At 48.3% G+C, this 119401-nt stretch overlaps 3 protein-coding genes and 2 pseudogenes across 6 annotated transcripts; 2 read left to right on the forward strand and 3 right to left on the reverse strand.

Moving 5' to 3' along the window:
• Nucleotides 1-2191: 2191 nt before the first annotated feature.
• Nucleotides 2192-3173, reverse strand: LOC118670196 (annotated as a pseudogene).
• Nucleotides 3174-5415: 2242 nt separating this feature from the next.
• On the forward strand, nucleotides 5416-48680 carry ANXA11 (annexin A11). Its single transcript, XM_036337257.1, has 15 exons — nucleotides 5416-5603; nucleotides 33766-33828; nucleotides 35527-35639; nucleotides 36591-36992; nucleotides 38541-38628; nucleotides 38874-38968; nucleotides 39606-39719; nucleotides 41347-41437; nucleotides 41868-41947; nucleotides 42059-42115; nucleotides 44108-44201; nucleotides 45222-45317; nucleotides 46223-46281; nucleotides 46477-46599; nucleotides 47813-48680. The coding sequence occupies exons 2-15, from the start codon at nucleotides 33774-33776 to the stop codon at nucleotides 47870-47872; spliced, it is 1527 nt and encodes a 508-aa protein (XP_036193150.1). The 5' UTR covers nucleotides 5416-5603; nucleotides 33766-33773; the 3' UTR covers nucleotides 47873-48680.
• Nucleotides 48681-56704: 8024 nt separating this feature from the next.
• Nucleotides 56705-71410, reverse strand: PLAC9 (placenta associated 9). The gene is made up of 4 exons (XM_036337258.1): nucleotides 71275-71410; nucleotides 60305-60402; nucleotides 57853-57976; nucleotides 56705-57448 (listed from the first exon to the last, which is right to left on the reverse strand). Exons 1-4 carry the CDS (start codon nucleotides 71333-71335, stop codon nucleotides 57441-57443), a joined length of 291 nt encoding a protein of 96 aa, XP_036193151.1. The 5' UTR covers nucleotides 71336-71410; the 3' UTR covers nucleotides 56705-57440.
• A 16387-nt stretch (nucleotides 71411-87797) lies between these two features.
• TMEM254 (transmembrane protein 254) lies at nucleotides 87798-91795 on the reverse strand. 4 transcript variants are annotated; one of them, XM_036337263.1, is made up of 4 exons: nucleotides 91650-91795; nucleotides 89731-89834; nucleotides 89480-89539; nucleotides 87798-88435 (listed from the first exon to the last, which is right to left on the reverse strand). In XM_036337263.1, exons 1-4 carry the CDS (start codon nucleotides 91737-91739, stop codon nucleotides 88315-88317), a joined length of 375 nt encoding a protein of 124 aa, XP_036193156.1. In that variant the 5' UTR covers nucleotides 91740-91795; the 3' UTR covers nucleotides 87798-88314. The 4 variants fall into 4 exon arrangements, with proteins under 4 accessions (XP_036193156.1, XP_036193153.1, XP_036193155.1 ...); XM_036337260.1 differs by having other exon boundaries at nucleotides 89480-89590; XM_036337262.1 differs by lacking the exon at nucleotides 91650-91795 and adding an exon at nucleotides 91287-91431.
• A 5672-nt stretch (nucleotides 91796-97467) lies between these two features.
• On the forward strand, nucleotides 97468-99078 carry LOC118670342 (annotated as a pseudogene).
• The last annotated feature ends 20323 nt before the right edge of the window (nucleotides 99079-119401 follow it).

The raw sequence follows: 119401 nt of genomic DNA on the forward strand, positions 1-119401 counted from the left end.
CACCCAGAAGAGGCCACACAGGTGTGGAGCGGGCTCCTTGCGGGTGCCCGGCACCTGAGCACAGGGGCTTCCCAGGCGCATGAGCCCTGGCATCCTGGGGGAGGGTAGCAGTGGGAGGGTAGCAGGGGGAGTGAGAGCGAGCTCAGCGGACACCCTGCATTCTCACTGCACCTCTGTCCCTGTCATCCCGCCCCCAGGTAGCTAGCAAGAGGTCGCAGCTATGGCCAACGTCCGCCATGTTCCGCACTGCCTCCTGGTGGTCAGCACACGTCATAGCGAGCAGTCGAACAACCGCCCAAGGGGACAATTTGCAACAGAGGCTGAATAGTGATATGCTGCATAATATCATAGCACTGGTGTGTAAACCATCACTATTAGTTCCAGGCATATCAATTTCTTCAACTTCTGTTGTATCACCGCTGTCTTCTGAGTCACTGTCTATATATGTGAGATCATCCTCATAAATGGTGACATTTTATGAGCTAACTTTGTGTTCTCATGGCCAACCCTTCTCTCCTCATGAAATTGAAGCACTATTTTGTCTTCCCTGTAAAATCGACAATGTTCATTTCGCTTGCAAACATTCTTGCCTGACATTGAATAAGCGTGGTTAACACACATAAGCCACTCTGGTGCTGCTCCATAATCCAAGTCTTAAGCCTCTGCTCCGAGTTTACCCATTTTGCTGATTTTCCTCTTAAAGCCTTTTTTTTGGCATCTTAAGGAGTTGTTCTTCCTGTTTTCTCCACTGTCTGATCGTACACTCAGTGGGAGGAGGTCCAAATTGTCTCTCTGCAGCTCTGTTTCCATAGCTGATTACATTCAATTTGAATTTTGCAGAGTAAGACAATTGCTTACCAGTATTTATCTTTTTATTTTTTGACATCTTTATTGGCTCAGAATGCTCCTGTCCCTGTTGCATCTGCACACTCTCCACCTCCATTTAAGGCATAAGCTGACATCAGTAACAATAAGGCTGGTGACTGGAGGAAGCCTGCTTGATGAGGTATGGGCTACACATCTGGCTGGCTCCCTCCTGGACTTCTGTGTAGAAGATGTCCCTCGATTTTCAGTCTAATGATTTTAGAAAAAAATAGTGTCTTATACATGGAAAAATACGGTACTTAATGAGGAAACATAAACAACTATTTTTAAAAGGCATCTATGTTTATAAGATGGGTGTCTATAAAATATAGTGAAAACTAAATCTTTCTTTTCTGATGTCTAAAATAATCATTAATAGAAATATTATTCTACCAAAGACACTTTATTTTTTAAAAATGTGTTTTTCTTTAGAGTGAGTTAGAGAAAAACGTCATTCATGGGCTGCCTCCTGCACTGTCCCCTACTGGGATCCAGCAGGATACTAGGAATCAAACAATCTTGGTGCATGGGACAATGCTCAGCCAACTGAACCCCACTGGCCAGGGCACCCAAAGACACTTTAGAACCAAATCTTAGTAATCTTCAGGGACCATAGTAACTCATTCCTGGACCATCATTTTCAAGTTCTTTATAATTTTCTCAGTAGTACATTTGCCATGTTCTCATTTTTTCACTTATGAGAACGAAACTGGACAACCAATAGTCCCGGGCTGCCTGTCACTACTTGAGCCAATTAAGCAGAGACAGAGTTGAGTCATATATGTGCATTTATTCCAATAATGCCAGCAGTATGGGAGAGCAGCAGGTCCTCCACAAAAATTTGATCTGCACCCCCCTACCCCCCCAAACCAGCTGCTTATATTGGGAAGGACAAGGATGACGTGAAGTAGACAAAAGGAATAAAAATGGGTGTGATGGTTACAGGTTACAGGCAATGTGGGTGGGAGGCCATTGTTTAAGCAATAGGGTGGTTAATCTTTCCATGATAATAGATTAATAGACCGCATTCCAAGGTTGACTTCCAGGTCCTGGGGGCGTACAACTCCCAGCTGGGTTAGAATGTGCGTTCTTTCATCAGAACAAAACAACCATGGTTAATAGAGCATGTTTAATATTTCTTTTTTTTTTTACTGTTTAGTTTTTATTTCATAATCATAAACTTAACTCTGCAATCCAGCTAGACTGGGAAGGGGTAAGGAAATTATGGAAACCAATAAACTGGCAAGAGCACAAAGATTATAGAACATTCCAAGCAAGTCGGGGTAAAGGGGTGCTCCCCTGAGCTACAAAAGGAATGGTCTGGTGGTTAAGATAAAACACATCAAATTTATTAGAGTTGTGCACAGTCAGCAACGGTGATCTTCTTGCTGCTCTTGCCATTCCTGGACCCAAAGCGCTCCATGGCTGTCACAATATGCATGCCTTCTGTCACCTGGCCGAAGACCACATGCTTGCCATCCAACCACTCAGGCTTGTTGGCGCGGATGAGAAACTGGGGACCATTTGTGTTAGGTCCAGCATTGGCCATGGACAAGATGCCAGGACCTGTATGTTTCAGGACAAAGTTCCCATCCTCAAATTTCTCCCCTTAGATCAGCGGTTCTCAACCTGTGGGTTGTGCCCCCTTTGGGGGTCGAATGACCCTTTCACAGGGGTCGCCTAAGACCATTGGAAAACACATATATAATTACATATTGTTTTTGTGATTAACCACTATGCTTTAATTATGTTCAATTTGTAACAATGAAAATACATCCTGCATATCAGATATTTACATTACGATTAATAACAGTAGCAAAATTACAGTTATGAAGTAGCAATGAAAATAATTTTATGGTTGGGGGTCACCACAACATGAGGAACTGTATTAAAGGGTCGCGGCATTAGGGAGGTTGAGAACCACTGCCTTAGATGGACTCGCCGCCTGTGCCATGATGGCGTGTGAAGTCACCACCCTGGCACATAAATACCGGAATAATTGTGTGAAAGCAGGAACCTTTATAACCAAATCCTTTTTCCCCAGTGCTCAGAGCACCGAAGTTTTTCTGCTGTCTTTGGAACTTTGTCTGCAAACAACTGGAAGGAGACACGGCCCAAGGGATCACCATCGATGTCAGAGAACACGGTGGGGCTCACCATGGCTGACGAGCAGCTTTGGGGTGGCTGTGTCTGCAAAGCCTAATATCTAATCTAATAAAAGAGAAACTTGCAAATTGACTGCACCTCCTCTACGCCCAAGCCACGCCCACCAGCCAATCAGAGCCACTATATGCCCTAACTGGTTTGGCTCAGTGGATAGAGGGTCAGCCTGCAGACTCAAGGGTCCCAGGTTCGATTCCGGTCAAAGGCATGTACCTTGGTTGCAGGCACAACCCCAGTAGTGAGTGTGCAGGAGGCAGCTGATTGATGTTTCTAACTCTCTATCCCTCTCCCTTCCTCTCTGTAAAAAAATCAATAAAATATATTTTTAAAAAAAGAAAGAAAAAAGAGAAACATGCAAATTGACTGCACCTCGGCCACGCCCAAGCCACGCCCACCAGCCAATCAGAGCCACTATATGCAAATTAACCCAACCAAGATGGCGGCCAGCAGCCACGGAGCTGGAGCAAGCAGGAGGCTTGCTTGCCCCAGCGATTGAGGAAGCCAAGCTTCCCACCTGCCCTGGCTGGCTGTGGCCTTCGCTCAAGGCAACAAAGTTTCAATTATAGAAGATAAATAAATCCCAGATACCTGCTTCCAGCCAGCCTCCACTGGGAGCTTGGGTGGCTGGGGGCCGTGGCCAGCCTGCAAACAGCCATCAGCCACTCACACAGGCTGGCCAGGCACTCCAGCAGGGACCCCCACCCTGAAGGGGGTTTGGCCAGTCTGAAAACGGCCCTCAGCCCCTCACCCAGGCTGGCCAGTCACCCCCTGTGGGAGCCCCACCCTGATCTGGGACACCCTTCAGGGCAAACCAGCCGGCCCCCTCCCATGCACCAGGCCTCTATCCTATATAATAAAAGGGTAATATGCAAATTGACCCTAACAGCAGAACAAACTGGGAATGACTGGTCACTATGACACACACTGACCACTGGGGGCAGATGCTCAATGCAGGAGCTGCTCCCTGGTGGTCATTGTGCTCTTACAGGGGGAGCTCTACTCAGCCACAAGCCAGGCTAATGGCTGCCAGTTCAGCAGTGGTGGTGGGAGCCTCTCCTGCCTCCTCAGCAGCGCTAAGGATGTCTGACTACCAGCTTAGGCCCAACCCCCGGGGAGCAGGCCTAAGCCAGAAGGTGGTCATCCCCCGAGGGGTCCCAGACTGCGAGAGGGCACAGGCTGGGCTGAGACCCCCCCGAGTGCACAAATTTTTGTGCACTGGGCCTCTAGTTTCTTATAACTATGCTAGTCCCCAATATTCTATTTATGCCCCTAATAAGAATATGAATTATTTTTCTCATTGATTTCCTCTTTGGGATATAAATTTCTTTCTGAAGCATGTTGTAGGCAGTTGTAAACCTTTCAATTCTCTCCTTATTTTCCTCCATTTTTCTATTTGCTATCTTTAATAGGAAGTAGATCTATTCCTCTGTCACCATCTATTTTCCCTGTGGCTTAATGGAACTTCTAAGCCATCTGTCCTCCGGCAGTCTTTTTCCTCTTTCCCACTGTTCTGCCGGAGTCCTGAAACCAGACCCTACCGCCCGGAAGGCACAATCTGTGCATCCTGCAACTGGAGATGCTGCGCGCCAGAGCAAGGGGTTCGCATTTCACAACGGCATCACCGTTAGCTTTCTTCAGAGCTACAATCACATCATCTTTTACAGAAGGTGTGTAACTCTCGTAGCCAGTAAGTTTTGTTTCCGAACGAACCTCAAGCCATTTACCCGCCCACCTAGGGGGATGCGGCGACGCAGGACCTGCAGGTGAAAATCCGTACTGCCCATTCGGGAGCTGCAGGAGCGCAGCCAGTCCTCGTTCCCACGGCCCCTCCGGCCGAGGAGCGCTTTGCTCCGATTCTGCGCCTCCCGTCCCCTGAACGCCCCCTGCGATCCCCGCGGGAGGGAGTTAGGGCCCGGACTTGGGCGTTAGCTCTCGCCTTCCCCGGGGGCAGCCGGAGCGAAGCCCCATTCCTTCTTAGGTGGGCCCGGTCACCGGGCGGAGGTAGCCGGTCAGGTTTCCCCGCACCCTTCCATTTCCGCACCTCTGCGCGCCCTCACCACAGTAGACAGTCACTAACAAGGGCACACTGGCCTGGAGAGGATTTGGGGAATCCCCACCCCGGGCGGGCGGCGCAGGGCAGGACTCGGCTCGGTGGGAGAAGCCCCCTGCCACCCAGACCTCCGCGCCCGAGCGGAGTCCTCCCTCGCCTGGGAGCCGGAGGCCACGCCTTCCTTCCTCCCGCTCCAGGAGGCCCCGCCCCCCCAGGGGCCCCGAAGGCTCACGCCTGGGGGCGGGGCTGCGCACAGACCACGCCCCTCCTCCTGGCCCCGCCCCTGAACCAGCGGCCCCGCCTCGGGGTGCGGACCGCAGCGACCCGGAGTTTTCCGCTCAGTTGGCCCCTCCTCCGCCCCGCCCTGCGGCTCCGGTGCCCGCCGGGCGAGAACCCCGAGAGCCGAGCGGACCGAGGGCCGAACTCACACCGACCCAGGCGCCGCGCCCGGACGCCCGCCGAGAGCGCCGCTGCTGCCGCGCCCCCCTGACCCCTCGCGGCTCCGCGCCCCGTGGCCGGTGGCCAGGTGAGTAAGGGTCTCGGCCGGCCGTGCGGGGACCCTCGTTGCACCGCGTGGGGTGGGGGCGGTGTCCGGCTGGTCCCGGACGGACTGCCTCCGCTCGGTCAGCTGCGGGGACTCTCCTCCCCGTGGCCCCCAGGGCCCGGGCTCGTGACGGCGCTGCGCCGCCGGGGTCGGGGCTGAACGGCCTGGGCCGGCGCGGGACCGGGTGATCCTGGACCCGGGTCGACGGGCCGGGGTGGGGAGGCCGCCGGCCCGTCCCCTCTGACCCAGCTGGTTCTGAGTGTGCGTGCGCCCTTCCGGGAAAGGCTGCCTCGGGCGAGCTGGAGGGGGGGCTGCCTTCAGGAACTTTCTCCCGGAACCGGGAGCACGCGAATTCCTGGGAGTTTCTGCTGCTGGAGTTCATTTGTAGGCACTTCAGTGGGAAGAGCGGGGCTCATCCCGGTGCTGTGTTCACCTGCGTTCACCTCCTCCGCCTTTCCACCCTCTCCAGCCTCGGCGACAGTTTCAGGGAGGGATTCTCGGACTTCTGTCGCTCCCGGGGCCTCAGCTCAGCCCCCTGAAGACTTCACACGGTGGAAACGGCGTCTGATGTGGGGAATGGAGTGCCTCACCTAGAGACGCGGAGGGCCGGCGGGGAGCCAGCCGGTAGCAGCTCGAGCAGGAAGCTGTGCGCCTGGGCCATTTCTGTCCCCGCCCATCTAACCAGTGGCTTTGTGTAGGGAGGGCTGTTGAGGACCGAGCCTGGGTGTGGAGGTAGCTGGCCGCTCTGCTCTCTCTCCAGGCCCTTCACTGTGTCCCCTCCTGCCCTGACCTGGGCATGGGGTGGCGCTGTGAGGGGTGAGCCTGTGCCCTGCCCACACAACAGGAGCCAAAGCTTGCAGGCAGGGCCAAGCTGAGTCCAGGAGTAGCTCACCCCTAACTGGCTCTCATTAAGTTCCTTCATTCCTTTCTTGCTTCAGCCAGTTGTTGGGAATTCTGGGAGGATTAACGGGTACCCTTCCCTCCAGGCACTTTCTGTGCTGTAAGGTGCTCCCTGATTAGAGTGGTCAGGTGAGGTGCCAGGGTAGTTTGTTGACCTGGCATTGGTGCCTCCCCTCAGGCTCCTGCATCCCTCCCTCCGTAATCTTGTCTCTTAACTAGTCTTCAGATCTTGGTTTCCTCATCTTTATAATGGGGGTGATAACAATACCAACCTCGAAGGGTGTTAAATGAATGAATATATTTAGCAACCATACAGCTCAGGCGTTGACCTGAATAGGTGGTGACTGCTATACCATCCCTGTGTGTCCCAGGAGGATGTCACTCAGATTGGACATAAAGCTTACAGCAGGGCCTTGCGCATAAGTAATCGTCTGCCGGTGTCAGTGATAATACAGTAGTAGTAGCTATCACTCCCGTCATGCAGTTGAAGGTCCAGCCAAGCTGAACTGCTCTTCTGACCTGTCCCTCTGTCTTAGCTCGTGCTGTTATGCCCTCCTTCCCCCATTCCTGCCCCATTACTCAGCACCCTCCTGGGAGCCCTCCAGGTGCCTGCTCCCACCGAGAAGGGACAAGATATGTTGCGAGTCCACAGAGGTCGCCTCCACTCCTTTGGCACTGGCCCACTTCTCATAGTGGCCTTTGGTAGTATTTATGTGGCCACGTGTCTCACCTCTGCCCTGACCTCTGTCTCTGGGGGTTGAGGGCTGTTTCTTACAAATCTCTGAGCCGCACCGCACCAGGCACCAGGACGGGCCTTCCTCATGTGGGTGCTCAGTAGCTGTCAGTTGAGTGAAAGAGGCAGGCCAGGGAAGCAGGGTTCCCCTGTTGTTACAACATTAGACCTGGAGATGGAAACGAGTGCAGGGGTGGCGGTAGGAGCTGCCTGAGAGGCCAAGTAGGAAGGCCTTTGAGTTCCTTTATGTGGCCAGGGCAAGGGGGACAGACAGGGCCCATCCTGGATTGCTGTTCCTAGAAGGCCAAGATTGAGGAGTGTGCCTTGGTCACGTGATTGGGAGGAGGCTGGGTAGTTCGGGATGAAGGCGGGAAAACAGCCAGAATAGGTTAGTGTGGGTTCTTCTTGAGAATTCACTGCAGGAGAGAGAGAGAGAGAGAGAGAGAGAGAGAGAGAGAGAGAGAGAGAGACAGAGAGACAGAGAGACAGAGAGAGAGCGAGCGCGAGCGCGCCAGTGTGGGAAGGAGGTGAATGTAGAAACGACATCTCTTTAGAGGCCCTTGGGCCTTCCTAGAGCTCTCCCTCCTTCCTCCCTCTTAGCTGCCATCATCTCCCCGTAAGCCTGAAGCAGTTCCTGGCACTTGGTTCCCAGGGACACTTGGGGGAGAATCTGTATGTGGGTGTGCCACAGTCATAGCCAAATAGACTCAGGTTTCTCTGAATTTTTCTCTACAACACATTTCCCTGGAATATCAGGAATTTGAATGCTGCCTGCATAGGACATCTCTTAGGTAAAAGGAAGGAATGGAAGTTTCCTTGGTGGGAATTTGCATTTTTAAAAGGAATTGCTGAAATGCAGTGGCATATCTAGTAACTACTGAAGCCATACATTCAGTCTACTGACCCTAACCCCGAAATTAAAGGTCACATGGTGTGAGGATCGTAATAGTAAAGCCAGAACAGTGACCCGAATCACAGCTGACCATGCTACACTGATGTGAGAGCTTAATGGGTGAGGGCAACCACAGAGTCAGGAGACTGAGCTTATTCGTGATAGATGACCAGGCACAAGCCAGGTAACCACACAGACTCTCAGTGTTCTGGATGGTAAAACTCCTGCCTCAAATGGTTGTTTGCAGAATCCAGTGAGATGTTTGCAAAAGGGGTTTGAGCTCGGCTAAGGGTGGTGATACCTTGGGTGTGTTATTGCAAGGGACCTTGAAGCTGGGAGTGGCACGCTCAGGTCTGCCAGGTGCTTGTGCTCCTGAAGGTCCCAGTGCCTTGGCAGAACAGAAGGGAAGGAATTGAACCCGGACAAGGTTGCCTGTCACTAGAGGGTTGAATCATAGATGAGTGTTTATTCCAGTAACGCAGTATGGGAGAGCAGCAGATCATTCACAAAAATCTGCTCTGCACCCCCCATAAGCCAACTGCTTCTATTGGGCAGGACAAAGATTACATGGGGAAGTAGGCAGAAGGAATAATGGGTATGCAAAATGGGAAATAAGGACTCCATTATTTGGGCAACAGTTATGAATCTTTCCATGATAATAGGCAGTTCTTGAATGAGAATGGACCCCAGTCCAAGGTTGACTTCCAGGTCTAAGGTGGACACCAAGTCCCTGGGCGTACAATTCCCAGCCAGGTTAGAATGTCCTTTAACCAGAACAAGGCAATCAGAGTTAACAGAGCATGATTCTATTTCCCATAACCGTAACTAGTTCCCACTGTTCTATTTTTGCCCCTAACAAGATGAAAGCAATCAGAGTGAGGGGAGAGAGAAATTCAGAGGCTGTTAACAGGGAGGTGGAGGGAGTATATGGCAGATTAAGCCTGGGGGAGTGGCATCCTGGGGAAAAGGGTGTGTGTGTGTGGGGGGGGGGGGTGCTGGTGATCTAGATGTGAGCCTGATGTGTCCACCTAAAAGGTCACGGCTATTTTTAGGAAGTGGGTGACAAGGCATGTTTCTGTGGAACTCCTCATTATGAGTACCCACTGTTTGCCTAGCCCCATGCTGTGTGCACCAAAGCAGAGGACAGCCCCACCCAGCCTGGGTCGTTCCCTGCATTCCCCTGAGACATAAGACATAAGAAGACACTGGATGGGAACTAGTCTGGAGAATGGGGAAGATCATGCATTCAGTTTTGGACATGTGTTTGAGATACCAAGTAGGCAGATGGGCCTGGGGCTCAGGAGGAGTCTGGGCTAGAAGGACATTTTTGTCTAGGTTGTAACATGTCAAAGACATGGTGAGATTGAGGAACTCAACTTAGAACAGCTGAGTAAAGGAAGATGAGCCTGTAAAGGAGCCAGAAAAAGCAGTTCAAGAGCAGGAAAGAAAACTTCGACAGTGTCCCACACAGAAGCCTCCGGCAGTGGCTATGGCTACTGTGGGAAGTGATGTGGAGGAGATTGGTCGCTTTAGCTGGGGCTGTTTTTGTGGGATGATAGTAGCAGAAGCCTTAGGGAATGAATGGGTGGGGAGTAGCCCGAGGTGATGATCTGGGGCAGTGATGGTGAACCTTTTGAGCTCAGCATGTCAGCATTTTGAAAAACCCTAACTTAACTCTGGTGCCATGTCACATATAGAAATTTTTTGCTATTTGCAACCATAGTAAAAGATTTATATTTTTGATATTTATTTTATATATTTAAATGCCATTTAACAAAGAAAAATCAACCAAAAAAATGAGTTCGCGTGTCACCTCTGACACGTGTGTCATAGGTTCGCCATCACTGATCTGGGGTTACTAACTATAGACAAGCTTTGAATGTGGGCTTTGAAGGGGAGGAGAAAGATTGGCTGATGCTGGAGGACACCTTGAGGGGTGTTTGTTTTTGTTTCCTCAGCCTGTTCTCCTCCCATTTCACCTGAGAAGTTAGTGTGGATGGCCTGCAGTCAAGGATCCCCTCTCTCTCCCTGTCACAGACACAGGCAGCTGTAAAACTGCGTGTTTCACCAAATGGACTCATGTTTATACTGCACTCTAGCTTCTGCTTTTGATTAATTTATCATGGCCAGTGACTTCAGGTTACTGTTCTTCCACGCCAGTAGCAGGTCTGTATATGATGTTCAGATGTACCATAATTTACTAAGCTTTTCCCTTATTGATGGGTATTGAAATAATTCTTTTTTAAAAAATAATTCTTTATTGTTGAAAGTATTACATATGTCCCCTTTTCCCCCCATTGGCCCCCTCCAGCCCACCTCCGCCCCCCTCCCCAGGCCCCCTCTACCCCACTGTCTGTGTGCATATATGCATACAAGGAGGCTCTTTTTAAAACCTATAGGATGCTAATTGGAATGTCATTGACTGTATTTAGTATTTATAAGGAAGAGTAGACATTTTTATGATATTAACTTTTCCGAGTCAGGGACAGATTACAGACCTTGCAGTATGTCTTTACTAGATATTGTGAATGGAATTCTAACTGGCTATGCTAGAACGTAAATATATATATACACACACTAGAGGCCCATGCATAAAATTTGTGCAAGAGTAGGCCTTCCTTCCCCCTGCTGCTGGCACCGGCTTCCCTCTGGCTGCTGGCAGGCGCCCGGGATTTTTTGTATCCTTTCTATTTTATGTTTGGTCATTAAGTTCAACCTTTATCTTTCTTCATTCCTCCTTACGTTGGGCATATTTTGTTGCTCTACTTTTACTATATAAGTTGGTTCATTTATTTTTAGTCTTTTAATTTATGAAGCTCCACATTTTCTTTTGAATGCAGCTCTAGGTAATGGGCTTTTGCAAGAAATGCTCACCTTTCCATGGCTTTCTAGTCATTGTGTAGAGAAGTTTTGATCCAAGGATTATTTATAAGATGGGGTTCTGAATTTCTGACTAGTTTTGTAGGGGGTGGGGTATGTTCATATTTTATTGTTGACTGCTACATTTATTGGGTTACTAGAGGCCCAGCACATGAAATTCGCGTGTGGGTGTGGTCCCTAGGCCTGGCCTGCGATCAAGGCCATTGTCCCCAGCTGCCTGCAGCTGGCCCTGTCCCCCGCTGCCACTTACCCCTTGTTCACCGTTTGCTGTCGGGTGACCGGAGCCTGACGGCCGGGGGAAGGGACCGAGAGGTGGTCAGTGCGTCTCATAGTGACTGGTCGAGCAGTCGTTTTGGTCGGTTCACCATTGGGGTCAATTTGCATATTACCCTTTTTTATATAGGATGATTAGTGAATAGGATCAGCAAAATCTCTTTTGTCGGGCTGTACTAAGATTTTCTTTGTGGCCAGCTACATGATTAATATTAAAAGGTTCATGGACATGAGCGAAGACTATTCTCTGTGGGAGACCACTTGAGATTTTTCTGTTAACTTGAGCTTGTCCTCTATCCTTGGTTATTGATCTCTCTGATTCTGAGAAGTATATCAAAAAGTCACTGTGATCTCTTTTTTAAGTCAAACTCTGCTTGTATTTGTTCTAGCTTTGTGAATTCAGCCTTCATGTTTGATGTACAGTTTTATCAAGCTTATCTTTGTGCATTGCGCCCTGTGTCATTTGTTGCTTATTTAATGTTTTTGACCTTTGGCCATTAATTCCATATTATCTGTGCTTAGGAGAATATATTGGTAAGGATCTCTATAAAAAGAGGAACCCCTCTTTTTATATAGTCCTAAAGTTAATAAATAAGTGCATTTTATGAAACAGTGAGAGGCTCAGAAATTTAGAGGCAGGTGTCAGCCTTGGGGCAGAGGGGGGTCATCCATGCCCCTTTAGTTTCAATTTAGGCTGTGGAGTCGGTAGTAATCGGGTGTCCCCCCACTTTCTTCTCAGCTCTCCATTATCATGAGCTCCCCCTCCTGCACTCAAAACCAGATTTGGAGGGATGGATGAAATGAGATTTGTGGGCAAACCCCAGGGTCAGGCCTTTGTCCTCTCTTCTCCCTTGTGGTCCCACCTGCTTTTTTTTAGGTTCAAGGAGATGGTCCAATTGCTCTGATTGCAATTGTGTGTATCCTTCCTCATTTGTGGCAGCAAGATGGACTTTCTCTGTTCCCTAAGGAATAAGACAAAAAAGTTAGTACACAAAAAGGACCCAGGGCCAAATGTCATATGTAAAGACTTGGGCCTCCAAGTCTTATGTTCTTTTCTGTGGTGTGCATTAAGTCACATACACTATTGAAAGGGACTGGAATAGCTAAGCCTTGTGCCATGAACTCCTAGGGAGTGGTTTTCCAAGTTCTGTTTTTCAAGATAAAGGCAAATGGCTGGAAAAACCCTCAGCTTGCTGAGACAGGATTATTGAAAAGTCCTCAACATATTTTGAATGTTAATATTTTCACTTCTAGTTTTTCTCTGTTTATCTAATATGTTTTTGCCCAACCTTTAATATTTTTTCTTATTCAAATTAATTTTTTTTTCTTTTTTGGTTAATCCTCACCCAAGGATATTTTTTCATTGATTTTTAGGGAGAGTGGAAGAGAGAGGGAAAGACAGAGAGAAACATTGATGTGAGAGAAACACATCGGTTGGTTGCCTTCTGCATGACCCCTGACCAGGGAGGAGCCTGCAACCAAGGTACATGCCCTTGACTGGAATCGAACCCGGGACCCTTTGATCCACAGCTGATACTCTGTCCACTGAACCAGACCAGCTAGGGCTCAAATTAAATTTTTAAAGCAATTTTATTTTTCAATTATAGTTGACATACATTATTATGTTAGTTTCAGGTATACACCCTGATGATTAGACATTACATAACTTACTAAGTGATCATCCTGATAAATCTCTCACCCATCTGAAACCGTACATAGTTATTACAATACTAGAGGCCCGATGCATGAAATCCATGCAAGAGTAGTCCTTCCTTCCCCCGGCTGCCAGCACTGCTTCCCTCTGGCACCTGGGACCCGGGCTTCCCTCGCAGCCCCAGCTTCGTCCAGAAGGACGTCTGGTCTAATTAGCATATTACACTTTTATTATTATAGATTACTAACTGTATTCCCTATGCTGTACTTGACAGCCCCATGACTATTCTGTAGCAACCAAATTTGTACTTCTTAATCCCTTCACCTTTTTCACCCATCTTCCCAACCCCCTTCCCATTTGGCAACCATCGAAATGTTCTCTGTTTCTATAAGCCTGTTTCTTTTCTGCTTATTTGCTGGTTGTTGTTGTTTTTTAGAGTCAATTGTTGATAGATATGTATTTATTGCCATTTTGTTGGTCACATTTTTTATCTTTTTTTCTTCTTCTTAAAGAAGACCCTTTAAAATTTAATACTGGTTTGGTGGTGGTGATGAATTCCTTTAGGTTTTCCTTGTCTGGGATGCTCTTTATCTGGTCTTCAATTCTAAATGATAGTTTTGCTGGGTAGATTAACCTTGGTTGTAGGTCTTCGATTTTCATCACTTGGAATATTTTTTGCCAGTCTCTTCTGGCTTGTAAGTTACTGTTGAGAAATCAGCTGACAGTCTTAGGGGCACTCCCTTGTAGGTAATTAACTGCATTTCTCTTGCTGCTTTTAAGATTATCTCTTTGTCTTTAACCTTTAACTTTTTCTTTTTTTTTTTTTACGACGTGTCTTGGTGTGGGCCACTTTGGGTCCATCTTGTTTGGGAATCTGCATATTCTGGACTTGTATGTCTATTTCCTTCACTGAGTTAGGGAAGTTTGCTGTCATTTTTTCAAATGGGATTTCAACTTCTTGCTCTTTCTCTTGTCTTTCTCACACCCCCATGATGCCAGTGTTGGCATGCTTGAACTTGTCCCAGAGACTCCTTATACTATCCTCATTTTTGTAGATTCTTTTCTCTTTTTGTTCTGATTGTTTTTTTCCTACTTCCCTATCTTACCAATCTCTGATTTGATCCTCTGCTTCACTACTCCACTGTTAATTCCCTTTAATGTATTCGTCATTTCAGTTAATGTATTCTCCATTTCTGACTGTTTTTTTATGTTTCCTATCTCTTTGTTGAAGCTCTCACTAAGTTCATCTTCTCTTCCCCTACGTTCATTGAACATCCTTACATCAGTGTTTTGAACTCTACGTCTAGTGCATTGCTTGTCTCTATGTTGTTTAGTTCTTTTTCTGGAGTTTTCTTCTGTTCTTTCATTTGGAATATGCTTTTTTGTCTCTTCATTTTGGCAGCCTCCCTGTGTTAGTTCCTATGTATTAGGTAAAGCTGGTGCATAGCACAGGCTTGGTAGAGTGGCCTTATGCAGTCGGTGTTCCATAGGGTCCAGTGGCACAGCCTCCCCAACCACTCAAGCTGAGCACTCGAGGTGTGCCCCCTGTGTGGGCTCTGTACATACACCCTCTTCTCGTAGTTGAGCCTTGATTGCTGTGGGCCTGTCATTGGGAGGGATTTCCCCCCAGGGTGATCAGCTGCCAGGACTGGCTGACCACCGGGGCGGACAGCTGGGCTCTGGTGCTCACTGAGTCCGCCCCTTGAGTGTGTTGCTTGTGGAGGTGGTTGGGTAGTGGTGCTTCGATGTGGTCTGAGCTGTCCTCTAGGTGTGCTGGCTCTGCCAACCTTAATTTTTAACCTTTCTTTCTCAATAACAAATAAAATGTTTCTCTTGTAATCAGCACATGACTCAGATGGGGAGGGAGAAAGGATGACAGAATGTTATTTTAAAAAAGTGTTTTCTCTTGTAACCAGCACATGACTGGTGCAGGGGAGGGAGAAAGGAACGCAGAAGACAGTGATGACAACAAGAAACTGAATGTGGTGGCCTGTGTCTTTGGTAGAAAATTCAGACTGTTCACATACCTGATAGTCTTGATTTTATCCCTTGCGTCTTGTTTTCTGTTTATTATTTATTATACTTGGATGTTATTTCTTTCCTGATTGCTGCTATCTTGGTTAAGTTCCTCATCATTCTTCCCCACCTGCCTGTATTAGGATTCAGGTTTGGTTATGAACTAAGGGAGTTGCTTATCTCTTTCTCTTCAGAAGTTGGATGGTTAGTGTCTGTTCTGTGAGGTTGTGCAGGCACCACACTCCATATGTGAAGTTGCTCCCAGCATCCTGTAGGGCTATGGTTTTCAAACTTGAGAACAACCTGGAAGATTTATTAAAACACAGATTCTTGGACCGCACTCCCAAAGGCTCTGAGGTGGGAGGTCTGCGGTGGGGCCTGAGAATTTCCTATCTGACAGGTGCCCAAGTTGTGCTGATGCTGCCAGTCTGGAGACCACACGTTGGGTTGCCCTGCTCTTCCTCATTTGCAGCACTTCCCTTACTGCCTGGCCCAGGACAGCTGCCCCTCACATCTACCTGACAGGCCTGCCTGGCTGCCAGGGAGACTTCAATACATAGTCCTTATTGGGGGCTGCCACGTGCCCCAGTGCAGCTAGTGTTCTGTGTAGAAGGAAGGGGGGACAGATGGTTTAAAGGGACAATCAGAAGTTTGTGGAACACCACCCACTGCTGTCCTTAATTCGAAGCTACAACTGTGCTTGTCAGTGTTGCCATCGTCTAAGACTATTCTTCAGCTTAGGAAGTGGGAATGGTGGGTGTCTCCTGCAGTGGTGAGCCAGCAGGCCGTGCGAGCCCTGCGGCCTCCAGTCCTGCGACTGGTGAAGAAACCGGCAGCTGCTGATGTGCTGATTCCCACTAGTCAGGTCTGGCAGGCCCACCTTCTGCCCCCTGCAGCCACCTCCCGCTTTTACAGGCCCCACAGCACGGGGTGGGGGCTCCAGGGCCCAGCTTTGGGAGGCAGGGTATCTTGCTGTGCTTCTCCCGCCTCCCGAGCTCCCTCAGCTTCAGGTATTACACATCGGTGACTGTTTCTGGGAGAGCTTGGGGGCAGAGGCCGTTTGAACCCTGAACGGAGCTGGGGCCCGTGGTTTCTGCAGTTCCTGGTACCCCAGGGGCTGCCAACCCTTCTGTCGGCAGCTGCTAAGTCTTAGGGAGGTGAACTTGGGGGGAAACGATGTCACAGACTTCCCTGGAGCAGATGACACTTCCTGTGTGGCTCGGTTCTGTGGGATTTATTGGGGAGGCAGCAGAGTCACTTTCTTTACATTTCCCAAGGCCATTCTCCAGCCAGGAAGGTGGAATGGAGCCCAGGAAGTGTGCAGAGTGGAGGGAGCCAGCCTGGGTCACAGTGCATCTGCCTGGAAGTAGAGAAACGTGGTTCTGGAGTCTGTCCTGCCCCAGCCAGTCCTGAGACCTTGGGCCTGCGCTCTGGGCCTGGGCTCCCACCTCAGTAAAATGAGCCATTTGAACCAAACGATTTCATGAAGCCCTTTCCAGCTCCGATGTTGTAGGGTTCTTGTGTGATTGATGTTTTATTTCTAAGAGGTATCTTTCAGAACCTGCTTGATCAGGTGCAGCCCCTTGTGTAAGCCTAGACACTGCCGCGTTGCCACTCTCCCAGCCAGCTTTGCCCAGCCTTCTCCTGGCTGGGCAGCCCCAGGTGCCAGCCCTTACAGGGCAAGGTCTGAGGCACTGCCTGGCTAATGATTGACACAGGCTCCAGCTATTCTTAATTCCTGGCGTGTGGGTGGGGAGCTGAATGCTTAACAGCACCTCTGTGGGCTTTTTGTTCACTGCGTGGGAAATGCCGTCAGGGTTGGTGGATTGCTGCCCTGGGGCTCTCCCTGGCTTGTTTCTGTGGTTTAATGGCACCCGTGACCCCACACCTCCAGTGGTGAGACAGAGCCCAACGCGGGCAGGGCACTGGGGCACAGAGAGCAGGGCCACCTACTCCCTTCTCAGCAGAGTTAGGGATGTTCATACACCCATGAGGGCCTGCCTTGGCATGGGAGGGAGAGAGAAGTGTCCTAGATGTGTCGTCTGCCCCCACAATTCCTGGAGCCTACGTACCAGAAGCTCCGCCCAGAGAGGCCTTCAGAACAGGTGCCACCCGGGGTGTGGAAGAGATGAGTCAGGGTCCACTGGTGTCTCGTTGGCATGTGTCGGGCCCTGCTGTGCCCAGCCTTGTGCCAGCCAGTGGCAGGAGAAGGAAAGGCCTGTCCTGGACATTATATCTCCTTGGGAGGCCGAGGAAAAAGTAGCTCTCGCCGGGGCACAAATTGGGTGTCTGACCCTTGCTTGTCAAAAATCACCTCTGAACCTTAGCTCCCTTGAGGTGATAATACCTGCCTTGTAGGAACACTGTGAAGATTAATGAGGAATGTGTAATAAAGTAATATATGTGCCTATTGTAGGTACTGGAAAACAGGACTGTTATTAGAACACGAGAGGACATAGAAAACCTTTTAGGCCAAGTGCAGGTAAGGATCATGGTGGGAGGGGCTATCAGGGTGGGCTTCCTGAAAGAAGTGAGCTCTCTCTGGCCTAAAGGAAGACCAGGATTGACGCAGGCTTAAGAAAGGTGTAAAGGAGACAGGAGGACGGAGCAAGTCGAGGGACTCTGAGCTGAAGTCCTGAAGATGCAAAGTGCTGAGGAATCGGCTTGGTTGAGCTATGGACACGCATTTCCTGTGGTTCTTTCTGTCACACATACATCTCCGGAACCGTCCATTTTCTGGCCATGGCGCGCAATCACTCGGCCCAGCGTCTTTTGGCAGAGCTTAGGATCCCGCCTACAGACACAGGGTCAGCCGTACCTGAGCTCCGCAGGAAGCTTCTCCAGTGTGTTCTGTCGGCTCCGGTGGGAGTTTCTGTTCAGCTTCCAGCCGGGCCAGGCTGCCTGGGGACCTGTCACCATTAGGAGAGCAGCCCTCAGCAAGTGCTGTTTGAAGGAGGGTGTCCCTGCTGCTGCTGGCAAGGCTGGCACTGGGGTGGCGCAGCCACTGGGAGGTGGAGAGGGCCTCCCAGCTTGGGTGTGAAGGGACTGCTGTTTTCCAGAGCTGTTTGAACAGGCCCCGAGCCCTGGGCGGGTCAGGACCTCCCTGGTAGAGGCCAGGGAACGCTGCTGCCTTCAGGTCTTTAGTCATAACCTGACCTACCACCTATCCCCCATTTCATTCTGAGAGAGGACCTAGGGGGGACTGTCACATGGAGGTGAGATGGCTCACGCATGTAACTGGCAGGGCCCGGTGACGTCTGTCCCATTGATTACGGTGCCTTCAGGCACAGTCCAGGGGGGGCCGGGCAGCTGCTACAGCCACAGCACGCTGCCCCATCTCCCATTTTTCCATGACAACAAAATTAAGTCAGAGAGTCTCTTTTGCAGCAGCACCCCTTCCACAGAGAAATAAGTGTTTGTGAATTACAAAACCTTCACGGAGCCCAGGTGCTGGGCAGCGGGGCTGACAACGCGGATTCCTACAGGCCCACTCATTTGATAGGTGATGTGTTCCGCAGAGCCCTGGTTTGCGGCGGAGAAGTGGTTTTCTAGACACTCCTCTCCCCGCCTCCCAGCTCCAGAGATCACATTTCCTGATTGTCAGCCTTATCTCCATTCTTCCCGGGAATGGCTCTGAAACGGAGGCCCTTGTGGGTTTTCCTGTAACTGCTGTTGTGTTTCCCTCCCCAGAGAAGAGCCCGAGCCTGGCCAGGCTGAGCCCTTGCTTCCCCCCTCTGTCGCGGGAGTCCAGTCCGTAGGTGGTCTTACTGTGAAGCGAAGGAAAGTTAAGCTCCAGCTTCAGACCTCTCTCACAGCACTTGCCCGTGGGCCTCCCAGGGCCCTGCCCTGGGAGGGAATTCATAAAATTATGTGCTTTTGTAAAATTGGCCAAAAAGTGTTCTGTATTCATTTTCTTAAAGAGGGTCCCTAAAATTGTACAGGCTCCTAGCCCCACGTAACCTGGACCTTCCCGGTAGATGCTGTTGTTATTATTTTTTTTTAATGAGTAACTTATAGATATATTTCTCTGTTTTTAATAACTTTTTACAATAACAGAAGTAAACATGTCAAATACTTATATAGCATTATATAGCACTTGCTTTATCACACATTTTCACAAAAGATCTTTTTTTTAGACTGAAATTTATGGTTTGTTTAGTTATCAGAGAATATCAGTTCTTGAAGACTTGCATGAGCCTACTGTAGCTCTGATGCTGGTCGTTCCCAGCAATTGGCTGGCCTCCTGCCTTTTGGACAGTGAGCTCTTGGCTTGGGGGCAGGAGGTGAGGGTCCTGGGCAGCCGTTAGGATCTTGCTGTGTCACCTGGCACGTCTCTTCCTCCTCTCTGGTTGTCAGTTTCCCCATTTGTGAAATGAGTGGAGGTGGGGTGGGTAGGAATGAACTGAGTCATCTCCAGGGCTGAGTGACCTCTGGTGTCACAGTTGCAGGCCCTAGCCCACTGGGCGGGTTGGCTTGCTCACGTAGATCACACTGGGACCTTCTTCCTCCCTAGAGCATTTGCATTGCCTGTCGGGTGTGCCTGCTCTGGCCATAGGGAACCCATTCAGAGTCTCACCATGGTGATTGTTAACTGACAGTACCAGTGCACAAAGCTTTTTGGAACTCTTATTCCCAGCCCTGCAGGAGAGGTGAGTTCCTTGGGCCCTTGTTCTCTGTTGGGATGGTTCTTTGTGTGACCTTGGTTTATTGCTTCCCTTGTCAGAGAAAGTTCTTAGACAGAGAGCAGAGGCCTTTTCCATGTGGAGGGATCTGGAGGGAGGGAGAAAGCAGTGCTCACTGTCCGCATTTGTTTTCTATTGCTGCTGTTTAACCAATTACCACAAACTTAGGGCTTAAAAGCACTACTTTTTTGCGGTAAAATATATATAACATACAATTTACCACTTTAACCGTTGGAGTGAAGCTCCGTGACATGGAATACATTCACATTGTTGTGCAGCCGTCACCACCATCCTTCTTCAGAGCCTTTTCATCTTGTAACTGGAACTCTGTCCCCATTAAACAGTAACTCATCGTTTCCCCTTCCCCAGCCATTTGACTACTCTCGGTACCTCATACCTCATAAGTGGAATCGTTTATCTTTTGGTGACCAGTGTTAACCCAGTAAATTTGATGCGATTCACAAATCCAGCATCTCACCTAGCAGCTAGAAGGGCACTCAAAGATGTGTTTTCTTTGGAGGGAGAGAATGGAAATGGAAGTTTTTTTTCTCTCCCTCCCCCATTGATGAGAGAGAGAGAGAGTAAAACAAACAAACAAACAAACAAATTGCCTCCCCTGACCTGGAATTGAACCCAGAACTAGGGGTACAGGACTGTGCTAAGTAGCTGAGCCACATCAGCCAGGGCAAAACTGGAAGGTTTGTTGTTGTTTTTTAAAGTATGTTTTTATTGATTTAGAGAGAGGGTGAGAGAGAGACATCAATCGGCTACCTCCTGCATACCCCTTACTGAGGAACAAGCCCACAACCCGGGCATGTGCCCTGATTAGCAATCGAACTGTTGGCCCTGGGAATGGTGGCACCAGGTGTCTGACTCATGGGGTCAGATCAGACCTGGGTTCAGCAACCTGAGTACTTGAGTTCTGGCTAAGAAAAGAATTCAGAACCAAGGCAAACTCGCTAGAGATTTTCACCTGCCTGCCTGATTGCCCCTAACCACTCTGCATACCTGCCTGATGCCCCTAACTGCTCTCCTGCCTGCCTGATCACACCTAACCGCCTTTGCCTGCCTGCCTGATTGCCCCTAACTGCTCCCCTGCCTGCCTGATCACACCTAACCACCTCTGCCTGCCTGCCTGCCTGATTGCTCCTAACTGCTCTCTCCTACCAGCCTGATCGCCCCTAACTGCCTCTGCCTCGGCCCCGCCACTGTGACTTTGTCCAGAAGGACGTCCGGAAGGTTGTCCGGAAGATGTCCAGTCCAATTAGCATATTACCCTTTTATTAGTATAGGTAATCAAAGGAGAAGACATAAGTAGGTTACATGAAGTCCATTGGTGATAGATTAGGGAGGTGGGAGAAAGCAAAACAGAATTCTCTGAGATTGAATAGAGAGAAACTTTTTTTTCCCTTAGTCTTTTCTCTTTCTTTTATTTCTTTCTCCTATACACATATTTCTTTTACATTTTTAGGTATAGGATAGTTAACAATGAATACAGCACATAGAGATGGTATTTGGGGAACAACATAACAATGAGAGGTTCTGTGGTTTTGTACTATGGTGTGAGGGGTCCAGAAAAAGGGGAATTACTCCGACATTCCAAAGATTTGTTATCTTACATATGAAAATACAGGCTTACTTAAAGGTAAAGGTTCTTTCCCTGGCCGGGTAATTCTGTTGGTTAGAGCGTTGTCCTGATACTCCAAGGTTGTGGGTTCGTTCCTTGGTCAGGGAACATACAAGAATCCGATGAATGCATAAATAAGTGAAACAACAAATCAGCGTTTTTCTCTCTCAAATCAATAAACAAACATTTAAAGGTAAATGTTAGTGGCCGTTGCAGCAGGAATGACACCGTGTGTTAGACCGGTGGGGTCAGACTGGACCTCAGTTCAGCAAGCTTGGTACTTGAGTTCTGGCTAGGAACAAATTCAGAGCCAAGACTCAAACTATAGAGGACATTTATTTAGAAAATCACAGAGGTGGGAGAAGTGAGTGCTGGAAGACATGGGCTCAGGAAACAAGTTACAGAGGCCAAAGGAGAGCCCGTGGAGCTTGGAGTGAGGAAGGAAAAGGTAGCGCTCCTGGGAGGAAGGGAACAGGGTGAGGATGAGGGGGAGAGAAGAAGAGGCAGGCGTGAGGTGGGAGAGTGAGCTGGATCCTCCATCCTGAGGGTTTTAAGGGTGGACATTTTAGGGGAAGTCTCAGAGGAGGATCTCAGTAGAAGACTCAGCAGCTCTCCAGGTGAAGTCTCCACTGATAGATTGGTCATCACCAGGGCAGGAGGTCATTATCCAGTGCAGCTGGTCCTGAGTCAGCCTTGGGGTCACTGGTCTGGTTTTGCTGCTTTTTGGGGCCTAGAGCTGAAACACAACTGAGGCCTAGATCTTATCTCTGGGGATGAGGCCCACCCTACAGTTGGCACTGCGAGGCACCCAGGGCTTTCCACCCTGGTGACCTGAACCTGGCCCATCTTCCTGCTCTGCTCACATCTGTCTAACTGCTACCACAGTAAAGACTGGCATTTGTCAAGGAAGCTACAGGCCAGGACTCGCTGTTAGTTAGAGATTTCTGTGTTCAGACCATCCTAGGGGTTACTTTCAGTCTCGGAGTTTGTAAGGCTGCCATGCAGGCTTCCCCTGAGCTTATCAGTTTAGTATGTGGCTCCTTTTTTGTCCACATGAGTAATACTGCTATGAACATGGGTGTATAAATATGTTTGAGTCCCTGTTTTCAGTTGTTTTGGGTAAGTGCCCAGAAGTGGAATTGCTGGGTCAAATGTTTAATTTTTTGAGGCACCGCCCTACTGTTTGCTACCGCAGCACCATTTCCCCACAGGGCCTTTGTCTTGTAGTTCTGTCTGTGAGAAACACTCACCAGTCCAGAATTAAAAAAGCAGAAAGGACATGGAGACACAAAGCGAGACATTTAATGTCGATCTTGCAAAATCAGGTGTCCGGTGGGCAGGCACGCTCAAAGTGGTTACCGCCAGCATTTTATTCCCTAGTTCGCAGGCCCCTCCCCCGGTTCCTCATTGGCTGAGTACCATGGGGTGTACAATCTTCCCAGAGGTCACCTAAGATTCATTATATCCTTATAGGGTATTCTCTCTTTCCCCTTCCCAAATTAAGTTCCCTTGTCACTTGGCTCCTCCCCAACAACATCCTGTTTCCCGGGCCCCTCCAGGTGCATGAACTTTGTCACGTCTACAGGCTGCTACGCAAGCAGACTGCCAGTAATTTTCCATTCAGGGTTAAATGCCTTGCCTTGGAAATGGACCACCACTGACTTTATTTCTTTTTTAAAAATACTTTTTTTTCTTTTTTTAATATATTTCTATTGATTTCAGAGAGGAAGGTTAGAGAGAGAAACATCAATGATGAGAGAGAATCATTGATAAGCTGCCTCCTGCCTACTGGGTGGGGATCAATCCTGCAACCCAGGCATGTGCCCTTGACTGGAATCGAACCTGGGACCGTTCAGTCCGCAGGCCGACCCTCTGTCCACTGAGCCAAGCCCGGCCAGGGCTGACTTTATTTTATTTCTAAGGTGTCTCGCAGGTGTCTCAGTGCTCGTAGGCATGGATGCATCTTTTCTGGAGGCTCTAGAGGAGAATCCTTGTCTTCCCCCTCTCAAGGCAGTGGCCCCGGCTGGTTCCTCCACAGATGGCGTCTCTCTCATGCTTATCTTTTCCTTTTCATCCTTAATTTCTCCTTATTCTTTCTTTTCATCCTTAACACAACCAGGAAAGGACTCAGGTAATTAGATTGGGCCTACCTGGATCATCTCCCCATCGCAAAGTTGGTAACTATAATCACATCTGCAAAGTAGCTTTTCTCACGAAAGGTAAGGTACCAGTCACAGGTTCCGGGGGATCCGGGTGGGGACTGTCAGTTGGGGGTGGTTTTGAAGGACCTAATCAAGGAACCTGATGGTGCCTTGAACTTGTGCTTTCAAAAGTCTTCCCCTCTCCTCTTTCCCGACCCCCCAGTGTGAGCCGGACACCTGTGGACTGAGCACCCGAGCCTGTCCCTCTTTAGCCACTTGGGAGAGAGCGACACTGGGTGAGCTGGTTACAGTGAGAACTGTCCGTACTTTACAAAGGTCTTCCCTGTTCTCGCTTCATTCAGTCCTCGGTAACTCCAGTGGAGCCCATCTCGGGATGGTCAGAGGGGCTGTCAGTGAAAGTCACTTAGCAGGTGTTGGAGTTGGGACCCAAACCCTGGCTGCCAGGCTAATAATGCTTCTTAGGAGGTTGAGGTAAGAAAAGTCCAAGTCTGTAGAGAATTGAAATAGAAATTTATTTGAGCCTGGAAGCCAGATCTCAACAGACTGAGGTAAATGCTTCTGAGACTAACAGAACATTTGCTGTTTCTTTTTTAAGGAAGGTTACCTGAAGGTGGGAGGAAGCAACTGGGGTTGCAGGATAAATTAAGATTATGTGCTCTCTTGGGGCTTATTTCAAAGGTGTGTTAGCCTAGATGCACAGAAGCAATAGACAAGCTTGCTTAAGGCAAAAATAAACCCTTTACTAAGAAGTTAAATGCCTGGGGTATGACTACCCACCCTGGCCTGCCCCATTAGGAATTTATGATCAGATCACCCTGTGAGGCTACTTTTCACAGAACCACTTTTTTTTTGTCTATAGGGGGTAAGTTAAAAATGAACTGAGTACTTACTATATGCTAATAAGCTACATGGTGGATAGCTTTCTATGTGTGTATCAGTGCATCAGCATCTCACAGCCAGAGTAAGATGGTGTATTTCCCCAGTTTCACAGGTAAGGAGAAAGGCTGGAGAGAGGTGAAGCGACTTCCTGTCACAGCCAGCAGGGGTAGAGCTAGAATATTGGCTCCAAAGTTGGTGTGTTGCTCAGGTTCCCCAGCAGAGCTAGGAGATGGTATCAGATCTGTGGGCTGTGGATGAGACTCACGCAGCAGAGCCGAGAAGTCTTGTGACTGCGCTGTGATGTTGGTGGCTCTTGCGGGGGCGTGTGGGTTGTGTGAAGATGAGGAACTGGCTTAGAGATGGAAGAGAATAACGGGTGGTGGAATAACTGCAGAGCATCTGGAGTTGGCCATTCCGAGACCCAGTGTTGGTGCTGCTTGGCTGCATGACCTGGGATGAACCACTCAGCTTCCCCTTTCCCCACCCCGACGGGGGAGGGGTTCAGAGAGGGGGCTCCCCAAGTTCCCTTCCGGCACAGCTGTGTTTTACGTTAACTGCAGCGGGGCTGGGAGTGTGTGGCTCCCTTGTGGGCCGAGGTGATTATGGAGAAACAGCACTGGGGTTGGACTTTGCAGGAGATGGAGGGACTTGAGAGCTAAGTGGGGCGGCAAGGGGGGCTCAGACATCTCGGGGACTTGTGCTGGATTAACATCTGCTGGTCCCTCCTACCTGTTTTCTCCGGCTGGTCCTGGGGGGAGCCCCCTGGCAGGTGGTGTAATTGGGAGCAGCCTCCGGGGCGGAAGTGGTGAAACAAATACACAGACCTGCCTCCCCAGCCTGAGCTGCGCTTAGAAGCACAGCCCGCAATTTCCCCCTTTTTTTGAGGGGGGGGAGGTATTTCCTCTTCCTGACCATACCTTGAACTTAAACTTGGGTGAGGGCTTTTTAAAAATGTTTTTTTATTTCTGCCACTGTCATAAGGACCTGATGTCTACAAGGACCACAACCTGAGCCCTGTGACATTCTGGCCTGGTTTCAGCCAGATATTGACACCGTATCTGGGTTCACCTTCTTCCTCTGCTGTCTGCTTTCCACTCCTTCGGAATTCCAAACCGGACTTGGCATTTGGCTAAGTGATGGCTATTCCAGAAGCCTCTGCAGTGGGCAGGTGTCCGAGGGGCTGTCCCCATGGACGGGAATGGGCTGGGTCTGCCGGAGAGCTGTGCTGAGGAGGGTTGGTAGAGAGACCCCACGGATGAATCTCTGTGCACCTGAAAGTGGTCCTTCCTGCCTTGCTCCCTCCCCTTCTCAGTTCTAAGGACCTGGTCTGGAAAGGCAGCTGAGAGGAGAGAACATGATGTCCGTCAGGCGGCGGGCCCAGAGTGGAAGTATCGCTGTCATTTGGTATTTGCAGGGGATTGGACACCACAACCCAAGGATGCTAAAGTCACTTATATAAAACTAGAGGCCTGGTGCACGGATTCATGCACATTGAAAGGAAATTAATTAGACTGTGGCCGGCGGGGTGGCACTGGGCAAGACAGACTGGACATGCCCTGGAGCCAACCTCCCGCAGTCCCTCCCCACGCACCTGGGGTGGCGCCGGAGCTCGAAGGACGTCTGCGGAGTGAGTGGGCGTCTCTCCTGCAGATGGGGTCCCTCGGCCTGGCCTGTGGGGATTGGGCCCAAACCAGCAGTCCGACATCCCCCGAGAGGTCCCAGAGTGTGGGAGGGCACTCTGCAAACTTGCTGTCGCTCGGCAGCTCCTGCATTGAGCGTCTGCCCCCTGGTGGTCAGTGTGCGTCATAGGCAGGCCTACCGGTCACTTAGGCTTTTATATATATAGACAGATGGGTTAGTATTTGCATATAACCTGTGTATACTCTCCCAAATACTTTAAATTATCTCTAGGTGACTTATAATACCTAACACAGTGTAAATGCTATGTAAAGAGTTGTTATACTGTATTGTTTAGGGATCACTTTCTGGAATTTTTTTTCAAATATTTTTGATCAGTGATTGGATGAATGAGTGGATGCGGAATCTGCGGATATGGAGGGCGGGCTGCACCGACAACAGGCTCCTGGGTGCCCCCAGAGCTGGGCCTTTGCAGGCCAAGGCCCTGCCTCCTCCAGTCCCTCTTCCCAGGCCGGTTTCCTCTTCTAGAGGCCTTTGCAAAGGTGCCTCTCCTCCCCCACAACCTTCCACTTCTGCTTCCTGCCTGTCCCCATTCCTGGAGCATGGACCAGGCGCTGGCACTCAGGCATACAGAGGATGGAAAGAAAACATTGCCAGTTTCCTGTTAGTGATTTCTCCTTGGGGTGATTGGAAAATGCAGCCCAGCCATTCACAGGGCTGCTGCAGCAGAGCTGGGCTGGTGTGGGAGAAGGAACCTGCAGCCTTCACTTCTCCCTTCCTCTGTCCTTCGCGCTGTCCTGACTCCCACATCTCCTGCTGCTTCCCCAGCCCATCCCCACCCTGCCCCCACGTTCCGCATCCTGAGTATTATCACATGGGCCAGACCCTGGGACCCCTCTAATCCTGACTGCTGTCTTATACTGGGGAAGCTGATATGATGAAAGGTTAAGTGATAGGAGACCATCTGATATTAAACTGTTACCACTCCCATTTTACAGATATGGAAAAGGGAGGCCCACACACCTAGTAGAGGACAGAAGTGGAATTTGAACCTGGGCAGTCTGGCTTCAGATTTCATGTTCTTTTTAAAAAAAAATTTTTTTTTAATGATTTCAGAGAGGAAGGGAGAGATAGAAACATCAATGATGATAGAGAATCATCCATCAACTACCTCCTGTAGGACCTCCCACCCCCCACTGGGGGTGGAGCCAGCAATCCAGGCACGAGGGGTATGTGGGAATCGAACCTGTGAGCGCCTGGTTCACAGGTCAATGCTCAACCATTGAGCTACAAGACTGCCCAGGCAAGCAGTGTTTTTTTTAACATTTCAGTCTTTGAAATACTAATTTCTGAGCCTGTGGGTGGGCTCTGTGGGAAGTAGAGCCTGGCTGCCTGGGTTTGAATTCTGGTTCAGTCATTTACCAGCTGTAGCCTATGCAAGTTATATAATTTCTCAGTTTCCTTATCTCTAATATGGGAATCATAAGCTTAGTATTTGTTTTATAAAGTTTTTGTAAATTAAATTCCATGTAAAGCACTTAACACAGTGCCTAGTACATACGAAATAGTCAATAAATGTTAGCTATTATTGCCTAATAAGTTTGGGAAATTTGGGGATAGAGTTAATAAGCAAGCTCCTCTGTTACAGGCCTTGTCAGAGCCTTTGTTATTCTGTTATGAATGGGCACTTTCCTGGAAGGGGATGTAGCAGGCTTTGTTTTCCAAAGATTTTGGACAACTAATCTCTCTTTTTTACCTGGGCACCTGGTAAATTCTCAACTTGCAAGATGTTAAATTGGTGTCAGAGAACCCAGTTCAGGAAGCACGGAGCGGAGTACCCCGTGCAGCCTGTTTCTGCTCGGCAAGTCTGAGTTGGGGGTGGGGGTGCAGGTTAGGCCCAAGATAGGCTTTGAATGGCTGCATGTGGCCTCCCTCTTCCCTCCCCACAGGTGTGGGGAGAGGGCAGTGATGTGAGCTGAGGCTCCGGAGGGTTTCTGGAACCTCCCAGCCATGAGGAATGGCCTTGGCTGACCCCAGTTCAAAGCACAGTTACTGCAGTGTCCTCCCACTGCCTTTGGAGGAGGGTGTTAAAGTAGGTCACCAACTGCAGGACCAGCTGTGCCCACCGAAGGCAGCCCTGCCCAGGTTGAGATGGTCATGGGTTTTGCAGCCCTATTAGGGGCAGGAAGGCAGCTCTGCCTCAGCAGGCCGAGCCCTAGCGTGTGTTTGTGACTTGAGTAAGCCATGTCCCTGGCATATTTTAGCTACAAAACTGAGGTGGCTGGAAACTAGATCATCTTCAAGATCCCCTCCAATATGGACGTTCTGGAGTCTGTAAATCTAGGATTGGGCTGAAAACCTAAAGAGGTGTCCCCTTCAGGAGTCCAAAACTCAGTGAAGGGAGAGCCCTGAGAAGTGAAGTCCTCTGTCACAGCTATTTTTATTGATTTCAGAGAGGAAGGGAGGGGGAGAGAGATAGAAACATCAGCGATGAGAGAGAACCATTGATTGGCTGCCTCCTGCATGCCCCCTACTGGGGATCAAGCCTGCAACCCGGGCATGTCCCCTTGATGGGAATTGAACCCGGGACCCTTCCGTCCACAGGCCGATTCTTTATCCACTGAGCCAAATCGGCTAGGGCTGTTTTCATTGCTTTTTAGAGAGAGAGAGGAGGGGTGGGGGAAGGTGGAGAGAAACATCAATGTGAGGGAAACCTTGATCCGTTGCATCCTGTACACTCCCTGACCGGGAATCGAACCCACAGCCTTTTGGTGTACAGAATGACACTCCAACTGGGCCTGGCCTGTTCCTTTTATTTTCTAATTTTAAATGTAATTTACTTTTAAAGCAGTTTTAGGTTCACAGCAAAATTGAGTGGAAAATGCAGATTTCCCATATGCCCCCTGCCTGCACACACGTGCACCTTCCATCCCTCCTCTGTGTCCCTGCAAGTCAGGTGACAGCAGAAGATGCTGGAGGTGCAGAGTCCCGCTGTGTCCCCATCTCGAGTTGTTGGGCGGGGAGGGAGCTTCTTGTTCTGGGAGGTTCTGCCTCTTCCCCCAGCACAGCATTTCCTGTGTCTGGGGCTCCGTCTGGTGCCTTGTGGAGCCTTGGGATTTGATGGTGCACCTGTGTGTCCATGCACAGCCTGAGGGAGCAGGTCCTTTCCCGGTCCCCGCGTCCCCTCGCCTCTGAGGCTCGGTTCTGATGGGATTCAGGGACACCTGGGTTCTGGTGCTTTTCCTCAGGCAGCTGCTGCGAATAAACGCTGGACAGTGTGCAAGCACCTGGAAGGAGTGTTTCCTAGAGTGTGGAGCACAGAATGGCTGGGGGTGATGGCGGGGCTGGGGTGCTTGTTTAAGCCTCAGATTCCCGGGCCCATCCAGGTTGAAAGGCCTAGAGTGACGGGGCCCAGCCGGCTGCAGTTTTTAGTGAGCTCTCCAGGTGATTCTCATGCGTGGTGACCAGTGCTGCTCAGAGTGTGGTTCATAGTCAAGCAGCATTTGGGGTCCGCTCCCAGCCCTGCTGACTCAGACACGGGGGGAGGGACCCGGCAATCTGGAGTAAGAAGCGCTGTAGACTGAAGGTTGAGAAGCCGGAGGGCCACAGCTGGGGGAGGGCCACAGCTGGATGAAGTCGGTGTGCAGCTGCAGGTAGATGGGCCCCTCGAGAAAGGGAGGGTGGTGTTAGCTGCAGCAGCCCCAGGAGGCAGGACCAGGGGCCTGAGGTTCCCTGGAGGCTGCTTTCTAAGAACGAGAAGTCCTGAGAGGCCATCTGCCGGCCTGAGTCCCCGTCAGAGGTCTGTGACCAGAGCCCCGTAGAGCCAGCTGTGCCCTGTCGGAACTGCAGTGGAGGAATCCCCACCCAGGCACCGTTCTCCTCTGGGAGAGGACAGGAATAGGAGGGGCCATGGGGAGCGCAGAAGGGGTGCTCCTGGGTGCCAAGGAGAGAGTGGGCCTGCTGGGTTGTAAGGACTCTGTTCCCGGCTGTCCTGGGCAGTGAGGTTGGACAGGCATTGGGAGGGTCGCAGAAGGGGGTGCCTAGAAGCCCTGCTGAGCTCCCTTCTGAGCCTGAGATATGGCAGCCCCAGGGTCCCAGGAACAGCTTTGCCAAGACAGCAGGCCCCAGCGGTGGCTTTTGAGAAGAATCAGAGGCCAAAGTTACCCAAAGACTAGAGGATGAGCAGGTTTCTTAATTTTCAAAAAAGTGGGGAAGAATGTGAATGTGGAGCTAGAGCAGCAGCAGGATCCCTGCAGCCTCCCGGGACATGCCGTAGTCGGGAAGGGAACAGGGGGCGCTGGGAGCCAGGGTGCTGCACCCCGAGGCCGCCCCAGGCTCTCCGCTGGCCAGCTTTTCTCCTGGCGGTTAGATTGGAGGGCTCTAGGTGTGGGAGAGTGTCAGCACCCTTACCTGATGGAGCCCCTCCTCACGCTGTTGTGAACACCGTGGGGCAATGTGCGCTGTTTTGTGGTTAGTTAGGTGGCCCGATGGCGGGCGGGTACCGGTACCGCTGTTGTCTAGCTGGGATGGTCAGGAGGGACAGTTTGGGAGCGTCCGTCCTTGGCCCTTTCTGTATCGGTGGATGTGAAATAAAGCTGAGTGAGCCGGAGATGTGTGATGTTGGTCAGCATCCCAGGGGATCTCAGTAGGCTGAGCTCGGGCAGAAGGAAAGGGAGGAATTTAACAGGAATCTGCCTCAGGTCTCATCCAGAACATCCCAGTGCTGCCAGGACAGGAGGTGGGAGGAGGAAGGAGAGGATGGTCCCGCCCTGCACTCTCCAGACCACACCTGGGGCCTCAGAAAACAAGGGAGTGGGTCGTAGCCCTGAAACTACTTCAGGCCAGAGGTGGCGGGAGATGACGGTTCTCGGGAGGGGAAGCCTGAGGTCTTGGGGGGGAGAGGGAGACCCTGAGAGGAAGGACTGCTCCTTGGACGTGGGATTAGACCCAGCCTGCGGGCACCTAGGGCAGAGCTCATTGCCAGGGGAGATCCTGGCTCTTGCTGGGGACTCCGAGCCCACGTGGGAACCAGCACCCTGGAGGCAGGTGGAGGCTGACCTGCCGCCCTGCCCCAGCGGGAACACCCAGGCGGGGACACCCAGGCGGGGAACACCAGCGGTCCGGGTCCAGGCCCGAGCCCGGTATATTTATACAGTCATGCTAACCCCAGGCTCAGAGAGGGGCTGTCTTGGACTGAATGGACCCTGTGTGTTATACAAATCTTGTAAGAACAGCCGCAGCCTCCAGTGAGCTCAGAAATCCCCACCTGAATTGGGCCCTTTTAAAGTTGTTTTTAATAGGCAATACTTACGTGGTAAAAAATGCAAATATAAACAGTAAGCTTCATTTCTGTCTCCACTTTTTTCTCCAAAGGCAACCAGTGTTACCCAGTTTCTTGTTTATTGTTCCAGGGGTGGCCTCTGTGCATGTGTGTATATATACACACACCACTAAGTTTGTGTGTGTAGGTTTTCTTTTAAAAAAATATTAGTATTATACCTTGATTAATAACGGTGATCATTTCATATCCCCATATATAGAGCTGGCTAATTCTAAAAGTAGCTACAGAGTACCCATTGTATGACTCCGTGGCGATGTCTTTAGGGCACATGTAGGGGTTTGTTGTAACTAGTGCTGCAGTCGCCGTGTGCGGATGTCCCCTCCCACGGTGTCAGTGTGCCTGCGAAGCGCACTTCCAGAAGTCCAGTCTCCGGGTCAAAGAGGGTGTCGTTTTAAAATTTGACGTTGCTGTACTTTTCATTGGTGATTCTCAGCATATAGTGAGTGTGAACATCTTTAATCTTTAGTTCCTTTTCTGTAATTGCCTGCTCACATCATTTGAGTTTTCCTAGTGGTCTTTTTATTATAAAACGTTTTTCTTAAGTTTGTCATTTCTCTTGTCTTTTAAAAATACATAGATATCTGTTTTTCTTTGATTTCAGAGAGAGGGAGGGAGAGAGGGATAGAAACATTAATGATGAGAGAGAATCATTGATCGGCTACTTCCCGCACGCCCCCTGCTGGGGATCAGGCCAGCAACCTGGGATCTCACCATGACTGTCCTGGTTCACAGGTCGGTGTCCAGCCACGGAGCCACACTGGCCCGGCTCGCTTGTCTTTTTGTTGTTTTCCTTATTTGTTTCTTATCATGCAGAACATTAATTTCACATCTTTGGGGTTTGGGGCCACTTCTTGCATTGAAATCTTTGGTCTGGCTGAATTTTATTTGGGGTATGGAACGGTAGTTTCTTGATTTTGTGGTGGTTTTTTCCTGCCACCTTGCTGTGGCTGTGGCCCTTTGGCTTCATTGCTCTGGGAAGAGACGAGAAGTGGACAGGGGTCTTTGGCGCCCAAAGCTTCTGCGTAGTGATGGTCTCCAGAGAGAAGAATGTCAGGACACAGCTGCAGCTCGCCTGTTCTCTCTTCCTCCCACCGAAGGTTCCCAACTCACCCATCACTCAGATCCCCGGGACCTCCACACCAGCAAGGTCTGAGGTCCTGGCAGAGGGTCAGGCTGAGGGCAGGACCTGGAGGGCTTTGTGCTGACCGCTCACCAGCCACAGGGAGATGAAGCAGCCTTAGGGCAGCCCCACTGGGGTCTTGACCATCAGACCACTGTGTACAACGAAAGTCTGTGGTCCACACTGCAGGTAGCCAGTTCTAGCTCTCTCCAAGGTCACTTAGCCATTGTCTGGCCTCAAGATTGCTTTGCCTACAGTCTGGGCCCATAGACCAAAACAAATGACCTCAGCCATCGGGCTAAGAACCAGGCCCACCTTCTGGGGACTGGTAGTACCGTAAGAAAGGCCTGCAGCCCCCATGAAAATGCATTCCCAGTTCTCCAGTGCAGCTAAGAAGAGTAACTAGAATCTCATAGGTAGGTAGCAGTTTCTCAAAGTGGGGCCCTGGACCAGCAGGCAGTATCACCTGGGAACTTGTGAGAAATGCAGACTCTGTAGGTGGAGCCCCCTGTTGTGTTGAACAAGCCCTCCAGGTGGCTCTGGGGCCCTGCATTTGGGAACCAGTGGGGCCCAGCATGGAAGGAGAGCTCACTGGGCCAGCAGGTGTGATTGTTAAGGGGGCCTACAGGTTCCGTCACACTCTGCAAACCGCAGCAGCCACTGACTAGCAAGAGTGGCTGATATCATGGCAGATCTGTGTCGCTCCTGGGCAGTTTAATTGGCATGGGGCACAGCAGAGGGGTCTGTATTCACAGCGGCCTGGCTTCTAGGCCCGTGTCCTCCTTTTACCTACTTACCCTTGCTGAGCTCCAGGCCTCATCTTAGCAGCATGGTGCTGCCTCACTTGCCTGATTCCCGCTCCTGGATCGGGTGAGCTCCTGAGGTCCCTCCTTGTTTCTGGAACAATGGTTCCTGCCAGGTTCCCTTGAGGGATGAACCAGAGTTTGGAGAATGAGAGTGTAGCCTGGGGCCGATTGCGGGGGTGGGCTGCCACAAGAGCTTCGCAGGTTGGGCACTGGGAGATGGGCTCTGGCCCCCTGATGGATGGATGGTGATAAGGGCACTGGAAGATGGAGACAGAGAGAGAGGTGGGAGTGAAGCTTAGGTGAAAGGGGTTTTCAGGGAAGCCCACGGCTCGTGGGTGGCGAGTCCTATAGTGTGGGTGTGGGTGTGAGTGTGGGTGTGCCTGAGCTGGAGGCCCTGGCAGGTAGACGGTAAACTGGTTACCACAGTCCAGACTGATGCAATTTCTCCTGCAGGGGCCTGGCTTGTGGCTTCCCGACAAGTTTCTGGTTAGGCTGGTGGGAGCTCCCGGCAGAGCCTGAGCGGTTTTTTTCTTCCTTTCAGATTTGACCATGAGCTACCCAGGCTACCCCCCGCCCGCAGGCGGCTACCCTCCAGTTGCACCAGGTAAGAGTGTGTGTGGGGAGGGGAGGGATAAGATTGTCCCCCACAGTGTAGCCAGGTGGGGTGGCGGCTGGAGGAGGGCAGGGAACCTGAGGCAGGAGAGCCTGGGTTTGAAGCTGCCTCTGGGAGGCCAGGACCAGGTCTCGTGACTTGTTAGCTGATAGCAGTGGGCAAAGGCTTCTCCTGGCTGCGTTGTCTCCTTTGCAAATGGCTTCACGGATCTCTCCCCGACTGGGCTGTCCCAGATGCTAACAAGAGAGCCAGCTAAAGCGTCTGGCATGGTGTCCTCGGCGCTGTCAGGTGACTTGTCACTTCTGTGCTCCGGGCGCAGGGTCCTGCAGTGCAGGGTCCCCCTGTGGGGTTGGGGAGCCGGGGGGCGGTGAAGGCGGTCTCTGAGGGTCCGGTGTCCTGTGGCTGCTCTGCATACCTAGAGGTCATCTTTTCTGGCCTGGCCCCCAGGGTAGGAGGGAAACGAGGCCCTCCTGGGACAAGGGGGGAGAAGGGACCATTCCAGGCTGGGCATCCTGCAGTGGCCTCAGCTGTGATGCCCCTCATCCCTGGGCACATTCATTTCTCTAGAGCTGAGGCTCTGGGGTTTGAGCACTGAGGGCCCCACAGGCCATTCGGACTCACCCCCCTCATCACCTGGTGAAGGTCAGGCCTCAGCAGCTGACTCATCGGTGGAGCTGGGCCATCGCGCTCCGAGCAAGCCCTTGTCCTGATTTGCCAGTGCTGGCCTGAGTCCCTCTCTAGTAGGAATCCTATCGTCTGAGCACCTGAGCAGCAGGAGAGCAGGCAGGTGACTCGGGAAGGCTCTGTCCTGAGTGTCTGGAGCTCTGCAGCGCAAAAGCCAACTGGAGGCCCCAGGGCCCTTTTGCTGCCAGAACAGAAATGCATCTAACAGGCCAGCAGCCGGCATGATGACGCCAGCTGAGCTGCGTGCTGCCTGTCAGTGACAGCGTAACATGGGCGCCCAGCTAGGCCCTGCATGGGCATTAACAGCCTCAGCCCGGCAACTTGAAGCAAACACTAGTTATTACCCCCCCTTGTCCCCAGAGGAAACGGAACTTCGGTGGTGGGTGCCCCCGCCCTAGGACACAGTCCCTGGTCCTGCTGGTTCCAGAGCTGGGCTTTTCACTGATGTCCCCCACTGTCCCCACATGGACCGTGTCTGTGTTTAACGTGACTCAGGCCCATCTCCTTTCCTCCTCCAACCTGCTCCTCCCTGCCTTTTGCAGACTCGCGATAGCAAACAGCCACAGTGGCAGCCTCCCCCCTCCACCATGCGTTTGCATCTCCCTGGATTCTCAGTGCTCCCTGAGCTCCTGCTGTCGTGGACCCAGCACATTGTCCTAAAATGACCTGTCCTTGTGTCTGCACTCTTGCTCTACGATGGGGAGCCTGGGGTCAGGGTGGGGGGCAGATCTGCCCTTGACCTCCTGCATCCTGAGGACCCCACAGAGGGCTTGGGAGTGTTGCTGAACCACCCCTTCCCTCCCTGGACGGAGAGGAAGGCCCCCTCTTCCCTTCCTCCGGCAGTGGGACTGGGCTAGACTTGCTTGCCTGGGGGTTCTGTGTGGTCTGTAGTGCTGTCTCTGAGACCCTGCTTGGCCTGCCCCTGGGCCACCTGGGAGCTTGCCGTCTCTGCCTTTCCCCGTTGGGGGGCTGACTAGGGGCTAACGGGCTTGGTGTTGCTTTCAGGTGGCGGTGCCTGGGGAGGTGCTGGCTACCCCCAGCCCAACATGCCCCCAATTGGGCTGGATAACGTGGCCAACTACGCAGGGCAGTTCAACCAGGACTACCTCTCGGGAATGGTGAGTCCAGCCCTCCTGCTGGGCTGCCTAGGCCCACTCCTGCATGGCCAGGGCGTGAGGCTGCTGGCTTCCAGGGTGTCAGGGGGGCTGTGTGTGTTACTGTGATGCTGAGTGTACTGAGGGCCATCTTAGGACAGGGGTTTTTGTCAGGGCTCTCACCTGCTCACAGTCCCTCTCTGCCTCTACATCTGCCCAGCTGTAAAAGCAGGGAGGGGAACGCACTGGGCACACAGTCTGTTAGGTCCTTTCCTGCTCTTCGGGGTTGGGTAGGGTGGTACCTTTTTCAAATGTGTTGAGCGCCTTTTGTATGAGCTCAGAATAGGGCTGGCAGGGAGGTGAGGGTGGGTATGTGTATGTGCGTGCACGTGCCGTGTACAAATGTCCATCTTTGTGTGAGTGTGTGTATGTATGTGTGGGTGGCTGTTCCGCTTGGGCCTGGGAGTGGGTTCCTGGTAACATGCTATTTTTCCTTGTTGATTTGCTTTTAAAATCGTATACTTTGTAATCTAAGCAAATGTATGCTTCATGTAAATAGTGTAACCAGTGGGCAGTTTAAGATGTGACAGGCCCATCCTGGGTACTGGGATATGTGGATGAAACACACCACAGCCTTAGCCCTGGAGTACTGATTACCCACTGGGAAGAGTTAGGCAGTTGCCATGGTAACCATGCGGAGCTAGAGCCAGTGTGGGGGCTTTGGGCACAAGAGCAGGTGGGGGTCAGCAGTGCAGGTGGGGTGGTGGGACGGTGTCAGGTGCTTGGCTCCAAGGGCAGCGCCGGGGGCCTGCAGGCTCAGGGCGGGGAGGGAGGAGGGAAGGCTCCCTCTCCCCGTGACAGGGGGCTGGTTGGACTTTGTCATCTGGGTGTTTCCGTGTGTTCTGCAGGGTTGTCCTGGGCTCTGCTTGGCCTCCTCGTTAATCTTAGGCTCTTCTCTGCTTTGTGGACTTTCAGGCAGCCAACATGTCCGGGACGTTCGGAGGAGCCAACGTGCCAAACCCGTACCCTGGAGCCCCTGGGGCCCCTGGGGGCGGTTACCCTCCTCTGCCCCCTGGGGGTTTTGGGCAGCCCCCTTCCACTCAGCAGCCTGTTCCTCCATATGGAATGTACCCGCCCCCTGGAGGAAACCCGCCCTCTGGGATGCCTTCATACCCGTCATACCCAGGGGCCCCTGTGCCAGGCCAGCCCATGCCGCCTCCCGGACAGCAGCCCCCAGGAGCCTACCCTGGGCAGCCGCCAATGACCTACCCTGGGCAGTCACCAATGCCGCCTCCTGGGCAGCACCAGCAGCCAGTGCCAAGCTACCCAGCATATCAAGGGTCCGGGACCGTCACCCCTGCCGTGCCCCCATCTCAGGTGAGTGCCAGCCCTGTGCTACCCTCAGTCGCAGCCTGGCTCCAAAGGCCCAAGACGCGTGGCCCAGTGTCCTGCCAGCGAGGCCAGGAGGGTGTGGCTGGGGGTGTGGGTGGACAGGCCAGGGCTCAGTCCTCCACCTGTAACTTCTTGTCTTAATCCTCACCCGAGGCTATTGTTCCATTGACTTTAGAGAGAGTGGAAGAGAGAGGAAAAGACAGAGAAATATCGTTGTGAGAGAAACAACACATCGATTGGTTGCCTCCTGCACGTGCCCCAACCAAGGCCAGGGCTGGGGAGGAGCTTGCAACCGAGGAACATGCCCCTGACCGGAATCGAACCCAGGACCCTTCGGTCCCCAGGCTGACGCTCTATCCACTGAGCCAACAGGACTAGGGCTGTAACTACTTCTTGTTTTAACAGAGTGTCAGACTCCCCAGCCCTGGTTTGAATTCCTGAAGAGCAGGGAGCTGCCCTGTCTCCCGGTTTGGTTAGATGTTCTGAGTGCGAGTTGGCGTGAATGTCCCGGGTGCTCATTCCTCTGTGTTGTTTACTTACTGCCTGGGCTCAGGTTTTATGCCCAACAGCTCTGAGTCTTCAGCTCCTGGATGGGCCCCCACCTCCCATCCCACTCACTGGAGAGGATTTGTAAAACCTCCGTGTAGGGAAGATGGTTGGCCCTTCCTTCAGAGTTGCTCTTGGCTCCTCTGGGAGAACAGTTTGTGTTTGCAGAACCTAGAGTTCATTGTCATGGTTACATGGCCACCCCAGCAGAGTGCAATGCTAGTGCTATGTGCTTGATCGCTATTTTCAGACGGGGGTCCCCTCTCTTCCCTGCCCCTCACATTCCCCACCCCTGCCCTGCTCCCCTCCCTCCCTCCCTTCCTTCCTCTCTTCCACCTCATCTCTTCTCTTGAGTTTATCTCCTTAACTGTTAAAATCAGTCTGCATTAGCCACAGAAGATAGCCCACCATGAGACGGCTGAGGCAGGGAAATTCAAGTTTGCTGGGAGCACGGCTGCCAGTTTCAGGAAGAAGTGAGGCAGCAGCAGGTTGTAGAGTCTAGAAGAGGTGCCAGGAGCTGGTGCTGGTCCAGGAGGTAGTCAGGCTGCTGGACCATCGTGAAGGGTGGGCACCTGCATCCCCCCAGAGGAGTCACCTTTTTCTAGTTTGCACAGAGGTGCTCCGTGGACCAGCCATTAGATGATGCTTTGGTGGTAAGGCATCGGGGAGAAGCCAGTGGCTCCTGTGCCTGAGGCCTCCCCTTCAGCAGGAGCCCAGGCCAGCCCCCAGGACCTGGGTGTAGGGCCGATTTTCAGCATCAGGACTGAGCTGTAGATGGGCTCCTAGCCACGGGAGCCAGGCAGAGCGTCAGCACCAGGACGCAGGACAGATAATGGCCACATCGGACCACTCAGTGGGTTCCTCTGTGCTGTTATTGTGAGCTCCTTCAGCTACCCCACCTTTCAGAGAAAAGGTCATTCCCAGAGTCGGGTGGGGCAGTCGCACCTGGGGATGCAGCCTCTTACCTAAGTCTGTTCGTCCCAGCAGTTTGGGAAGCGAGGTACCATCACCGATGCTCCTGGCTTTGACCCTCTGCGAGACGCCGAAGTTCTGCGGAAGGCTATGAAAGGCTTTGGTGAGCGGTCCCAATGGCTCAAATGCTCACCCATCCCCCACCCCCATACCCCAAGCAGTTACCCAGTGGCTCTGTGGGCTGCGGTCGCGGGGTCAAGGCAGCCTGGCCCTAGTGGTAGTGGAGAAAGATGGATGTGGGGATGCATTGGGGTGCCCAGCAGGGGAGGAGCCACGCCTAGGGAGTCTCCAGCTGCAGAGCATCCCAGGACCCCCAGCCCTGCCCACTCCCACCTCTTCTTCCTCCAGGGACTGACGAGCAGGCCATCATCGACTGTCTGGGGAGTCGCTCCAACAAGCAGCGGCAGCAGATCCTCCTGTCCTTCAAGACAGCGTATGGGAAGGTGAGGGTGCCGGGAAGGGTCCAGGGAGGCTGGTCCCCCGGAATGAGGCGTCCTCCAGCACAGCCCTGCTCTTCCCTGGGGCAGTGAGGCACATCAGGGTGTTCCTGCTGCCCATCCAGCCAGTGGCCTCGGCTGATGGCACCTTCTAGGGGTGAACGATGCTCTGAGGGAGAAACCGGAGTCCACAGGGAACGGAGATTTGATGACAGGCGCCAGAGATCAGGGTTCTTGCCCCGGCGCTGCCATGATCACTGAGCCCCTAAGCAAAGTATTCCCTCCCCCTGGCCTGGTCCCCTCCTGGGAACCTGGCTGCTGTCCTGCCCTCTTCATGGCCACCCTGGAGGCTTGGCTGTAGAAGGGCTTGAAGGAAAAGGCTTTCAGGCCTGAACAAATGCAAGGGGCATATTTTGAACTTTGAATCTTTGGAAGGTGAAACCTGGGTAAGTATTGAGTAGGCTAGTATTCCAGCATTAGTGTGCCAGGGCCCCCCGGGGACGGGTTCAGATGCAGCGCCGGTTCCGCAGGGCGGGGCTGGGGTGGAGGGTCAGTGCTCCCTCCTCACATCTGTGAAGTTGTCCCTGTTCGTCACCTGTGGAGTCTCTAAGTAGGGTTGTTGTTTGTTTGAATATCCAATCAGGATCTGATCAAAGATCTGAAATCTGAACTGTCAGGAAACTTCGAGAAGACTATCTTGGCTCTGATGAAGACCCCAATCCTCTTTGATGTTTACGAGATAAAGGAAGCCATCAAGGTGTGTAAGTGTGCGTGTATGTGCATGTGCATGTGTGTGTGTGTGTGTGCGTGTGTTCACACTGTGGACACAGCCCGGGGGGGCCTGGACCATGTGGTGTGCCTTAGCCGCTCACTAGCTGCTGTTGTCATTTTGGCTCCAACAGCCCCTCGGGCTGGATGCCAAGTGCTCTGGAAGGGGACCTCCCGGTGACTCCCCAAGAGGAAAGCCAAGTGCCATTCATTGTCGGGGAACATCCAAGTGTCTCCATCTTCACGGCGTGGCGGGAGCTGGGGCTGTAGAGGGGTATGAGGCACGGGTGGCTCATCCTCATTCATTAGCAAATGACAGCAGCACCCGGAGCACTTGAAGCAGAACAGAGAGGAATCGGTTATGAGCACAGAGAGGACCAGCCTGGCGTGGGGACAGATAGGACGGGTGTCACGCGCAGGCACCAGGCGGGAGCTCTCGCCGCTGCTTCTGAGTCCACTCTGTGCTTCCGTCTGCTTCCTGCTCCCTCCTCGTCTGCTCGGCGAGGGTCCCTGTCCATTTGCCCGCCAGAGACCCAGCCACAGAAGAGGCCAGCGGCTCCTGAGTCCAGATTGTGAATGGCTCGGTTTGGTTTAGTGTCTGCCAGCCTCTCAGCTGTGACCGAGCGGAGAATCCTCTGCATGCCGTACACCCCAGGGGAGCCCCAGACCCACAGTGGGGATCCCTGTGGATGGCAGGGCAGCCCACAGCGGGGTGCTTTGGGAGGAATCTAACATTTCCTCCGTGGCGGAGAAGCGAGGCGGGGAGGCGCAGTGACCTTGCCTGCCCCCAGGAGGAGAGGGAGAGCCCTCGGTGTGGAGCTGGAAGGGAGGGACCTCCCTGAAACACCCTTTCTTCTACCGAGGGGTCAGGAGGCATTGGGGAGGGCACCTGGGAGGGCCCCTAGACCTCTGCCCAGCCCCCACCCCACCCATTCATGAGGTGGTGGTGGTTGTGGGGTGCTGGAAACAACCAGGTGTGGGGTCAGCTGTCACTGACTGGCTGTGTGTCCTTGAGCATCTGTAAAATGGGACTGTGGCTGCCCATTGTATGGACCAGAGGGGCTGAGTGGCGTGTGTACAGTTACACAGCTCGTCAGCAGTAGGGCTGGGACTCAGACCGACAGAAGCCAGGCTGGTGCCCTGTCCTTCGTCCTCACTGTCCCTGCCGCCCTCCCTCGTCCTCACTGTTGCTGCCTTTCCCTGGACGTCTGCCGATGCCCACGGTCCATTCTGAGGCTCGTTTTCCCACATGCCCACTCTCAGTTGTTTCTCATCTCATTCATGCGCTGAACTTGGGATAACACATTCTGAGTCCCCATCTCAACCCACTTTGCCTGGGACAAGTCACTACCCCTCTGATTCTCAGGTTCCCGGTGGGTAAAAGGGGGACGAACCTCCGCGTGGTCCCCTCATCACCACGTCGCTGTCACCTGGTGCCGCCCTGGGGCTCGGAGGATGGCATGGCTGCTCTCAGAGGGACAGCGGCACCAGGGGCTCTGTGACTTCTGTTGCTGGGATTTGTACCCTGGGGAGCAGGGCAGTGGCACGGCGCCTGCTCTTTCCTGGGAGCCAGTGAGGGAGCGTAACAAACCTGTGGTTTGCTGTGCCTTCTGCAGGGGGCTGGCACAGACGAAGCCTGTCTGATCGAGATCCTCGCCTCCCGCAACAACGACCACATCCGGGAACTGAGCAGAGCCTACCAAGCAGGTAGGCTGCCCCAGGCCCCATGCCCTCCGCAGATCCCGGTGTGATCCAGGCCTGGCCACACCCTCTCCCAGGGCCTCTGTTCCTTCCTGGATTCTCATCACCTCACTCCCCTGCCACAACCAGCACATGGGGCTTTGGTCCAAGGCCCAACCCTGCCTGCTGTTTGCACACAGGACACTGACTAAAGGAAGCGAGGGCTGAGGAAACCTCTTGGGCATGGTTTGGGCCAGGCCTGGTGAGAGGCCAGGTCAGCCTGGCGTTCACAACCCCCCAGGGTTTCCCAATGTGTGTCCCCGGAGAGCCCCGTGGGCCACCTGTCTCCTCGAGCCCAGGACTCCCGGCCCTTCTCTTGCCAGTGCCCACTGTTGACTGTCTGCAGTGGGCAGCTCTGTCCACCGGGCTACAAGGTGGGCCTTTGTGTGTCCCCCAGAATTCAGGAAGACCCTGGAGGAGGCCATTCGAAGCGACACGTCAGGACACTTCCAGCGGCTCCTCATCTCTCTCTCTCAGGTACCTTCCCCATGCAGCGGAGAGGGGCCTCCCTGGGCCGGGAGGGAAAGGATGGGGAGCGAGGGGCAACTCCAGGGAGTGGCCTTGACCACACAGCCTCTTTCCTTTCAGGGAAACCGGGATGAAAGCACAAATGTGGACATGTCGCTCGTCCAGAGAGATGTCCAGGTGAGTGTGGTGGCCAATCAGGCACCTGCCTGGGCTTCCTGGGCTGGTGGGGGCCACTTCCTTGCTTCCTGAGGGAGGGGGTCTGGGATGGAACGAGAACCGACAGGAGTGGGTCCCGATGACGTGGCTTTCAGAGGCCCTGCTGCTCATCAGCGGAGCGGCCTCGAACAGGTCCCCGCCCGGGGCTTGTTTCCCTGCCTGAGGGAGCTTCCGCGGGACCGTCAGAGCGGTTGGTAGGTCACGGTTACAAAGGTGGAACTTCGTGTGACCTGGCACTTCTGTTGGCTGCATATGCATGATGTTTGCAAATGGGCAGAGTCCACACTTGCTTGTGAAGCTTTTGAAGGTTTGAGCCTGGAAACCAGCTGTCACGTTAGTTGTGCAGCCTTAGAATTCTGTCCTGTCCCCAGTCTGGTGTGAACTGCAGAACAGCGGGGGGAAAGTTTCCATTTCTCTCTTGGTCCAGGCGTCTGAGTGCCCCTCTGGAGGAGTGTGGGTTTCCCACTAACGAATTCAGAGCATCCAGCCTGGAGAGAGCCCAGCTCCCTGGTGGACGGAGCGGCCATCCCTCTCCCTCGTCACTGCCCCTGCCACCTCGGCAGGCTTCCCCGGCACTGCCGTGGCCTCCTGTCTCCCCCAGCGGTCAGGTTGAAGAGCACCTCTGTGGAGTGCCCTCTTGTTAGGGTCGGGAGAGAGCCACTCTTACAATCTGGTCCATTTTGCTTTCTGAGACTCAGAAAGGTTGACATTGTGCCCAGAGAAACGTGGAGGCAGAGCCTGGACAAGGGCCCAGCTCCTGGCTCTGTTCCTGCAGGGAGCACTGACCCCTGGTCCCAGATGCCCTCTGAGGGTCTGCCGTAACATCCCCCTGCTGGGGACACCCATCCCCATTTCTAGACTCGGACAGTTTCAAAGCTCCGGGCTCTGGTTCTGGCCTCGGTGGGAATATTCCTTTTCCTGTTTCCTGTGTGGGCCGTTTCCCAGCTGATGCGGGAGTGGCCTCAGTCTCAAGGTCTCGTGCCTGCTGCTCTGCCTTCATGGCCTGGACCTGCTCCTGCCTTCCCTTGACCTGGGGTCTTGGAGCCCCTGATGGCCACCCTCTCCCCTGCATGTTGGTGCCTTTAGATCTAAAAGCTGTTACCTGAGTCTGGAAGGCACTTTTGAGCCATCTGTTGCAGAGGTTGCAAATTGGCAAATATTTTGGACTTGCACTTTCAAAAGCTTAACAGGCAAATGCAAATTCTGCCCATTTGCAAACATAATGGCAATGCAACCACAGGGAAGTGCCTTGCATATGAATCCCACATCTGTCACTGACTTATCAATTGTTGTCATACTCATCTCACATGTTCCTCTGAAAAACTGGGAACTTCCCTGAGAAATCAGCACCTGGCTGCCCATGTGCGGTGGGCCTGGCAGAGTGAGCCTGCATTGCTCCGTCACTGGCCTCGGCTGGTGCGGAGAAGTAGCCGCCTCTGTGGTTAGCCTTGGTCCCCACCTCTCTCTGGCCCTGTATCCCCAGGTGACCTAGCTGGCCCTTTGGGCTTTTGGGTTTGTGACCCCAAACCTAATCCAACGTTCACATTGTAGAGATGAGGAAACGAGGCTCTGAGAGGGCCAGCGGCCTGCCGAGAGCCTCGCGGCAAGTTGGCTGTGAGCGAGGACTCGGGCCCAGGCCCCAAGTTCTTTAATCCTGGGTGCTGCTGCGCCCTTGGTTGGGTTAAAGCATTTCCTGCCCCATCCTGGCTCCCATCGGCCTCGGTTCTCCTGGGTCTGAGTTCCCCAGCTTCAGGATCCGTGGTGTTGCCAGGGAAGGGACGTGCAGACGGTATCCGGTTCTGCACAGTGAATGGAGCACAGCAGGGGCACTGGCCCTGTTCCCTTCCCCTCTGGGCCTGCGGGGCCCGGAGTCTCTGCCCAGCTCCTGTAGGTGACCTGGACCTGGTGTCTGGGGTGAGCCTGCATGGCATGCCCATCTTCCCCTCTGTCCAGGATCTGTACGCAGCTGGGGAGAACCGCCTGGGAACAGATGAGTCCAAGTTCAATGCAATCCTGTGCGCCCGGAGCCGGGCCCACCTGGTGGCAGGTAAGGCAGTCCCAGACCTCCCGGGGCCAGGTAACCAGGGCAGACAAGGTACAACAGCAGCTCCTCTCTGCATGGGGCTTTCGTCTCCTCGTAGTAAGGGGTAAAGGGGGCCAGGTATATGGTGACGGAGATGATTTGACTTTGGGTGGTGGGCACACAGTGCAATATCAAGGTAAGCCAATATTTCAGGCAAACAATGAGCAAAACATTCACCTTCACCTTAAAAGTTGATTACAAATCTATTCCGACATCCTGTCTGGGTCTGTGTGACTATGGCCAGGTGATCTCGAACTGAAAAAGAGATTTGGCCCTGGCTGGATAGTTCAGTTGGTTGGAGCATTGTCCCAATGCCCCAAGCTTGCAGGTTCGATCCCTAGTTAGGGCACATGCAAGAATCAGCCAGTGGGCTCAGCGGGTAGGCTCAGTGGTTGAGCGACTGATTCCTGGTCAGGGCACATGCCAGGGTTCTGGGCTCAATCCCCAGCAGGGGACGTGTAGGAGGCAACTAATCAATGGTTCTTTCTCATCATTGATGTTTCTATCTCTCCCTCTCCCTTACTTTCTGAAATCAGTAAAAATGTATTTTTTTTTTTTAAAGACAGACAAGGAGACAGTACCATAACCCACAGGGCTCAGCTTTGTAGTTATTTCAGGCCGGGGTCCTCTGAAGTCAATAAAAACATATTAAAAAAAAAAGTGTTTGAGGTTCTGGGATGGCCAGAGGTCCACTCAGGAGGTGTGACTCCCCATGCCTTCTACCCAGAGCCCTGGTCCCAGCCTTGTTTGCTGAAAGGCTCAACAAGGCCATGAGGGTACGCAACTTCCCCAAGGTGGTGTATGTGTGTCACACTTTAACCAGCTGAGCCACCCGGCCAGGGCAAACTTAATTACCCCTTTAAAGGTACCTAGGTCTCTCCAACTACAGCCGCATTCTGAGGTACTGGGGGCTAGCACTTCATATGAATTTAGGGAGGATGACAGAATTCAGCCCACAACGTGTTCCTTCTCTCTTCTCACTAGTTTTCAACGAGTATCAGCGAATGACAGGCCGAGACATTGAGAAGAGCATCTGCCGGGAGATGTCCGGGGACCTGGAGCAGGGCATGCTGGCCGTGGGTAGGTGTCCTGGGCCTGCGTGTCTGCCAGGACTGGCATGTACTGTAAGCTTTCAGGGTGCTCACCATCCTCTGTCGAGGGCAGGCAGAGCAGTGAAAGAACCACAGGACCCAAGATTGCCAAGTCCAGCGGCTACACGTGGGAGGTCGCCCTGCTCCCCCATTACCGCGTGGTTGCGCCCCCAGCCGCCTGGAGGTGTCTTGTTTCTATTTCAAGCGCAGCTCTGGGAAGGGCGTGCAATGTGGGCATTAGTGGGAGAGCAACCAGCTGCCCTGCTGGGCGAGATGACTCACATCCCGCCAAGTTTCCTCTAAAAATACATCCCTGCAGGCCGTTGTCAGATGTTTGTGATGGAAACACGTGGTTGCAACAGCAACACCAGCCTCGCTAGAGGAGACCTGGCCTAGCGCCCGGGCGATGGTGTGTGCCTGGCAGGCCCGTCCGCTGCCCTCTGAAGGCAGCGCTCCAGGTCCCGCCCCTCAGGGCTGGCCCCTCTTTAAACCCACTGGGGAAACTCATGGTCCATCTTTTGCTTTGCTTTTCTTGGAGCTTTTGATGGGAGAGGTGACGAACCCTCCTGCTTTTCTGTGTCCCCTACGGTAGGCCTCATGGCCTGAGAACTCTGGGGAGACATCCCCCTTGGCCATCCTTTCTCCACGAGGTTCTCGGCATCTCCAGTTTGCCCCTCCCACCTGAGCAGCACCTCGGGGGTCGCCAATCCGTGTCTTCCCTACACGGCTCCTTTCGCCCTGCTGGTGCCAGGAAAGAGGCCGGGGTGCATGTTTATCCAAAGAACTGGGGTGGAGACTGTGGCTGATTGACTGAACCTGGAGGAGAAGGGGGAGGAGGTGGCCCCCTGGACTGTTTTCCTGCAGAAGGAGTTATGCTGTGTTTCTCTCTTCCAGTGAAATGTCTCAAGAACACCCCTGCGTTCTTTGCTGAAAGGCTCAACAAGGCCATGAGGGTACGCAACTTCCCCGTGGAGGGGCGGGGGTGGCGCGTCAGCCTCACCTCTGGCTGGGACCAACACTCCTGGTAGAAGGCATGGGGAGAGCTACCCCTCAGCCAAGAGGACGAGGGCCCCAGGCAGGAGGGCACCAAGGACCCGGGAAGGTGGGGTGGTGAGGCCCGTTGCTCACACCCTCGGTGGACTCTCTAGGGAGCAGGAACAAAGGACCGGACCCTGATTCGCATCATGGTGTCTCGCAGCGAGATTGACCTCCTGGACATCAGAACGGAGTACAAGCGGCTGTACGGCAAGTCGCTGTACCACGACATCACGGTACGGGCCTCGGGGTAGCTGGGCCGCCCGCTGGCCTGCAGGCACCCTGCCCCCTCACTGCCTCCTTTACCTCCCTCAGCTCCCACGGCTCGGCCTCGGCCTCTGCGGGTCTTGTTTGCGGACCTTGTACTTTTCTCTCAGCTTTTACTTCTTCATCCAGTTGCTCTAAATAGGCCCTCCCTGCTGCCACCCCACCCTGCGTCCTCAGCAGTAGGGAGGGCGGTTCAGAGGGCTTGGGTCAGTCCCGCGGCGTGGAGCCCAGCCCTGGCGCTGGAGATCTGTGTGATTGAGCAGCTACCTTAACCCTCAAAACCCATCCCCCATCGAAAGGCAAGGGGCTGTGCTCCCCTGGGAGTGAACTTGAACGAGGTCCCTGTAAAGCACATCGAGTGGCACGCGTACGGGTCTGACAGTCACCCTGTGTGGAGCTGTGTGACAGGCCTACTCCTGTCTGCGTAGCCTGACAGTTAAATTCCAAACTCGCGTGAGCCTTGCAGTCACCATGACCAAGTCCCGATTTCAAACCATTAGCATGTACTATTGGGCGTGTCGCTGGGAGAAGCCAACTCCCACTGCCCTGGCTGTAACGATGATGCTCTTTGTAGAAGAGAATTAGTAATTAGCCACAAAGTATCATTTTCTGTGCCAGCGGCTGTGGGCATCTGCAAGACCCCACAGGCCTTACCTTTAAGGAAGGAACTGATTAGACATTAGCTAAGCGTGGCTGCACTTTGAAGTCAGTCCCGTGGGCTCAGGGGGAGGAGACAGCAGTGTGAACTGGGTGCCCAGTTAATACCGCGCCCCCCACTGTCAGTCTGGCACATTTCCCGAGTGGGACACACCACTGTTACAGTATAAACCCCATCGGGCGCAGCAAAAATGCGCGGGGGAAGTGGCGCCATTAGTTCGCCCTGGGCGGTGGTGTGTCTGACCATTTAAAATTTGTGTGGGTTTATTTTTCAGATTCTGACTTTGACATTGGGGTGATTGTAGCTTTCTGTTTTTTTAAGGGGGCTGGGGGAGGCCAACGGCATGGTCAAGGCCCTAGCTGCTGAGTGGGGGAGTCTTGGCCACTCTGGCACCTGCGTGGTGGGGCACTTCCCTGGGATGGGCCTGCCGCTCTGTAAGGGCACTTGGGGAAGAAGAAAATGAGGAGCCAGGAGGCCCAGACTGGCCAAGTCTCCCTCGACTGATGCACCCATTTCTCTGACAGGGGGACACCTCGGGGGATTACCGGAAGATTCTGCTGAAGATCTGTGGTGGCAACGACTGAGCGGTGACCAGTGGCTCACTCTGCCAGCAACAGTGATGCTAGGAAAAGGCCAAAACAATGTCTGTCTATTTCTACCAAACCCACAAGATAGCCCAACCCCAGTGCCAACAACCCGTGGAGCCTCGGCCCCTCCTGACCGTGCCCACCCGCCCCTCCTGGTCGTGCCCACCCGCCTCTCCTGACCGTGCCCACCCGCCCCTCCTGGTCGTGCCCACCTGCCCCTCCTGACCGTGCCCACCTGCCCCTCCTGGTCATGCCCACGGGCCTGGTTGGCCTGGACGCTCAGGACGCCGTCTCCTTCCCTCCACCCCCCTCACAGCCTCTTGCTGCTAAAGTAGATGTTTTATCTCTGACTCATGCAGCCATTCCCCTTTGCTTGTAGCTGAGACACTCGGCTTCATTTTAGTCACATGGTTTTAATGTTTTTTGGAGGCATTTTTTTATAGTCATTGCCAGACAGGTGCGTCTACTCCGCTGCCACACATTTCGGGTGCGAGCGGTCGGGGGGCAGTGCCATGTCCTCACTGAGGAGGAAAAGGGAGGACCTTTCAGGGCAATCTTTGAATCTGGTGAGGATGTGTCATGAGCTTTGTTATTGCCAAACTCACTGCTTTTTAGAGAAGAAAAAAACAAAAAAACAAAAAGCCAGAAAGTCATCTGTTCCTTCTTCATGTAAAAGCAGGGAACAGAGCCAGCTCCCTGTTACAGGGCTCTTTGTAATGGAGAATGTGCCTTACACCTGGATGCTGATGGCCAAAAGCTGTTTCTAAATTAAAGCCAGCCAGCTCTGGAACATTCTGGAAACGTTCCCCTGGTGCCAGTCTCTTTTCTTCTGCTTCGTGATTCTGCCCTGTCCCCAGGGGTTCCAACCTTATTAGGCAGTGAAATGTATGTGGCGTTACACAGAAGCGTGTGCTCAGGAAACCTGGGCATGAGCAGTTCACAGGGACCCAGGTTGTAAGGATGCTTCTGAAATCCACGCGGGGCCCAGGCACTGAGAAGGCACAGAGACTTGGGTCACATGAGAGCAAGGTGGGGGGTGGGTTGCTCAGGTCCAAAGGAGGGACACGGGAAGGAGCCTGTGCGTGCCTCCTGGGCAGGCCTTACTGCCAGGTTCCCTGAGGACCCTCGTCTGAGCGGGTGGTCCTGGCTGTGGCCCTGGCAGGCTCCTTGCCCCCCGGTTGATGGTGTTAGGAAAGGGCAAGTCCAGAAGGGGCAGAGTGTCCAGAAGTCACTGTCCTGTCCAGAACCCAGAGCTTGCTTGTCAGGGGTCTCTGTTCACTCCCTTTCTGACCTCCTATGTGGAAAGTGTAGAAAGGAGAGAATCCCGAGACTGGGAGGGCTTGGGGAGACCTCCTCACTGCCCCTTGGACATGGTGAGAGGAGGGGATCGCCCAAGGGGCATGGAGCAGCCATAAGGACAAGAGCCTGGTCTACCTAGACCTGCCTTCTCCAGCCAGAGGAGACTGCTGTGGGCACTGGCACCGATGGCAGGCCCTCCTGTCACGCCAGCTCTGCCTCAGTTTCCGTGCTGGAGCCTCTTGCCCAAGACCCAGTATGCTTGGCTGAGGTGTGTTCCTTCCCTAGGGCAGGCCCCTGCCCTTGGGTGGCAGGTGTGCCCTGCCTGGCGGGATGGACCACTTGGCATTGCCCAAGTTGCCGTGATCTCAGGCTGACCCAGCAGCCTCAGAGCTGGGTGCCTGGATCCGGTCTGCTCCGATGTGACTGCTGATGTCTGTGACATGCCTGCCTAGTTGTCTACACCAGGGTTCCAGCCTGGTGCCCAGCAGCGCTGTCTAACTGCACATGCATTGACTTTGGTCTCCAATGAGTTTTAGATATTTGAACTTGTTACCAACATTTAAGTACTGAAAGATTTCACATTTACACAAGCTTAGACTTTTTAAAATAAAGGAAGAAAATCGATGCTGTTTTCTTTTTTTAAATTGATTTGAGGGAGAGGAAGGGAGAGGGAGAGACATAAAAATCGATCTGCTGCCTTCTACACACGCCCTGACCAGGGATCAAACCCTAAACCTGGGTATGTGCCCTGACAGAAATACGGGAGGAAGCTCAACCAACAACCACACCGGCCAGGGTATTCCTAGTTTCTCTTGAAAAACCAAAAATTCTGGCAGTATTGGCCTAGCATTCCTGCACAGCAGATCCTGCTGGAGCCAAATTGCTGTTGCCCCCTTTAGGCATATACTTTTTTTTTTTTTTTTAATATATTTTATTGATTTTTTACAGAAAGGAAGGGAGAGAGATAGAGAGTCAGAAACATCGATGAGAGAGAAACATCGATCAGCTGCCTCCTGCACATCTCCTACTGGGTGGGGATATGCCCGCAACCCAGGTACATGCCCTTGACCGGAATCGAACCTGGGACCCTTCAGTCCGCAGGCCGACGCTCTATCCACTGAGCCAAACCGGTTTCGGCTAGGCATACACTCTTAATTTCGCTACAGGACCCACCACTCCCTAATGTGCTCCACCATCACATGTTACCTATTTGGCCCCTGCAGGCCTTTGAATCTGAGACCCTAGTTTTTGCACTTGGGACACCTGTGCTCATCCTGGTCCTGGTTCCCTTTGCCTTACTGTCCCTCTGGCTGCCTTCTTGGTCATGTCCAGGGGACCCAATCCATAGTGAGTTTGGGCTGGAGGGCTATGAACTCAGATCTCTCTAGGGGCCAAGGTACCTGGCTTTTAAGGTCAGTGGGAGGTGGTTGTTAACAGTGATTATTCTCAGGACAAAAAAAAGATGGGGAGGGAGGCATTTGACCTTACAGATCATCATTTTGGGAGAGGACTACATGGTTTTCTGCAGCCTTTGGGTTGTTGGTCAAGGCCAGTCCATGGTACACGTCTAACGTCACTTCCAGAATAGAGGATGGGGCTCCAGGTGAATAATTCAGCCCTTAGTACGTTTTCAACAGCGGTGGGGCCCCGGAAGGAACACTGTGCTAAGGGTAGCACTGGGACTAGGGTGCGGCAAGTGAGTCACTCGTCTCGGCTGTAACATTTAGGGAAGGAACCTTGGAATGTGTACTTTGTATTGCTGGGGAAATGGCCCTGACGTGGTTGTTCTTAAACCTTAGTGTGACATAAAATACCGAGGAAAGGAACTAGGAACATTAAAAAAAAAGAAAAAGCAGTTCTATTGCAGAGTCAGGGAGTCAATATGCTGTAATGGGACCCAATGAACTGAGGCTAGAACTGGGTAGCCCAGATGATAGAAGTGTGTGTGTGTGTGTATGGGGGGTGGGGTGGGGTGGGAGAGACCCAGCAGGTAGCCTCCACTGTTAAACACCATGGACTCCATGGATAATACTCTGAGAATACTTCTGTCTTCACCAAAGCCCATTCAATATTCCCATTGAGTTGTAATTGTCCAAGTCGAGGCCTGTACCAAAGTTGGTTCTGAGCACTTTAGATTCGAAAATAGAATGAAAAATGAAGCAAAAGGGGAGGTAAAACTCCAGCTCTATATTCACCACCTTTTTAATCACAGTCTTTTTCTTTTTAATATATTTTTATTGATTTCAGAGAGGAAGGGGGAGAGAGAGAGAGAGAATCATTGATTGGCTGCCTCCTGCACACTCCATGGGGAATTGAGCCTGCAACCTGGGCATATGCCCTGACCAGGAATTGACCCCTGACCTCCTAGTTCATAGGTTGATGCTCAACCACTGAGCCATGCCAGCTGGGCTAACCACACATTTAAAAATATATATTTTTTTTACTGATTTTTAGAGAGGAAGAGAGAGAAACATTGATTGAAAGGGGTATATCTATCAGCCACCTCCTGCCCCCACCAGGGATCAAGCCTGCAACCTGGACACGTGGTGCCTTGACTGCATCGCAAACCGGCAACCTTTTGGTGCAGGGGTCGGTGCCCAACCGAGTCACGGCTTAACCACAATAATTTGACAGTGCTTTCATGTATGAGGAGGCTGCAGAAACAATGTCCCTGCAACGGAGACAAAGGGAGGTGTGGAATTATCTGTCAGACGTGAGCCTTTTGAACACTGATGGTCTGTCTGAGATGTGTTTCTGTGACACTGAGTCAGATAAAGACAGTAAATACCTGAGTGCGCATCAGGACCATCTGAGGAGCTTGTTACAGATGCAGGTCCTGGGCCCCACCCTCACAGATTCAGAGCCGGCATGGGGCCCGGACCTGCATCTTACCTGCTTGCCTTGAGATTCTGATGCCCATCTAAGTACTGAGACAGAGAACTTCTGAGAACGATGTGTTCACACAGGGTATCTGTACAGGTGACAGGGTGTTTGGAATCCCTGCTTTGGGAAGAAGGGTCTGAGAGGTGAACTTCTGCAGATACCCCGGTCCAAGCAACAGCTGGATGGCCACACCATGCCCATTCTCTTACTTTGATGGGGAGTTATAATCCTAGCCTGCGATTTGACCCTATTTCTACTGTCAGCTTCTTCCTGCCCTGGCTGATATGACGTGGAGTCAGACGTAGAAACAGAAATCAACCTAAACCATCTCCCCAGGAAGATACCAGCTTACATTTTCACCCACCACACCTACCACCTGTGCTCCTCTGAGAGACGGGTCATTGCCAGTCCTCGACCTGGCCATATACAGGGTCCCCTCTCAGCAAAGGATCCATCCAATCAGTCAGGCCCCCAACTCTGCGAGGGGCTCTTACCCTCAGCCCTGGCTCCTTGGAAAGCTCTCCTTTGCCTAATCCTGGGGTCCACCCTGAACCTGGTTCCTTCCCAACAATCAGAGCTGAGCTAGTCCTGAAGTAAAAAAAAAAAAAAAGCACTGGCCTGGGAATCAGCATCCCTGTTCTGATCTCAGCTGAGCCACTGATTTGCTGTGTGATCCTGGAAAGGTCACTTCCCCTCTTTGGGCCTCTTGCCCCTTTGGAAAATGAAGAGCCCCAGGAAAGTTTGAAAGAAAACTGACAGGAAATAATAGTTCAACAATTATAGTTGGAGACTTCAACATCCCACTTTCTCAGAACAATTAGGCAAGGAAGAAGGGAAACAGAAAACTTGAACCCTACAAACTACCTAGTCCTAGACCTAACAGACATATCGAACAGCGCACCCAACAATAGAATATACATTCTCAAGGGCACATGGGAAATATGCAGGAGGAGATCTGGAAATTTTAGAAATATATGGAAACAGTAACATACTCTTTTTTAAAAAAATATATTTTTATTGATTTCAGAGAGGAAGGGAGAGGGAGAGATAGATAGAAACATCAGTGATGAGGAGAATCATTGCACGCCCCACACCGGGGATCGAGCCCGCAACCCGGGCATGTGCCCTTGGTCGGAATCGAACCCGGGACCCTTCAGTCCACAGGCCGACACTCTACCCACTGAGCCAAACCGGCCAGGGCTGAGTAACATACTCTTAAAAAATAACCGAAATGGATTAAAGAATAAATTACAAGAGAAATTAGGAAATACTTTGAGATTAATGAAAATGAAAACAATATACCAAAAGGTGGGATGCAGTGGAAGCAGTGCTCAGAGGGAAACAACTGTAAATGCCTACATTAAAAAAAGGAAAAAGATCTCAAACCAATAACCTAATTTTCCATTTTAAGGAATTAGAAAAAGAAGAGCAAACTAAACCCAAAGCAACCAAAAGGAAGGAAATAAATATTAGAGTGCAGGTAAAATAGAGAGTAGAAGAAAAAACAATAGACTCAATGAAACAAAATTGACAAACCTTTAGTTAGATGGGGGAGAGACGATTCAATTACTAAAATCAGAAGTGAAAGGGATATTACTAACAACTCTATACAAATAAAGGATTACAAGAAAATACTGTTAACAATTGTATGTCAACTAATATGTTAACCTAGAGGAAATACTAATAGAAGATTCTTAGGAACATACAAATTCTCAAATCTGACTCAAGAAGAAATAAAAAATCTGAATAGACCTATAATGAGATTAAATCCGTAATTTAAAAAATTCCCAATAAAGAAAAAGTCAAGACTGATGCATTCTATCAAATGTTTAAAGACGTGACATCAATCTTTCTCAAACTATTCCAAAATATAGAAGTAACACTTCCTAATTCAGTCTGAGACCAGTGTTAGCAGATACCAAAGCCAGACAAAGACATCACAAGAAAAGTGCAAAAATCCTCAATGAAATACTAACAAACTGCATCTAGCAGCAGGTTAAAAGATTTACTATGACCAAGTGGGATAAATCAAAGGAATACAAAAATCATTCAATATTCAAAAATCAATCAATGTAATACACATTATTAACAGGAAATAACTACATGATCATCTCCATGCAGAAAAAGCATTTGAGAAAACCCAACAACATTTAATGATTAAAAAACCCAAGAAACTAATAATAGAAGGGATATTTATCAAACTGAAATAACAGTTAATGTACTTCATGATGAAAGAATGAAGTTTTAGCCAGGGTAATTAGGCAAGAAAAAGAAATAACAGGCATCTAAATTGGAAAGTAACAGATGACATAATTGTATATATAGAAAATCCTAAAATATCCACACTAAAACTATTAGAGTTAATGAAGGAATTCAACAAAGTTGCAGGGTAAGATACATGATGAACATATAAAAATCCCTTGTATTTCTAAACATTAGCAATGAAAAATCTGAAAATGAAATGAAAACAATCCCATTTACAGTAATATCAAAAAGAATAAAATATTTAAGGGTAAATTTAACCCTTAAATGTGGTGTAAGGCTTGTACACTGAAAAATACAAAAACATAAAACATCCTGTGCTCATTGGTTGGAAGACAGTATTGTTGACATGGCAGTACTCTGCAAGATGATCTACAGATTCAGTCCAATCCCTATCAAATTCCAATTGCCTTTTTGCAGAGATGGATAAACTGATACTAACATTCCTATGGTAATACAAAGGACTGGTCCCCAAATAGCCAGAACAGTATTGGAAAAGAACAACAAAGTCAGGGAACCCATACATCTTAATTTCAAAACTTAATGCAAATCTACAGTAATTTGTATAGTATGATATTGGCATAAAGATAGGCACAAAGTCAATGAGATAGAATTGAAAAATCAACCTAAACATCTCTGCTCAGTTGATTTTGACAAGGGTCCCAGAACCATTCAATGGGGAAAGAATGTTACCTTCAGCAAACAGTGCTGGGACAACTAGGTATCCCAAGCAAAGGAATGAAGTTGAATCCCTACCTCACATCATAAACAAAAATTAGTTCAAAATAGATCAAAGAACTAAATGTAAGACCTAAAACTATAAAAATCGTAGAAGAAAACAACATCCGTGACCTTGGATTTGGCACTGGATTCTTAAACATGACACCAAAAGCACAAGCAACAACAACAAATTGGATTTTATCAAAATTAAAACTTTTGATAAAGAACACTATCAAGAAAGTAAAAAGACCACCCACAGAATAGGAGGAAATACTTGCAAATTACATATCTGATAAAAGCCTAGTATCCACAACACATAAAGAATTCTAACAACAAAAGGCAATCCAATTTTTAAAATGGGCAAATACTTGGATAGCCATTTAAAATCACACACATAAAGGCAGTGCCCTCGGCGTCCTGGATCTGTCTCTTGCTTCAACAGTGTTTGGATGGAACAGGCCCAGGGACGCCCCTTCTTCCAGCCTCCGGCCACTCTCCTGCGTCTTATCCAGTCACCACCTTCAGAACCACCTCTGAGACCAGCCAACATACCGCTGTTTTTTTCTACCTTAACTCATTGCCGAGCAACCATGAGCTCCCAGATTCATCAGTTATTCCACCGAGGTGCAGGCTGCGGTCAACCGCTGGCCTGCCTGCACCTGCGGGCCTCCCCACCTACCTCTCTCTGGGCTTCTACTTTGACCACGACATGTGGCTCTGGAGGGCGTGGGCACTTCTTCCCCGGTTGGTACAGAAGCGCGAGGGCGCTGAGCGTCTCTTAAAGAGGCAAAACCTGCGCGGTGGCCGCATTCTCCTCCAGGGCATGCAGGGCCTTCCCCAGATGAGTGGGTAACACTCAGGACGCCATGGAAGCCGCCGTGGCCTTGGAGAAGAACCCGAACCAGGCCCTTTGGAGCTGCAGGCCCGGGTTCTACCCGCACAGACCTCAGCTCTGTGACTTCCTGGAGAACTACTGCCTGGGTGAGCAGGTGAAACTCATCTAGAAGATGGGCGGCACCTGACTCACCTCCGCAGGCTGCTACCCCCAGGCGGGGCTGGGCGAGTATCTCTTCGAAAGGCTCACCCTCAAGCAGGACTAGGAGCCTTTGGAGCCCAGAGGCCTTTGAGGGCCCCTCTGCATCCCCCTGGAGTCTGGCTTTTGCCTGAGCCTCTTCCCGGAACTACTAGCCATTCTTTTAACCACCCTGAAACCCTCTCCCATGAATTGGGCCAAATGAAACAATAAAGCTTTTTGCTGCAAAAAGTAACAACAACAACAACAACAACAACACAAAAACACATAAAAGTAGTCAACAAGCACATGAGAAGATGCTCAGCATCACTAGTATTAGGTAAATGCACCCTAAAGCCACGCAATACCACCGCACACCCAGTATGGTGGCTGTAACAAAAAGACATGGCGAGGATGCAGAAGGGTTGAAACTCTTACACAAACATTGCTGGCGGGAAGGTGAAATGGCCCAGCTGCGATGCGAAAACGCTTGGTGATTCTTCAAAACGTTAGACAGTTACTATTTGAATCAGCAATTCCATCCCTAGTAAGCACACGTCCACACGAAAGAGAGTGAAGGACTGACACCTGTTACAACATGGATGAACCTTGAAAACATGATAAGTGGGGAAAAAAAGACACAAAAGATCACATATTGTATGATTCTGTTTATAGGAAATGTCCAGGACAGGCAAGTCCATAGAGACAGAATGTCAGTGGTTTCCAGCGGACGGGGGAGGGGAGATGGGAAGTGATGCTTCATAGGGACAGGGCTTGCTTTTGGGCTGATCAAAATGTCCTGGAATCAGAGTGGCGATGACTATACAACGCTGCGAAGTCACTGAATTTGTAGTTTAAAATGGTTACAATTTTGAATTTTGTGCTATGTGAATTTTACTTCAATAGAAATCTTTTTAAAAACCTTAATGGGCACACAAATCCCCTGGTGGATCTCATTAAAATGTAAATTCTGATTCAGGAGGCTTGATTGGGGCCCCAAATTCTGCATTTCTGACAAACTCCCAGGTGAGCCCATACTTTGAGTAGCCAGGCTCCCCAAAGGCCCTTCCGCTGTCATCTTACGATTCTCAGCTTCAGGTGCCTCACCTCTGTGAGCCATCCCTGCCCTGCCCGCCTTGTAAAGGAGGAGGGCTGAAGCACAGCCGGGCGGGGGGTGCCCTGGCCCAAGCCTCCAGAGGGATGTGGGCCTCAGGGCGTGGGGGTAGGTGGAGAAGGGCTGCGGCTGCAGGGTCCACTCTGTCAGCGGGGTCAGAGGAGTAGCTTTATTTGCACAAAGCTGAGGGAGGAAGGCCAGGTGCAAGGCTCAGAGGAGAGCTGTCGGGCAGGTGTATTACTTCCAGCTGCTGAGCAACGCCATCTCCCGACTCACTAACGATCTGGAAGAAAGGGCAGCTCAGAGTGAGGGGTGCTGAAGGGCACCCTGCCCTGCCCCCGGGTCCCGGGAACTGTGCCGGGGACCACAGGGCTCAAGGAAAGGAGGGAGCAGGTGCAATCCCTCCACTGCCCTGTCAGAGGGATGCCAGTCTTTCTTGAAAGGGTTCCTGGTGGCACAGGGGTGGTCCTTGGAAGGGAGATGAGAGGGCCAGAGGAGTGTGTCCCAGTGATGGGACGCTGGCCTGCAGCCACCCGGGGTGGGGGCTGAGAACACTTGGGGTGAGCTGGGGAAATGCCTGCCCACTTATGTCTGGAGGAGGAGCTGGAGGCCTCCTGTCCAGGCTACACCAGAGCACCCATCCCACCCTGCTTGCCCAGCCCCATCTCTGCCACCTGAGGCGCTCACCATCTCCCAGGAGGTCGGGGGTCGGGCTGAAGGGCCCCGGGGGCAGGTTCCAGGCCAGCCCCTCCAGCTGGCTCAGCAGGCCTTTCACTTCGGCCTCCAGGTGCTCCACCGTCTTCTCCACCGTCTAAGCAAGAGAGATGGGAACGGGGTGGGGTGAGGCAGAGGAGCACAGGACAGGAGTGGTGCCCAGTCCTGCTTCGTCAGGAGCACCTGGTGTGCAGCGGGGAGAGAACTGGCTGCCAGGGGACCTGGGCCCTTCTTGTTCAGTCTCTGCCCTGCCCGCCTCCGGGTTCCCTAGATGACAAAATCTTAGGGGTCCCCTCTCTGGGGCTGCTCTTGGCATGGGTTTTTCTCTGTCATAGGTTTGGAGTGACCAGGATTCCACTTCTCTTTCGAGGACTTCATCACAGGAGCTCACATTCCTTTGGTTGCCTCGCCCCCTGGTGGCAACTCTGCCAAATGACAAGTTTGGGATTTTGAAATTTTCTTTATTCCGTGTTAACTTTTTTCATGAATGAATCCCATTAACAGTCTGGTGAAACTTACAGACTCCATCTTAGAAAAATGATCTAATTGAAAAAATAATAAAACATGTAGTATTTCCAAGGACCCCAATTTCATTAACATGTTATTCAAGAACTCAAAATTAAATTTTTGATGTAAAAATTTGTTTTTATTACCTCACTAAACAACACGATCCACCATAAAGTCTAACAACTACTGCAATTTTGACATACGGATTAAACTGAATGATATGTTGAGATGTTTGAAACAATTGTAAGGGGATGAAATTACCTGATTTCTACTGATGACAAAAAGCACAGTACTATTTATACTGATAATATTACTATGGTTTGTTGTATCCTATATAATAAAAGCCTAATATGCTAAGTGTCCAGTCGTCTGGCTGGCCGTTCAATGAATCAAAGTGTAAAATGCTAATGATATGCTAAGGCCATTCAACCACTCGCTGTGACATGCACTGACCACCAGGGGGCAGACGCTCCGACTGGTAGGTTAGCTTGCTGCTGGGGCCCGGCCTATCAGGACTGAGCAAGACAGGCCGGACACGCCCTGGAGCCCTCCTGCAGCCCCTCCCCAGCTGGCCAACCTCCCGTATCCCTCCCCTCCCCAGCCCTGACTGTGCACCGGTGGGGTCCTTCAGCCTGGCCTGCGCCTTCTCGCAATCCAGGACCCCTCGGGGGATGTCAGAGAGCCAGTTTTGGCTCTATGGCAGAATGACCGGTTGCTATGATGCACACTGGCCACCAGGGGGCAGATGCTTCATTAAGCCGGGCTCACGGCTGGAGAGCGCAGCATCAGTGGCAGGAGCCTCTCTCACCTCCACAGCAGCACTAAGGTTGTCCAACTGATGGCTTAGGCCCACTCCCTGCCTAAGCCGGCATTCGGGCATTCCCTGAGGGCTCTAGGACTGCGAGAGGGTGCAGGCCAGGCTGAGGGACCCCCGAGTGCGTGAATTTCATGCACCCAGGCCTCTAGTTTATAATAAATGTGAATGCTAAGGTTTTTGAAAATAAAGTATACCCAGGTTATAAACTGGCTGCATAACAAAACACAGTGATCAAATTTCTACCTTTTCACTTGGTGATTCTGTGGAGATTTCTGGCTGCGTCCCAGGGGCGGCAGGGTACCCTGCAGCTGGTCAGCCCGACAGCCCGGGTAGGGCAGGGAGCTGGTCAGCCCGACAGCCCGGGTAGGGCAGGGAGCTGGTCAGCCCGACAGGCCGGGTAGGGCAGGAGCTGGTCAGCCCGACAGCCCGGGTAGGGCAGGGAGCTGGTCAGCCCGACAGCCCGGGTAGGGCAGGGAGCTGGTCAGCCCGACAGCCCGGGTAGGGCAGGGAGCTGGTCAGCCCGACAGCCCGGGTAGGGCAGGGAGCTGGTCAGCCCGACAGCCCGGGTAGGGCAGGGAGCTGGTCAGCCCGACAGCCCGGGTAGGGCAGGGAGCTGGTCAGCCCGACAGCCCGGGTAGGGCAGGGAGCTGGTCAGCCCGACAGCCCGGGTAGGGCAGGGAGCTGGTCAGCCCGACAGCCCGGGTAGGGCAGGGAGCTGGTCAGCCCGACAGCCCGGGTAGGGCAGGGAGCTGGTCAGCCCGACAGCCCGGGTAGGGCAGGGAGCTGGTCAGCCCGACAGCCCGGGTAGGGCAGGGAGCTGGTCAGCCCGACAGCCCGGGTAGGGCAGGGAGCTGGTCAGCCCGACAGCCCGGGTAGGGCAGGGAGCTGGTCAGCCTGACAGCCCGGGTAGGGCAGGGAGCTGGTCAGCCTGACAGCCCGGGTAGGGCAGGGAGCTGGCCAGCCCGACAGCCCGGGTAGGGCAGGGAGCAGGACGGCCTGGATTTCCCTAATTTTCCAAAGCAAGGTTGGCCGAGCCCCATAAAGCCAGCAGCCTCACAGGTGGTCCCGAAGGTGCATGTCCTCCCAGGTCACCCTTATTACCTCCTCTATTATGTCCAAGCGGCCGAGGACAGCCACGTGTGTGTCACACCCCGTGCTCCGAGCTGGGTCTCCTCTGGAGGGGATGGAGGGGTCAGCGGCTGTGGAAGACAAGTCCTGTCACCGCGGGCCCCCGTTTCCCTGTAAAGCCCTGGGTTCAGTGGGGTGGGCCCTGAACACAGTCACAGAGAGAAGAAAAGGCAGCCTCAGTGGGGGGTCAGGGCAAGAGAGGGGCTGCCCCCATCACTCACTTTTCTCTAGGGGCTCACCTACAGTCCAGGCGGGCTTCCTCGAGGAGGCGCTGCCTGAACAAGGAAGGGAGGGAGGGCGTTCACCAGGGAGAATGGCGTGTGCAGACAGGGAAGCGTGCATAGCATGGCTCAGTGCACAAGCCCTGGCAGTTAGAGCGGCTGCGAAGTACAGGGTGGCTGGGAGAGGAGACTGGAGAGGTGGGTCACAGAAACCAGGCCAGAGGCCCTAACAAACCAGTCATGGTGCTTGTTTGGGGGTTTAACAGAAGGGTCACATAGCCACAGATGAATTTTTAAAATACAGAGACTGGATTGGAGGGATTTGTCTTTGCAGTAATCAGGGTAAGAAGTGAGGCAAGAGGGCAGTAATAGTAGGAATTGAAAGGAAGAAAATGAGTGGAGAGCCCGGCCAGTGTGGCTCAATGGTTGAGCATCGACCTATGACCCAGGAGGTCACGGTCAATTTCGGTCATGGCACATGCCCGGGTTGTGGACTCGATCCCCAGTGTGGGGTGTGTAGGAGGCAGCCGATCAATGATTCTCTCTCATCATTGATGTTTCTATCTCTCTCTCTGCCTCCCTTCCTCTCTGAAGTCAATAAAAATATATTTTTTTAAAAGAAAATGAGTGGAGATATTTGCGTAGTAGCATTGACATTGGTGAGCAGTCAGCATCCAGGAATGCTTACATGCACACAAAGTGCTAAACAAATGTACTAACTCAGTCAATTCCACAACAAGCTGTTATCGTCCTTAACATACACACAGGAAATGTGTGCACAGACGGGGGACATGATCTGTCCGAGGTCACACCGCTGGTAAGTGGAAGATTTGAGGTTCAACCCGTTCAACCCCTGATTCGTCATTTTTCTCCCCAATGTTGATTCCTCCTTGGTTTCTCTTGGCACCACCAACCCTCCTATGGAAGTCTCAGACCCTGGTCCGAGCTCAGGTGTCAGAGCTGGTGGCTCTGAGATGCCTGGGCCCATCAGAGTGGCTGGAACCTGGAAGAACCCGGCCTTCAGGAGGGAGGATACTGTTCCAGAAACTAAGAGAAGCAAAGAGCGTTAGGGAGGAGGAAGCGGCCAGCGGGACCTAAGGCAGCCAGAGGCCGAGCAAGAACAGGGAGAGACAGAGCAGCAGGACAGTCACGGCTAGATCCCAGCCCAGCCCATTCCGGGGCTGGTGGAGGCCCAGCAGGGTTTAGGCTGCGGTGGGATGAGAAGGGAAGGAGAGGTCAGAGGGGGGCCTAGATCCTGGGAAGTGTTTTTAGGAAGTTTGGCTGAAGGAAGGAGAGCAGATCACAGGTCTAGAGAAAGTGTGTTGTTGTCCCTTCCGCTTTTTTACGCACTAGAGAAACACACCAGGCTTAGAGCCCGAGGAACAAGAAGAAAGGAGAACTGAAGGAATGCATTTGAGAGAGGTCATGCAATCCGGAAAGTGGGGGGGATGCGGATGCCAGGTAGTGGCAACCCATGAGGGAAGAGAGAGGGGATGCAGCAAAAATGGGTGAAAAGTTCTACTTAGAGGGCCAGAAAGTTGAGCGAGTTCCCACCTGATGGCCTCTGCTCGCTTTGTAAAGTAAGAGGAGAATCATTTGCTGAAACTCGGGTGGGGTTCGGGAAGGGGAGAGGCAGTGGTGAATGTTCAGGAATTCTGTGAGTGGGTTGTTAAACAGCCACTAAAATAGAAGCCCCGTGAGAGCACTGACCGTGTGCCACTGGGTAGAGGGCTCGCATGAAGAAGGGGTCCCCGAAGGAGGGGAGGAAACCCGGAGGCAGCGCAGGAGGCCTGCAGGATGGCCCGACCTCAGGGAGCAACTCTGCAAGCACCAGCCCTCCCCCAGCGGCCCGCAGGCTGGTGCAGAGCGGCAAAGAGGGGTGGCTGGATGGAGCTGAGCCTGGGAGTCTGCAGGATGCGTGTGGTGTGGCGAGAGGAGAGAACGAAGGCAAGAGAGCAAAGGAAGTGCGGGTTTGACCAGCGAGGGGTGGGGGAAGTGAGCTCTGGAGTCTGGCTTGGACAGGGAAGGAGAGAGGCCAACAAGCAGAGCAATTGGGAGATGGAGGGGCTAAGGGACTGGAGGCCTTGATGCGATGAGGAGAGACAGGAGCAGGCGGTATGGGCAGAGCAGCGACAATATGCGGGCGTGGCCATGGATGGGACCCCGAATCAGGGGGGTCCGGGATACCGCACTGGTCTCTGCAGGTGCAGAGCTCCTGGGACTGCGAGGCCTTGGTGTGGGTTGGGTTGTCCAAGGGGACATTTAACAGCCAGAAGTCGGCAGGTCTTGAGTTAAGAATGGGGCTGCTAAGTCATTTTGCTGGTGATGAATGCCACCGTGAGAGGTTGAGTGACTGGCTCGAGGTCACACAGTCAGCAAATGACTGGACCCCAAGCACTGGCCTTCTCCTGACCCCCGTCAGCAGGCTGGCCTTTGGGAGCTCTGCCGGAGCGCCCCCCTGAGATTCTCTGGTTCCAACTCCGTCTGGACCCCAGCTCTTCCACTCGGGGGCCAGGACCACCAACAGGGACAAAACTTCCTTCCACTCTGAGCATCTTTTGTGGTGAACAATTTGTGTCTTACATTCTCCACTCCACTGTTTCCCTCGATGGAACCCACAAAAGCCTCTTCATAAGACAATGGGCTTCTTGTTGCCTTTGGGGGTGTGTGTGTTATAATGGAGCTTTGGCTACTTTTTTAAAGGGATGCTTTTCGAGATCTACACTAAAATATTTACAGATGAAATGCTATGATGCCTTGGATTTATTTCAAAATAACCCAGGCCTGGGAGTGGAGGAGGCATGGGTGGGAGTATAGAGCAAACAAGATTAGTAATTGTTGAAACTGGGTGATGGGAACATGGGAGTTCACCGCACTCTTCTCTCTACTTTTTGTGTGTGTGTGCGTGTGTGTGTGTGCGTGTGTGTGTGCGTGTGTGTGTGTGTGTGTATGTGTGTATATATGGTATGAAATTTTCCATAAGAAAAGCCAGTTGTCTGATAGGTTTTTAGCAAAACACAGAAGCCACGGTGGGCAGCATGCATTGGTGTGAAATGTTCCCGATGAGAGAGGGGTGGTCTGAGACCCCACCTAAAGGGCTGTACTCCATCTGGGCCGCATGCCCCAGGGAGGCCTAGATGTGCCCCAGGGAGGCCTAGCCGTGTGCCCCAGGGAGGCCTAGCCGTGTGCCCCAGGGAGGCCTAGATGTGCCCCAGGGAGGCCTAGATGTGCCCCAGGGAGGCCTAGCCGTGTGCCCCAGGGCGGCCTAGCCATGTGCCCCAGGGAGGCCTAGCCGTGTGCCCCAGGGAGGCCTAGCCGTGTGCCCCAGGGAGGCCTAGCCGTGTGCCCCAGGGAGGTCTAGCCGTGTGCTGTGCCCCAGGGAGGCCTAGCCGTGTGCCCCAGGGAGGCCTAGCCGTGTGCCCCAGGGAGGCCTAGCCGTGTGCCCCAGGGAGGCCTAGCCGTGTGCCCCAGGGAGGCCTAGCCGTGTGCCCCAGGGAGGCCTAGCCACGCCCCAGGGAGGCCTAGCCGTGTGCCCCAGGGAGGCCTAGCCGTGTGCCCCAGGGAGGCCTAGCCATGTGCCCCAGGGAGGCCTAGCCGAGCCAGGATGCAGGGACCCACATTTGGATTCATTTATCTCAGCTGGAGGAATGGGGCTGCTCAGCCTGGAAAGACTTGGAGGGGGGGGGAGGAGCTGTTCCCCCAGCAGCGAGGGCTGTTGGGGAAGAGGTGGCTGACTCAGTGTGGGTCTGTGTCCACACCCACCCTGCACAGGTCTGCCCAGGGCCCTTTGGCCAAATTTCCCCCCTGAGCCTCGCCTGCCCTCTCCCAGGCCCTCCCCTCCTCTCCCCCTCCCCTCCCCCAGCTCAGGCCAGGAGGAAGCACTGTGACCCTGGGGGCCAGTGGGGCCCGGCCAGCCCTGTAAGTCACGAACAGCACGGACATGCTCCTCCCATTGGCCTAAAACCCACTGTTCTTTACGTGTCTGTGATGAGATCTCACTTGGCTCCAAATCCGTCCGGGGAGAAGGCTGGCCCGAGCTGCTCTCCACGGCGCACAGCACTAATCTCTCACATCTGGACAGAGCTTCGTCCGGGCTCCACCGCCCAACTGCCCATGAGCTCAGCCAGGCCTCCCGACCGGTTCATCGGAGCGGGGTCCCTCGGCACTGAGCTCAACGCATGACGGCAGAAAACACCGACCCCGTGTTCTTGGCTGAGCTCAGCCATGCGCTGCTGTGGGCCTGTGGGAAACTTCCCTCCTCCCTGAGCCTCTGCAGCTGCCCCTGCAACATGGGTGGGGTGGCCTCTCGAGGCACTGCCGCCCAGATATAGCTCATCCTTGCCTGGTGGGTCTTTCAGAGCCTGCCCAGAGGAGTCAAGGCCAAGAGGCTTCCTGGACCAGACCCTCCAGCAAGGCAAGACCTGGGTGCCTTCTTTTTTTCTTTTTTTTAAGCTTGTACATGCACACACACACACATGCACACATGCACACACGCGCGCACACATGCACACACACACACATCTTGGAGACTTTGGTACCTCATCAGTAGAAAGGGGCTCACGATCAGGCCTGCTTCACGGGGCTTCCAGAAAGGGAAGGCGTGGGGGAGGCGGAAGGATTGCCATGATGGACCCTGAGGACTCAAGGCTGGGGTTCCGTCTTCCCTTCCTTCCTCTGTCCCCCTGCCCTGTGCGGCCAGTTGGGAAACGGACCTTCTTGGACGCCGGGTTGTTTTCCCTGGCCTGGCTCCTGCTCAGGCCTCTGTGCCCCTGGACGGTGGCCAGGGGTGGAATGTCGCGCGCTGGTGAGAACACGCTGCAGTAGAGGCCAGAAGCCCAGGCAGAGGCAGAGGCGCAGGGCTAACTGCTCTGTTAAAGGGGCCTGGCCACTGGGTCCCCCTCGGGGCGGGAAGTATGGCCCCTCCACTTGCAAACAGAGGAGACCTTTGTTATCTGGGTCCCAAACGCTAAGGAAGTACCCAGGACACAAATGACTTCTGCCGTGCCAGGGGGTGACACTGGCAGGTGCTGGGGAGCCTCCTGAGTCATCAGAGACACTCTGCTTGACCAGCAGCTCTTGCCACTGCGGGTTAATTCTATTTGACCACATTAAATATAATAGAATAATAGATTTCATCACGTTTGATATTTGTATTAAAATGTGTGATTCATTTAAAGCCATCAGTGGTTTTTGATTTTTTAAAGCCAGAAGAACATTATTTCCAAATAGTTATGTGAAGAACTCCAATCTGTGGAACTGCTCTGGCTGAAACAGGAGAGGAACCCTCAGGTCCCCAGAGAGAGTGAGTCAGATTCTGAGGAACATTCTTGTTTAGTTTAGTTTTGTTTTGATTTGGGCGAGACATGCCCTGCTCCCTTGGTCTCTGGTCATTTTCCAGATGTGGCCGGAGCCTTGCCAACCACTCTGAGACCTTAGCAATGCCATTCTAAAACCTTCACTACCTGGTTAAGTTAGTATTTTGCTGAGGATTCAAGCTAGGCTGCTGTAACAAAGAGCCCCCTCATTTACACACAAGTTAATGTCTTTCTCATGTATCAGTTCAGAGGTAGACTGACTTGTGGTCAAGGCTGGCAGGCGGCTCTGCTCCCTGAGGTCATACAGAAACCAAGATTTCTTCTACCTGGGAATACTGCGCTTCTTAATCCACCTGGTTATAATGTGCTAGAACATTCCAAAACCCCCGTAATGTGGAGCAGGTCTAAGAAGCTGTCCTGGATATCTAACCTCTCTCCGCGTGCTGTGGAAAGAATGCAAGACTGGGGGTTGGAGATGCAGTGCCCCTCCCCTGCTCATTGGCTGTGCCCTCCCTCTCACTGGCTTCCTTGTCTGCAAGGGAACGGCCCTGCTCTTCCACTTTGTGGGATTACTGTGTGGGTCACAGGGGATCCTGCACTTGAAGATTCCTCGGAACTGCCAAGTGATGTACAAATGCCACACAGGGCATTGCCCAGGTGAGCTGAAGAGTGAGCGGGTCGGTGAGAGCCCCCATGGCTGCCCCTCTACATGGAGTCAGTGCTCTTGGTCAGATCACTCCAACCAGCTCTCCTCATGATGGGGCGGCATCTGCCCTAGACCTAAACCCAAGCAGGGCCCAGAGGATGTTTGGGAGGGGCTTCTCCAACAAGCACTGAAGGGCTCAGGGCTGACCCAGCTCTCTGGGCTCCTTTAAGCCAATCCCATTGTTGGATCTTTGGTTTCTTCACCTTTAGAATGGACATAAGCATACTCTCTATTCAAAGCTACTCTTTTTTTTTTTTTTTTTTTTTTCTGTTGACACTATTATAGATGTCCCCCATTCCTTCCCCCTTTGACCTCCTCAAAGCTACTCTTTTAAATATATATATATATATATATATATATATATATATATATATATATATATATTTCATTTCAGAGAGGAAAGGAGAGGGAGAGAGAGATAGAAACATCAATGATGAGAGAGAATCATTGATCAGCTGCCTCCTGCACTCCCCCTACTGGGGACTGAGCCTGCAACCCGGTCATGTGCCCTGACTGGGAATTGAGCCGTGACCGCCTGACTAAAAGGTCGATGCTCAACCACTGAGCCACACCGATGGGCTCCTCGAAGCTACTCCTGACTTGTGCTCACTTACTATGTGCCAAGGTTAGGTGAGTTCTTAAATGCATTATCTCATTTAATTCTAGCTGTGAGCTCAGAACTCTTACATCTCTTTTTTACAGTTTAGAAAACCAAGATCAAAGATGTTGATGCCCCAGATTACACAGCTAGTAAGTGGTGAGGACAGGATTTGGATCCAACCTGCCTGACACTGACTATACTGTGCCTTGACAGTGGTGTGACCTTGTGTCAGTCAAAGGCCTCCCACTTGGGGCCTCAGGTGCCGCTTCTATAAAATGCAGGGCTGGACGGGTGTGGGGGCCTACACACCTGACACCTTTGCAGCTGTCTTAAGCCCCAAAAGAGCCCACATGTGTTGGGGCTTTGGACCCCACTGTCTTGAGTGCTTCCCTCCCCACAACATCTATTTTTGTAAGAAGAAATGCTGGGATCCTCACCACAGCCCTTCAGTACCTTCCTCTTCCACCCTCAGCAAAAAGCAGGCTCCAAGGGAAGGCAGATGCCCACAGGGACCTGGAGTGGTCGGTGGTGGAGAGTGAGAGCTTCCCCGATGGGCCCCGAGGCACGGGTGACAATGGCGATACTGGCCAAAAGGACCAGCCTCTGGGACTTCAGATTCCTCTGAGAGCAAAGTAGGAGAGGAACCCAGCCAAGCCTGAACCTAAAAAAATTCTCTACAAGTGACACAAAACAGTTTGCCTCACTCAATACGTAAAGAGCTTTTACAGGCCAATATGAACTATCCCAACACCATGACTGAAAAGGTAAAAAATTATTTAGTAGAAATGCCCAATATGTATTTGAGGGAAAAGTCCAATCTTGGTAGTTAATCAAAGAAATGCAAATGAAAGCAGTAAAAACTGTCTTAGCCCGGCCAGCGTTGTTCAGTGGTTGAACATCATCCTATCCTGGGTTGTGGGCTTGATCCCCAATGTGGGGCATGCAGGAGGCAGCTGATTGATGATTCTCTCATCACTGATGTTTCTATCTCTCTCTCCCTCTTCCTTACGCTCTGAAATAAAATATAAACATATATATACATACATATCTATCTATCTATCTATATATATATACATACACATATATAGATATGTATATATGACTGTCTTAAAGTATTCTTAGAGGGAAAAATTCTAACTGGAATTAGATCAAGCTTCTAGATCTAACTACTAGTTTAAAGACAATACAAGGGTGAAAAGAACATTTAAATGACACCTGGGGGATGCAACCAGCTAAAATCTGTATGTGGAAAGCTACTGGACAAACAACCCAGTTTCTTCAACGAATAAATTTTAAGAAAAAACAACAACAACCAAATAGGAGAAGAGAACGTACATATTTAAAGAAACTCATCAGCCATGTCAACCAGAAGCAATGTATGACCCTATTTGGACCAAACTGACCAAATAGAAAAACATGACATAATCAGGGACATTTGAACCCTGATTGGATATTTGATGATAGTAAGGGATTTTTGTCCATTTTTATGTTATGATAATGGTATCATACTTATGTCTATTAAAAGGTTACTTATCTTTTAGAGATACATCAGGAAATCTTTAGAAATAAAAATAACCTGGCCAGTGTGGTTCAGTGGTTGAGTTTGGATCAATGAACCAGGAGGTCACAGTTTGTTTCCCTGTCAGGGTACATGCCCGGTTGTGGGCTGAGGGGCGTGCAGGAGGCAGCCAATCAATGATTCTCATCATTGATGTTTCTGTCTCCCTCTCCCTTCCTCTATGAAATCAATTATATATATATATATATGATATCTGGAATTTTCTTCAAAATAGTTTGTGAGAGGAGAGAAAGGATGGGGATAATAGAGGAAACAAGGCTGGCCATGAACTGATACTTGTTGAAGCGGGGTGATAGGTACATGGGGTTAATCATACTATTCTGTTTTACAGGCATACCTTGATTTATTTCACTTCGAAGATATTGCGTTTCTTACAGGTTGAAGGCAAGAGCCCCCACCAGCAAAAAGATTATGACTCACTGACAGCTTGGATAATGGTTAGCATTTTTTTTAGCAATAAAATATTTTTAAATTATTGGGGTTTTAGACATAATGCTATTGTACATTTAATAGACTAAGACATAGTATAAATATAATTTTTATATATATTAGGAAACCAAAAAAAATTATGTGACTCACTCTTTTACAATAGTCACTGTACTGTGGTGGTCTGGAACCCAGCCCACAATCTCTGAGGTAAGCCTTTATATCCAACGATTCCACAATTAAAAGTTAAGAAAAACAATGGTACATTGTCTGAAGTTTGAAAGGTTATACACAAAAATGTGTGACCTCAGTGTGAAATTGCATTTATACTTTCCTCCTTTCTATTTTTATTTTTTAATATTTTTTCTTTATTTTATTATTTTATTTTATTTTATTTTATTTTATTTTATTTTATTTTATTTTATTTTATTTTATTTTATTTTATTCTTTTTCATTACTATCCTTTTTTCTTACTTAATCTGTAGCAATGAGCATGCATAACCAGGAAGAAAATAATGTTTTTGCAGTGGTTTTACGTTAAAGGGTCTATGCCAGTTGTGGCTAAAGGGGCCACGGAACGTCAGCCATTAGTGGGCAGGTGGCCAACTCCTCCTTCTGGGAACACAGGCCCTGCTTTATCTCCTCGGCTCCAGGGGGGGGTGGGGGGCAGAAGGACTGTGCTGAGCCACGCCTTACACAGCCTGTGAGGTCCTCCCAACAGGTGAAGAAACGGAGGCTCAGAGGGAGCAGTGGGGCTGCCGAGGGGAGGGAGAAGGAGCCAATGTGTGTTGATACCTCTGGCACTTCCTCTTTCCTCCAATTCCCGCAGGCAACTCTGTGGGGTGGGTGCCTTTCTCCCCACCAGCCTCAGAGGGTGGAGTGACTTACCCAGGGCTACTCAGCCAGGGCTGCCCAGGTTCAGGACTGTCCCGATCCTTCCCCCGGGGTGTACCCCCACAGCTCGCTGTACCCCGAGGGGGCCTGGGGCTGGGCCTTCCATCCTGGTGCAGGGCACTTGGTCTGGGTGACTCAACACTCACTGACTCCAGGTTGATGGGGGAGCAGCCTGGCCTGGGGCAGGAGGCCTGGGTGCTTCTTGAGGGCTCTGCCTTGGCACCTTGGTGAGACCTGAGCCTTCCCCTCACCTGGACAACTGGGATGGGCACCAGCTGCCCTGGCCGAGGCCTTCATGAGACGTAGGAAAATGGGAATGTGGCTGGTAAACTGCAACATACAGTACAATAGGCAGAGCGTCTGTGTGTACAAAAATAAATGCACTTGCAGCCACCTGACCTGAGCCTCACCTGAGAAGGGCAGAGGGAACAGCGCAAGACAAAGCACCCAGCCAGCAGAGCACCCACACGCTTCTCCCTCCCGCACCCTCCCCAGGCTCTCAGGGACCTCTCCTGCAGCCTGGGGACTGGCTGCCTCACCCCAGCTACCAGCCCCCTCAGGCCACCTGACAGGTGAAGCAGGGGCCTTCCTCCTGGGCCCTCCTGCCCCGCCCTGCCTGGCTGGTCCTGGGCGTGTTGAAGCTGGGTCTCCAAGGCCCAGGGAGCCAGGCCAGGAGCCTCTGTTGACCCTGGGGCGGGGGGATGAGGGGGGCTCCCCACCTGCAGGCTGGCCTCCCACCCTGTGACCCCTGTCGCCTCCCCTCTCTCCTTCAGACCTGGGGTTTCCCCACAATCTCTCTCCCCTTTGGTCTCAAATCTTCCTCTTTTCCTCTAGATTCCTCCCCACCCACTTCTCTTGCCATGTTAGCTCCTCTATTTCTTTCCCTCTTGTTCCATTTGCCTCTCAAACTCCTTTTTCTTTCCATCGCCGTTCATAGCTCATAGTTCACACCCACCCGTTATCTCCGTAGTCCCTGTCTCAGTCCCTACCTTTCTCTCTCTCTCCTTCCCGCTGTCCTCTCTCTAACCGTCTGCCTTTATTTCTCTGCCCTTTCCTATCGTTCTCTCTCCGTTTTCTCTCACCATCTCCCCCTCTCTCTCCATCTCTCTCTCTCCATCTGGCTGTTTCCTTGTCCCTCCCTCCTCCATCTGTCGCGCCCAGTGCGTCTCTCCGGGCCCCCGCCCGTCCGGGCCCCACTCACCGTCGGCGCCCGCGGCGCGGAGCAGGGCGAGCGCAGCCAGAGCGCACAGCAGGGGCCGCATGGTGCCGACTGCCCGCCGCCTCCCCGGGATCGCGCCGCCCGCCCGCCCGCCCGCCCGCCCGCTCGGGAGGAAATGCTCGCAGTCCCAGCCAAGATTCCTGGGCGGCTCCGGGCTTTCTGGCTCAAGCGAACCCGCCCCCTCCAGAGGCCCCTCCGCACCCGCGGGCCGCGCGGAGCCCAGAGACCCCGAGGGCGGAGGGCGGACGTGCCAGCCTGGGCGCCTGCCCGGGGAGGGGCTGCCCTCGATCCCCGTGCCTCCGGGGGCCCGGGCGCAGAGGAGAGGGAGAATGGCGGGGGGGGGGGGGGGGGGGCGGTCAGGGTGAGGGTCCGCTCAGGGCCACGCATTCGTTATGTGCCCGTTATACAGCCTGGCCGGCCAACCGAAGCGGAGAGCAGTGCCTTCATCCTCCGAGTCACCCGCAGCCCTGGCGCAGGATCTGCACGGAGTGTGGGAGCTGCTCTCTGTCCCATAGAACAAGTCATTCGCTCTCATTACATGGGACAGTGACTGGCCCTGAGGGTATCTGCCTTCTATAGAAAAGTGCTGTTCTGCTAAAGGAGTCATAGTAATAGAAGATAATTTTCAAAAAAACCCCGTAAAATCATGACAGGTGAAAAACGAGATTTTATTTAACTCATGAATGAGGGACTCAGTAAGAGGTGACAACAAGCCAAAGGACAGACACAGATCTGGAATATGGATATGAATGTGCAAATAGATAAAACTGGCTTCTTCCACACCCTGGGGAGAATTAACTGAGCCCATAACAGGAATAGTTTACATACATTTGGGCAAACATTACTTTGCATTCCTATCTATGACTGTTTACAGACTCGATAACAGCTTAAAGGAATGAAAGGCCGGAGCCCTAATAGAATCAGAATCGGTGTTCAGCTCTGTTGTTGAGCACTGATTCTGATTCAGTGGTAGGTGGACTTTGATGAAAGACTTCTCGTTCACGTATGCCTGTCCTCCAGGAGCTAACGGCCTAGTAACCACCATAATATTCATAAACAGTAGCTGAGCTTTGATCGACTAACCTCTCCATACACCCTCTCTCTGCTCTTCACTGCAAACCCATTATACCGTCCCTTCTTCAACCCAAGAAACTTAGACCCAGAAATGTTAAGAACCTTGCCAACAGTCGCCTGGCTGGTATCTCCCTGCCGACAGTCACCCAGCTGGTATCTCCTTGCCCAGTCACCCAACTGGTATCACCTTGCCACAGTCGCCTGGCTGGTATCTCCCTGCTGACAGTCGCCCAGTTGGTATCTCCTTGCCCAGTCACCCAACTGGTATCACCTTGCCACAGTCGCCTGGCTGGTATCACCTTGCCCATAGTTGCCCGGCTGGTATCTCCTTGCAGACAGCCGCCTGGCTGGTATCACCTTGCCACAGTCGCCCAGCTGGTATCACTTTGCCCATAGTTGCCTGGCTGGTATCTCCTTGCCGACAGTCACCCAGCTGGTATCTCCTTGCAGACAGTCGCCCAGCTGGTATCTCCTTGCCCACAGTCAACCGACTGGTATCTCCTTGCCCACAGTTGCCCAGCTGGTATCTCCTTGCCCACAGTCACCCGGCTGGTATCTCCTTGCAGACAGTCACCCGGCTGGTATCTCCTTGCCCACAGTCAACCGCTGGTATCTCCCAGCCCACAGTTGCCTGGCTGGTATCACCTTGCCGACATCACCCAGCTGGATTCAGGGTTTGAATCCAGTCCTGCTGTCTCTGCATGCCAGCCTTTAGACCAGCGATTTTCAACCTTTTCATCTCATGGCACAAGTAAACTAATTACTGAAATTCTGTGGCACATCAAAAATTATCCTTTTTTGCCGATCTGATAATAAATAAATAGGTATATCAAATAAAAATAAAATAGGTATAATTTTTACTCATTCACATTGGATGGCTATTGTTGTGTTGGCTGTTGACATTTTTATTTGACAATCTAAAGCAGTGGTTCTCAACCTTCCTAATGCCGTGACCCTTTAATACATTTCCTCATGTTGTGGTGACCCTCAACCATAAAATTATTTTCCTTGCTACTTCATAACTGTAATTTTGCTACTGTTATGAATCATAATGTAAATATTTGATATGCAGGATATATTTTCATTGTTACAAATTGAACATAATTAAAGCATAGTGATTAATCACAAAAACAATATGTAATTATATATGTGTTTTCCAATGGTCTTAGGCGACCCCTGTGAAAGGGTCGTTCGACTCCCAAAGGGGTCGCGACCCACAGGTTGAGAAACACTGATCTAAAGGAAAACAGGTCAGTGTCCCTGTCTGAATAGTCAGGTGTTGCATGTTTTAAAATGTGGCACACCAGTGTGTCACGGCACACGGGTTGAAAATTACTGCCTTAGATAATAATAGTCACAGCATTCCTGAGAACTAAGTTGTCTTTCTTCATGTAAGCAAGCCAGAGCAGGAGCTGGGTGGCTTTTCCAGTGAACTTCAAATCCACCTTCCTCCAGGTTAGAACACAACAGTCAAAGCCTCATTCATGGGACCCCCCCCCCCCCCCCCGGCCCCAACAAGTGCCAAACAACCCAAGTTTTAGTGAAAACAAAAGCCAAAGCTGCAGCAGCCCTGACATCTGCGCTGCAGAGCCTGGGGCGCGCAGCCTGGTGTCAGTGGAGCGCCTTCATCACCAAGCTCAGGAGATTGTATCTGTCCAGCCAGGGCCCCGTCAGGGTTAATGGGAGTCCTTGCAGACAAGGCAGGTCTCTGTCTTCTCATTCCCAATTGTAGCCGTGCAGGTCTCCAATTCAGTCACCACACTACCCAGCAGCCCTCACTGCTCACTTCCTCCCCCAGATAATAGCCTTAGGCACAGAAATTCCAGTTCTGAAGCAACAGGTCTTGGACAGAGACGTGGACCTAGTTTTTAAGATGCTCGCATGGGGATTAGGATGCCCAGATGAGCTGCTCAGAGGGGTTCCTTTCGAGAATGCCAAGAAGGCCTCACACTTGTTAGTAGGACTTTCCTGGGTAGGTTAGTCAGGTGAGAAGTTGTCAAAAGAATGGCCCAGAATCAGTGGGCTACCTACCTAATATTTGAATTTGCAATGAAACTGACACACATGCAATGCTTTCTTGTGGTGAGTCACAGAGTAGGACAGCAGACAGAGGACAATGTGAAACTCCTCCCTCGCACTAGCGCCCCTTCACAGTGATTCTAGTCCATCCCTCGGTGTGGCGGACTCTTCCCATTCCTGTGTGTGCACGCCCTATCTCCCTAATGTATATTCACACACACACAAGCATGTGCCTGGGATTGAAAAATAGATATGCTTGGAACTTGCTTTCACATTCATGTTTATCTCACTCATAGCATCAAATCTTGAAGATCATTCTATGTTAGTTCACACAAATCCACTTCATTCCTTTGAAGACTTGCAGAATATCTCATGAATGGATGCACCATTATTTGTCCAGACAATCCTCTACTGATAGACATGTGGTTTGTTTCTCTTCCCCCCTGTGCTCTAGGGAACATACTTTTGTGTATACCTTTATGTACATGTCACGTACTTATGTATTTCTGAAAAGCTAGGTCCCTGGAAGAGGAATCATGGAGTTAGAGGGCCTTTTATATTTTGCTGGATATCCCAAAAATTCTCACCAAGCCCATTGCAAGGCACTGAGAGCTACTCTTCAGGGTCCCCAATTAATTTTGTTCTGTGTGGGAGTTGTGCTGCAGGGGGCGCTATTTACATAAAAGAATTCTATAGTGGAGAGACCTAAAGTTGTAGATCTAATAGCCTTGTACATCCTCCAACACTGGATATATAGTTTTTAAAATATAGGCAATTTGATGATGAAAAACGTTACCTTGTTGTTTTTATTTATATCTATTTATTATGAGTGAAGTTGAGCTTTATTTGCCAACTCAAGTACTCCCCCTGCCTTTCTTTCACATATTCTGAGTATTAATTCAGTGTCTGTTATGTATGTTGGCAATGTTTTTTCCATCCTCCCATTGTCTTTAACTTTCTTTGTGGTGTCTTTCATCATACAGAAGATTTCGATATTTAGGTAGTCCTATCTCTCTATTTTCTTTTATGTCTTCTAGGTTTTACAACTTGTTTATAATTCCTCATACCAAGACTATAAAAATATGTTCCAATATTTTCTTCAAATAGTTTAAAAGGTTTTTTTGTGTGTTTTTTAAAAGGTATAATCTCTAGTGCATTTAGAATTTGTATTGGATGTAAGGAAAGATTCAAACTTAATTTTTTCCTTAATGGACATTTAAAATCCTAATGCTCTTTATTGCATAGTTCATCCTTTAGCCACTAATTTAAATATAAAATAAATTGTTGGTTAGCTGTTCATTCCTAAGTGGCGTTCCAGAAAATCTCTAGCCATCATGTCTATCATGAGGTCAAGGAAGCTAAAGTAGAAGCTTATCATTTTAATAAATACTGAAACTATTCTTTGATGAAATTAAACAGCCACCCCAGACTTAAAAACAAAAACTCTAAGAGACAGAAATAATGGAAATAAAGGGGTATTTCCTTAACAAGATAACTATTTTATCTTAAAAAAAGAGTTTACATGTACATGCAAGGAGGAAAGAGAGGAGGCATTCTTAGTAAGCCAGGCACAAGGTAAAATTGCCACCATCACCATATTAATTAGCCATGGTCTGACCAATGAAGCACAAACTAAAAGAAGAGGAATTCCGAAGGAGACAAAATATTGGTAATAGTGGAAGATTCTGTTGCCTTTTAGAAAATTCAGTAGAACTAAAAGAACTGAGATAATGTTGGGAAATCGTTTATTTCCTCACGCCAACGGAAAGCAGCCTAAACCCATGAAGGAACACTTCTGGGCAAGATGACAGCAAGGACTCAGTTTGCTGATGTCCTCCTTCCAACATTCTCTTGAAATGACCAATGGAAACTGGCATCAGTGCCAGCAACTTGGGAAATATGCCACCCATATGCCAGGCCTCAAAGCAAGTTGATGGCCAGCTGGGATTTATGGCAATAAGTATCATTATGTGTCACTAGTCTGTTATTTGCTAAACTTCTTAGAACCTGGTATTGCGCTAAGGCTGTACTTGTGTTAGCTCATGTAATCCTTGCACCACGAAACCTACAAGGTAGGTATCCTTATCCCCATTTTTCAAATATGATCTATTTGATGAAGGTCAGAGGGTGGCAGGTCCAAGACTGGAAGCAGGTAGATCTGATTCTAAAACCCATGCTCCTAAGCATTATCAGGCCTGCTCACTCTCGGGCCCCAGGGGAGTAGCCAGGTAGTGAGGGAATCGGAGAGACATGGAAAGGAGAAGAGGGCAAATGGGGCATTTGTGGGCTCAGAGTAGCAAGTTCGTAGCAGTTAGGGGAGCCCACCCGCAGCCTCCTGCATAAATGAAGTGCCATAGGCCCCTGTCACCCTGGCAGGCAGCGTCAGGGTCCACAGTGAGCACAGTGTGAGGTCGGAGAAGTTGGGAGGTGCCCATGTAGAAATGTGAGGGTGCGTTCCCAGGGCACCTATGCCTCCAGAAGCAATGGCACAGGATGCCCACGGGCCTCCCAGCCTGGCAGTGCTGAGAGCACCAATGTGGGGAGTCTGGCAGGGGTCCAGGGAAACAGGAAATAGGGGCTGGCCATTCCTGTCAAGGTGGAGGGGGGTGAGGGACAGCCGAGTGAAAGGGCCTTGGTGCTGGGAGGTGGGAGTTGCACAAAGCCTCCTTGTCTCCCCATCTTGGCTCAGGCAAGACCGGGGCCAGGAGACCCTCAGCCCTGTGGGCCAGGCCTCCTCCTCCCCACATAGATGCCGGGGCCCAGGGCCACACACATTATGGTCAGAGAAGTCGAACCAGTGGGGTGTGGGTATGAATGTCTCTATTGGGGGAATAAAAAGAAGGGGGGCTTGGCATGTTGAGATTTAAGAAGTGTGTGTGTGTGTGTGTGTGTGTGTGTGTGTGTGTGTGTGTGTTTAATCCATTCTCTTGTGTGCAGGCCTGACTCCTCGCAGGTAGGGAAAATCTGCTGGGTCCAGGCAGAAGTGAAGTGAGGAAGGAGGGGAGAGGTGTATTCTTTTTTTTTTTTATTTAATATATTTTATTGATTTTTTACAGAGAGGAAGGGAGAGCGATAGAGAGTTAGAAACATCGATGAGAGAGAAACATCGATCAGCTGCCTCCTGCACACCTCCCTACTGGGTATGTGCCTGTAACCAAGGTACATGCCCTTGACCGGAATTGAACCTGGGACCCTTGAGTCTGCAAGCTGACGCTCTATCCACTGAGCCAAACCGGTTAGGGTGAGAGGTGTATTCTTAACGATTATAATATCAATAGTCACAGACCTAACAGCCCACGTTCATCGATTCTGAGTTTGTGTCAAGCCCTGTTCAAAGCACCTTGTGCTTCATTTCTCAGTTAATCGGGGCTACTCACTGTATGAGATGGGTTCTGTGGTTACTCCAGACTTTGGCAATAGCAGTTTCCCAACAGTGTGCTTTGAAGTGATGAATCCACATTTAAAGATGGCGTAATGGGGTCAGACCTTCTTGGCTTGGAGATATTTTTGCACAGATTCACATTGCTCGTTGGCAATTCAGTTAATCCACAATTCCAGGATCCTCTGTGTGCTTGGGGGTTAGGGAGACTGGTGGCGTGTCCCCTACGCATTCATTATACCTTGTTTGCAGGGCTCTCTAGGAGCATCTCATTTTGCCCCGTTAGGGTGGAGTTGGGTAAAATGTCAACTGTCTGAGGACTTGGTTTGCCTCCTGACTACTCAAAGCATTTCCGCTAGAATCCCTCAGGAAGGGGAGGCTTCAAACCCTGACTCTATCCTTACTGCTGGGTAGCCGTAGGCAGGTCACTTCCCTCCTCTGAGCTTCAATCTCCTCACCAGCAAAGAGGCACGACAATAACACCTATGTCACAGTGGAAAATGTGAATTCCCTGGCCTGCCTCTGACCTGCTTTTCCAGCTTTCCTGAGCCTCGCTGTTTCCTTGCCTTATTTATTCCCAGGTTGGGAGTTTCCTGAGGGTAGAAAGGGTGTGAGCAGTGCCTGACAGGCCTCTGGAGGCCCTTGGAAGAAGGTCAAGGTTTCCAAGGAGTTAGGAAAGTCAACTACTGGCCAAGTTAAGAGCCAGCAGCTGACTCTGCTTCCTGAAGTAGATGCAGGAGGATCACAGCCTTCGCTTCTTAATCTCTTTTGGAACACGGATCCCTTTTAGGATTTGATAAAAGCAGAGGACTTGTGCCCTGAGTACCTACACTCACACATAAGCACAGCACCTTTGCGTATAATTTCAAAGACCTCCTGAACAATCTCAGTGTATGAGACATCGAGTACAAGCCCAAACTAACCTTCTGGAAGATGAGATACCATGTAGAATCCTAAGTCGTTCTAGTCCTCCCAATCAGGTTCTCAAGTGAGTCCATCCGAGATCAGCGAAGATCAGCAGAAAAACCACCCAGCTGAGCCCAGCTCGAATTGATAATGTGCAGACTCATGAGCTAAATAATGGCTATTGTTTAAAACTATTACATTTGGGGGTGATTTATTATAAAAACAAGGCCTAACTGATACAATCTCCATGACGAAAACTTGGAAATGCTAATGGCAGATACAAAAGAAGACTGGAACGAATGGAAAGACGTGCCATGTTCTTGGATAGGAAGAATCATGATCATGGAGATGTCAATTTCCCCTAAGTCATTCTATAATGTGAATAAGCCACAAATGAAATATAAATGGAATCCTTTTATTATCAGATAAGCTGGTTTTAAAGTTGATATAGAAAAATACAACCACGGGGAAAAGATCCGAAAGAGAAAAGGAAGAGGAACTATCTGTTTGCTGGGCCTCTTTGGATTCTAATCTAGACAATATCAAAAGTTCACTCACCCACCCATGGACTCCAGGGTAAGAGCCTCTATTTCAGAACTGCTGGACAATGAAGTCCAGGTTCTTCTTTCTCCATTCTGCAGGACAATCCTCTCCCAGCCCACCTCAGGGTCACAGGGTTGATTCAGCTCCTCTCAGTTCCTGGATGTAGCTTTTTGAGTGCCCAGCCCCCACTAGTCCCACCTTGATCTTAATCTTGACCTTGACTCTGCTTGAAGCTGCCTGCTCTCTGAGGCCCTGGAGGCTAATGTTCATTTACCTACCCCTCCACTAGTCCAGATGTAGCAGGTACCACTGACCTGCTTGGGGTTCTCTCCCCCTCAGTGATCATGGAAGAAAGGCTTGGTACCTGCTCAGAACTGGGGCCTGGCCACACCTATCGCAGCAGCCCTCAGTGCCACTGACATGCCCTTGGCTGGCTCTGTGCTCCTGAGTGGCCCCTCCTCCTTCCCTTGAATTAACTCCTTGTGGTGAGAAATCAGGAAGCGCCTGAGCTTCTTTGGCGCTGTTTCCCAATGGCCCCAGCAGGCTGCTCTAGCCAATCCTTGCTCAGACTCAGGTTCCGATGGAAACGTCTTTTCCTACGAGATACCCTTTCAAATAGACATTTCAACTGGATCCCCTGCTTGAAATAGAAAAGAAATAATTTCTACATAAGGAATTAGATGGTGGAGTCCATTTTAAATACGTATTTCACAGAGCCACATGTTTCACTGTGAAAATATGGCTGCCAGGGAGTGAGTTTAGATGCTATGGCTCTACCTGTAATTTACAACCAGTAGCCCCTGAGCACACAGATGTTACAAACATAGTCTTCGGAGTCATAGGGATCTAGATTTGATCCTGCTTCGGCCACGCGCTAGCTCTGATTGCTAACAAGCTACTCAGTTTCATTGGGCCTCAGCTTTCCAACTGGAAAATGGCCAAGCATCATGCTTGGCACTCAGTGCGTGTTCTGTTAGTGTTTGTTCTTTTTACTGTTAGTAAAGAGGACATTCTGTGGGATTCTTGCCGCTTCAAAGGATATGATGAGAGTCCATAAGGAATTCCTGCCTCTGGCCAACAGTGTGTTTTGCAACCGGCACACCAGGCTGCCAGGACAATATTAGTGACACACTGAAATTGAAATTTTATAATATATTTATTTTGAGTTTCCTAGGAAATACTCTGTAATCCTCTGAAAACCCAGCAAGTTCTGTAGCTGTGCAGATATCACAGCTTCATAAATGCTACAGATACCTCTATTCTGTGTGCATGTGCAACGTGTTATTGCTGCACCTTAAGAAACCCCTGGATCTGCAGAGTGTTTATGGTATTTGTCCATTGCTATGGATACAGTATCAGAGGCAGGCGCCAGGAACATGAACAGGATGCAGGGGTTTAGGGCAGCTAACAACGATGGAAAGTATTCTCACTCTTAATGGGTCATTCTTGGATAATATTTGTAAAATATTTTGGAGGTGAGGCATGCTGTTGAGAAAATATCTTTGGATGTTTCATCCAACACTGCTGACAGGCAGCTTGGTGAAATATTGAGGAGTCAGGGACCGAGGCCTGCCGCCAAACTGGCTGTGTGACATTGGTGGTTACCTTGCTTCCTAGGCCCTTGGTTTCTCCCCGTGTCGAGTGAGGGGGTCAAGCTGAAGTTTGCTGCAGTCCCTTCCAGCATCCTGATTACAAATGGCCATAAGCGTGGTGTTATCTCACATCCTGTGTAGTTTAATATGATTCTGGTGAAGTCAAGCAAAGTGAAGATAGATTTCCGGAGGCATCCAGGATGAGCTGTGCTACTTGGCCAGCCTGGGTTTTCTTTTTCTGTTGTTATCTATCTTGTTCTCAAACCTCGTGGGTCCCACTTGGCTCTCACACTGTTTTGGAGACAGATTTTTTCCCCTCCGCCAAGGGAGCAACATGGAATGTGGGCAACTCAACTCTTGTTGGCAAATTGTCAAGAATTAAATGAAAATCAGATGAAGTAACCAAACTCACACTGTCCTCAGAGCTCTCAAGATGTCAAAGTTCAGCAGCAGTTGACATTCAGGGTGGGGCAAAAGCAGGTTTACAATTGTGAATATGGGAAACACTCGTTTATTCTTGTATAACTATTAATTATTGTATTATTTTCCATATGAACAATGATAAACCTACTTTTGCCCCACTTTGGATGACAACATGATTGGGTCTTATCACAACACTGTTTATTTAAAACACATTAAAACACTGTTAATTAAAAACACATGTTCACAAAATAACAGTGTACATTTTGCAAGAATACAGGCACAGCAAACACATTGGAATTGTTGCCTAGGAGTGGGGGCAGGAGGAAAATGATGATAAAAGGAAATAAATCAAGAGAGAAGTAGACACTGAGACTCAAAAAGAGGATAAAATTTACCCAAGATGATGTAGCTAGTGAATAGTGGGTAACAATTTGAACAGAGCTGTCACTCAAAAGCCAAGGACCCTATTCCATTACATTCTGCTGCCTTTTTCTTTATTTCTTTCTCCTTTTTTTTTTTTTGTATGTACCACTAGGACTTTTTAAAAAATTGATTTTAGAGAGAAAAAGAGAAGAGAGAGAAACATTGATATGAGAGAAAAACATCGATCAGTTGTCTCCCATACATGCCCCAACCGGTTTTCAAACCTGCAGCCTATGTATGTGCCCAAATCAGGAATCAAACCTGCATTTTGGTGTATGAGATAATGCTCCCACCAACTGAGTCACCTGGCCAGGGCTCTACCATTTATTTTGAGAACATGAGGGCTCTAGAGGGTTAGAAAGTGGAATGTTTTTCAAAATTTATTTCTTAATCTGGTATACCATTCTCCCAGGGATGAACACTCAAAATACCATGGCAGGTGTTTGGTGAAACAGCCTCTGCCTATTTTTGTCTGGGGAATCTACACTATGGTGGCATCTAGTACAGGAATTGACACCGAGGAAAAAGGCAAAATAAGAACATTCATATGTGTTTGCTTTGCAAAATTTCACACAGGAAAGATAAAGTAGAAATGAATGATATTTGTTATGTAAGGTAAATGAAAATAGGATTGAATTTTCCCTGTTGCTAAAAGGGAAAGATCTTTTCCCCCTTTTCTTTTTTTAGAGCATTTCCTTGAGAAATTATATTTATGAGTCTATAATCTATAATCTATCTATATATATATAAAAGCCTAAGCGATTGAACTACTGATGACTGGTCGACTGGTTGCTAGACACGCACTGACCACCAGGGGGCAGATGCTCAATGTAGGAGCTGCCCCCTGGTGGTCAGTGCACTCTCACAGCCAACCTCCCGTGGTCCCTCCCCCAGGCCAGCCGCCCGCCCCCCCTCCCCCCCCCCGGCCCCCCGATTGGCCCTGTTCGCTGGCCAAGCCAAGGGACCCCACCTGTGCACGAATTTATGCACTGGGCCTCTAGTTAATATAACATAATAAACATATTATATACAACATGATATATTAATCACATATTACAACATATAACTAATAGAACATATCAAACAATATAATTGTATTTATGAATAAACCATATTTATAAGTCCTTTCCCTTTAATATGCATGTAAAACCTAAATAAGTCTCTCAACAGCATTGCCATCCAGGAATGTTTTCCTTGAGATGTAAATACCAAGGAAGATAGCTCTCTAGTCTCCCTGCCATGGTGGGAGTGTAGCCTTGCTTGAAGCTGTAACTACAAGAAGATGGAGGTAATTAATACAGATGACACCCAATTACCAGGGGACTTTAGGAGCAATTACGAAAGCATGTACAGAAAATGATGCTGCCAAGTACTCCACAGGAGGACTAGCTACCATTTATCTTTTTTATTTTTTTAAAAGAGAATATATGTTTATTGCTTTTAGAGAGAGAAAGGGAGAACGAGACATTAATAAGAGAGAAACATTGATCAACTGCCTCCTGCACGTTCCCTACTAGGGATCAAGCCCACAACTGGGCATGTGCCCTGACCGGGAATTGAACCAGTGACCTCTTGGTGCACAGGGCAACATTCAGTCAATGGAGCCACACCAGCCAGGGCTCTACCATTTGTCTTGAGAACATGTATGTAATGATTGATATTTGCTTGGCCATATAGAGGGTGATATTTCTTTCTGCCTTTGCAATCTCATTAGCAGACTGATTGCCTGTGACACATATTACAGTCTGGTTTAACGCTTATTCAATAATAAAACTGTTCTTTCTTTTTTACATTTGTGGAGAGGATTTTCTGGGTTAGCAGGAGATTTTTAAAATACAGTTATCTGTAGGTGGTGGGTGTGAATGAGCTGACAGGACAGAGGAGGGGATAGACTTCTCTGATGTCTTTTTATATAGTGTTGCCTTTTGAACCTTCTTGATGGATGTAAGAACCATGTTAAAGGATATAAGAGAAAATTATCAAGGATGGAGGGAAAAGAAAACCCTAAAATTGAATACAAATTAGCAAATGAATCTAAAACCTAATACCAGTTAACAGCATATTCACAAAAAGAAAAAAAAAACTATAACTCCTATGACATATATTGTAAAAATGGAAAAAACTTCAAAAAAAGTTTGCTGTTCATAGTATTATTGGCTAGCAAACTGAGATATTCGGAAATTATTCTGTGCTTGCTGTAGGATTGAGTTATTAAATAAATACACTGACATTGTTCCAACTACAGTTCTCCCTGTGGGAGGAGACACAGGAGAGGAAGAATGCTCTCTTGTGGGAAGAACTGGAATTACAAGGTGTCAGTATCTATATATATAAAAGCCTAATATGCAAATTGTCCCCTCGGAAGTTCGACCGGGAGACCTGGAGTTTGATCTCTCACTATGAGGTGCGCTGACCACCAGGGAGCAGCACAGAATGAAGGAAGGCCCCGGCTGGCAGCTGGAAGGCCTTGATTGGCCCTAATCACCAGCCAGGCCTAGGGACTCCACCCATGCACGAATTTCATGCACCGGGCCTCTAGTCAATTCATGATTTAAAAAAAAGTGCATCCTTAGCTCTGTCCATTGAATAGTTCTAAAGCAATGACACCATTGACAACAAGGGACACAACAGATGTTGTTTTAAAATACTTTTCTCTAATAAAAGGAAGCCAAACTGCTTGGAAAAATGGCTGATTCTAGGACTAGGGTAGGAAAATGACAACTTGTTGAAAATACTAAAAAAACTGATGAGGGCATTTCAAAAGGACACGGGACCACCTTAAAGGGGCTCCCATTGGCCAAATTTGAGCATCTAAATAAATAATTAAGGAGGCTCCAGGAAGGGCTGGGTCAAAGATAAAAATATGATTGCTCTCTGTACTCTGACCTCAATGGCAAGTTATCTAATATCTGTGTTTTCAGACTCTCCATGTAAATACATACAGGCTCTCAGATGGCAAGGTGTTTTGCTAAAGACCTCTTTAGCAAAATATATAACCTTTAAAATAGAAACATAACCTCTTAAAAAACCCAAGACTCATTTTAAAACCATGATTTATAAAAACACATTTAGACTTGGATTGCCTAATAATAAACTTGGTGAACGTAGGGAATAGTGTTAGTTTACTAATCTGGCCTGTTGCTGTTTAAGTTGTGAGGTCATTGGTTTTTTGAGTTTTTTTTCTATTGATCCTTTCTTGTTCTTCCAAACTCTACAAGCTCTTGACAATTATTTTGGGGTGGGAGGAGGAAGTGGGTAAGAAAACAGTTTAGTTTGGCCTCCACGGCTGCTTCTGTTTCCAGACAAGGTCTGGGCCCGGAGAGGGTCTGCCTTGGGCCCGCTGGTAGTGTGGGGTTCTTGACTTCATGTAGGAAAGATTTCACAAAACGAGTCCAGGTGATCTTGAGAGCACGTTTATTAGAGTGCAACAAAGGGAAGGTTTCAGAAGAAGCAATGGGAGTCAGAGAAAATGGGGGCCTTGGAGACAGGTTCAGGAGGTAGGCCCGGGATGCGCTGCCGCTGCCCCCTAATCCCCTGGTTGTAAGTCTCGTGGGGACCCACAGAGTTTAGAAGAAATACAGCAGAGATACAAGGTGTGGGTGTGCTCTAGTGAGAGCCTGCTGTGGGTCCTTTGTCTTGAGGGCTTTTTTTCTTTCTTTGGCTGGTGGAAATCCTAGGGGAGAACTCAGGGGAAGGTCTTAACAGAATAATTAGCTTTTTAGGTGTGTCCTTTAATATGCTAATTTATCAAAATGTGTGCATAGAGGGGTCAGGGTTATTTTCTGGTTAGTTTTATTAAGTTTAAAAAAATATTTTTATTGATTTCAGAGAGGAAGGGAGAGGTAGAGATTGAAACATCGATGAGAGAGAATGATTGACTGGCTGCCTCCTGCACGCCCCCCACTAGGGATCAAGTTGGCAACCCAGCATGTGCCCTTGACTGGAATTGAATCCCGGACCATTCAGTCCACAGGCCGATGCTCCATCCACTGAGCCAAACTGACTAGGCTGGTTAGTTTTATTTTTAAAGAATGTCATGCCCTGGCCAGTGTGGCTCAGCTGGTTGGAGCATTGTCCTGCACACCAAAAGGTGGAGGGTTTGATTCTCAGTCAGGGCTCATATACAGGTTGTGTGTTTGATCCCCACTAGGGGAGTGTATGGGAGGCAATCTATGTTTCTTACTTCAATGTCTCTTTCCTTCCCTTTCCTCTTAAAAAAAAAAAAAAAATCAAGAATGTCATTAAACGGGGACTAAAACCAAGGCCTGTCTGGCCTGGGATGGTTTGGAATGGTTCTGTGATGTACACAATCCTTCTGCGACTTTCCTAGTTCCTTTTAGTTGGAGTTAGAAATAGCTATCTTTTTTCTATTTCCTTACAAATATATTGCCATAACCTACACCTTTAATTACCAAAGCCATATAGTTTTTTTCTAACTTAATTAGAATTCTTAATTCTTAGATACCTTAATTTTTAGTGACAACAAAAAGTAAGTAATTAGTATTTTTAGATTGGCAAATTTATGAATACATTTCATAACTCTTAGAAACAGGATTTGTTTTTGTTTTTTGCATTGGCAAATACTTATTTTTAAGAGGTATGAGAGATAACATGAACTTTTTCGGTAAACCCAGTCAAAACAAACATGTTTTATGCTAATAACTTTAAAAGATATTAACTTAAATGATCTATTTGGATTCTTAGTGATTACTGCATTTCTTTAGTGAGCTCAAAAATGAGCCATTTCATTGCCTAGTGTCCTTGATGCCTTTTACAAGGCTGAAGAGGCGGGGGAGATACCCAGGCTTGAGGTTATTTTTAATATATTAAAATAGCTGCTTGAGGTTTTTATTTTTAATATATTTTTATTGATTTCAGAGAGGAAGGGAAAGATAGAAACATCAATGGTGAATCATTGATCGGCTGCCTCCTGCATTGCCCACACCGGGGGTTGAGCCCAAAACCAACTAGGAATCAAACCATGACCTCCTGGTTCATAGGTCAATGCTCAACCATTGAGCCATACCAGCTGGACTGGTTAGCTTTATTTTTAAAGAAGGTTATTAAAGAGGAATCAGGACCAGGATGGTCTGCAATGTGTAAACCATTTGCTTCTAAGTGTCTTTGGTTAGGGGAGATAAAACCTTGTGACTCATTAGCTGGCTGTAAATTGCTCAAATTGTCTGGCCTTGTTTAATTATTTCATCTGTTCCTTTATTCCACTTGTCAAGAAATTTGCCTGGCTTCTTACTATCCCGCCACTTTCACCAGAATGCCTCTAGCCTTTCACATCCAAACTCATCATAAAGATGTTTCTCTGTATCAGCACTATGACTGCCATTCGAAGCCAAGATGTCTCCATGTTTGTTTATTTTTTGCTTCACAGACTTACTTCTAAGCACCTGTGCTGTGGGGAAGGGGAGAAACACAAGGCCCAGTGAGAGCCTGGCCTCTGTGTGATGGTTACCTCACCTGGGTGGGATGCGTCTATGGGTCTGTAAAATGAATGACCGGCACCATTTGTCCACTAAGATCCTTCTGTGCTACAAGCCATGATAATGCCCCAAATGAGATTACAGGATTTTAGGCTTTTGGCATTTAAAAAACCAGAAAAGTCAGAGGTTTGGATGAATGGGACAGAATATCAGATCTCAGGGGTGGGGGCAGTGGAAGGGGACAGGAAGAGATTAACCAAAGAACATATATGCATAACCTATGGACACAGGCAATAGTAGAGGGTGGGGGCTGGTTGAAGGGGGGCAAAAAGGGAGAAAATGGGAGACATCTGCAATACTGTCAACAATAAAAAAAGGCAAAGTCAGAATACTCCTCTCACTTGCTGTGTAGATTGTATCATAAGCTAAATTAAGTGTTAATGGAAACTAGAGAATAATCCTGCAATAAAAGCAGACTCTCGTGCCAGGCTGTGGCTCAGTGTGTGTGGAGAAGTTAAGTGGGTTGCGGGCAGCTCTCTAAGCATAATGAGGAGCGTACGAACCACAACCAGGGCTTTCTGCACTTCTTTCTCAGTGGGAAAAATACCCCTGCTATCTGAACTGGACGGACAGTTCTAGAATAGAGTCTATTTGAGAAAAGGTAGGATGAAATGTGTGACAACATATCAAAACTGACATATAAACACAGCATTTGAATGGAGAGAAAATTCACAGTATTTTATTCGTTAATCCGTTTCATTCAATAATGCACCATATTGTTCCCGGCACCCTTAATACTACTGTCATTATTTCCCTTGGAAAGGACCATGCTTTTACAAAATCTGAGTTGGATTTCCATTCATTAACTCTAAAATATTTTATCTTACCAAAAAGCAACCACTAATCAGCTAAGATGGAGGTGGTATGGGTAAGGTGTGTTAGTCAAAAGGTGGGAGCACAGGTATACCAACAGGCAAAGTTAGTACGTGGCTTAAACCAGGTGGCAGAGAGAGAGGTAGCTGGAAGTACTCTGCCAAATAGGTTAGTCTGCAGAATTGGAAAGATAAAACCTTTTCCTATTATCTACTCAAGTCCAACCAGAGAATATGAGATAATGACTGACTAGAGGGGCGTAACTTTCCAGAAAACAGAAAGGTGGAGTAAGCACACCATCCTCAGACAAGAGTGAGGCTGGATGTCAGTGCAGGGAAAGGGTTGGGTACCTTCTTTAAGTTTGCTTTTGGCGTTTTGGTCTGTAAGCGATCAAGATGGAGAGGGAGGCTATCCCAAAGAGGAACGTCTGCAGGAACCAGAGCAGTTGAGCCTGACCATTCGTGATGCCTTTAGACCTTAAAAGAAGAAGAAACAATTTTAATATTATGGTTTCATAGTTATTATCTTCTATTTTTTTTAAAATGTACTCTTCTATCTACTTTCATTGGGTTTATCTTGCCTTTTCTTCCAGCTTCTTACCTAGAATGGTTAGTTCATTTATTTTCATTTTCCTTGTGCAGTTAGGATGGTACACTCTTCCCTGAGAAGCAGCCTGGCTACTGCCTAGAGCTGTATCATAAAACTGTTTCTCACATGATTTTGATGAGTGGATGGGTTAAACAGCACTGTGATGGCATCAGAGCAAGTGTGTACCCAAGAAATATTTTTATTATTAAAACACAGTAGTAATAAAGTACTACATTTTCCACTTTTAGAAATAATACAGCAATAATAGAGGTGACTGTTAATCTTGACTAGAAAGAAAATCAACTGCAAAGCAATTTGGCATCACTATAACCACCTCTTTCATTACACCATCCTTTCTGTATACGCTACATGAAGTACAAATGTAAAGAGAATCTTTTCTAGTACTTTCACACAGTAGTAGTCTACACTGGCATCCACTGAGTGACGTTTAATCCAGGGGCTTTTAGCTTGCATTGCACCCCAGAATTATCTGTGGAGCTTGTAAAAATAACATTCCCAGGTCTGAAGCAAGGCTGAGCAAACCGGGATCTTGTGGGTCTGGAGACCAGGCTTGTGTATTTTGAAAAAGCTCCTCAGGTGACTCAGTTGTAAAACTAGGACTGAGAATCACCAGCCCTGGTCAGGGGCTAAGCTCTTTTTCAGGTGATCATACACAGACATTTCTATAAAAAAATAAGAAAAATCATCTAAATTAAGTAACTAAATAACTGATTAGCTATCACAAATGAAATAAATTCACTCATTAAATATTTATTGAGTACTCCCTTTGGGCTAGGCCCAGTATTAGGTGTGGGGATTCAACTCTACCCGGAGAATGCTCTCAGTCTACAAGTCCATGAATTATTTAAATGTGGCTCCTCTCAAATTAGATACCAAGAGCAAAGCAACAAATACCTACTACACACACTTACTTGCACAATACCATGGCATACAAGGACTCTCCCACGTGAATCAGCCAGGCAAGCCAGTACCTGGAACAGAAGTCAGCCAGGTTTAAGGTGATGGTTATCTGCGGATGAAATCTAACCCAGAAACCTTCATAAAAAAGAGTGCTTTACTGTGAACTAGCACCACTCAGATATCTAAAGGCCACTGCAGGCCTCCCAGTCTACAGTGGGACTAGCACTGCAGTGTCCCGTCCCACTGCCGCAGCCCTCCTCACCCATTGCGCAGGAGGGCGTGATGATGGTCCACCAGGTACTGAGTGAAGGGGCCCAGGGGCCCGAGGCTCTGGTAAGGAATACTCTGAGGCCAGAAGACAGCCCACTGAAAGAGAACCAGAGGCACAGAATACCTATCAGGTCACTGGAACCAGCAAGTGTTTATGCTTGAGAGAGGCTAGGAAATAATCCTGATTCTACAGTACGAGCAGACCAAAGAAACTGAACTAAGACATCTGAGGCGCCACTCCTGACTTCTATTTTCTAAACGCTCTTCTAGTGGGAGATTTATTCTGAGGAAACTATGTGGGTATCAGACTCAGTGCTCAGGCTGGGTGGCTTCTATTCTTAAGGAATTCCATTAAAACATGATTTTATGCAGGTTATTAACAAATTTTAAGAGTTTATGTGCCCTGACTAGTTTCTTTGCTGCAGAAACTATGGCTTGAGGCAGATCTCCATTTAATTTATAATCCCATCGCCTCCTTTCACTTTCTCTATATCTAAAACTGGGACTGATCCACTGCACAGAATTGGAAAATAAGTGAGATCAGGTTTGTGACGTGCTAATAGCAACCACTTAATCACATAAGGTTTTTGTAATCGTAACCATTTTCCCTCAGTCTCTGTGTTGTAACCTCTGTCGCCTTAGGCTTTTGAGAATAATTAAGTCCCAATAGGTCCAAATTTATTGTCCCATTCATATTCAGCCAAGAGCAGTACTACCTCTCCAGTTATGTTGTTACACACCTAAAATTTAAATAAAGCATAAAACATCACTCCATTCTCCCAAACCAAGGGGAATAGGAGGGGCAGCATCTATCCACAATAACCCAATTTGAGGCCATCAAAGCTTTATCTATGTTCTAATTAATCAGAGATGCAGAATCATAGGACAGAAATGCGCCTTTGAAAATTTTCAGTTCATATGGGGAAATCAGGATAAAGGTGGTCCGGTTTCACAACACACACTGTGGACACAACAGACACACTTTTAATCCCCAATCTCCAGGATTTACCGGGCAATATCCAAATAGTTTTGCCTCCATTCAAAATTACACCAACTCAGTCCCCAACTTACTTTTCCAGAAGTTTTCCCCGTTATCTTTTATAAACGAACTGTCAAAACAAAAATCGCCCCCCTTCTCATCAGAGATCATCTGCCTTGGTTCCACATCTAACCATAACATTTACATCCTCTCTATCCCTTCTTACCAATTAAGTGTCAACCATCCTTTAACTTTATCTCCGTTTTCTAAGCAACTTTAACTGCCCCAACATTCTGCTTCGGAAACCCTACTCTGACTTGGCAGGCCGTAAACTGGCTTCCTGGGTGAGATCTGAGACTCCGATAAATCGTAGAAACCTTGGAGCAGAGGGAACGCAACCGCAGGAACCCTTATGAGTAGAAACAGACCTGTGACCCAATAACTTCCGCTTACTCCAGTAACCTAGGCAACCTCCCGGAGCGCAGACGCAGAACCACGCTCCCTCCGAGCCCCTTGCCCTATGAGGGCCCGCCGGGCGGAAGCAGGTGCCCCGCCCCTCCACGCCTCACCGCGAAATATCCCAGCGCCAGGGCTGTGGCCAGCGAGGGCAAGGGTCTGGCTGCGCGGAAGTAGGCGGTGGCCGCCCTGCCGCCCTCCGACTTCGCCACCACCATCTTGACACTGAGCCGTGGTGTGGAGAGCCGTCCCGCCCCCGCCCCATACCGGGAAAGCCTGCGTAGCCGGTCTCAGGGCCGAGAGCGCCGGCGGGAGGCGCGGGCCGACCAGTGCGCCTGCGTCTCGTTCCGGGCTGGTCTCTGCCGCGGTTCCGAGAGCAGCGGCGCCCAATTGCGCCTGCGCGACCGCCTGCCCCTCCCGCAGGCGCGGGCCCCGCGTTCAATGGGGCGTTCGTTCGCTCCCCTCGCTGCCTTTACCGTGTAATAGCCAAAGGAGAGGGTGATGACCGTGAACCAGAACAGACTGCCCCTCTGGAAGTAAGCCTCGTCGCCTGCCGCCTTCCCCATCGCGGCAGCGCGCCCCCGGGAGCGCTCAGGCCCCGCTCGCTCGGAGGCGGGGGCGGGGCCGGGGCGGAGGCGGGGCCGGGGGCGGGGCCTCGGCCAGCGCCCCTCCCTCCTCCCTCTCGGGAGGGAGCAGATTCTGTGGGTGCCGAAACGCCAAGGGCGGCTGTTGCTGGATTCTAGCCTGATGGCTGGACCTCATCTGCAGGGTAGACCCCTCTCTCAGAGTCACTTTCCCGCGTTTAAGATAAAGTGTGGAACTAGGGTGGTGCTTTACGTAGAAGTCTACTAACCAGGAGCCTCATATTGGAACTTCAGCTCGGCGTGCCCTGTGGGAAGCAATGCTCTTCCTTGTCGTTCGGTGTCTGAAACCTCAGGGCACAGCAGCTATGAGCAGGCTGTGGAGTAGGTTGCCTGGGTTTAAGCCGCGGCTCTGCCACTGACTTTCTGCGGAAGCTTAGACTAGTTACCTAACCCTTCTGTGCCTCCATTTAACTTCTAACTCGCCCTCTCCACAGGTGATGGGGTGGCTAGAATTTCATCCTCCAGGATCCTGTGTCGCCATCCCCATCATAACTCTCATCTCTCGCCCCATGATCATTTAGCTCTCTCCTCTCTGGATGGATCAATGACCTAAACATTGAAAACAATGCGGGAAATATGGAGAACAGTTTTACAACTTTTGAGCAAGTTGTTAAAATTAAAAGCCGTAGAGGGAAAGATTGAAAATTTAACGGCATCTAAATTTTAAAACTTCATTCTCATGGAAGGCACCATAAAGTTGAAAGACCTGGGAGAAGGAATATATATATATTAGACAGATGAGTGAAGGATATGAATGGGACCTCCTTAACAGAGAAAACACGAATGGCCAAGAAACACGAAAAGGTGTTCAACTGTAGGGCAATTTGGGATGTGCAAAACAAAGCAAAAATAAGATACCGTCTACTCTCCCCCTCCCCAATAGGCTTGGCCTACAAGGTATCAAGACACACTATAAAGAACTATAGTAAAAAGCATCTGGTATTTGACACACAAGTTAGTGGAAAATGATACTCCAGAGATAGATCTGACATTTATTTTAGGATAAAGCTGACATTTCAAATTAAGGATGATAGAAAGATTATTCATTAAACTATTTTTGGATGATTGGTTATCTATTTGGGAAAAATATTTAAGACTCTACCCTCAACCCAACAGAAAAATGCAAATAATGCAGTAACATGAGTACAGAGATAATAGTCCCTCTAGGGAAGTTATGATGATGTAGAGTGGGATGAGCATGTGCCGATACAGAAAAAAAAAACACCCCACATTTTCCTAGGATCATGGAAGGCGAGAGCAATCTAAGCAAACTTACAGAAATATGGATAGCAGTGTGTGTCCAGAGAATTAGCAATTTATTGTTGCAAGAGGGAAAATGTGCATTTGAGGGGAGGCTGAAAAGGCAGTGGTAGGGTCCTGGTCATTAATGGCATTCGTTGTCAAACTGAGGAGTTTTGATTTGATCCCTTAGCCAAGGTGAGTCAGTGACAAGTGTTTTTTGGTTTTGGTTTTGTTTTACATCAGTGGAGTGAAAATGTTTGGTGTTCATTGGATGGAAGTAAAATTGGAAGCAAGGAAGATGAAGGGTTGATAAAGTAAAATTATGGGAGTGGAGAAAAGGTTACGTTATGCATTCAGATATTCAAAAAATATTCCCAAGGATCTGTTTAGGGTCAGGCTTGTTGCTAGGCTATAGAGATAAACAAGATTAAATGAATGAGATCAATTCGGTCTAGGTGTCAGGGTGACAAGCAAACCAATAGGGATTTACTAGAGGCAGCATAACAATGTTTTAATACATTGACCACTTTGACCTTCAAGTATGAGATCTTGCATTTAGCGGTTACAGAGAAAAATATCCTCAGGGCATTAAATCAACACATGAATGAAGGGGCAGAGGTAATCTGGTAGTGTGTGTGGTAAAACTAGTGTGTGCTTGCCTAAAATGTTCAAATTCAAATAATGATGATTAATGATGATGGTGATGGTGGTGATTAGGTTTTATGCAGGATATTGGCCTATGGAACACTGATTTTTTAAAAATATGCCCTTTGAAGTGGTTAGTTTAGAGGAGGCATAAAGTACAATTTTAATAAATGTTAGCTATTCTTTTTACTACTGTTACGCTTTAATGAAATAAGTGCAGTGATAAGGGAGGATGAGGCAAGCAAATGGCTAAAATTCACTCTGAGAAAATACAATTGAATGAACAGGCAATTTACACAAAATCATCTCAACCAAACTCGATGTGCTCAAAGCCCATTTGCTGAATCGTCAGTTTTTGAAATTCATCAGATTTATGGAGTGTGGCTCTAATACTTTAATAGGGATGTTAAATAGCTTTGTCAGGCATGTTTACTCTTGGTCATGGAGCAACTTTCTGTTTATAGGAATATTTTGTGAATCCTTCAACGTGTCATTTCTTGTTTTGCTGACCTTTAGAATATTTAAAGGTGTGGGGGTTTTAGGCGTTTTCTCAGGTGGCGTTAGTTAGAATTGGATATGGCTGTGAGAAAGTAAGCCCTTATTTTTTCTCCCACAAATCCAGATGTTGACTTCCAGTACTGGGACTCCCACAGGGCCCTTCGGGGCCTGTTCCCAGTTTACTCCCACCCGGCATCCTCACTCCTGGTGAATAATGTTACTCTTTCTTGTGGAATATTGCTGCACATTGCTTACAATTTGACAGAGATCAACTTCTCATAATAAACAGTATTTCATGATAGGGTAGGAGTGGAAGGAAGTGAAAATGCTTAATAATTTCCCTTTGAACACATATATGAAGAGAGAAAAGAGTATCACCTGGAGGCAAATGTAACATCTTTGTAAAAATAAAAAAATAATAAACAAAGACAAAATGACCCAAATTTGGGTATGACAAACACAATATTGCTCTTCTCTGCATACAGCAATTGTGGAACACAGTAGAAGCTCAGAAATATTTATTGAATAAATGAATGGATGAAATACTGTGTCAAATATCTACATATATAGAAGAAAAATGTTACATTTTTTTAAATTAGAAAAACTTGAGGGACTAACCAGAGTTTTGGTCATTTAAGTTTAATTTTTAACATCACAAAAATAATGCGGTGCCAGGGTTCTTGTCCCAGCATCAAGAAGGGTTCAGGAATCTGGAGAAGGGGCTGTGCATGGATTTAATAGGAATCCAGAGACTAATAAAGAATCTGGAGACAAAATATAATTTTGAAAGGCATTGGGGGTCAGAGAGCTTACCTAAAGGAGCTAAGATCCAAGATCTTAAGTCTAAGGCAGTGGTTCTCAACCTGTGGGTCGCGACTCCTTTGGGGGTCGAACGATTCTTTCACAGGGGTTGCCTAAGACCATCAGAAAACACATATATAATTACATATTGTTTTTGTGATTAATCACTACGCTTTAATTATGTTCAATTTGTAACAATGGAATTGGGGGTCACCACAACATGAGGAACTGTATTAAAGGGTCGCGGCATGAGGAAGGTTGAGAACCACTGGTCTAAGGTCTTAGGTTCTCCTCGTCTCCAGGACCCCATGCTTTTTTAAAAACACAACTTGTCCTGAGGTGAGGCACAGATATACACTTCAAAGGGTCAGGGTTTGGTAAGGAGTCCATTGTCAGAATGGGGGAATTAGCCTACAGCTGTTCAGGTGTTTGGCCAGTAGGAGGCAATAACATGTAGATTAAGATGCCCTTTAACTGTCTGGCAGCCACAAACAGTTTCCTATTCAGGTTTGGGGAAATGCCTTTAGCCATCCCCAACAGGTGACTAATGTGTGACTCAACCCTGTGGAGTCCCCAAGTCTCATCAACCTTTTGATGAAACTCTTGAAATTATGACTTGCTGGAATTGGTCTCCGGCAATGCGGAAAATGAATTTTAAAAATTCTTGGGTCCCAAAAAAGTGGAGAATGTGTTTCCAGATTCTTGGAGTGAGGAGACCTGGGAGAAAAACACTTAAGGAAAACAAAGCTGCTCTATGGAACACCAAAGTCTTAAAGTCACTGGTTGCTGTTGCCTTTTTCTTTTTAAGTAGATGATCATTTTAATCAAATTGCATGTTCATCAACTTGCTTTTGACTTGTCTTTTTTTCTAAGGTGACCTGGAACTTGTCTTTGTAGCACCTGAAGCAGATGTATAGGCCAGGAAATATCTCAGCACCTGGAAATAGCCCCGCTTGATTAGAGAGCTGAGCCTTAGCAGGAGGCCACAGTTTCCAAGGTGAGGCTGAAAGGGAAGTAGTGGGCACGTCCTGAAACTCCCTCTTAGGCAAGGTGGTGAGTTCTGACTTCCCCTTGCTGATGATAATTGGGAGTGAAAGTTTACTGAATGTTCCGTTTGCTAAGAGCAGACTGCATTCACAGGGCTCAATACATACCTGGTTGTTATGCAAAGAGCCGAGGTCCAAGAAAACATCTTTTTCTTGCCGATTCCAAAGAAACAAGCCGGAGGACTGGCCATGAAGGAGAGTTTTATTATGACTTATGTGCCCACCAGTGGCGGCCGGCTGGTGAAGTTTTCCACAGCACAGGCTTTCCGAGGTCAGGGTTATATAGTGTTATATTGGAAATCAGCGAGCCAAACAGAGGACGCCTTAATCAATCAGTAAGCCAAATTTGGAGTCTTTATTTTGCCGGCGGTCTCAGAGGAGTTATCTCCAGAGTCTGAGCAAAGCAACATGGAGGAAGTTTTCCCTTTATAACCTCCCGGTTTCTTTGTAGGGTTTACAAAGAGCCCTATGTACTGGGAGATATTTTGCAGGAAGCTTGTAGCCTTGAGCACAGCACAATTCAGTAACCGTGAGCACAACATAATTCAGGAAACTAAAAGACACCTGGCATGGCAGTAACCAGGGACGGACCAGACCCTTACATCAGCAGAGCGGCCCACAAGGCCAGATAATTGAGCTTATTTTCCCTATTATTTGAGCAAGCATGTTTACAGAAGCCAAGAATAGCAGAGTTAATTCACAGAACAAAGGACCATCTATGTTTAGTGGAAAATGTCAAACAGTAGTTTTTACAACATCAAGGTTATGGGAACAAGATGGAGTGCCGATGCTTCCACAGAATTCAGAAAACAAAGCAATGGCACAGGTGGGGTGTGTATGTGTGTGTGTGTGTGTGTGTGTGTGTGTAAGCTGTGTGAGATCAAATGCTAGCTATTTCTCTGTAGTTGTTTACAGTCTGGCCTCACATCTAGAAGCAGTTCCTTTCTGGATGTGCCGAGGACCTGGCCAGGCTCCCCAGGTCTCACAGTCCACTTACAGGAGGCCTTCATCAGATTCCCACAGTTTGGGAGGGGGAGTCGGAGCTTGGGAAGGGGCCCATGTTCTCACATACTATTCACTCCATCCCAACACGAGTACCTTCTTTCTTCACTCCCGTACAATCTCTCCCTTACATCTTCCGCATATATCCTGGGAGGAAGGAGAATGGGTGAGACATTGCATCTGTTTCTACAGCAACTATATAGCATACAGCAAAGGAATAACAACAGACTTACACATACCAGAATCAGAGAGAGAGGTTGGTATAATGTCCCTTCCCAGCTTGACCTGTTCTTGGACTCACTCAGAAATAACCAACTTTATAACAACCTATTTTTCTTATTTCTTTAAAAATCTGTTACCATAGAGGCGGCTGGAGCCCGACCCCACGTGAGGGTGGCTAGGCCTCCTCAGCGGCCATGAGGTGCTGTCATCCCAAGGAGGAGGCCTGTGGCAGGGACACAGCTTTGAAGAGGCAGAAAGTGCAGCTATGTTAGTTTATAGGGACAGTGAGACTTTGTCCATAAATTCAAGACCAGAGTGACCATTATAGAAAAGAAAGTTGGATCCAATTGTGTATTAGACTTGTACTGAAGGCCACATGAATCATAAAGAAAGGAATTCAACTGGTTTGAAAGCAGAACTTGAAGACAAGCTACAGGTAAATAATCAGAAGAGAAAAAGATCGAATGATGGCTGAACTGAATTTAAATGCTGTGGAAGAATGAAACATTTTCTAATGATAAGAGGAGTGAAGTATATGATCCCAAATCTGCTTTGATACTTTGTGGAGTATAAGAAAAGATCACACTTTTGGGATGATTTGCAGCCGAAAAAAATAAAAGCATCACACTCTGTAGGAAGATATCATGGAGGATCCTTGTAATACAAGAGTAGGAGCTCAGTCATTACAGGAAGTTGGTTTGTCCTTCCACCACTCAGAAAGAAAACTTGATGGGACCATGAATGTGTTATACCAAAGAACTAGAGATTCTTTGGGATGGAGGGCATATATTCTTTGAGATTGGATTGTTTAGGGCATCCTTGTAGGACACATTTAATCAAGTCAAGCACCAAAAGGCTAACACTCTTTCCTGGAGAGAGAAAGGCTAAGATCTCTTTGACTCAAAAGAACGCCACCTGCAGGCATTCAGCAGCCAGCATTGCCTCCTTCCTCACCTTGCAGTCAGGAAAGGGAGATGGTGGTGATCAGGGGAGTGTTTCATCATATACAGCAAGTCAGACCAACAGAGAGTCTCAGAAAGATGCAACCCAGCTAGACCGTCTGGTCCAGGGCTTGGGGGTTGATTGCGTGGCAGCCCCTTAGCCACTTCAGCCCCTACAGACATCCAGGAAGCTGGACTTTCTCCTCAGTCCCTCCAGGCTTCTGGCCACCACAGACTGGGAGCCCCATTCTTGACTGTGTTGCCTTTGTTCCAGCCTGAGACTAACTTAGTCTGTGCTGGAGAGAGTCAAGACTCACTGGTTTGTTCCTTCACCCAGGACTTGGAAAGTTCTTGCTTGCTGGACCAAAAGGAGGGGGAGAAGGATTCTTCCTGGAAAGGGGAATGGCTTCATGGGATCAAGAAAAAGAACCGTCAGAGTATGGTGAAACGCAATAAACCATCTGGGGCAAGGGCCATCAGCCCTGGGACAAGCCTACATGGGAAAAGTGTCTGCCAGAGAGAATAGGCAGGCCCTGTCCTCGTTCTCACACACCAGGAGTCCTCGAGTGCAGAAAACACAGAAGCAGTGAGACAAAGGTCTTGTCCTGTTCCTATGTTTTCTTGGGACAGTGAAAAGAAAGACATGGACTCCGGGAGTCTGCTTTTCACTGAGGATTCTCAGGGCCAGCGGGCCATTGCTCACAACTCTAGAGTTCCTTTCTGAGCCTTAACCAGAGTTTAGGGCAGGTTCCTAACAGCCCTTGGTCTCAGTGCCAGGATAGGCTCCCTCAGTGAAACCTGCAGCCCGATTTGCTCTTTTCCCAGGACTCTGATGGTCATCAACTTATCAGGCACCAAGTCTAAATGTCTTTGAGGGTTTGGTTTCAAAAATACTCAGGGAGGTATGGAATGAAGCTACTGTTGTTGAACATTTTCTTTGTGTAAATAAAGCCGGTGGTGACACTTGTTGAGATAAAAAATATACAGTGGGGCCTTGACTTACAAGTGTCCCGACTAACGAGTTTTTTGAGATACCAGCTGTCTCTTAGCCGATTTTTTGCTTTGAGTTGACAGAGTAATTTGAGTTAATGAGCTCCTTAATGAGCTCGGTCTCAGAACAAATTAAACTTGTAAGTCAAGGCCTCACTGTATATATGTATATATTACCATAACTTATACATTCCATTACCAAAGCCATATACTTTTTTTTCCAACTGAATTATAATTCTTAAATCTTTATTGTTCAGATTATTACATTTGTTCCTCTTTCCCCCCCCTATAACTCCCCTCCTCCCAGTTCCCGCCCCACCCTCCACCCTCACTCCCCACCCACTGTCCTCATCCATAGGTGCACGATTTTTGTCCAGTCTCTTCCTGCATCTCCCACACCCCTTTCCCCCCCAAGAATAGTCAGTCCATTCCCTTTCTATGTCCCTGATTCTATTATAATCACCAGTTCATTCTGTTCATCAGATTATTTATTCACTTGATTCTTAGATTCACTTGTTGATAGATGCATATTTGTTGTTCATAATTTGTATCTTTACCTTTTTCTTCCTCTTCCTCTTCTTAAAGGATACCTTTCAGCATTTCATATAATACTGGTTTGGTGGTGATGAACTCCTTTAGCTTTTCCTTATCTGTGAAGCTCTTTATCTGACCTTCAATTCTGAATGATAGCTTTGCTGGATAAAGTAATCTTGGTTGTAGGTTCTTGGTATTCATCACTTTGAATATTTCTTGCCACTCCCTTCTGGCCTGCAAAGTTTCTGTTGAGAAATCAGCTGACAGTCGTATGGGTATTCTCCTGTGGGTAACCAAGTTTCTTTCTCTTGCTGCTTTTAAGATTGTCTCTTTGTCTTTTGCTCTTGGCATTTAAATTATGATGTGTTATGATGTGTTGGTGTGGTCCTCTTTGGATTCCTTTTGTTTGGGGTTCTCTGCGCTTCCTGGACCTGTAAGTCCATTTCTTTCACCAGGTGGGGGAAGTTTTCTGTCATTATTTCTTCAAATAGGTTTTCAATATCTTGCCCTCTCTCATCTTCTGGCACCCCTATAATTCTGATGTTGGTTTGCTTGAAGCTGTCCCAGAGGCTCCTTACACTATCTTCGTATTTTCGGATTCTTTTTTCATTTTGCTTTTCTGGTTGGGTGTTTTTTGCTTCTTCGCATTTCAAATCTTTGACTTGATTCTTGCGCTCCTCTGGTCTGCTGTTGGGAGTCTGTATAGTATTCTTTATTTCAGTTGGTGTATGCTTAATTTCTATTTGGTTCTTTATCACAACATCGAGGGTCTCATTAGATTTCTTAAGGATCTCATTAAGTTTATCGGCAGCTTCTAGACAGTTCTTAGAGACCTTAAAAGTGTGGTTCTGAACTCTATATCTTCCATTGACAATTTTGTCCTGTTTCTTTGTCTCCGCATTTTGTTATGCTTTCTTGGTGCACCCCCTAGTGGTCTTTGTGCGCAGTCTTGTAGTTAAGCCTTGATTGTTGTAGCTAATACTAAGGGGGGATTTGACCTCCAGGCCAAGTGGCTGTGAGAATCAGCTGTGTCTGAAGTGAGAGAACTTCTGTCCTCTAGGGAGGTGCTAATCTAGCCTTTGCCTGAGGCTATCCAGCAAATGCCTGTGTGCAGGGCTTGGGCGGGTGGGTTGCACGGGATCAACAGGGTGGGCCTGAGAGAGCAGTTATGGCTGCTCTCAGTCCTGTCCCCAGGGGCTCTGCCTCTCTGAGTCCCAGCAACCGCTGCAAACCTCGGAGAGAAAGCTGCACTCGCTCCAACCGAAGCCAGACAGTCCCGCTTCTCCCGTTTGAGTCAGGGTCCCTAGAGACTCGCCCAGATCTGAAGCTCAGAGTCTGCGACTCCCTCCCGATTGAAAACGCCAACCGCGCCCTCAGCCACCAGCCCGCTCTGCATGCACTCCGCACCTCAGTATTTGACTTCAGCACTGCGCATCCTCTGAGTGTCGGTATGCGTTTCTCTTTCCTCCTAGTTGTAAGACTTCCACTCAGCCAGCGTTCCTGTGGTTCTGGGTGATGTCTGTTCCGTCTTTTAGTTTCACTTTTGAAGTGGTTGTTCGAGGCAGCAAACTCCAGCGTTAACCTATGCCGCCATCTTGGTTCTCCTGAATTAGAATTCTTAATTCTTAGAAAACTTAACTTGTAGTGACATCTAAAAGCAAGTAATTAACATTTTTTAGATTGACAAATTTATGAATACATTTCATAACTTCTAGAAATTGGTGTTTTTCATTGGCAAATAGACTCACATTTTCAAGAGACATACTTCAAATAAAGTACAAAATGTATATTCATTCACAGCTTCAAATTTATTTGTTCTTACCAACTATATGAGATTTTAAAGCTAATTATTACCCAAGCCATTTTCTTGACAAATTTTGTATCAGAGATAAATAACATGAACTTAGTTTTGTAAACCCAGGCAAGACAAACATGTATTTTATGTTAATAACTTTGAAAGACCTTCACTAAACAACCTTAAACCACCATTTGAATTCTTGGTGATTATTGCATTCCTTTAGTGTGTTGCTTAATTCCCTAGTGTCCTTGCCAACTTTTAAAAAGGCTGGAGATGAGGGAGGGTATTAGGCTTGGACACCTTCCACCACTTCAGTTTTAAAAGTGTCAGTTTTTGCCTCTCACAGTGGGGTGGGGCAGTCACCTCTACTGCTCCTGCTGCCCACACAGAGTTTGGGGGAGGCACCAATTCCTGCACTGTCCCTGGGACCAGAGCATCCTCAGGGCCCCCAGAAGAATTTAGGGTGCTTAAAAGACCCATTTATTTTCCTCTTAAAATATGTTTTATTGATTTTAGAGAGAGAGCAGAAGGGAAAGGGAGAGAGAGAGAAACATCAATTGGCTAACTCCTGCGCACCCCCTACTGGGGATGGAGCCTGCAACCCAGGCATGTGCCTTGATCAGGAACTGAACTGGTGATCTTTCGGTTCATGGGATGATGCTCCACCAACTGAGCCACTCTGGCCAGGCAAGAGACCCATTTTCTTTATTTTCCTTTCATTTGCCAGTGGCAGCTTTCACACCACTGATTCCAGGACCAAAAATAGTCCTATTGGCGTTTTCCAGGTGGTCCCCAACTGTCAATCAGGGTTACCACCTAGGATTTCCCCACTACATTCACACCACCTCCCGTCCTGCCTCCACTGACTGGACTACGCGACGTGTTTGCAAAGAGCTAAGGGCTGAGAAAAACATCAGTGTGTTGCTTGCTGATTTATTTTATTTTATTTTATGATTTCAGAGAGCAAGAGAGAGAGATAGAAACATCAACGATGAGAGAGAATTATTGATTGGCTTCCTCCTGCCTGTCCCCTACTGGGGATCGAGCCCACACCCCGGGCATGTGCTCTGACCAGGAATCAAGCCTGGGACCTAAGCTCTATCCACTGAGCCAAACCAGCTAGGACTTGCCTGCTGGTTTTAAAGAAATAAACCAGAGGACTGGCTGTGAAAGACATGGGTTTATTAGACTTATGCGGACACCGGTGGGGCCTGCTGGTGAAGTTTGCCGCATCACAGGCTTTCACAGCTCATGGTTATAGAGAGTCCAGAAAACAAAGCAAGCAGGTGTGGGCAGGGGGTGGGGTGTACCTGTGTGCAAACTGTGTGAGATCAAAATGCCAGCTGTGTCCCTGCAGTTTGCAGTCTGGGCTCACACCCTCACCAGGCCCCCAAGGTCCCACGGTCCACTTCCAGATGGCCTTCCTCAGAGTGCCACAGGGTGCGAGGCTCACATACCGTACACTGGCATATGTTATGGGATATTTTCAAAGCATAAAGGACTCGGTGGATATGCCGTGAAGCTAAGCTTAAAATAAGAATCTGAAGTAGGAGAGTTTTTAAAGATGTTTTGATGACTTAGGGAGGAAGATTAACCATAAGGCTGGCAACTTAGGGCCTTTGTTGACCTTTGCCAATGAGATTGAAATAATGGAGTAGGCACAGAGGCACTAGTGACTGGAGTTGAGCAGGCCTCCATGAGTTCACCTGCCCATCAAGTCTTTTCCTCGTTCTTATCCTTCATTTTGGTTGGGGAGGCATGATCTATGCTGGAATCAAGTCAGAAACTCCCTCTGCCTGCACCTCAGCCATTGACTTCCCCAATTAAAAATCGTGCTTTCACCTGCTCTGTGTTCCTCTGGGCATATTCCTCTTCTTAGAGTTGGACCTCAGGCAAGTTAATCTCTGTGCTTCAGTGTCCTCAGGGAGCCAAGACCCTTGTGGTTTTAATGCCCCTATTATTTTGGCAACTAGAATGAAATGATTTAATTCTTTTCTTTCTTTTGAAATTTATCTATTTATTAATTAAATTATTGGGATAACATTGGTTAATAGGATCATGTAGGTTTCAAATGTAAATTGCTATGATACATGATCTTTACATTGCATTGTGTGCCCACAACCCTTTGTCAATACATTTGGCTTTTTTTTCCCCCTCTGCTACCCTCCACCTTCTTTTATCTGGTAACCACCATAGTGTTGTCTGTGTCTATGAGTTTCAGTTTCATATCTCACATTTGAATTAAATCATATTGTTCTTAGGTCTCTAACTTTCATTTTTTCTTTTTAAATGTATTTTTATTGATTTCAGAGAGGAAGAGAAAGAGATAGAAACATTAATGATGAGAGAGAATCATTAATTGGCTGTCTCTTACACAGCCCACTCTGGGGATTGAGCCCGCAACCTGGGCACGTGTCCTTACTGAGAATTGAACCGTGACCTCCTGGTTTATAGGTCAACACTTAACCACTGAGCCATGCCGAACAGGCCTGACTGACATTTTTTTTGCATAGAATAATATTCTGAGGATCAATCCATGTTATCACAAATGGCAGTATTTCATTTTTTCTTATGGCTGAGCAGTAGCCATAGTAGGTATGCACCACATCGTTATCCAATCCTCTATCGAAGGACACTTGGGTTGTCTCTATGTCTTGGCCACCGTGAATAATGCTGCTATGAACACAGGGGTATATATATCTTTGTGAATAAATGTTTTTGAGTTTGGGGGTAGAGACCCAGAAGAGGGACTGTTGGATTCTATGATTTTCTTAATTCTTTGAGAATCATCCATACTGTTTTCCACAGTGGCTGTACCAGTTTACATTCCCACCAGCAGTGAATGAGCGTTCCTTTTTCTTCAGAGCCTCTCTAACACTTGTTATTACCTGTCTTGTTGATAATAGCCATTCTAACAGGTGTGATGAGGTATCACATTGTAGTTTTTCTTTGCATTTCTCTAGTAGCTAGTGCAGTTTAACATGTTTTCATATTCTGTTGACTGTATGTCTTCTTGGGAGAGCTGCTTGTTTAGGTCCTCTGCCCATTTCTTCATCGGATTGTTTGCTTGGTGTTGTCTGAGTTCTTTATGTATTTTGATTATTAACCCCTTGTTGGAGCTATTGTTTGCAAATATTATCTCCCGTTCAGTTGGTTGCCTTTTTGTTTTGTTGTCAGTTTCTTTTGCTGCACAGAGCTTTTTAGTTTGATATAGTTCATGTCATTTATTTTTTCCTTTTCTTTCCTTTGTGGTCAAATTTATAAAATGTTTTATGTAACCAAGATCCCTAAGTTTAGGACCTATGTTTTCTTGTATGCAATTTATTGTTTGAGATCTTATATTTAGGTCTTTGGTCCACTTTGTATTAATTTTTGTACCTGGGGACAAACTGTAATCTAGTTTCATTTTTTTGCATCTGGCTCTCCAACTTTCCCAGTGCCATTTATTGAAGAGGCTTTCTTTTCTCCTTATGGTGTTTTGGGCTCCTTTGTCAAAAATTATTTGCTCGTATACATGTGGTTTTATTTCTGGGCTCTCAATTCTGTTGCATTGGTCTGTGTGTTTGTTTTTCTGCTAATGTCATGCTGTTTGGATTATTATAGCTCTGTAGTATAATTTGAAGCCAGGTAGTGTTGTACTTCTGGCTTCATTCTTTTTTCTCAGAAATGCTCTGGGTATTAGGGGGTCTTTGTAGTTCCATACAAAGCTGAAGTTTTTGGTTCTGTTTGTTGAAAAAAATGACTTTGGATTTTGACAGGGATCACATTAAATCTATATATTATTTTGGGTAATATGGCCATTTTAGCTATATTGATTCTTCCAATTCATGAATACGGAATATCTTTTCATTTCATTATGTTTTTTTCAATCCCTTTTAATCATGCTTTGTAGTTTTCAGTACATAGGTCTTTCACATCCTTTGTTCAGTTTATTCCAAGGTATTTAATTCTTATGGTTCAAATTGCAAAAGGACTTTTTTTTAAAAAATTTTTTTAAGGTTTTATTGTTAGTGAAAGTAGTGGATTTTTTACATTGATTTTATATCCTGCAACTTTCAGTTTTACACCATTGAGTATGATACAGGCTGGAGGTTTGTCATATATGGTCTTTATTATGTTGAGGAAATTTCCTTCTATACCCATTTTATTGAGTATTTTATTTTTATATATTTGTTTATTAAATTTCTTCATTAATTAAGGTATTACATATGTGTCCTTATCCCCCCATTACCCTCCCATCCCCCCCACTGTGCCCTCACCCCCTGTTGTCTGTGTCCATTGGTTAGGCTTATATGCATGCATACAAGTCCTTTGTTTGACCTCTCTTCCTTACCCCACCCTCATTTATTGAGTGTTTTAATCATAACTGGTTGTTGTATCTTCTAAAATGTTTTTCTGCATCTATTGATAACATCATATGACTTTTTATCCTCTATTTTGTCTCTGTGGTGTGTTACCCTGATTGTATATGCTGAGCTGTCCTTGTGACCTTAGAATGAACCCCACTTAATCATGGTGTATTATTTTTTTATTAAAAAATGTATTATTTCATTTCATTCCCTAGGATTTTTTTTTAGGATTTTTGCATCTTCATTTGTCAGTGATACTGGTCTGTAGTTTTCTTTTTCTGTGTTATTCTTGCTAGGTTTTGGTATGAGGGTTAGAAAGTATTATAAAATGTGTTAGAAAGTATTTCCTCTTCTTCAATTTTTTGGAAGATTTTCAGAAGAATAGGCATCAAATCTTTGAATCTTTGGTAGCATTTACTGGTGAAGCCATCTGGTGCTGTACTTTTATTTTTTGCACGGCTTTTGATGGTCATTTCAATCTCCTCACTGTTTGTCAGTCTGTTTAGAGTTTCCAATTCTTCATGTTCACTTTAGGGAGGTTACATATTTCTAGGAACATATGCATTTATTCTTGATTATGTGGCATATAGTCTTCCATAGGAGAATACTATGTATATAGTATTCTTTGTATATCTGTGATGTCTGTGGTAACTCCCTCTCTTTCATTTCTGATTTTGTTTATTTGAGTCTTTTCTCTTTTTTCCTTAGTGAGTGTAGCCAGGGGTTTGTCAACTTGATTCATCTTTCCAAAGAACCAGCACTGATAGCGAGAAAAAAATGGCGGCTGGCAGGAGGGAGGTGAGGGCTAGAAAGTGAGTGAGTGAGGGAAGAATGGAGAGTGTGTGGATATGTGTGGTGTGTGTGTGCGTGAGGGAGGGACAGTGACATCCGTCAGGAGCAGCAGGGGCTGGCAGACCAGGCTCTCTGGGACACGGAGAGACTACTAACCCTGCGGCACTCCCGGGCTGCGGGACTCCCGCACGGAGCCCACGCCATCTTAAAGGGGAGAGCGGACTCTTCTAGGAACTCAGCAGCACCGCCACCCAGACAGGCCTTGGACACTGCCCGTGACCCGGCAGCCACTCCAGCCAAAACCCTGCAGCCACACCCTCAGACTCTCGGACCCTGGCACCTCCACTGCCAAAGGAGCAAGTGCCCCCGGCAGCAGCAAGTGCAGCCTCCCCGTCCCCAGCGGCAGACCTCTGACATCCTGTTTGCGCATCTCCAGAGCGCAGGTCTCCAGGCACACCACTCCATAGACTTCTCTTAGGAGTCACTGTGAGCCTCAGCTGAGTGTGATTTTGTACAGACACAGGTGCACTGCCACCCAGTAGAAATTCTGAATTCCTTCTGCCTGAATAACTGCCCACACACACCCAGCTGGGCAACTTAAGTGCCAGGGCCCCTCAGACTGCGTCAGAGCTCAGCGCAGGCGAACTGCACAGCCACAGTTCCTCAGTCCCCCTGAGCCCATCTATCCACAGGACACTTTGGGGAAGCCGCAGTGAGCCTCTGCTGGGTCCGATCTTGAACTAATAGGGACGCACTCCCCTGGGCAATAGAAATTTGGAATTCACCCATCCTGGATACCTGCCCAAGGCGTGCCAGGGACCTTCAGAGTGCTTCAGTGCGCCTGCCTGCGCTAGCAAACTCACTGTGGATGCTCCTGTGTGCCGCCACGGGGAACGTGAGCCTATCCACCACAGGTGCACCAGCAAAATCTGAGTTTCCCCACCCCACAGCTGCAGAACTCTGGACACTATAGGTGCATGCTTTCCCAGCATGCAGGTCTCCCAAGACCACTGCTCCACAGGCAGCCCTGGGGCCCCGCTGTGAGTCCTGCTGGTCCTGCACTTAAACAAACAGGGGTGCACTGCTGGGCTGTAGAAATGCTGAATTCCTTTGTCTGGGATACCTGCCCACAGGTACTATAATCCAGTGGCTTCAGTACCAGGGCCCTTCAGAGTGTGTCAGTACACCCTGCTGGCAAACACACCACAGGTGCCTCTGTGAGCTGCCGCTGGAATCGTGTGTATCCAACCATGAGGCAGCAGCAAAAGCTGCGTCTACCCACCCCACAATGACAGAACTCTGGACACCACAGTCACGCTTTGCCAGAACACAGGCTTCCTGAGCCCCACCACCCCAAAGATGGTTCCTGGGTGCCACTGTGAGTCCCTGCGGGGCACGCATGATTTCAACCAAGGGCATAAGACAGCAAAAATTGGAACACTCCCTCCACGGCTGCTGACTTCTAGACACCTCAGTTGTACCTTTCCATCTCGCAGGCCCACATCAAGAGAACCCAAATAGCCCAAGTAGGGAGCTACACTAGACTGCCAAGCCCAGGAGACCTGAGAGGTCACACCAGTAGCACCATACCCTAAAGAAACTGGGTAGCAAAGCAATCGGAGCTACAATTAAAACATTACAGAAAAACATGGGAAGACAAAAAAGCAATCCACAAAGGAAAGAAAAAGAGGATCACCAGAAAGGGAGTTAAATGAAATTGAGGCTACTAACTTATCAGAGAAAGAATTCAGAGTAATGGTTATAAGGATGCTCAAATGGCTGGATGGCAAATGCACACAACTCAACGAGAATTATAAGGAGCTGAATGAGAATGTCACCAACATGAAAAGGAACCAAGAGGAAATGAAGAACGACATAGCTGCAATAAAGAACACAATGGAAGGCTTAAAGAGCAGACTAGAAGAGGCTGAGGACCGCATCAGCGAATTAGAAGACAAGGTAGGAAAAAACACACAAACACAGGAGCAACTGGGAAAAAAAAAAAACTTAAAAAGCAAGAGGAGAGCCTAAGGGAGCTTTGGGACAATGCAAAACGAAACGACGTTTGCTTAATAGGGGTACCAGAAGGAGAGGAGGAGAAGCAAGGAATAGAAAACCTGTTTGAAGAAATAATGACAGAAAACTTCCTGGATACTGGCAAGGAAAAAACTACACAAGTCCAAGAAGCACATAGAGTGCCACACAAGATGAACCCCAAAAGACCAACACCAAAACACGTCATAATTAAATTGGCAAACACCAACGACAAAGTAAAAATCTTAAAGGCTGCCAGAAAGAGACAGAAAGTTACCTACAAGGGATCTCTTATTAGAATATCAGCTGACTTCTCAACAGAAACACACCAGGCAAGAAGGGAATGGAATGAAATATACAAAGTGATGCAAAGCAAGGGAATGAATCCAAGAATACTATACCCAGCAAGGCTATCATTCAAAATTGAAGGTGGAATCAGGAGCTTCACAGACAAAAAAGGGCTAAGAGAGTTTATTATCACCAAACCAGCAATGCAAGAAATGGTAAAGGGACTGCTGTAAAAAGAAAAAACAGGAAGACAAGACGAAACACAAACATTAAGAATAAAAATGACCATAAACAAGTACTTTTCAATAATAACATTAAATGTAAATTGATTAAATGCTCCAATCAAAAGACACAGGATAGCTGAATGGATAAGAAAACATGACCCATATATTTGCTGTCTGCAAGAGACCCACCTCAGAACAAACGATTCACACAGACTGAGAGTGAAGGAATGGAAAAAAAAAAATTTTCAGGCAAATGGAAATGAGAAAAAAGCTGGGGTAGCAATGCTTATATCTGACAAAATAGGCCTCAAAGTAAAGGCCATAACAGGAGATAAGGAAGGCCACTACATAATACTAAAGGGAGCAATTCAACAAGAAGATATAACTCTGGTAAACATATATGCACCCAATACAGGAGCACCCACATACATAAAACAACTTCTGGAAGATATCAAGGGAGAGATCAATAGCAATACAGTCATAGTAGGGGACTTTAATACCCCATTGACACCACTGGATAAATCCTCTAAAAAAAATCAGCAAAGAAACAGCAATCCTAAATGACTCACTAGATCAGATGGACTTGACATCTTCAGAATATTTCACCCCAACGCTACAGAATATACTTTCTTTTCCAGTGCACATGGGACATTTTCAAAGATAGACCATATATTAGGTCACAGGCAAAGTCTCTTCAAGTTCAAGAGAATAGAAATCATAACAAGCATCTTCTCAGATCACAATGGCATAAAATTAGAAATCAACTACAATAAAAACATTGAAAAAAAATCAAACACTTGGAGGCTAAATAGCATGCTATTAAACAATGACTGGGTTACCAGAGAGATCAAAGAAGAAATAAAAAGCCTCCTGGAAACAAGTGATAATGAAAACACAACAATCCAAAATCTATGGGACACAATGAAAGCAGTCCTGAGAGGGAAGTTCATAGCTCTACAGGCCTATCTCAAAAAACAAGAAAAACTGGCAATAAATGATCTAACCCTACAAATCAAAGAGTTAGAAAGAGAGCAACAAGAAAAGCCCACAGTATCCAGAAGGAAAGAAATAATAAAGATCAGAGTAGAAATAAACAACATAGAGACAAAAAAAAAACAATACAAAAGATCAATGAAACCAAGAGCTTGTTTTTTGAAAGGATTAACAAGATTGATGAACTTCTCAACAGGCTCACCAAGAAACAAAGAGAGGGGACCCAAATAAACAAAATCAGAAATGAAAGAGGTGAAGTAACAACTGACCCTACTGATATACAAATGATTGTCAAAAAATACTACGAATAACTCTACTCCAACAAACTAGACAACCTCGACGAAATGGACACAGTCCTAGAAAAATACAAGCTTCCAAAACTCAACCAGGAAGAATCAAAAAACCTGAATAGACCAATAACTACTGATGAAATTGAAATAGTAATCAAAAGGCTTCCAGCAAACAAAAGCCCTGGACCAGATGGCTTCACAGGGGAGTTTTACCGAACATTCAAAGAAGAACTAAAGCCAATCCTTTTCAGACTATTCCAAAAAATTCATGAGAAAGGCACACTTCCAAGCTCTTTCTATGAAGCCAGCCTTACCCTAATCCCAAAACCAGATAAAGACAACACAATGAAAGAGAATTACAGGCCAATATCCCTCATGAACATAGATGCTAAAATCCTCAAAAAAATTCTAGCAAACTGGATCCAGCATTACATTAGAAAGATCATACACCATGACCAAGTGGGATGTATTCCAGGAATGCAAGGCTGGTACAATATCCACAAATCAATAAATGTGATACATCACATAAACAAGTTGAGAGACAAAAATCACATAATCATATCGATTGATGCAGAAAAGGCATTTGACAAAGTTCAACACCCTTTTCTGATAAAAACGTTCAGCAAAGTTGGAATAGAGGGATCATACCTCAACATAATAAAAGCCTTATATGACAAGCCTACAGCCAACATCATATTCAATGGGCAAAAACTAAAACCATTTCCCTGAAGAACAGGAACAAGACAGGGATGCCCACTTTCACCACTCCTGTTCAACATAGTACTGAAAGTGCTAGCAAAAGCGATAAGACAAGAAGAAGAAATAAAAGGCATCCAGATTGGAAAAGAAGAAGTAAAATTGTCATTATTTGCAGATGACTTGATACTGTACTTAGAAAACCCTAAAGACTCCATCAAAAAGTTATTAGATGTAATAAATGAATTTGGCAATGTAACAGGATACAAAGTTAATGCCAAGAAATCTATGGCATTTTTATATGCCAATAGTGAACTTACAGAAAGAGAAATTAAAAAAACAATCCCATTTACCATTGCACCAAAAAAAATTAAGATACCTAGGAATAAACTTAACCAATGAGGTAAAGGACCAATACCCAGAAAACTATAGGGCATTGAAAAAAGAGATAGAGGGAGACATAAACAGATGGAAGAACATACGGTGTTCATGGATTGGTAGAATTAACATTATCAAAATGTCCATACTACCCAAAGCAATCTATAGATTCAATGCACTCTCCATTAAAATACCAACAGCATATTTCACAGATCTAGAAAGGACGCTCCAAAAATTCATCTGTAATAAAAAAACAAAACCAAATCCGAATAGCTGCTGCAATCCTGAGAAAGAAGAACAAAGTAGGTGGAATCTCAATACCAGATATCAAGTTGTATTACAAAGCCACTGTTCTTAAAACTGCCTGGTACTGGCACAAGAACAGACATATAGACCAATGGAATAGAATAGAGAACCCAGAAATCGACCCAAACCACTATGCTCAATTAATATTTGACAAAGAAGGCAAGAACATACAATGGAGTCAAGACAGTCTCTTCAATAAATGGTGCTGGGAAATTTGGTCCGACACATGCAAAAAAAATGAAACTAGACCACCAACTTACACCATACACAAAAATAAACTCAAAATGGATAAAGGACTTAAACTTAAGACAGGAAACCATAAGATTATTAGAGGAATCCACAGGTAGCAAAATCTCAGATATATGCTGAAGGAATTTCTTCACTGGCACAGCTCCTACGGCAATGGAAACTAAAGGGAAAATAAACAATGGGACTACATCAAAATAAAAAGCTTCGGCACAGCAAAAGAAACCAGCAACAAAACAACAAGAAAACCCACATGGGAAAACATATTTGCCAATGATATCTCCGATAAAGGTTTAATCTCCAACATTTATAAGGAACTCATACAACTTAACAAAAGGAAGATAAACAATCCAATCAAAAAATGGGCAAAGGACCTAAATAGACACTTATTGAAAGAGGACATACATAAGGCTGAGAGACATATGAGAACATGCTCAAAGTGACTAATCATCCGAGAGATGCAAATCAAAACGACAATTAGGTACCAACTCACACCTGTCAGAATGGCTATCATCAACAAATCAACAAATGACAAATGCTGGCGAGGATGCGGAGAAAAAGGAACCATCGTTCACTGCTGGTGGGAATGCAAACTGGTGTAGCCACTGTGGAGAACAGTATGGAGTTTCCTTAAAAAACTAAAAATGAGCCAAAACCGGTTTGGCTCAGTGGATAGAGCGTCGGCCTGTGGACTGAAGGGTCCCGGGTTCGATTCCGGTCAAGGGCATGTACCTGGGTTGCGGGCATATCCCCAGTGGGAGATGTGCAGGAGGCAGCTGATCGATGTTTCTCTCTCATCGATGTTTCTGACTCTCTGTCTCTCTCCCTTCCTCTCTGTAGAAAAATCAATAAAATATATTTTAAAAAAAACAACAACAAAAAACAACAAAAAACAAAAAAAACCTAAAAATGGAACTTCCATTTGACCCAGTGATCCCACTTCTAGGAATATATCCCAAGAAACCAGAAACACCAATCAGAAAGGATATATGCATCCCTATATTCATAGCAGCACAATTTACAATAGTAAAGATTTGGAATCAGCCTAAGTGCCCATCAGCAGATGAATGGATTAAAAAACTTTGGCAAATCTACACAATGGAATACTATGCAGCTGTAAAAAGGAAGGAACTCCTGCCATAACCGGTTTGGCTCAGTGGATAGAGCGTTGGCCTGTGGACTGAAGGGTCCCAGGTTTGATTCCGGTAAAGGGCATGTACCTGGGTTGCAGGCACATCCCCAGTAGTGGGTATGCAGGAGGCAGCTGATAGATGTTTCTCTCTCATCAATCTTTCTAACTCTCTATCCCTCTTCCTTCCTCTCTGTAAAAAAATCAATAAAATATATTTAAAAAAAAGGAAGGAACTCCTACCATTTGCAACAGCATGGATGGAGCTGGAGAGCATTATGCTAAGTGAAATATGTCAGTCAGAGAAAGATAAATACCACACACTCTCACTCATTTGTGGATTATAATGAACAAGGTAAACCGATGAACAAAAACAGATGTAGAGACAGAGAAGCATCCATAAGATGCTCAAAACTCAGAGGGAAAGCAGGGGAGGGTGAGAGTGAGGGGAAAAGATCAACCAAAGGACTTGTATGCATGCATATAAGCATAAGTGATGGATGTGGACAACAGGGGGTGAGGGTGAGGGCAGGATTGGGGGGATGAGGGGACATTGGGGGGATAAGGACACATTTGTAATAATATCTTATTCAATAAAGGAAAAGAAAAAAACCCCAGCACTTTGTATTAACTTTTTGTATAGTCCTTTTGCTCTTTATTTTTTTTAATTCTGCTCTAATTTTTATTATTTCCTTTCTTCAACTGATTTTGAGTTGAATTTTTGTCTGGAAGATCTCTCCAGTGATGTCAGTGGGGTATTAAAATCCTCCACTATGACTGTATTAATGTCAATTTCTCCCTTAAAGTCCTCCAAGAGTTTTGTTTTTTTTTAAATGTATTTGGGTGCTTCTATATTGGTTGGGTATATGTGTACCAGGTTTATATTCTGTTATTGGATCATGTAGCGACCTTCTTTGGCTCTTATTATAATCTTTGTTTTGGAATCTATTTTGTCAGATATAAGTATTGCTACCTCACTATTTTTTCATTTCCATGTGCTTGGAGAATTTTTTCTATCCCTTCACTTTCATCCTGTGTGAGTCTTTTGTTCTGAGGTGGGTATCTTGTAGACAGCATATATATGGCACATGCTTTTTTTTTTTTTTTTTTTTTTTTTTTTTTTTTTTTTTATCCATTCAGCTACTCTATGTCTTTTGATCAGAGGACTTATACTTAAGGTTATAATTGAGTAGAGGTCTGGTGCACGGATTCACGCACCAGTGGGGTCCTTCAGACTGGCCTGCGGGGATTGGCCAAAACCAGCTCTCTGACATCCCCTGAGGGGTCCTGGAGTGCGAGAGGGCACTCTACAAAGTTGCTGTTGCTCAGCAGCTCTTGCATTGAGCATCTGCTCCCTGATGGTCAGTGTCTGGTCGGCTGGTCGGTTAGGCTTTTATATATCTAGACTAGATAGGTACTTGTTTATTGTATTTATTGCTATGTTTAGTCTTTATGCCTATGTTCCCTCCCTTCTCTCTCTTTTCTTCTTATAACAGTCTCTTCAGCATTTCTTGCAATGCTGGTTGGGTGGCAATAAAGTCCTTTAGCTTTTTGTGTTTTTGTGTGTATGTCTGGGGAGCTTTTTATTTCACCTTCAATTGTGAATGATAGCTTTGCTGGATAGAGTAGTCTTGGATTCAGATCCTTGCTTTTCATGACTTTGAATACTTCATGCCATTCACTTCTGCCTTATAGTGTTTCTGTTGAGAAATCAGCTGACAGCTTTATGGGAGCTCACTTGTAGGTAACTGACTGTCTTTCTTTTGCTGCCCTTAAGATTCTGTCTTTGTATTTAAAGTTTTCCCTTTTAATTGGGATGTATCTTGATGTGGGTCTCTTTGTCTTCATCTTTATTGGGACTTTCTGAACTTGTATGACATTTCCTTCTCCAGGTTAGGAAGTTTCCTTTCATTCTTTCTTCAAACAGGTTCTTTCTCCCTTGCTCACTCTCCTCTCCTTGTGGTACCCCAATTTATCGGTATTGTTACGCTTCATGTTGTCCCAAAGTTCCCTTACACTATCCTTGTTTTTTTTTTTAACTCTTTTTTTTTGATGTTGCTCTGTTTGTTTTTCCTACATTGTCTTTTATTTTAATTTTTTATTTTTAAATTTATTTGATTGCTTTAAGTATTACAAAGGGTATTACATATGTGTCCTTTTTTTCCCCCGCCCTTGACAATCGCCTGGCCTCCCCTACCCCCCAGTGTCTTATGTCCATTGGTTATGCTTATATGCATGCATACAAGTCCTTCGGTTGATCTCTTACCCCCCTCCCTCCTGCCCCCCAACCCTCCCCGGCCTTCCTGCTGCAGTTTGACAATCTGTTTGAGGCAGCACTTCCTCTGTATCTATTATTGTTCATAAGTTTATAATGGTCTTTATTATCCATGAATGAGTGAGATCATGTGGTATTTTTCCTTCATTGACTGGCTTATTTCACTTAGCATAATGCTCTCCAGTTCCATCCATGCCGTTGCAAATGGTAAGAGTTCCTTCTTTTTTACAGCAGCATAGTATTCTGTCTTGTAGATTTACCACAGTTTTCTAATCCATTCATCTACTGATGGGCACTTAGGCTGTTTCCAGATCTTAGCTATGGTGAATTGTGCTGCTATGAATATATGGGTGCATATATCCTTTCTGATTGGTGTTTCTGGTTTCTTGGGATATATTCCTAGAAGAGGGATCACAGGGTCAAATGGGAGTTTCATTTGTAGTTTTTTGAGGAAACTCCATAGTGTCTTCCATAGTGGCTGCACCAGTCTTCATTCCCACCAGCAGTGCACAAGTGTTCCTTTTTCTCCACATCCTGTCCAGCACTTGTCGTTTGTTGATTTGTTGATGATAGCCAGTCTGACAGGTGTGAGATGGTACCTCATTGTTGTTTTGATTTGCATCTCTCGGATGATTAGTGACTTTGAGCATGTTTTCATATGTCTCTTGGCTTTCTGAATGTCCTCTTTTGAAAGGTGTCTATTTAGATCCTTTGCCCATTTTTTTATTGGATTGTTTATCTTCCTTTTGTTAAGTTGTATGAGTTCCCTATACATTTTGGAGATTAGGCCCTTATCAGATATGACATTGGCAAATATGTTTTCCCATGCAGTGGGTTTTCTTGTTGTTTTGTTGCTGGTTTCTTTTGCTGTGCAGAAGCTTTTTATTTTGATGTAGTCCCATTTGTTCATTTTCTCTTTAGTTTCAAGTGCCCTAGGAGCTGTATCAGTGAAGAAATTGCTTCAGCATATGTCTGAGATTTTATTGCCTTTGGATTCTTCTAGAATTTTTATGGTTTCCCGTCGTACATTTAAGTCCTTTATCCATTTTGAGTTTATTTTTGTGTATGGGGTAAGTTGGTGGTCTAGTTTCATTTTCTTGCATATATCTGTCCAATTTTCCCAACACCATTTATTGAAGAGACTATCTTGACTCCATTGTATGTTCTTGCCTCCTTTGTCAAATATTAATTGAGCATATTGGTTCGGGCCAATTTCTGGGCTCTCTATTCTATTCCATTGATGTATATGTCTCTTCTTGTGCCAGTACCAGGCAGTTTTGAGAACAGTGGCTTTGAAATACAGCTTGATATCTGGTATTGAGATTCCACCTACTTTGTTCTTCTTTCTCAGGATTGCTGCAGCTATTCCGGTTCTTTTTTTATTCCAGATGAATTTTTGGAGCGTCCTTTCTAGATCTGTGAAGTATGCCGTTGGTATTTTAATGGGAAGTGCGTTGAATTTATAGAGTGCTTTGGGAAGTATGGACAGTTTAATGATGTTGATTCTACCAATCCATGAACACGGTATGTTCTTCCCACCCTCCAGAGAGAATGGCTGCTCCAGTCCTGGGCCCAGGGGTGTCTCAGCACTCAATTCGCTGGCACCTCTCCAGGCCCCCCCTCTCTCCTCAGCCTCTCCCCAGATTCTACTCGTCTGCACCTTCTCCCTCTCTTCAGCACAGGTGAGTGTCTGTATCCAAAATTTCCTATGAACAGGGTTCAGTGAAAATAAACAAACAAACGCCGGCCGCGGAAATGGGGAAGGCTGAATTTCTGTAAGCTCCTCTCTTACCAGCACTGCATGGTCTGGTCAGCTCTTCAGGCTGCCCCCTCTAGGCTCAGTCCTCCGTAATCACTGAACCCAGATCTCAAAAATTGGTTTCTTAGTTAAAAGGTGAAAAAAGAAAAAAAAATTGCAGTAGTGAAGGTCCTTCGGTTCTTCTACTCTTCAGTCTGGCTCGCCTTGGTCTTGCCAGGTATTCAGGAGAGTGTTGAATTTCCCTGTGATACACTGTTCCTCCGTGTTGTAAACCACAGTCCTGATTTTAAAGCAGGCCGTATTTGTGTCCCAGACTGCCTTAATTTGTGTTTAGCTAAGAGTCAGTTTGTGCTCAGCCTCTGGGTGGCAGGAATCCCGAGGATCTCCTTTCCCCAGTCAGGGGCTGTCTGCCACGCGGTCTCCCTCTGACCCTTTGGCCTCAGAGGTCTGGCAAACTTTCCTGCCCAGATCCCTGGTTCTTTTACCTTTCCAGGGGAGCTCTGTCCTTCCTGGCTGCAAACCGTCTCACCAGCTGAGTAATTTTGCCAATTCAGGGTGGGTGTTATTAGTTTCAGCTGCTTACTCCATCTGCTCCGGGACAAGACCTGGGACGCGTCTGCCTATATCGCTGCCATTTTGCCGAATCTACATTGTCTTTTAAATCACTGATTCTATCCTCTGCTTCATCCAGCCTACTTTAAAATTTTTTTCAGTGTATCCTTGATGTCAGCTATAGTATTAATCTTCATTTCTGATTGGTTCTTATTCATGTTTTCTGTGTCATTTTTCATGTAAATGTAGTTTCCGCTAAGTATTTTGTAGTTACCGTTAAGGTCCTTATAGTTCTCACTAAGTTCCTTTTAGCATCCTTATAACCATTACTTTGAACTCTCTGTCTGATAAATGGCTTGCCTCCATTTCATTTGGATCATTTTCTGGAGATTACTTCTTTTCTTTAATTTTGGATTTGTTTCTTTGCCTTCCCATTTTAATTGTCTCTTTGTATTTGTTTTCATTACTAGAAGGAACTGCTATGACTCCAAGTCTTTGTGGGATGGCCTTATGTAGTAAATGTCCTATGGGACCCAGTGGTGCAGACTCTTTGATCTCCTGAGCCAGATGTTCTAGGACTGTTTCTTGTGTGGGTTATTTGAGCTGTCCTGATATAATTGGGTCTTTGTTGTTGTTGTTAATCCTCACCTGAGAATATTTTTTCCATTGAATATTTTTTACATTTAGAAAGAGTGGGAGGGAGGGGGAGAAAGAAACATTAATGCAAGAGAGACACAATTGATTGGTTTCCTCTCCACATGCCCCATTAGGGGCTGGGGACCGAATCTGTAACAGAGGTACATCCCTTGTCTGGGAATCAGACCAGTGACCCTTTGGTTCATGGGCCAACACTCAACCACTGAGCCAAACCGGACAGGTTTGTAATTGGGTCTTGATTGTTGTTCTTCCTTTTATTGGTGGGATCTTCCCTCAGGTTGGCTGACTGTGAGGCTTAACCCTGACCACATTGTGCAGGCTGTTTACTGGTTCTGACAGAACTAAACCAAACAAGAAACCAAACAACTGGGGGGAGGGAGGGGAACTTGGGAGAGATCAATGGGGGAAAAAGGAGACATATGACATATGTAACACTTTGTGTAATACTTTAAACAATAAACAATTTTTTTAAAAAAGTAAGAAACAAACAAACAACAAGTTTTTAAAAAAGAAACCAAGCAAAACAATGCATAAGAACCAAACAAAAACAGCAAAATCAGTCACAAAGAAGAGAATTAGGAAAGAGAACAAGAATAAAATTAAATTAAATTTAAATAAAACAAGAATAAGTAAGAGGAAGAAAAAAATGATATGAATGGAAATAAGGGAGAGAAAAGTAAGAATAAAGTATACAAAAAGGAAAACGTTAGAAAAAAGGAAAAGAATTATGAAAGGGAAAAAATAAGTGAAAAAAGAAAAAGAAAAAATAGAGTAAGCAACTGAAAGAGAAAAGTAAGAGAAATGAAAGAAAAAGAGAAAAAATAATAACAAAACAATGAAAAAACATAATGAGAAAAAAAGTGGGGTTTGACATGGCAGAGTTTAGTGCCTGCTTGG

The sequence above is a fragment of the Myotis myotis genome, unplaced genomic scaffold (genome assembly GCF_014108235.1).
Source record: "Myotis myotis isolate mMyoMyo1 unplaced genomic scaffold, mMyoMyo1.p scaffold_m19_p_15, whole genome shotgun sequence".
NCBI lineage: Eukaryota > Metazoa > Chordata > Mammalia > Chiroptera > Vespertilionidae > Myotis > Myotis myotis.

Bases quoted from the DNA above. Each gene is read 5' to 3' on its own strand.
- ANXA11 (XM_036337257.1), top strand. From the start codon at position 33,774: ATGAGCTACCCAGGCTACCCCCCGCCCGCAGGCGGCTACCCTCCAGTT. The intron at 38,969-39,605 runs GTGAGGGTGCCG...ATATCCAATCAG, and splicing joins TCAAGACAGCGTATGGGAAG to GATCTGATCAAAGATCTGAA. The intron at 39,720-41,346 runs GTGTGTAAGTGT...TGCCTTCTGCAG, and splicing joins AGATAAAGGAAGCCATCAAG to GGGGCTGGCACAGACGAAGC.
- TMEM254 (XM_036337259.1), bottom strand. From the start codon at position 91,391: ATGGTGGTGGCGAAGTCGGAGGGCGGCAGGGCGGCCACCGCCTACTTC. The intron at 89,835-91,286 runs GTGAGGCGTGGA...GTTCTCTTTCAG, and splicing joins TGGCGCTGGGATATTTCGCG to TGGGCTGTCTTCTGGCCTCA. The intron at 88,436-89,479 runs GTAAGTGTGTGT...TCTTCTTTTAAG, and splicing joins TATGCCATGGTATTGTGCAA to GTCTAAAGGCATCACGAATG.
- PLAC9 (XM_036337258.1), bottom strand. From the start codon at position 71,335: ATGCGGCCCCTGCTGTGCGCTCTGGCTGCGCTCGCCCTGCTCCGCGCC. The intron at 60,403-71,274 runs GTGAGTGGGGCC...TGTCTTCCACAG, and splicing joins CCGCGCCGCGGGCGCCGACG to CCGCTGACCCCTCCATCCCC. The intron at 57,977-60,304 runs GTAATAAGGGTG...TCTCTTGCTTAG, and splicing joins GCTTGGACATAATAGAGGAG to ACGGTGGAGAAGACGGTGGA.